We start from the raw sequence: 121,896 nt of genomic DNA on the forward strand, positions 1-121,896 counted from the left end.
TGGTCTCCTTGCACACACAGTATACCTGAACCTGATCTGTGAAGTCGGTGAGGCTTTCTGCCTGTTGTACTGAGAAACCACACCACCCATGAAGCACCTCCAATGTCACTTCATCCCCATGGATAAAACGCTGGGGTAAAGACCCAGTCAAGCAGGAGAGTCTCCCCTTCTGCTTTACTGGGATATCCCTACCCCAACCGACCTGTTGATCTGCTACACAGAGGAGGTGACACTGGCTGAAGCTGTGGGACTGTGTCACTTCAGCCAGCACCATTCCTCATGTGGTGTGTCAGCAGCCATGCCGGCAGATGGCTCATGGGATGGAGGTGTTGACACTCCAACCAGCGCTTCCACCCCACGTGGCCTGCCCCCATGCCTGCCAACAAACCACGCCGTCTTGTGTGTTGAACCTTCTCAGAGCAATATGAGTCCTACAGAGTTGTAGCATGAAAGCCAGTGGGGTACTGCTGCGCAGAGAAAGCCCTCAGTACTTCGATAATTAAAAAACATTTTTCAAGTTCCTAATAGCCTGCTATTATACCCATGGCAGTACCGTACTTAAACCCATAGAAGTAAAATCATCTTTAATGGTGAAATCTTTAAATAGTTCAGATCTTTTGTCTTATCCCTTATTTGTGTAACCAGTGTGATATAGTGCTTAAGATAGGAGCGGGAAAACTGAGTGCTAGTCCTGCCTTAGGCATGGAAGCCAGCTGGGTGACCTTCGATCAGTCCCTCTCTTTCAGCCCTCAGAAGATGAAGGCAATGGCAAACCATTTCCAAAAAACTTGTCAAGAAAACTGCAGGGACTAGTCCAGGCAGTCATCAGGAGTCAAGGCTGACTTGAAGGTATGCATACACACACCTATCCGCATTCAAAATCACTGTCATGTGGTTGGTGGGTTGAATAGTTGGCTTGAGGTAAGTGACCATCCTATATTTCTTTGCCAATATACAGTATATATTCAAGAAATTGTAGTGGTATCATTCTTATTTTTTATTATGGACATTTTGATTGGTTCACTGAGCAGAAGAACATCTATTCCCTAAACAGGACATTTTCAAGCAACCATCTGTGTTAAATCTAATTAGACCAGGGGGATAATTTCTTTTTCACTGCAACGTATTGTTTTCTGTAGCAAAATATGCCTATTTACAGTAAATACAATAATATCGGCAGTAAATTAACTTCCACATTTAGAAGCACAGATGGAATTGTTTGCACTTTTCCCTTCACCAAAAATTGCTGCATTTTCCATAGTGAAAGTATAGAAGCTGAATGCTTAGCATATTTTGAGGCATTCATTCAGCAAACAGCATCACGGATTTGCAAGCAAAGGAACTCTGATTGGAGAATTGACTTGTAATCAGGAGAGGAAGAACCACGTTTTGCAGTATGTTTCTAATGACTCTAGTATGACATTTTATACATTTATACTTCTGCAATATAATTTATAGAAATGCTTTTTGAAAAAGAAGCAAGGCTAGATTGTAAAGAATCACCTTTATCCGCTCTATCTATCTATCTATCTATCTATCTATCTATCTATCTATCTATGAAATTTGGTATAGTGGTTAAGGCATCAGGATAGAAACTGGGAGACCGGGAGTTCTAGTCCTACTTAGGCACAAAGCCAGCTGGATGACTTTGGGCCAGTCACTCCCTCTCAGCCCTAGGAAGCAGGCAATGGCAAATCACTTCTGAAAATCTTGCCAAGAAAACTGCAGGGAATGGTCCATGAGAATCGGACCTGATTGAACAGATTTTTTAAAAAAGAATTTTTTAATAAGTTAAAAGTGATACAAATATTAGAAAAGAAACAAAGAGCGTAAAGAAGAATAGTGAAAAAGAAAGAAGAGAGAGAGAGAGAAAGGAAAGAAAAAGAAAGAAAGAAAGGAAAGGAAAAAGGAAAGGAAAGGAAAGGAAAGGTTATAAAGAAGTGGCTTCTGATCTTTTTAACAGAATTTTTAAATAGAAATGCAAGGGCAACCCATAAGGAATTGATATCCCCAGTTCCCAACTAGGAGATGTAAAATGTTAATTAGATCTAAGGTAGAGGCAGTACATTTATCAGTTATTATCCCTGAGTAATAGTTAAATTGCTGAACAAGCCATAGTGGTCTGGTTGGCATATCACATTAAGCCAAAGACAAACGAATCATGGAATTGAGCCTTTGAGGACCAGGTGCTGGAGACAATGAGGGATGAGAGACAGTTATGGTCTGACTGCTAAGATTTTAAAATATTTGATTGATTGGAATTGGAGACTGAATGATGGACTCTTGGTGTGATTCAGCAAGTTGCAGTCTTAACAAATAACTTTCCACAATGCTCAGAGAAGAGCTGACCTTTGCCCATGATGCAAAGCCTGCAAATTCAGTGTTAAGAAAATTTAGAGGATGCAAATTCCGTTTCAAGCATGTTCTCTTTACATCTGTCCCTGACAGATTGAATTATTTATCCTGGGACTCAAAATAACCCCTCCCTTCTCCAACAGAAATTCATTTTGATGAGCGTAGCGATGGGGAGCAGACGTCAATGGTGCCCAAGAATAACCCAGTAAGGCGGCAGCCAATGGAGACCCCAAGATCAATAATTCTATCACCTGGAATTGCATCTAGGTCTGTTTATGGGGAAAGGGTGTTCTCAATGGCTGGGTTTAGCTAATATGCTTAGAGGCCTAGCAACTCCTTGTGTATAACATGCTAATTGGTTGGTTAATTTTAACCTTGATTTGATTGTGTTAATTTGCTTCCTTTCTTTTTAATGGCTGAACCTACTGTACATTTCATTAGCTTATTGTACAATGTATTCTGTGAAACCCCGCAAAATGGATTAATTCAGTAACAAGGGTAAGCATGTTAGGTGAACTGAGCCCACCTATAGAAAAAAGGCATGGCAGTTTTCAACTTGTAGCAATGTCACCAAGTAAAACAGCAGATGGCGCTAAAATATCTTGAATGTGCTTTGGTGCAAAGTGAAAAAAGTCACAAGATAACTTATGTGCTTGGCTTTGAAGGAACTTTGTGATTTCAACATAGCTTTCCTTATCCCCAAACCGTAGCCATTTCTTAGCTTGTGCAAGAGTTACACTTCTTCCGTATCAACAGCTAAAATATCAAAGTTGGTGTGACTAAAGTTTTAGTTCTTTCTATTTGACAGTCTTCTCATGTTAGAATGAAAATGCCTGCCTTTTTCCACCAAAAACATGAAATGGACCTCTTCATAAAGCAGGCTTTTCTCCATTTTGGAAAAGGGAGAACAGTGAACATGGATAGCCAATGTATTGGTTTCAATGTGTTTGGCCCCTGTTACATTATATGAGAGAATGGGTGAAATACAGTATACACATTTTCTTTTTCTCCATCATGGAAAGGTGGTTGTGGGTTGACAAAATAAAGACAGTCACCAGCTTTTTCTGGTCATATTCCTGACCTTGTACAGCCTTTTCGGGGCAGAGCACGTCATTCTACCACTCTACTTTTTCTAGAATGGCCAGGACAAACATAAAATTTGATTGAATTAAGGGTAATTTAATTTAACTGACATTTCATTAATGGCATATACAGGGTGTACCAAAGGTCAGGTTTCAGAGACCAAGTCAAGCCCTATAGACCATTTATTATACAAATTACATTAAGTGTTCAAATGAGTTGCCATTTTCTTCTAAACACTTCCTTACTCGGTTAACACATTATCTTTGAACATTCCAAAGTACAGTAACATTTTCTCTGGAAAAAAATATTAATTAATAAAAATATTGTGATTGGTCTATGAGACCTGACTTTTGATGTATGCTGTATACTTACTTTCCCATGTATTTAATAACTTCCTGTTGCTAGCACATTAAAAATCACCATTTGGTGGCAACTAGTAAACTGACTTTAGAAACTCTATCTAACCTTTGGTGGGGGGTGAGTTCACACTTGGTTCTAGGATCTCAGATTGTGCACTCCCATTCTAAAACACAGTTCTTTATGTCAGTGTTTCTCAACCTTGGCAACTTGAAGATGTGTGGACTTCAACTCCCAGAAGCACTCTGGCTGGGGAATTCTGGGAGTTGAAGTTCATACATCTTCAAGTTGCCAAGGTTGAGAAACACTGACATAAAGAGCTGTGTTTCTGGAGGAAACCACGTTGGGGAAACCTGTTGAGCCAGTCACACAGAGAATGGCTTCAGCCTGTGATACTGAGCAAGCAAAGCAGGTTTAAACCAGTAGGTTTTAGAAACAGTTGTGCTACATGAACCTACTTGCTTTCTTAAATAAGCATGATACCATCATGTGCACCCCCTGCCCCCATGGAATAGGAGAAATATTGCTCACCTTAAAAAAATATTTTAAAAAGAGAAAGATAGCCTTCAGTATTGATTTATGTTTGAAATATCTTGGTTTCCAGTAGTCCAATATCAAAAACGTAATACTGTAATAAGTTTAGCCAAGAGTTTTCTATTTGCCGATCTTTATCATTAAATACCAGCCTTATATTGTTCCAGATAACACTTTAAAATGTTTTCTGGAGCTAATGGAATTAGTAGTTCCTTGTTATTATCCAGTTTGGAGGTATATGGACTGGAATTGACTATCATTTGATCTTTTTAGTGCATGTAATAGATTAAATCCAAATATAGTTGATATAATGTGTAATGTATACAATGGTAACATTCTATTAATTTCAGTAGAAGACATCTAGATATTTAGTTCACTGTGTTCACCCAACATACTAAGACTCTTATTTAAAAGTCCAGAATGACATTGGGACCTGGATCATCAAACAGAATACAGATAAAGTACAGTGCCATAATCCCACTTTGTATTCAAGACATTAATTGTATGATGAGGACTCTGTTATTCTTTTTAAAGTTTAGAAAAATCATGGGAAGCGACAGCTACAAAAATCACTGGGAAACCAGTCAAGATGGTTGCTTTTACCCCAACTACCTTCAACTTTTAGTCTTCTTTCACTGGATTACCCATCTTCCTGTGGAGTAAGAGCAGCGAATTGTCCTCTGAAAATTTCAGTTAAAATTCTCTTAACTGGGCTTGCTTAAACATATGATTCCATTTGGAATGATTAAAATAACAGACCAAACTTAAGCAAAGAGAATTTTCTGAATAGTAGTATAATATAGCCATCTTGCCTAAGCCAGCATCTAGCATGGGTCTCTCTGAGGTGCGCGGGGGCAGCAAATTACATGTGTGCATTGCAGTGTTGCAACACAAATTCTGCCATTTCATACTTGCGTCATGACATCATATGCAAGTACATAAGGGACAGATTTTGCATCATGATATCGTGATGCACATTTTGTCAAATTGACAAAAACTCCGGTACCCATAGCATCTTGTTAAAGCATAGTCTCCTTCAGGTTTTGAGACCCACTCTTTCTGAAAGCTGGTGGCATCCATGACTACAACCATGTGGTGTTCTTAGCACCAATACCAAAGGAGGTTTGGTACTGTTTTCTTTGGAGAGAGGGGGAGAGGGAGAGAGAGATCCCTAAAATGTCTTGGTGATGCCCACCCAATTACTAAAAAGGCCCAACCCTGCTTAGCTTTTTTGGTTAGATGTTACTCCATGCTTATTATATATTGCTTTTTAGAGACACTTTATAGCTCTGTTGCATGACAGACAAACTAGCCAACCCCATCTTACCCTAGAACATTGTGTGAACTCACCCCATATGGTTAGTTTATGGCTCAGCATAAAATTGGGTGAAATATGGAAGAAGCACATGCTGTGAATACAACCTATTGCTATTGCTACATCACTGCTTTTGCCCCATAGAACTCAAAGTTCTGCCCCACAGCAGGCTAACCATTATGTGATTTGTATTGTCGAAGGCTTTCACGGCCGGAATACAATGGCTGGTGTGGGTCTTCCGGGCTGTGTGGCCGTGTTCTGGAAGTTTTGTTTCCTAATGTTTCGCCAGCAACGACACCAAAACAAGCAGCTACTCGTTAACCCAAATCCCCCCACCCTCCTAACCCACCCCAACCCCCCCAACACACACACCAATCCCCCCCCTTCAGATCTCTATAAATACCCACAAAGGGTCACATCGTCCTGGGCACAGAGAGAACTGCTCCTGTCTATGCTCCTGCTCTCTGAAGATGCCGGTCACAGATGCTGGCGAAACGTTAGGAAACAAAACTTCCAGAACATGGCCACACAGCCCGGAAGACCCACACCAGCCATTATGTGATTTGTTTGGATTTGGCTTAGGAGGATATATGAATACATCTGGGCGAGTATCCTGTCTCTAAACCGGAGGTCCAAAAACTTCGTGATTCTATGGCTCCTTAAAATTATGAATTAATTTGTGTGACCCTTTTCCGTGAATGAAAATAATATTGGGCTGGATCTTCTATTGACTCTATTGGGGCTGGGGCTGGGGCTGGGGCTGGGGCTGGGGCTGGGGCTGGGCAAGAAACAAATGCACCATTTACTAAAAGATACATAACTTTCATCATATTTTCTTCACTTAGGCTTCCTTTTATCAGTCCAACAGATAGATTGATCCTCTTTAACTTTTTGCTTACCATCCCAGAAACCTTTTCAATTCTGAAAGGTTAGAAATATAAAATAACAGATAAAAATACCAAACTTCTTTAACATGTACACTCCTATGGACATTTCAAAGTCTACAGATGTACTGCTAGACACAATGTCAGAACTTACCAGTCAATGTGAAACCATCTGGCAATCATAGTGCTGCTAATGAAGACTATGTTTCACTCCAGACCACCCTCCCCATTTAATTTCATCTAGCCCTTAGATATTTCCAAGACATTCCCTACCCAACCCTTTGCAAAGATTGGACTGCTGAGAAGACATGCTAACTGGTCAGAGTTGCTGGAAGATAGTACTTTGAGCATATTCCTACAATAGCACCTAACACTGGGTATCATCCTCCATATTGTGGATAGAGTCAAAACATAATCTAAAACTGATTTAATTCTATGTACTGTCATATTTATTTGGAAGGATCTGAGGGAATTCAGGGGTTCTCCTGAATTTTTATGTACTATCTCTGAGAAATCCTGGAGAATTGAGTAAGTGCTAGATGTCATGACAATTGACTAAAAGAGTGCTTATCAATGATTCTCTTCAAACTGAAATGAGATATCAAGTGGGATGTTGGAAAGTTCAGCCCTGGGCCCTACACTCTTCAATGCATTTATGAACAATTTGGATGAAGAGGTGGATGGAATGCTTATCAAATATGCAGGTTAAAAGATATGGTGCAAAAAACAGTATTCGAGAAGACAGGATCAAAATTTAAAATGATATCAATAGGTTGCAAAAATGAGCTGAAAATAACAGAATGGATTTAACAGGATCAAATGCAAAGTTCAGTTAAAAATCAATTTTATTTATTTATTTTATTTATTTACAGAACTTATATGGCCACCCATCTCATACAATGATTCTAGATGGCGCTCAAGAAGCAATAAAAACAGGATAAAAACAAAACCACCCTTTCCCCCAGGCACCAGGCCAGACATCCTCACAGCTCAACCCCCATCCTAGCTCAATTCTTGGGGGAAGAGCCAGGTCTTCACAGACTTCTGGAAGGCCAAAAGGGTAGGGATCCCTTGGATCTCAGGGGAGAGGCTATTCCAAAGAGCTGGGGCGGCCAGAGAAGGTGTGCCTCCAAGGTCCCATCAGGTGACAACATTTAAGAGAGGGGATCTGGAGTGCACCTACCCTATCTAACCTAGTAGGATGGGCAGATAACCTCAGGGAGATCCAGTCCCAAAAATAACCTGGCCCTGTGCCATGTAGGGCTTTAAGGATGAGAACAGCACCTTGAATTGTACCTGGAAAGCAGCTGGGAGCCAGTGCAGCTCACACAGCAGTGATGTAACTCAGGTGAAACCTGGGGCACCCAAAACTGTATGTGGCGCTGCATTTGGGTCCAGTTACACCTTCCAGATGGTCTGCAAGAGCAGCCCCACATGGAGCACATTGCAGTAATGCAAAAAAGCATCTTGTGAGCATAGTGGATTACAACTGAATATGATGCAGCTGCAAAATGAAAAGGGAGGTGCATCAGCAGAAATATAGTTTCTATAACATGAAAATAGTTCTTATGGGAGAGATCTGTGGAGACAGTACAGATTTTGGACTAATCAGGATCTAAGGTTTCCTGGCATCTCTGCACTGGTCTGGACAAAACAAAGCAGGACACAGGCCAGGATGGTACTGAAAGATCAACTTCAAAGCCTTTGCTTCCATCTGCTCCAGCTAAGGGTGGATAGAAGTTCAGGGTCATTTGTATGGAAAGGGCCTAAGAATAACTATCGTATGCTATGTCTTGAAATAACTCTTCCACTCGTGCTGTCATTCTGGTACATTTATCCAGTTAACCCTCAGAGAAATTTCCCCTTGAGGAGTACTGAATAGGGTCGTATAATTCTGCTCCTGCGGTTGATACATCTTAAGATGACCATGGAGTGACCAGAAAAAAAAAAACAACCTAGAAACCTAGCCTTTTCTCCTTGCTTAGTCAACACAGCTGAATATTCTGCCAATTCAATTTCTCACTGTATAGCTGTTGGCTTGTGATCCAGACCTAATTTTTCTTACGCTTTGCTTTTCCCAGTCATCCTGAGCACTGACAAACAGAAATTAATTTTGCACACAGTACTTGCAGGCTTAAATGAATCACCAATTAATACCACTCACCTTCAACTGTCCATCAGATCCATGTTTAATTAATGATGGCCATGCTTTACTCTAACTGTAGCAATCAATATGAGCTGAAATTCTCAGTAAAAGCACAATATCATATTGCTGTCTAGAGAGGGTAGAACTACAATGGTGATGGAGCCTCAAGTGCCCTTCTGAGTTCCTCAGGACTTTCTTATTTGTTTAGACGAACAGCTTAGCTACTCATTTTATTTTTACCCTACTTTATTTAACGAACACAGTCTCTGTAAGATTGCTGTCCATAAAAAGGTCCACATGGCACCATTTATGGTCACTGCATGGTTGTGGCAGCTAGAAAGAACACAGGCTGTCACTTTCAGCGATCTCTCAGTGATAAGAAACTGCAAAGGCAACATTGACCAAAAATAACTAATTGGAGAGAATGTTAGATTGAAGAACTAAAAGGCCCTGTTTCAGACTTTTTAGCAAAGCTGGCTGATTTTGTGATCCATAATTCAGGATAGCAGAAGCTCAGTTTAGCAGTACATGGTTTCCATGCAATAGGCCCAAGTACAATCCGTAACATCTCCAGGTGTTTCCCATCTAAGATCATGGAGCCAGAAACCCCAGGGCTGTTTGCTGCCTTTGAAAGCCTTGATTGTGGACTTCAGAGACCTCCAGAAGTTATTACCAAATTGTAATTTTTAATGTGACAGCAGAGGAAAAATATACATTACATGACTGGAGATTAGAATCATAGAATCATAAATCATAAACTTGGCGGAGATATTTAGACCATCAAACTCAACCTCCTATGTGCAGGAATCCAAGTTAAATTAAATTAGAGTACCCCAGACAGGCAGCTGTCTAGCTTCAATTTGAACATATCCAGTTAAGGGTAGTCCACTGCTGAGTAACTGGTTCCAATACTGAAATGTTCTAACTGTGAGGAAGCTTTTTTTCATATTCCATCAGAATCTGCCCTCTGAAACAACACAGAAGATGTCTGGTCCTTCTTCTGTCTTATATTCTTTCAGCTATGTGAAGTGTATTGTCATGTTCCCCTCAGTTTTCTCTTCTCAAGGCAAAATATTGTCAGCTTCTTTCATTTCTCTTCAGAGGACTTAGTTTCTAATACTCTCATCAGCCAGGCTGGCATTCTCTGAACTTGTTCCAATTTTAATCCTTTTTAAAATATACTACCCAGAACTGGATGCAGTATTTGAGGTAGAATCTGAACAATGCAGAATAAAAAGTCAGCATGGTAGTTGTCCATAAGGAAGAGTGTCAGGACACAAATACACACACTGTATATATATTTACCAGTAATGTTTCAATGCAAATAGCAAAGGACAACGTTTGCATCACAACATTCCTCCCCACCCCTCAATACAAGGACTGTCCTCAGAAAGTGGGTAGCCAAACCTTTGAAGGGTATCCCCTAAATGCAATTTATTGAGGAAATTTTGATTTTTACAAATGGGAAAGAGAAAAGCTTTAAACATAAACTAATACTGTTTCCTGGAAATGGCAAACAATTCTGAAGTTAATGAAGCACTCCATGTCACTTTAACTAACTTGGGTGGAAAATGCTGATAGTCTAGCAATGACAAAGGCCCAGTTCAGCTAGGAGACAGAGAAAATGTAGACCAAGAGGGATATTCTGAGCCATATTTCAGGAAGCAACAAGCATCCTGCCTCTCTCCTTATAGCAGTTTTTTTCAACCTGGCATTTTCCAAATGTATTGGACCACAACAGCCCTCCTAGTAAGAGTGATGGAAGTTGCAGTTCAAGACACTGGCTGAAGACCACACTGGCAAGCTATGGCTGTTCTCATCCACCCCTCACCCTCCACAATACCCACATGAATGCTTTCTTTGAAGACTTCTGTGTTCTTTATTAACAATCCAAGAGAGCTAAGGAAAATGGATTCAGAACTACATTCCCACTGATTTCAATGGATTCTGTGTTACTGCTGGCATATTACAGAGGCTTCTCTAAAGTTTATGCAATATTTTCCAATGACCAGTAGATTCTCAGGCATTTCAGATAATAATTATGCAAGCTTAGGAATAATGAATTATAGAGCCAGCGGCATATTAAGTATTCTGAAAGCCAGCTAATGTGAATTAGAAACAGCAAACTCACCACCTTTAACTTTGTGAGATATTCTTGCAATGGACAGGAAAAATTACCCAGTAAATCTGTCAAAGGAGAACTTCACCAACAACCTTCTTCTGCCAAATCAATCCTAAGTAAACTCATTTGCATAATGTATTCTGTCAAAGGGGCATATGTAAATGCAGTCAGGTTTCTAATCTTTTCAGCTGTGCTGTCTGTTGAACTTTAGTGATGGAATTTAGGACTGGGTTAGGTACATCAAGTTACACGTAGCTGTCTGGCATACCTCTTAACACCAGTCTGTAGCAAACATTCTCTGAGATCGTGGAATGAGAAGGAAGACTTGGTGCTCATTGGCTTGGTTCAAACATAACAATAAGCTATTATTCTTATTTTTGGTCTTTTTGTGTGAACCAATCCATAATGGCTTTTTCAACAAAGTTTCCTTTCAGTCAAGTTTGACTTCTGGGGACATGTCTAGGTCATTTTCTTGGCAACAACACAGAAGGAGTTTGCTATGCTTTCGTGATCAACCAACAACGGTTTAACATATGCAGTGAGCCTGAATATAAATACAGGTTGTGGAGGAAAAGATATTAGAGGAGAAACAGTTTTTCTCATTTCTTAAGACTGAAGAACTTTCATCATAAGTTCAGGAACGTGTAGGAAAGTTACTCTGGGCACCGCCATGTCTATCAACACCTTCAGAGTACGTCTCCAGCACTTTGCTGAACTCAGGGTGAAAGTTCTGTAGGTCCAATATGTCATGCAGAAAGGAAAACGTGTTAACTCAGTGTTTTTCAAACCTAGCAACTTTAAGATGTATGGACTTCAGCCAGCTGGGGAATTCTGGGAGTTGAAGTCCATGCATCTTAAAGTTGCCAAGTTTGAAAAACACCGTGTTAAGTTATTCACCATAAACCTGAAGGGTTTCAACTTGTGGAGAAAATCAATAAAGGGGCTCTACATCCATCCCAAGGCCTGGGAGAACAATTAGGGGTTTAGTAATTTCCAAAACATCATAAGGGTGGGACCCACACAAATCTCTGGAAGGATATTGTTCCAGGGGTACATGCGGCATCGAAGTAAGCACGCTTCCTAGGTCCTATAAGATGACGCTATTTAATCAACAGGGCCTGGAGTGCGCCTGTTCTGCCGGAACATACCAGATGGGCAAAATTAGTTGGAGACAATTGGATTCACATACCAGGCTATGAAAAAAATGAACCAATGGCTGGTAATTGGTCATAAGTGGAGATTAGCTATTCCCCCCGCCCGCCCGCTTCTCCCCTTGGAGCTTCATGTGCTTTCAGTATTGTGGGTGGGAGCTTACAATGGAGTGTTTCATTGCTCTACTGAGGGTGAACTTCATAACACTCTGGTTCTTTCGAGCCATTACTGAAAGCTCTTCCTTTTGGGGCAGCCTCTGTGCTCAGCATTTGAAGACATCACAGTCCTCTCTTTGAGTTCCTCAAGACTTTGTTGATTTAATCACAATGGATGATGATAGGAACAAAATCTAATTTCAGCAACTTGCTCAGAAATGTGGGAGTTGCTCACATTTACATAGGCAGCTACAAAATGCAGTGTTTAACTGTCACTGCTTGCTGCAGAAAGCTCCAACAGCAATTCCTTACATGGCTTTTTATAGTGTTATTTCACGTTGTGGAGTGGAGTGGAGTGGCATCCAGCTATAGTTGGGGTGATAGGATGTCATAATATTTACTGCTCTATAAAGAAAAGTAATGGTGGGGGGAAGATACAGACTTAATTCACCATGTATTTTATTGAGTATGTCTGTGTCTATCAAACTCACCATGAATTGTATTCTGTCAGTACTGTCTTATAACTTGTTCAGTGATGCAAGAACCAGTGAAGGCAAGAGAAAATAAAGGAATCTAAAGTCTGGAATGATTCACAATGATACTTAACTGACATAAAGAAGTGCCACGACAATATGAAGCTTATTTGCTCCACTCAGACAGGAAATAAATATCAGCTTATCTGAATAACATGTGAGAGGATTTGACTCGCTATTAGGAAACTCATTAACCTCATGGAAAGTAAATAAAGCCACAGGGGAAAAAAAGAAGAAGTGGGTGGGTATCCTCTTTGTTCTTGGCAATTCAAGAGGAGCCATTGTCTGTTTAAATAGGAAAACTGCTTAAAGGGAACATTGATGTAAAAAAATTATGAATTCATTCAGGGTGTTCTTTCTCAGTCATCAGAATCTGCTGAATTCCCTGCTGTTAAAACAGAAAGATCCGGACCTTAAATATGTTGCTCTAGATGTGCCTACATCAGTGTTGTCCAAACTTGGCCACTTTAAGATGAGTGGACTTCAACTCCCAGAATTCCCCAGCCAGCATGGCTGGCTGGGGAATTCTGGGAGTTGAAGTCCACTCATCTTAAAGTGGCCAGGTTTGGACAACACTGGCCTACATGGAACATATATACATTAAATCAAATTGGGCCATGGCCCTGTCCATCTTGGAGTGTGCCACACAACATACATAGAAAGCCTGATGTGGCCCATAAGGCAGTGTTTTTTAAACATGGCAACTTTAAGATGGGTGGACTTCAACTCCCAGAATTCCCCAGCCAGTAATTCTGGGAGTTGAAGTCCACTCATCTTAAAGTTGCTGAGGTTGAGAAACACTGCCTTAAGCTGATGAAATTACACACCCCTATGCTAACTATCATTGATTGAATAAGCCACAATGGGCAAAGTTTACATATTAAGCCATAAATCAAACCAGATTATGGTTTGGTATGATATACAAATGTTGTGGTCTATCCAACAATCCTTTCTACTCATTTATTCATATTTATTTATATTTCAAATTTGTCACCGCCCATCTCACTACAGAGTGACTCTGGGCGGTTTATAGTAAAAACAGAATAAACAATTAAAATAAATATTAATTAATTAATTAAAATATGCTAAAACAAGCTTACTATATGATACTTCCAAGAGGCTGATGTTAATTAGGTGTTAATAAACTCAGGGAGCTTCCTCAAGGCGCCAGCCATCCCCAGGATCGGTTGTATTTTTCCTCACCCCACGCAAGTTGGCAGAGCCAAATCTGCAATTCCCTCAGAAAAACTGGGAGGGTAGGGGAATAGTCATGGGGATCCTCCTCATGACTAACTAATTTTCCAAGAATTAATAAATCAATTGGGCAGCCTTATCAATCTTATTTATTTATAATTTCAATTTTTAAGGCTGTCCAACTCAGCCCTGATTCTGGATGGCATGTAAATTAAAAATGAACAAAAGTAAACACAGTGATAAACCTAACTATAACAGAAAAACCAGTCTACTCTAGCCAAAACAAACATCACACATCAGATGGGCACACCCTGACCTATCCCAGAGCATGGGGAAAAGCCACATTTTCCAGGATGGTCTCAAGGCTGGCAGTCAGGCTGGTCTGAAAGTCTGGGGGGATATTATTGCAGAAAGCAGGTGCCTTACCTGAGAAGGTGCTCTTCCTAGGTCCCATCAGATGAATTTGTGTGACAGAGGAGACACGCAGCGTGCCTGCTCTGTCAGCTCTTACCCAGTGGGCAGAAATGATGGAAGAGAGGCAGCCCCTCAGATAACCAGCCCTTATGCCATGATGGGCTTCAAATTCAATAACCACCACCTTGAAGTGTATCCAGAAACTCAGTGGTAATCAGTGCAGTGTTACATGTACATATTGAAGTGTGCCCATAACTGCTCATGCTGCTGCATTCAGGATCAGCTGTAGCTTTCAAGCAGTCTTCAAGGACCATCCCATGTAGAGTCCTATAATTCACATGGAAGGTGACCAAGGCATGAGTTACTATGAGAAGTGATTGTTGGTCCAGGAATGGCACAAGATGAATCTGGATGAAGGCCTTCCTGGTCATAGAGACCATTTGCTCATTGACCAGGAGTTGTGAATGCAGGAGGATTCCCAAATGACATACCAGTTCTAAATAGGGAAGTGCAACTCCATTCAGAACCAAAGATGGAACATCTCAGCACCACAAGAACTATATACCCATAGCCACTCAGTCTTGTCAAGGTTGAGTTTGAGCCTGTTCCCCCTGTCCAGACCAGACAGCCCTGGGACATGGCCTCCACAGCATCACTTGGTCAACCAGGAGTTGAGATATGCAGCTGATGATACTTGACCCCATGTTGATGGATAACTTCACTGAAAAGTTTCATATAGATGTTAAATGGTAAAAGCAAAATTGTTGACCCCAGAGGCACTCATAAACCAGAGGATTTGGACTGTACCTCTCCTCAATTATCAAAACTGACTGGAACCAGCCATGGAGAAAGGAGGAGAACCACTGCATGCTGTGTCTTCCACCCTGCAAACAGTCCAGAAGTATGCCAAGTTCAATGCTATTAAAAGCTGCTGAGAGATCAAGAATCAGTATCATTGCATCACCCCTGCCTGGCTCCTCCAAAGGTCATCCAGTAAGTGCAATCAAAGCCATCTCCATGTATGCCCTTGCCTGAAACCCAACTGAAGCTGGTCCAGATAATCCATTTCCTCCAGGGTCTTCTGGAGCTGTAGTCCAACCAACAAGCAAAAAGGAACCAGAGAGTAAGCTGACCATGACGAAGACTGACGGTAATCTCTTCTACCTTTAAATCATGATGCAACTGTCCTGGGACAAAAACCAGATTAAGTGTGTGACCATCTGCATGTGTTGTGCCCTTGATAACTTGAGTTAGGTCCATGGTTGTCATAGTGACCAGGAACTCTTGTGTCGCACCAGACTTTGCATCACATGAAGTAAGTTAAAGTCTCCCAGAACTATCAGTCTTGAAGACTCCACCACCAGCTCAGCAATGGAGTCAAGCAGCTCAGGCAGGGATGTTGCTGGGCAGCAGGGAGACTGGTACAGCATCAACTAACCCAACTGTTCCTTAAAGTCCAACTTTAACTATAGGGCCTCACATCCAGTTATCTGCCCTTTTCTCTGATCCCATTCTTTTTTCTTTCAGGATGGTGAACACAGCACAGCTGACACTGTACCGACAGCCCCCCCCCTCCGCCCCATCTTGTATCAGTTGCCAGTTCTGAGTACTCTTAAGAGCATTAAACCCACACTCAGAAAAAGTTCATTGAACACTTGATTTGGGGGAAATGACACTGCCTGGTAGTTTCAGGAACTAGTGAGTTTTGACATATCTCGCCATCTGACGAAACCACTCAGCAATCACAGCATTGCTTCTCAGCTGGCTGCTGATGTTGAGAAAGGAAAAGGATAGTAAAGGCAGAAGGTTTGAACCTATGGCTTTGCTTAACGTGCCATGTGCACCTGAAATTAGACCACCACTATCCAGTAGCAAGCCAGAACACAAAAGCAGGATTGGGATTGGCAAAGGGGAGAGCAAATGTTATGCTGGTAGGGTTTTCTGCCAATTGAAGGACTGAAGGATAGCACTTTATGAACTGTAGGGAAAGGCTTGGCCCTGAAATCCAGCAGGAATACTAGTCAGATATAATGATATACTTCGTTTGGTTTTGGCTTAATGCATTTTATGGAACCAGCCATTACAGTCCATAAGCCCTAGTTTCTGGTTTAGCATGAGGAAACCCAGCCAATTTTAATTATTTGGCAAATCAATAAATAATATCTTGTAATCCCAGTTTAAAAGCTGTAAAAGTATTTTATCTATCTGTTTTATAATAATCATTTGTTCTGGAATTATGTTCTTTTGATAGGGCACTGAATGTCAGAATTCTTGCTGTGGTGTGTTGTAAGTTTAAGTTAAAGATCAAGTTACATGTTCTTAAAGCACATGCATATTGTATTGCCTAACATATGAAGAGATACATACAGTAGTATGGGGAGACATTACTATATAACATTCTCATATATATTTTCATTTAAATTCATATGAAGTTTAGAGTTTAAGGTTAAAAAGTCAGTGTTTATTCATGCTATCAGTCACAGATTTCTATCCATTTATTCTCAACAGGACATGTGTAATAGGAAGGAAGATGAAGGTGGAGTAGAACAGATATGTTGACAGCCTCAGGAAGTGAAGAACATCTGTGGCCACATTAAAATAGTAGTAGTTATCACAGTGAACAGGATATTCTCCAAGAGGGAATGGCAGGTGCTTGACTTAAAAGGCAATTTGAAAAGCATTTTTGGAACATATTTCAGAATACTGTGCAAGAATCAAACTTGATCAAGGAATATGATAAAATTGTGGAATACATTACTCTGTATTAGATATTCTTAAAGCAGACAGAGATCAGGATTCTAAGAACTGAATTTCCAAGTGTAAAATCCAAAAGTGTTTGGGTTTGCAGAGGAGCTCTCTGTATCCTTACAGCAAACTACATAAGAACCTGAAAAAATTGGCATAGATTGTTGTTATATGACATGGTGTGCGCGCATATGTGTCCCCTGCTAAATTTAAAAAAAAAGTGAAAATCCCATTAAGTAGTCCTAAACCTTAAGCTTTTTGGAATAACTCTTTCAATCCCAACACATTTTCACTGACAGATTCAATTGATGCAAATTATGTAATTTGTATTATTTGCATGATGACATTATGACCCTTGTCAGATCATTGTGGCTTCTGCCAGAGGCCTATAGGCTTCACTCAACCAAGTCTTATTACCAGTTGCTCAGGCTAGTAGTAGCATCTATAGGCTTTTCCTGATTCCATCAGAATGACAAAAGCAGCATTTCTTGGGTTCATGTATAATGCTTTTGTCTGGATTTCATTTCGTATACTGTGTAATGCAGCCGTTATACAAATCATGACTTATGGTTTAGTGTATTTGGTTCAATGTGGCTATCTGGTTAGACTATCGTTAAATCAGCTATGGCTTTGAATTGTGATTTGTGAACCGGCCATCAAAACATATCTATTTCTGAGAAGAGATCTTAGAAAAAAGCTGTTGACATCTGAACATGAAAAATTATCTATTGAAATACAACAAGATATATAACTGTTTTCCCATTACTCCAAGTGAGGAGCCATTGCTGAATGAAGGTATTCAATTATCTGTTTTTTCAATTTAAGGAGGTCTCAGGTAAGAGGTGTTTGGAAAAACACCACCTGAGGCTTCAAACAGCTGTTGCCAGTCAGAGAAGACAACGGTGTGGCAGTGTCGTCATTACAGTATATATTCAATTAAATCTTGACTCCAGTGCCAACTATCACTTCTGTTGTAAAAATTCCCAGGTACTTTAAAGGGAATCATATGGCGGTCACTGGCAGCTGGCTTTAAGTAAGCTGGGAGATTGTTCCAGCAATAATTACATAAATGCAACCTTATTCATAGGCAGATTCAGGGGATCTTCCATTGATTACCCCTTTTCTGTCTCTCCCCTCTTCTTCCTGGCTTCCTGTTACAGACCTCTTTCCTACCAATTTCAAACTGCACCTGTGCAACAATAGCTCTGACTTCATTCAAGACGCCAACGCCAGCTGTTCTTCATCACCAACTTAGTTCTGGTTTCAACATCAGTTCCTAGGTAAACCAGTCATTGATATGACCTGCCTGCCATAACTATTCCCTGGTTGACATCCCTCTTTCTTTGCTTCATGTGAAAGAGTGAGTGGCATCGTCTCGGTCTCCGTATGCCATTTGCATGCTGGCACTGTCTCCCAACTCCGTTTACCATGTAGTGCCTGAAACCTTAGCATAACATCGAATAGGATCACAGGATAATAGAGAATGAACTTCTGACCTGAAATAGGACTGACTCCCAATACATCAACTTAAATAATTCAGAGAATGAACTACGCTGGATGCTCTTATTTCTGAGACACTGTTATGTCAGGGTTTTTTCCCCCCTAAAAGGAACTGCTGCTTGGTTGACGTGCCTTAATGAAAGCAACAGATTGTTTCCAATGTGATCAAGTGCTATGCACCAACTCACAGTGTTCCAACCAAGAGAGAAACAGGCAGAGTTGGACAATCACGGCTATTTTTTCATAGTCCACTAACTCCGAACCAGGAATAACAAAACACAACTGCTGAATTTGCATAACATGCTGCGTCCAAAAATATAAACTTTATTATGGCTTGCCTTTTTTTAAATCATAATTTTTATTAGAAATTTTTTAAACAGATAAAAGATAAGCATAAAAAAATAGAAAACAAAATTAAGGAAAAAGGAAAGATAAAGTGCAGTAAGTAAGAAAAAGAAAGTAAAGATTTAAAGAAATGACTTCTGATCTTCCTTACAGCAGTTACAAACGTATTTATTGGCACTCCTCCCCATCAAGGTTACATCACATAGTTCACTTCTTCCCATATTTGACTTTTTTCAACCAACAAATCCAAAACTCATCAAGTCATTTTTATCCATTTTCAGCAAAAGTCCATAAAGGGTTTCCAGTCTCTAAGAAAGTACTTATTGTTTTATTCCTGATCAAACAGGTCAGTTTTGCCATTTCTGCTAATTCTGTCATCTTCATAGTCCAATCCTCCATTGTGGGAAGTTCTGTATTTTTCCAACTTTGCACATATAGTAGCCTTGCTGCAGTTACTATATATAAAACCAATCTTCCCTGCATCTTTTCTAATTGGCTATTCCTAAGTCCTGGTGGAAAAAATTCTGGTTTCATCAGAATGTTAATTTTTAAAATTCTCTGCATCATCATATGTATTTGTATCCAGTATTTTTTCGCTTTTTCACAAGTCCACCATGCATGGTAAAATGTCCCTTCATGCTTTCTACATTTCCAATAATGATTAAAAGTACCTTTATACATCTACAATCCTGTTCACCACATTATTTTTGTTTAACTTCTCCAGACATTTGTTTCACAATTCTTCAAATTTTTTGTTCATCTTTTCTTCCAAAATTGCCAATCTCTCTTCCATTCTCCCTTCAAGTACAGACAAGTCTCCCTTGACAGATTCAGTAACTGAGGCTGTCACTGAATCTGTAACATTCTTTCCCAGTTCTTCAAACATCCTTTGTAAAATCTCTGGTATAACAATCCCCTCCTCCCTTCTTTCACTGCTTTAGCCATTTCTGTCTTTAAATTTGTAATCCAAAGAGGTAAAGCACCAAAAAGAGCCTTTTTTCCCTTTCCTCTTAGTCCTTAACTCTTTAGTCCAATTCGGTACTCCATAGTTTTATAGTTACATGATCCTTCTCAGTTGTCCCTATCTCTTCGTTTAAAAAACTCAGCCAATCAATCTTCTTAGAAAAGTTAAATGGTCCTCTTTCCCATGAAGGTATGTATTGCTTATTTAATTAAATCCAAAGTACTTTAAAGTAGATCATTTTAAATTTAACTTCTTCCATTTTAATTTTTATAGTTAAAATTTTTAGTAAACTTCTTGCCTTCTATCAATTTTAAACTTTTATTACTATTTCTTTACTTTTTTTTAATTGTATCCATCATTGAAGTGGCACTCGCCAGGTGGTCTATCTGCTCTGCTGTTTGGAAGATCTCTGTAGCTATCAAAATATTTGAATCCAAATGTGCTTTAGAAAGTGGAGTTTGACCAGAGTCCTTAACGCAGGCTCTACGTGAGGCTGAGTGCATGATATTTCTTTCTCAGCTCCTGGTACTCTACCCATGGTTTGCCCATAGTTCTCTTCGTATCCTGTGGGTTTCCTCATGAGGAGCAGCCTTTTGGAGCACACAAGGGCAATCTCTCGGCTTTTCCTTTATCCGGAGAAACTCTGCAGATCTGGGCTCACCACCTGGTCACCAATCTCCACCTCAGCATCGTCTCTGATCTTTGGAGGCAAGTCATTCATTCATTCATTCAGCTTGTATGCCTCCTATCTTCCCCATTATCACTTAACTTGATGGCCATGCTACTATTACATGTTGAGCCACAAACCATGAAGCTCTATTTTAACCTAGTAGAGCCTGATGTGTGAACTCACCCAGATGTGCTTTATCAGTGGTCCTAGCATGTCCCACTACAGTGTTTCTCAAAAATCTGCTGTATACTACTTTATGGCTATGCAGGAATGCAAATTTATTTTTAAAAAGGACTTACAGCCACATTATTGTGAAGGTACACAGTGAAACTGAGATAACATCAACCCACCCCCAAATACATGGACTTGCAAATCTCTCTCCCCTGCTAATATTCAAAAGAGAAGATAGGGAGAAATGTTCCCAAACATTTTTTTACAGCTTTAACACTACTCCCATTGCTACAAATTGTAATGTCATTACTTCAGACGGCATAATGATGGAAGTCTCCATTATAGGTGAAGGAAAAACAAATTTAGTAAAAAAGGTATCTTGAAGAATGGGTTGGGAAAGGGGTTGGGTGTCACATGAATAAGCCAGACATCACAATATGAATGTAAAATGCTAATGTAGAGGCAAGAGCCTGTGGTAGTTGTTAATAAGGTTGGAGCTGTTCGGCCAAGAGACTGCTTCACTGGTTGAACGAAGTACGCTGAAAAAAAATGGTGCAATAGAATACAGGGATAAAGAAGAGCAAAGACGTCTGAAGCCAGTTAGAGGGAAGAGTTAAAAGCAGAAGAAATGGAAAGATCATAAAGCTACAATAATTGTAGAACATGAATGCATTACATGGTTGAAAGACCAACTGAACGTGCCTTAACCTCAGCACATGAATATACAAAACTGGAAAGTCAGGTGTGACCATTTGAAGGCTCCTGGGGGAATACCTAGGCAGAGGCAGGTGTGCAGATGAAAGACTTTGTTTTCCTATTCAAAGGCAGGAGGAGAGCCAAGCAGTGTACTGGGAAATGCTTGGAGTTAAATTTAGGATCAAGAATCTGACTGAGGAATTATCATTATCTACCAAGATTTGAAACCTTGGTTATTCATGCAGATTTTTTAAAAAATGTTGTAACTTCCATTTATTCTTTTTTAAATTATATGTTCTGAAGGCTTTCTTTGTCCCTTCTCTATTACTTTATTTTTTCTTGGGCTGTTCCAAATTGCAGATGTGCAGATAAAAGCCTTCTAGATTTTTGAAAAGAAGTATACAATCGAATAGATTTCATATATCCTTTTGAATCGTATTGTCAGCCTTTTGAGGTAGGCCAAGTCAAAAGAAAGACGCCACAAATATTCCTGCTGCTTTATTATAGTAAGATATAATAACAGGAACTCGACAGCTTGTTTTTCTCTGTCCTCTCTTATACTAACAACATTAAGGCGGGGCTGTTCTGAGTTTCTTCCTCTTGTTTGCGTCAGACTCTGGACTACAGTATATCAGTGCTTCTCCAACTCCCTCTTTAATGGTTCTTTTATACCAAGGTCATCTCTAAATTCCTTTCCAAACATTGTGATGATGATGACAGGATCATTCTTGATTTAAAAGGCAGGATCCACTTCTTCTCATGAGTAGAGGTTCTGACGAATTAACTTTATCATTGGATTGCATGGGGCAGATGTTCCATGAGGTTAGTGACTCTGAAAAATATAAGTTCAACGTGGTGCCTCCTGGAATGTATCTATGTATCTATAATTTAAATGGATAAGGCTTAACAGCAACTCTGGATGGGTCTGGAGTACAGCTTCCAGAATGCAGAGGCCCTGCAGCTACTTAGCATTCCTGTGACTGCAAACCACATAACACATGAATAGGTGTGCACTTATTTAATGGAAGCTTTCCTGGGAAGAGCAAGAATATAGAGTAAAAGCCAACTGGAATCAGGTTCATCCTGATATGTTAATTTACAAAAGCAGCTACAGAGCATACACCCTGAAAGGAAAAACCAGGGAGTCAATAATCTTGTTTTATTAATTTCAATCTGACTGTGATACAATCCCAGTCCACTCCATGGTTTTTCTTCTGACTTTCCCCCCTATTTTAATAGCTTCCCCTGTACATTTTAGAGGAATCACTGTAATTCCATAAATTCTAAGGAACATTACCTTTTTGCAAGCCAGAGCTCCTTGAAAATTTAATAATTGGCTTACAGCACGGAGACTTGTAATGAAAAAAATTGCTCACAGTGTTGTTCACTAAAAGCGGCATGGTTTCAGAGTAATTAGAAAAGTTCTAATGAGAAAAAAGAATATGAAGTACTTTCATTTACAATGTACCCAAAGCATTGTTTTCCTCTATATAGTCTAGAACAGAGTTTTTCAAACTTGGCAACTTTAAGATGTGTGGACTTCAACTCCCAGAATTCCCCAGCCAGCATGCACTTTAACTCCACCATCTTATAAGTTTTTAAACAGTTCTGCTAGTATTTCATCATCCTGCTGCTTTGTTATTTTCTGGGACCCATTTCATTTCCCTTTCCAGAGTATCTGGCCCTAATTCAATATCAATGTTGAGATATTTTTGCATACTTATTCTAAGTATTTGTGCTGTGTCTTCTTTGTATCTTCTTTCTCCAGTACTGCTTTCTGATTCTCCTGATTTCTGATTTTTTAAAAAATAAATCTCTTGTCATCTTCAACTTTTGCAGGCTACTGACCCCCATGAGAAACCTCATTAACTCAGCAGTTTGTAAATGAAGAGAGGACTTTCTTCTCTCAGGCTATGACTTGACTCACACACTTAATTAAGACATAATCTAGTTTCTCTGGATTTCATTCAGCTTCTTTGGTGACCTTCTCCTGTTGAGCTGTAAGCCAGCATATAAGATTTCACACCTTGTGTAAACACAGCTCATTGTGGTTCAGACAATGATGTTTAAACAAACTATAGTTTTTGGAATACATAAACCAGGATTATGAGGAATAAGAAGGAACAGAAACACAGTTTAGAATGAACAGTAGTAGTCCTCGAAGCTAGTTACTGCTTCACAAAATGATTCTTGGCACACCCTTTTCTTCTTAAGCCCCCTTTCTGGGCCTTAAATGTAAAATTACCCCCTGCTCCATGTTCAGGATTCTCAAAAGGAACAGCTTTTCTCGATGTTTTTGTTGTATTATTTGAGGTGCGCATGTAGTATCATGTCTAATTTACTGATGATAATACTGTGCCATAATTTACCATGAAGCAACAGAAAGGAGTGATGGCCTTTTAAGTGTTTTGCAAAGCATGCTCCATTCATGTCTCAGCACAGCAGGCCCTGAATGCTGGCGTAGAAATGAAAGCACTTTCCCAGTGTCAAGTGTAAAGCCTGTTCCTAGTTTTTTAGATAATTTCTTCAGTACTTAAAATACAGATTTCACTTTTCAGGAGAGAAATACATGAGGGATTCGTGGTGTGGCAAAAATAAACAAGGAAAAATATTCCCAGCCAGCCAGTCCTTGTGATAGGAAATGGGTATCAAGTGATATAGTGCTAGATTAGGAGGATTCAGCAGTCGGAAGCTACTAACCATTGTAATATCAAAAAAGCAGTGTTGGGGGGAATAAAAAGAGTGAAGATGGTAGCTGCGACTGTGCACTTGGAACTCTGCTTTTTTTTTTTTTAAATGGATTGTAGCACACCTGAAAAAGGAGCAGAGCTTTGGTCTTGTGACCGCCATTTTGACTTTTTTTACCTGCTCCCTTGCAGACACCCCTGGGGAGTATAGTTCACAATCGCTGGCAAATGGGTGTGGAGAATGCTCCTCAACCCCTACTTTGCTTTGGGGATTGCCAGAAGCATAGGACTGGCCTGACATAGGACCAGTTTAGGCTTGTTGAATGATTTTAATCCATATCAACAAAATTATGCTTTTGGCTTTTGCTACAGGTTGAAGACCCTGATTTGTGGAGGCAGCCATGTTTCTGAGGCCTGGCCTTTCGTTTGTTGATTAGGATGTTGCCCTTCAGGATGAACACGCTGCCTATTTGTTCATAGTGCATGAGGCAAAATCAGAGCCTCAAGGGTACCCTCACCATCCTTTTATAGAAACGTTATTAAAGAGGATGCCTGGGAAGTGATTTATTTATAGGTGCCCCCATGCTTCACACAGTCGAATAGGATGGAGAAAGCGTAGAGACAATAGTTTCTTGCTGCCAACTTGAGTAAGGTAATGGAGATGGAGCTGAAGAATATGCCCTGCCTGGAGAGAGAGAGAGTCACAGATGATGGGCTGGGAGTCTCATGCAGTCTAGGTCTGCAGACTATCCCTTCCTGTCTCAGGCAAAGACACTGTCAGGCCTAGCCCAAGGAACTCCAAGAGACAATGCCAATTCAGTCCAGCTATGTTTATTAGCTACAACCTCTAGCAAGAATCTTCCCAGACTAAAACCCCAGTTCCCAAAGTCCTCCAGCCACGACAGTGTGAATTCCTCAGGGAGGTGCCAGTTTCATCCTCTTGTTCCTCCCACGCGGTTCTGGTGAGCTAAGAAAATGTTTATCTCCCTGAGCTTGGCCTTCATCATTCCATTCCATCACAGACACATAGCAAAATTCAAGTTCATGGTGTGGGTCAGGAGAAGAAATGGATCAGCCTGAGGAGCACAGGAGGGAAGGAAAGGGAAAAGACACAGGTGGCAGTTGGGAAGAGGGTATGACAGGACAATTGCCTGAGGAAGCAAGGGCTGTATTAGCACAATGCCCAAAGCTGGATTATGATTTGTTCAACTGCCATTTAAACATGGTGTGTGAATCCAGCCAATGGGGGTTGTAAACCCTGTTTATGGTTTTGTGTGCTGTATGAACCTAGCTCCACTGTTCGTTTTTTTCAGTAAATCATGATTGACACAAGCCACAGCTTGCTGCTATGTGTAAACTCAGCCAATATGAAATTCTGCCCCCAAAGAAATAAAGGAATGGCATAAAGAATAATTTTTTACCTCTGTTTGAATAGAAAGAGCCATTCAGGAAAATACATCACCCTGAAGGGGAGAATCCTACCCCCCATTTCAGGAAGGAGGAAATTGCTCTGATTGCTTTCTATATGGCAGAAATTGCCTTTTTCAGTCTTTTTGATCTGTGCCCTTTGCGATCTAATGGTCATGGGGATTGTTCTAAAAAATAGTCTGCAAAGTCCATCTTGGCCTACTTTGAACAGGTAGCACAACAAAAAGCAGATGAATTCTCAAAGGAAAGACATAACCTGCTGTTTTGACTGCATCATCCATGTTTTTCCATGTTTCGACTAATTCACTTCTTTTTTTTTACACCAGGCAGCATTGTTTTTGTAGTTTGGTAAGGCTAGTACACAAACTATTTGTTTCTAACTTGTGTAGTAGGTTTGGGGGGCTGTATAAGATCTCTTATTCCTATAAATCTTGTTCTCAAATCCAGATTAAGATTTGCCAAAATAAACTAATAGGAAAGTACCACCCATGGCTGGGTTCACACACTGCATTAAGATATACACTATGTTTGATAAACTGTACTGTTTGGGTTCATCCTATTTTGGCCACATTATGTGAAGACCTAGCTCTCTGGAGAAGGCTCTAATGCTGGGAGGAAGGAAGGAGAAGAAGAGGATGACCAAGAGCAGGGTGGGTGGACTGTTGGAAGACCTGAAGGACCAGGTTGGGACAGATTGTCACAGAAAAAGTCTATGTGGTCACTAACAAACAACACCCCTTTGATGGCACATAATTTCTGAATCAGACAGAGATAAAACTTCTGTTCAAGTTGTTGATGACAGTTTTGATCTCATAGTAACAGTAATAGCTATTACAGGGATCGAAGAGGGAGACAGGATGCACAACTAGACGGCTGCACGTCATGCTGGTAAATGCATGAGTGAGAGCAGAAAGGGGTTTTGGCGGGAAGAAGTTTTGCCCTGTTTCCAGACCTTTCGTGCAAATTGACTATTGCTTACAGTAATAGCTTCTTTTTTTTTTTTTTTTTTTTTGCATGAAGTGAATTTTGGGATGAAAATTATCAACTGCACAATAGCAAGTTCACATAAAGCAAGGGAAACCTTTATTTATTTATTATTGAGAAGGAAAAAAACACACCGAAAGTGCTTTAACAAAAAAGTGAAAAGAATGCAACAAAGAAAAAAATGTGTTAATATGTCATTATAACAGTAAACAATTACAATTCTATATATACTTATCTAATGCATATATTATTCAGGTACATTTCTAATACATTTATATGGCTATCATTTTTTAACCTACTATATTTTGTATAAATGAGCCCCATATTTCATTACATTTGTCCATACAAAGTCTACATCTATAGGCAATCCGCTCATAAGTAGCAAGTGCAATCAGGTCTTCAAACCATACATTTATGTTTCCAATGCTGCAATATCAGTCTTTTGGCCATAATAAGGGCACAGAGAATCCATTGATGTGTCCGGTTGTCAAGTTCCATGTACTAGGTATATAGTTCAAAAGCATATTATCCTCTGAAAATTTTAGTTATAAAGCAAGAGAAACCTGCATATAACTAATGTCCAAGTATTTCATCTCTCCTTAACGCTGACCTCACATCTGGAGTCTGAACTGCAGCTGTATGGAGTCTCTGGTTAAGCTCGTTCTTTTTCAAGAGTTTTGCTTTTCCTTGTGACCTTGGAAAACCCACTTCTCAGCAACCTTTCAAATGTAAACTGATCCAAGCTGCAAGCAGAAAGCCTAAAGAATGCACTTAAATAGTGTGAGTGTCACCTGAGAGTCGGCTGTTTAATTATGCAGGAATCTCAGTTATGCCCTGCCAAAGCATCAGGGTTGGAAGGTTATGGGTCTAGAACACTATCTCCATTGAAAAAGAAAATGACACTGCAGAGCCAGGTACAAATTTACAAACAAATAAAAAATCCAGGCTACATTATGAATCAGGATTCTTACTGACAAATAAAAAACCCATTTATTTACAGCACTGGCTTCAGCCGTATTCAGAGCTACGTATTCTTAAGCTCTGCTGACTTCAGTAGAATTTAAACATGCATAGACTGTAAAATGATACCAGGGTAAGTTATCCAATCACCTGCTGACAGGCTTAATCTGGCCTCTCCAACAGGCCTTCCCTCAAGTGATAGTATACTGCAAAACGCACATGATAGAAGATGCTTAGATGTGTGTGTGTGGATTTATTGCTTTAAGAAAGCAGCAGATCACTAAATATAGATGGTTGGTTTGGTTTGACTTAGCATGTTATGCAAATCCATCCACTGTGGCTTGTAAGCCGTGGTTTATGGCTTAGCGTGTTGTGGTTTAATAAACCATGCTTAAATAAATCACAGCTTAGCACAATCTATAAACCCAGGTATAGTTCCTTCCTTCCTCCAGCAATACATTATATACACAGGATGATATTTGGGCTACTTTTCATTAGAATATCAAGGTGAAGAAGAGAACAACAATTTTCAGCTCCCATGATCACCAGCAGACTGAAGGAAGGTCCAGAATCTCATTCAGAAACTCATTTGAGTCCTAGGGTAGATCTGTGTTTCCCACTTGCTTCCTCACTAATACAGGCCACTCACTGCTTCCTGAATGCGGGAACGGAGGATATTATCCTCTTCCCACTCCCAGCCCATCCCCAGGCTTTCCAGCTTTGCTTCAGAACTGCTGTTTTCCAATCTAAGCTGTCCCGTCCAGTGCCTGGTCAACGCCTAGGCATCCATTTTATGCTGGGCTGCTACATTCCCTAGATTTTATATAAACTTGCAGTTGATTCAAAGATGCAGTACTGAGTCTGTGAATGACCATACACCATTCAACGCTTATATCTCCCTGTGTACGTGCATGCTTTCAGTTTCTGCTCAGGTGGGATGAAGCATGCGGTCCTTGCTCCCCCAACCCACACTCACAGTACTGCAAAGCTTCCCTTTATCTTTTTAAAACATCTTTAAGCTGCAACAGAGGAATGTTGCTGCTTTGTTTCTCTGAAGCTGAACTATCAGTTCTTCCTCGCTAGAGAGTTTTCATGGACCTACAGAGGCTCGAAAGAACAACCTGTTCCCTAAGGCTTTGATTATTGTATCAAAGTTAGGATGATATATTAGGGGGAAAAGTGTCTGTGTTGGTGTCAAAGGAGATAAATGTCGGAAGAGGCCGTGAAGGCATCCATTTGTGCAAATATCTGGGAAAGCAAAGTAAACAACAGGGACTAGTGAGAAAGGAACAATCCCTAAAAAGGAAAAGACACGCAGTGCTAGAACAGTCCACACAGGAGCCGGTCAATGAGGGTGCATTCCCTGCATGGACAGGAAGGCCAAAAACCAGGGGAACAACCAGTCCTATACTGTGGTGCCTGTAGTCTGGACTCAGCACCAACACCCTGCTATCCACACTGGAATTCAAATTTCTGAAGTAGGTTTAAGAAGCAGCGGGGGGGGGGGGGGTGGAGACCAGCAGCTTAGGCTGCAGTGCAGAATTGTCCTTAAAACCAGGGTCTCCTCCTGAGTCATCTGTTGGCCCTTAACTCTGGATCTGTCCTCGGTGGCTGGCCGATATTACCTCTGAGCTTTTAGCTTGGCCTCCTCTATCTTAAGGTTGCCAAACCTGGGCCCACAAAGGGTATGTAGGTCTCAAATATTGTTGCTGAATTGTAGCTTTTAAATCAATAAATACAGAGAAAATAATCCAGTTATCTGGAATTAATTTAATGGAACCTTTTTTTTTCCATTTTTGTCCTGGCACTGCTCCCTTTCTTGGCATGGAGCCCCCAGTATGTGATTCAAAACCCAAGTCTTCATCCTGAAAAGGTTTACACAGCCCTCCATACCTCCCCCCGCCAAGCATACATTACATACAAAACGCTTGACTATCAAACTCCCTCAAGCCCCATTATCATTATTCTAGAGATTTATGTCTCTCCATTGTTTTTCTCAGCTAGTAGGCCACTGAGTTCATGCTCAGTTTACTGAGGGCCTGTGATAGCCATGTACCAGCTTGTAATATGACATGTGATCACAGCATTTGGGAAAATTGTTATTTAATTATTAAGTTTATATGGCTGCCCATCTCATTTGCATGACCGGGCAGATAACCGTTAAAAACAGAATAAAAACTTTGTTAAAGAAACAGCCAAATTAAAAAAAAAACCAGAAATAACATAAAATAACATAGCAGCTGGGAACATTCAGTTAATACAACCACGTCCAAGAGATGGGCTCACCCATACTATCATGGCTCCAGGCTTGATGGTAAACCAGGTTTTTAATGCCTTGTGAAAGGACAGCAGAGTCAGGTTCCAAAGGGCAGGTGCCAGGGCAGAAAAGGGTCTCTTCCTGGGCCTCACCAAATTTATTTATTTATCAAATTTATATGGTCGCCCATCTCACGAGAAGTGACTCTGGGCAGCATACAGCAAAAAATATAAAACAATAAACATGTCAACACACAGTCATATTAAAAAGTTAAAAAAAACACACACACACGAGATTAGATCAGCAAGGGAGCCATCTCAAGATCTCACCAGTCCACTGAGACCCCCAGGCCTGATGACATAGCCAGATCTTGAGGGACTTCTGGAAAATAAGGAGGGATGGAGCTGACCTCGCCTCACTTTGGGGAGGAAAATGTTCCATGAGGCAGGTGCCATGGCAGAGAAGGCCTGCCTCCCTGGGTCACCACGTGTAGTTCCCTGACTGATGGGACCTGTAGCATGTCTCTCTTCCCGGACCTGATGAGACGGGCAGAAGTAATCGGGGAGAGAAGGTCCCTCAGATAACCTGGCCCAAGGCCATGAAGGACTTTAAGGGTCAAAACCAGCACTTTGAATTGGACCCGGAAGCAGACTGGCAATCAATGCAGCTCACGGAGCAGAGGTGTAACATGAGCTGTTCTAGAAGCACATATAACTGCCCACACCACTACATTTCGCACCAGCTGAAGCTTCCGGATACTCTTCAAGGGCAGCCCCATGTACAGCGCATTACAGTAATCCAGTCGGGAGGTGATTAGGGCATGAGTGACTGTGAGCAGAGCCCCCCAATTCAGGAACAGGTGCAACTGTCACACAGCAGGAACCTGTGCAAAGGCCCTCCTAGCCACGACCATCACCTGCTCTTTGAGCAAGAGTCCTAAGTCCAGGAGGACCCCCAGATTGTGCACTGGGGCTGTACAACCCCATCCAGCACCAAAGATGGCATTGTCCTGGAACCAGCAGGCCCCTAAAACCCAAAGCTGCTCAGTCTTGCCAGGGTTCAGCCGAAGCCTGTTGTTCCCCATCCAGACCCTCACAGCCTCCAGACACCAGGATAAGATGCCCATAGCATTGCTTAATTCACTAAAGGCAGAGATGTATAATTGGGTATCATTAGTGTACTGATGATAATTCACCCCATGGTGATAGATGATCTCACTGAGTGGCCTCATGTAGATGTTGAATAGGAGTGGAGAGAGCACTGAATCCTGTGGCACCCCACATAGTAGGTGCCAGGGGCGGGATCTCTCCTTCCCAATCACCACCGACTGGAACCAACCATGGAGAAAAGAAGTGAACCAGCACAACACCATGCTGCCCACCCCCAATCCTCTGAGCTGATCCAGAAGGATACCATGGTTGATGGTACTGAAAGTTGCAGAGATGTCAAGTAGGGCAAGGATGGATGCACAACCCCATCCCACCCTCACCAGAGATCATCCAGAAGCATGATCTGCCGTTTCCATCCCATACCCAGGTCTGAATCCCAACTGAAAGAGATCCAGATAATCTGCTTCATCCAAGGTCCTCTGAAGCTGCTGTGCAACCACGTTCTCAACCACCTTCCCCAGAAAGGAGAGGTTAGATACTGGACAAAAATTGTCCAGTATAGTGGGGTCCAACAATGACTTCTTGAGGAGGGGGTGAACCAAGTCCTCTTTAAGAGGTAAAGGAACAACTCCCTCACTCAAGGAAGAATTCACGACCGCTAGAACCCACTCACATAACCTCCCCTGGGCTACTCTTAACAAGCCAGAAGGGGCATGGATCTAAAGGTCAGGTGGCTGAGCTCACACTCCTAAGGTCCCTCTCCACTTCCTCAGGCCCAACAGGTTCAAACTGATCCCAGATAACTCCTGAGGCATCTCCCCCAGACCTACAACAAGGCCAGTGTCCAACTCCAAATGAATTCAAGCAATGTTGTCTGATAGATGCTGAACAAATTCTTCCGCACACCCCTGCAAGAGGATATCTAAGCCCCCTCTACCCAAGAGGGCATGTGTCACCCAAAACAGGGCTGCAGGGCAGCAATCCATGGACGCAATAAGGGTGAAGTACTGATGCTTCACTGCATTATTGCCACAAGGTAAGACTTAATAGCAGCTCTAACCCGTGTTCAGTCAAGTTTGTCCTTTGTTGAGTGCCAGCGACATTCTAGATGTCTCTTCTCTCTTTCATCTTGCTCAGGCTGATGCCATACCCAGAATCCAGGTGGCATATCTCTGAAAGGGCCACCCCCCTTCCGGGCCCACCCAGGTCTTGGTAATAAATGCCAGGATGGCCCTCTCATTGATGATTAGATTGCTGATGAGGGAGGCCTTATTACAGACCAATCTTGCATTTAAAAGCAGCAGCTGGAAACTGGGGCCTCTGATGGCACTCTCACAGATGGGACCCATAGCATGCCTCTCCTGCCAGATCTCACAGGATGGGTAGACCCCACTGGGGAGAGACGGTCCCATAGGTAGCCCGGCCCAAGCCTTGAAGGGCTTTAAAGATAACCACTCTCAGCTTGAATTGCACCCAGAAGCATACTGGTAGCCTATGCAGCTTGTGGAGCAGAGGTGTCGCATGTGCTAAGCGACCAGCACCCATAACTGCCTGCGCCACCACATTTTGCACCAGGTGAAGCTTCTGAATACTCAAGGGCAGTCCCCTGTAGAGCACATTGCAGTAATCCAAACAAGAGTTGGAAATACCATATTGTGGCCTGAATTTACTAATGTGGTATAATGGTTATGGTGTTGGACTAGTACTGAAGAGATCCTGGTTCAGGTCTACTCTCAGCTATGGAAGCTCACTGGGTGACTTTAATCTACTCGCTATTCTCAGCCCAATCTACCTCATAGGGTTATTATGGTGGGGAAAAATGGTGTGGATGATGTCATGGGCCACCCAGAGCTCTTGGACATAGAAGTCATTCAACACAATATAATTGAATTACAATTGCACCTTAAATTCCCAGACAATCTTCTCTAAATATCTTTGATTCTTAGTAGTATGTGATGATATTATCACTGATAGGATTTTTCCATGCTAAGGATTAATAGTTATTATTTCATCTTATTGATTTTACTTGGAACCATGCATTATCGACCCTTTATATATTGTAACATGGCTTACAAATAAGCTGAAGTGAAGTTCAGTTTCAACATATATACGTGCTTAAGACTATCGATTGACTTTTTTATTGCAATTCATTTAGAATAGTCTGACAAGGTAAAGTTCTCTCAAAGAAAATCGAATAGCATTTTAAGATCTCTTATGCGTAAGATTTCTACTGCATTGTATCAACTCATTGATCTGAACTCATTTTTTGACAGCTACTTGCTTATCTGTATATTAATAAATAAATCACATGGATAGTTAAAAGTGTGGCATCTGATTGGATATACAGTAATATATTTCACAATAACTGAGACAGGCAGTAGTTCATTTAGCTGTTTCTATCCTGCTTAGTCACTGTGTTAGCTGTAGCAATGCTTATAACCAGCATAATAGTCTTTTCCCCAAACTTCAGACTGAAACACACACAGCTGCCCACCTTGACAAAGTAGAATGAAATTTGCCCAAGCCAAAACCTTTATTCTTGCAGATTCTCACTAAAGCAAATAACCACAATGAATGAATGACTACATAAGAAAATGCCACGCATTCCCTAAACTGGACTGATACACTGATACACTGGCCTAAACCACAGTTGTTTAATTGTGGTTTGACTGTTGAATGAGCCACCGCAGGCTGGATTTACAAAACATGCTAAGGCAAAATCCACTTTTTGACATGCAGTTTTTGTTGGAGTCAAATTCTATTCTTTCTTCAGGAAAGAACAGGTGTGCAATTTGGAAACTTTCCTTAATCCAGCTGTGTCTCTTGAGAACTTATTGGCCTAGGTGGTAAGAAGTGCTTTTGTTATTTACTGATGTTTCATCAGCTATAACCATTTCTATTATAAATATATAAATTTGAATAACAAACAAACAAATAAATGAAAGGACAGCTGGATCTTAATCATCCATACTCCAATAACCTCCTCACTGTAATCTTTAGTGGGCTACTTAATAAACTTCAATTTGTTGTGGTTGCTAAAACCAAAAGGGGAACAGCCTGGTATATTTACTGAGCCTCAGAAAACCGCACTGACTACTGAGCTGTGGCTAACATTTAACGTCCTATCACTGATGGAACGAGATGCCCCACAGGTCACCTCTCTTTATATTATTCTGCTTCTGCCTAAATATTTACAGGCGAGGCTGTTCTTGACATTGTATCCATAGAAGAAGGAAACACCTCTTCTATACTTTCCAGTTTATGGGATTCCTTCCCCATAAAAGCTTGACTGTTATTTTATTATCTTTTTGGCCTGGTATGAAACCTTTTGCCCAGACATGCTACCTGTTGATCTGAGGCTACTATATCTGGACTGCAAAAATCCAGACAACCACCAGATCACAGCAAAGGGATTCAGAAAACACTCTTTGCTGCCCTGTAATTATCATCCAAATTTAGGCAGCTCAGATCTGCTAGCAGTAAATCCTAGATCTCTCTAGGGTTGCCAGTAGGATGTGCTACAGCATTTATTCTACCAGCTTGGAGAGGCTGCTGGATTTGTGAAAAGATGATTCAGCTTCAGGCTTCTCAAATGTATTTATGGGGTTTATACCCCACCTCTCATAGAGAAGCTCAACGCAGTTGAACAACATCCTTCCGTTTGTTTTTTTTCCTGTACAACCACAGCCATGTCTTTTGTTTTCATGGTAACTTAGGATCAGATTATTCTATGGGGTCGTGTTTACCCATGAAAAGTAGCTCAAAAAATCTTATTAATGTCGTAATAATAACGCACCACAACTTCAACAGCAAGTTGTTACAGCATTTGGAACTAGATGCAGGGTTATATTATCCTAATTTAACATGTTTTTCTCTTTACGCTCTCGTGTCTACAACTAAGTAGCATAAGGAAATGCCCCAATTAAAAAAAAAAAAATCACTCCACGCTTGAGCAACCACCGTTCTCACGACTCCACGCGCACTGCCCAACATTCTTTCAGCGACGCTTCTGCGCGTAGTAAAAACCGCTTCAGCCGTCAATCAGTTCCAGATTGACGTTCGTCTCCTCCAACCAAGCAGATCGCCCGCTTGCGGAAGGCGGAGCGAGCTTCGATTCCCACCCCCAGCGGTCAGGGGCCAATCAGGGCAATAGGAACGGGGGCGAGTAATTCGCCGCTCCCGCTCTCTCGGCTTCAGAGCTCCGCCCCCGGGCGAATGGGGAGGGCGCGGGTGGACCTCGCGCGGTAGCCGAGCGCAGCCTGTCGCTACGTGCGGCGCCCGGGGCAGGTGGAAGGAGGGACTGCGGGGCCGCTGCGCCTCCCCCACGCGCCGACTCGGAAGGATCGCTGCTGGCCGTTGGCTGCGGTAACGCGCCGAAGAGAAGGGGGATTCGCCCTGCCGGCTGCTGCTACCTGAAGGACGGACGGAGGGTCCGGGGTCGTACTCCTGAGCCCGCGAGCGGCGGTGGAGGCAGCAGCAGGTGAGGTCGGGTCCACCGAGAAAGACTATCCCGCATTCTTCCACGAGGCTTACTCCCGAGCAGAGGACGCGCCGGAGTTTAGCCGTGGCCCGGCTAGAAAAGACATGGTTTTGCGGACTGGATTCCCACGACCCAACGAACCTCCCCTCCCCCGAACTAACCAGCTTTTTTGTGAACCGAGCCGGTCGGCTTAGTTTCGCTCAGCGTGTTCTGTGAACTTCCTGGGTTAATTTCGTCAGCCGTGGTGGCTGAACTCGCCACGGATAAGCGTGTGGTGTGATGTCTAACTGGCCGTGAGAATGAGGCGTAGGTAGGAGCTGAAGGGTTTAAGGTGTGCGGAAGTGTCTAGTCTCGTCAGGTAGTAACCTCGTTATATAAAGGGAAGGGCTCTGAAGTAAAGGAGGCAATAGTGGAAATTGGGGGTCTCTCCTCATCTTACACCAGACACACTTCTTGGCGATTCTGGGAAGCCTTGCATAAATGATGCAAGCCATATTTTGATCCCTAAAATGTGCCTTTAGGTACAGGAGATCTGTAGCTAAGGAGATCTAGTAAATACATCCTAGTTTAGATTAATGAAGTACGTTCATAAGACATTTATCCAATGTTAGAGGTACAGAATTGGGCTGAAATTCTTATTGGCCAAATAAATGTACTCTCTTCTGTACAGTATTTGGTGTGAGTTCTTTTTAGCTTGCTTTTACATTTAAAGATTAAAGGACTAGTTAATACAATCTGATCATCATCACATTAAGCCCATGATCTGGTTTTTGGCCTAGTCTCCAACCAGTGGAGATGGTGATTGTCTGATTTATGGCTCAGTTTATTATGTGAATCCTAATAAAGCTAAGGGCGATTGATTTATGGCTCAGTTTATTGTGTGAATCCAGCCATGTGATTCATTTACGATTCTTTGTGTTGTGCAAACCCAAGCAGTTTGGTCAGTTTACCATGTAAACCATGTTTTAGTTAATTTATGGGTTACATGTTCATACAGCTAGGCCACTGTGACTTGTTCAGGAAACCATAGTTCTAACAAATCATACAGCTTAGCCATTCATTCCTGCAGTACCTAAGCAAGGATAAGGTGGTGGGTCAGTATAATTCCATGTTGTTCTTCCAGCAACCTTGGGGAGCCTACATGATGGCTGTACTCTGTTTAGATGGATGTTCTTCTCCTGCAGTCTTGCTTTTATTTATTTTTATTACGTTTATGGTGTAAGTGTTTTAACGTTTGTGATATTGTTTTAATTTTTAGTTGTACGCTGCCCAGAGGCACGTTCAGTGAGATGTGGCTGTATAAATTTGCTAAATAAATAAATAAAGTAGAGGGACAGGAATGGAGTTAGCAGCTTTCATGGGTAGACTTTCTGGACTACGGATGGTGACCGTTATAATTATTTTCTCACCTGAAAATGTCTCAAATAACACTGATACAGCAGCTAATTATTACCTTCTAAAATAAAGTGTAGAAGTCCTTTGCACCATTAAAAACAAATACATCCTAGGTATAAGGTTATATTACTCCTGACAGACCAGAGACATGTTTTCTGTCATAGGTACTGTATGATGGAAAGGTTATTGTTTCCAAGAGTATAGGACATTTTCAGATATAATATTGTTGATATTGCATCCTGTATTTCTTAAGCAACTTCTGTGTTTATAATGTTTTGTTACGTGATCACATTCTTTTTAAATTGTTTATATTTAATCTGTTGCATAGAGGGCAAATTAAACAAAATACTCATAAATCCGTAAGTGGCTAAAGGCTTCTCTCTCACCTGGAGAGGCTTTAATGGGGCCTGCTATGATGCTGCATAAGCTTAAGACTAAGACTGTATGCGTCTTTTTCCTGAACTATTTTACTGGGAAAAGATATATGTATATTTAATTGATTAGTTAGACAAACAAAAGCTGAGGACTTTTTAAATGCACACCAAAGTGTACATTGAATACTAAAAGTACTAATTTTTCAAGTGTCTACTGTACATAAGTATCCTTTCTATTTTTTAAATTTTAGTATTTTGTTTAGTACAGCACAGTGTTGTCTTTCTTTCACAAAGAAATTGACGTTAGCTTGCTGAATGTAAGGTGGTGATTATCAGTATCAAAGATCCAAATCTACACTTTTGGATAAAGCTGAACGTAGTTTAATAGTCCTTCACATCATTCAGCAATAAAAGTTTTTTTTTTTGTAAAATCAAACATGCAATACTAGAAAGCATAACTAATTTGAAGGGTAGTACAGGAGCTGTATATTTTTAAGTAGGGGAAAACAGGAGGAAAAACCTGTTTTAAGATCCGACAAAACATTTCACATTTTAAATCATAAAACTAAAATAACAGCAGAGAAACTCTGCTTTTTTCACTTGCTTCCAAAAAGATGCAAGGAAAGTAAATTTAAGAATCCATAGTTCTAAAATACCACCGAAAAAGCTGCTTGTAGGAAACAACAACTGGAGTTTTATAAATGGCAGAATTTGAAGTAGACCTCATCATTCATTATTAAAGTTTATTTGTTTTGCAATGGATACAAGTATTGTCTGAGATCACCTTGTTCTTAGAGTATTTCGGGCAGAATTATGTAACTGAATTCAGCTCAAGAGCCAGATTATTGCTTCAACACTTACACATTTTGTGGCTGAATAAGATCAATAATGGACTTTTTTGGAAGGGAAGCTCCTACTGTCTTTTGACATTCCTTTCTCCATTAAGACAGACCAAAGGAATTATCATTGCTTTCTTCTGCAGTAAGGGAGCAGATCTTTACAGCTTTTGGCATTGATTGGATCAATTAGGTAACAATCCTATGTACAAGTAGGCCTTGGGTTATGACCACTTGTTCAGTGACCATTCGAAATTACGATGGCGCTGAATGAGGGGGACTTGTGACTGGTCTGTGAAGTTGCAGCTGTTGCAGCATTCCCGTGGTCATGTGATCTCAATCTGGGTGCTCGGGCACCCGGCTCATGATTATGAAGTAACAGTAAGCCGCAGTCATGTGATTGGCATTTGCAACCTTCCCTGTTGGCTTTCCTCAAGCAAAATCAGTGGGGAAGCTGGCAGGGAAGGTCACAAGTTGCTCCTGCCACTTTTTCTTCCAAACAGCCCCACTACAGACCACAAGATCTGTAGCACCCCCCACACCCTCCTGCAGCCCTCACCAACCCACTCACACTTCCCAGTGCCCACCTGTTGCCCTTGCTGGCCCACCCCGCTTCCCAGCACCTGTTTGCAACCCTTGCCAGCCCACCTGCTGGCCTGCCTGCCTGCCTGCACTCCCCAGTGCCTGCCTGTGGCATCCCCCCATGTTCCTTATCTGGGACTCCTGCCTCTTTCCGCTTAATGGCCTGTGCCATCCTGGGGTTATGATGGTGATGGGGACTGCTGGGATCACCGTCACTAAGAGATGCAGTCATGTGATGTCAGGCTTTAATTGCTTAGCAACGGCAATTCCAGTCCCAATTTTTGTGAGTTCCATGGGACACATTGCGGCTTCTTCGGTGTAGACTTAGGTAGGATTACCCTGCAGGTTTAGTACTGCATCTGTTATCTGGCAAGAGTATGTTATCTGGGAATGGAGGTGGCCTATTGTGCTAGGTCTGCCCTTTCAGTGACCCTATTCTTGGGCTTTAAAACTTTGCAGCACCTAGTTCAGTTTAAAGAAGAAAAAAAAGGCCAGTGACTGATTTGCTCTATCTAACCAGCAAGCATCTGACATCATTTCTTCCAAGAAGTATTTGTATATTACCTAAAGTCTTATGATGGTGGCAGCATGTAAATATTGTAAAATAAATGAGTTATGACATTAAAAGCAAGAAAGAGAGTGGTCTGTCAAATTGAATATTCACCCTTCTCTTCCCTATGACCAGCTATACCTTTCCCATTGTGCTTTCCACTCAATGCTGTTAGTGTTTTTCTTGCCAGGGAAAGGTATAGCAAGAAATGTGGGAATTGGTTATCAATGTGTCTTTATTTATGGTGAATGAAAAAAGATAGAAAGTCTGATTTTTCAAACTTAGCTTAACATTTTAGATATAGATAAGCTACTTGGTGTATTGAACTATATACAGGTGGTCCTCGCTTAATGACCACTCATTCAGCAACCATTCGAACTTTCGACAGTGCTGAAGGAGTGGTACTTATGACTGGTCCTTGTACTTAGGATGGTTGCAGTGTCCCCAGGGTCACGTGATCACCATTTGCAACCTTCTTTGCTGGCAGCAGGAGGTCACAAATGGTGACCAAGTTGTGTCATGCTGCTTAATAGTGTGGGATTCGCTTAACGATGGCAACGAGAAGTGGCGGAATTTCTGTTGCTAGGCGGTGTGGTCACGTGACATCCTGCTTTACAATCACATTGCTTAGTGATGGAATTCCGGTCCCAATTACTGCCATTAATTACACCATGGCTCTTGATTGCATCATGGCCAGGAGGGCTTTACACAAGAAGCTGCACTGTTATAAATCATTTTGAATTCTGACTTTCCTGAAAGTAGAAAAGTTATCAAGGATCATGGCAACCAGGGAGCTGCTAAACAAGTGAAGCTTGAGCGAGCATATGTGGACCATAGATTCAAGGGGGGATTGTCCCAGTTTCCATATGAAGTGATGAGTTTGAAACACAGCAAGATACTTGGAATAACACTCTTATTTGGACTGGATAATATCTGTATAGGCTTTACATTATATGTAAGAGCCATAAAATATCTGGGAGATGGATTTGGTTTTAAAGGGTTTTATAGCAGCAGCTGTGTTCTTAACTTTGAACGTAGAAGTTGAAAGTACGATGAAAAAAAGCCCACTATTGCCTTTTTGCTGGTATAGGCCTTATCAGAAGTAGATTTAATTTATTCATACCAGATTCCAGAGGGTTGGAATGCTATGCCAAGAAATTTAAAGGATGAAAACTGGTCTACGTTACTATTGTTTTATCTGCCATTGCTGTTTCTGGATTTGAAAAGATTGAGATTTCATTTTAGAATAGTTTATAGTGAGCTTTTCTTACCTTCAGTAGTCTGCTACAGCCTGTAAACTTCTGAGTTAGGATGAGAATGGCCACATCATCGGTACAGAGGAGCACAGTCAGCTATCTCTTGTTAAGTTTACAGCAGTGGGATTCTGCTGTGGTTAAGTGGTGTCCGATGAATTTTACATTGAAAAGAGGGTGGGTCAGAATATAGCCCCATTTCATTCCTTTATGAATTGAGATATCTGCAGAGAGAAGCTGCTATTGCCGCTTCTAACTTGCGTAACTGTGTTTTTCTGCACCATTCAAATTAAGCAAAGTAACCTCTGATCTATGAATGAATGAAACAGCTTCCACCAGAGTCTTTCTCTAGGAATGGAATCAATGGTTGATTTTAAATCAATGAAAGCAATATTTAAGGAGTGAGAGAATGGGTGCATGTATTTCTCTGGTAAAACAGTAAGGTATCATTGATCCATAGTCAACTTGTCCCCCCTAAAGCCCACATGTTTGTTAGCTAGAAATGTATTTTATCGTTTTGTTTTATTTAGATAAATGTATCCTGTTCTAACCAATCTAAAAGCTTACAGAACAAAAAGCATGCATATATTTTACTGGAATGCTTGGAGACTGAATAATTAAAAGCAAATTAAAAAGTGAAACAGTAATAGAACAATTCCAGTCTTTAGGAATTTGGAATGTGTTATTAATATATGTGAATAAGGAGATTAGAAGGGGAATCTGCTAGTCAACCTTACTTTTTAGTAGTTCAGAAGGTATCAAATCACTACCAGGAGCTTCCCCATTTTTAACTGAGTGATCAATTTAACAATTCCCAGATAGGAGACCAATGGCCAAGGGAGAATACTGTTTTTAAGGATGTGGGTTGAGGCAAAAGGGTAATAGGGAAGGACCTATATTATAACTTGCTGTAAATCTCTTCCATCTCTTGAACAGCAACTCAATTTATGGCCTTCCAGAAATGAACTGACTTCTGTTTTGATGTAGCAGTTTTCTGTCAGTCTTGTACTTTGATTGCTGCTGCATTTTCCATGCTGATCAACCCGTTGAAGAAATTAAAAAAAAAAAAAAAGACATGATAGTCTTATATTGCCGAAACCAGAGATTAATTTTAGGTAATAGTTGTCATTTAAAGGGGGGAAAAAAAGTAAGACCTATTCTGACACTCTTAAAGTCCTTCTTCAGGTAGTTTTTGTTTTAAAAATCATCTTGTTATAGGTGTTATTCCTGAATGGGCAAATTAGATGTTGTTGAAGGCCCAAAGGAAGAAAAGAAGGTATCCATATTGGTCCATAAGAAAAGAAATCTAAAATCCACATTTGGTGCAATCTTCATTAGAGCAAATCAAAGTCTGAACCAGTTACCCATTAATAAGAATACTGAACAGGCGTGCTCTCTCTTCTGTCTCCTTTGGAATAATGAACTTATCTGTCACAGCCAACTCACACATTCATACCATAATTACTCTGTTTAATAGGTTTATGAGGTCATTCCTTACACCTGTTCTGGCCTCTGTCTTCAACAATTAGAAAATTGAACAATTAGAAATCCCCCCCCCCCCCCGTCTCACCAGTCAAAACAAATTGAAAGTGCTGATAATGTAGCAGTGCTACATGCGCTGGTATGTAACACTTATCCTTACATGACAGGTGTTAAGTTTTAAAATGTTTCAAAGGGAATCTAGACAAAATTGGAAAATGGTTTCTCTCAAAGGAAAATCAGAACAACATTTGAAACCAAAACTACTATCATAGATTCAGACCTTGTTCATTGACAGCTAGAAAAGGTGCATTTTCAGACCAGACAGGCCAATAACACAGGTAGATGTTTTTCTTTTTCTTTTTTTTAAGAGTTTTTTAATTAACTAAATACAAAAAGTAAAGAAAAAGAAAACACAAAAATTATTAAAAAGGAAAAAAAGCTTTTATCCTCCCAAAGCATACAAAATTTATACTTACAGACATCAATAATTTGAAGCATGATTCATTCATCCATAGCTGATCTGTATTAATTTTGCAAAACCACTGAATAGTTGGAGGTGTGTGTTTGTTTTTCCAGTACTGAACAGTATAAGCCTTTTGACTGTTAACTCTATTTGCTTTGTCCAGAATTGAAATTAAATCTCAAAGTTGAGTTAATGCATGTAATTGCTTCTGACCGAAATGGAACAATATATTTAAATAAAGCATTAATTTCACTGCATCTCCAAAAACATAAATTTAATGAGGTCATTTCTAAAATATTTCTTGTTGTAAAGGATGTATCTAAAAATCAATTGAATTTTTGGGGGTTTTTTTAGCTTGTTTTCTTTTTATTGGTTAAGTAAAACATGCAAGCAAACAAAAGGAAAAAAGAAAAGATACATATACATAGTTAAGGGATTTTGGAAAAAAAAATTAAAAAGCAAAACCAACAACAAAAATTTTTAAATATAAAAAGGGCATTCTGGTACCCCCCCTTCTTTCTCTCCCCCATTTTTTTTTGACATTTTTGTTTTAATTTTGCTCAACTCACTATGAAGTATTTTTTCAGCATCTTTTGAGACATATTTTATAATTTTGTTCAGCTGTGTACATGCTTTGTATGATTATGTCACAAATATTGTGGTGGGTTCCATAACTAATTTTCTGTTTTTACATAGGAACATGGTTCACAGTTTTCTTCCCTCTGCCAATCAGTCTTGTTCGTGTAGAGAAGATGGAGAAGTCTGACTTTTCAGTAACTGGGAGATAGTCAGGAGTGGCAGGAAGGGACAGGACAGGGTGGAGGACCCTGTCCTTGATTATATTTCAGACAGGATCTTATTTTGTGACATTTTCTCTCTCTCTCTCTCTCTCTCTTCGCATCCCCCCCCTCCCAGTTAGACTCATGGCATTATACAATTAACCAAAATAAAGTTAATGATAATGTAGAAATAATACAGAATAATAATCATTAAAACCATCAAAACATACTATAAACTACTTGAATAAAAACACGCATATTGATGATAGGCCTTAAATGCCCTTGTGAACTTCTGTTTCTAAGGTTTTTCTAAAGGTTGGTAGTGAAGGAACCATCCAGATTTCCAGTGAGAGGCTGTTCCGTAGGGTGGATGCCACTGATGAAAAACAGGAATTTCTTGCTTTCCCTTGGATTTTGCATGGGGAAAAGAACTCCAGGGCTGGTAGTTGACACTGATTTCTCAGCGCTGCCTAGGACTCTTGTCATATTTATCTTTAATGCACTTGTCTAGAAGAATCCATTATTTCTGGCAAGTTCATTTGTTGAACCCTATTGAAAATAATTGTTGCATTAAATAAATCAAATATATTGGTTTGATTGAAGCATATGACAGTTCCATCTGTGACACAACTACACGTCATATAAATGGGCGACTTCATGTCTTTCCTAAATATTCTTGGGAACTGATCTTACTGGAGACTCTTTACAAAGTTACTTATCTCTGCAGAATAAGGGTTATCAACTGCAAGATTTTATTTGTAAAACTGTGATTAGAATCAGGCCAATGTGGAGGCCATATGATTTGATTAGCACCCAAATCTTTTAGAAACCTAAAGCTTTGCATCTCTTTTTGACTGTCATTGGAATTCCACACGAACAGCGGTGCTTAAAAAGTTTGTGAACTCTTTCCAATAATCCTGCATAAATATGACCTAAAATGTTATCTGTTCTCCATGCAAGTCCTAAAGAGAACTCAGTTAAACAAATGAGTCAAAAATATTATACTTGTTCATTTAGGGTTCAAAGCTACGTATTTGTGTGTGAACTCAAAAGGGTTCACAAACTTTTAAGCACCATTGTATACATTTGTGCTTTCAATAGAAGAGGATGAAATTTACAGATGTAGTCTCTTCCAAGGAGTTAAATCCCAACAAATTCAAAGCAATAAATGGAAAATCCTTTATATGGCAGATGCCTTTTATAATTTGTTTTTTCTAAATAGCCATTAGTAGTACTTAGTTCTTGTCACAACTGGGAAAAAAACCTAGCAGATGTAATTACCTTCTTAGTGAAGGAATAAAAATATTCTAGAATTTGGAATGATAGTCGCTCTGTCTCTAGCAGGGAGACAGATTTTTAATTTGGAGAGTTCCAGTTAGGGATTAACTGTTTTAAGGACTATGTAAGAATGATATATCATAAAGATGCTGCTGGGGAAGAAGTCTATAAAATTATACCAATAATTTGGTGGAGTTCTACAGATAGGAGCATTGGAGTTGGGGAGAGGTGGAACTGTAAATAGTAAAGTTGCTATTATTAATTAAATTTGTATGCTGCCTGACTTCCGATGAAACAAGTAAAAACATTAAAAAAATAAAGGACAAAAGCAAAAGAATAAAAGATGACAAGAACCAGAGAGGAACAAAAAAGAATAATCCAAGGGGGCTTCACTCATGCTCACCAAAAGCCTGGGTGAGAACCATCTTCAAGGCCCTTGGAAATACCAGCAGGATGGGGGCCATTTAGATCTCAGGGGTGGACCTCATTTCAGAGGCAGACACTGCTACAGAGAAGGCATGCTTCTAGGTCCCAAAAGAGGACATTGCTTAATTGAAGGAACCGGGAATGCACCAACCCTGCTAGATTGATATATCTATAATATATCTATAATATTATAATATATCTATAATAATGCATATTATGGGAGATAGGCAGATCCAGTCCCTGTGCCATGTAGGCTTTATAGGTAATGAGTACCTTGAATTGTTCTGGGAGCAAACTAGCAACCAGTGCAGCTTGTGAAGCAGAGACGTTACATGGGCATACCGAGATACGCACATCGTTGCCTGCACTGTTCTATTCTGGACCAGTTGAAGTTTCCCAATGGTCTCAAAGGCAGCCCTGAGTAGAATATGTTGCAGTAGTCAAACCATCAGGTGACCAGAGTGTGAGTGACTGTCTGAAGGGCCTCCCTATCTAGGAATATGTGCAATTGGCACACCAGTTAAAACTTTGCAATAGCCTTCCTGGCCACATTTGCCACCTGCTCACTGAGCAGGAGCTGTGAGTCTAGGACAGTGTTTCTCAACCTTGGCAACTCCCATGCAGGCTGGGGAATTCTGGGAGTTCAAGTCCACACATCTTCAAGTTGCCAAGGTTGATAAACACTGGTCTAGGAAGAGCCCTAGATCGTGCATACCCTTGAATGGGGGAGTGTCACTCCATCCAAGGTCCGAGATGGAATATCCCAGACAACTACAGTTACTCGGTCTTGGTAAGATTGAATCAGAGGCAGTTCCTCCCCGTTTAAACCTGCCCAGCCTCCAGCCACTGGGACAGAACCTCAACAGCCTCACTTGGCCAGCCCAAAGTAAAAATTTAATATCAGTGTACTGATGATACTGAGCCCTAAACCAGCAGATGGCATCACCCACTGGTTTCATGTAGGTGTTGAAAAGGAATGGGGAAAGAGTAGAATTCTGTGCATCCCACAAAGGAGGGGCTGAAGGAGCAATCTCTCCCCCCAACCAACACTGAACTGGAACCAACCCTGGAGAAAGGAAGAGAACTACTGTAGAATGGTGGCCCCAATCCCCAGCCCACAGAGCTGGCTCAGAAGGATACCATGGTCAACAATATCAAAAGATATTGAGAGATCAAGGAGCACAAGAATGGATGAACCACCTCCATTCCTGTACCACCACAGGTCATATACAAGTGTGACCAAAGCTGTCTCAGTACTAAATCCTGGCCTAAAACCTGACTCAAATGGGTCTAGATAATCTGTTTCCTCCAGGGTTCTCATCAAGTGCACATCTTTTCAACAGTCTTCCCCAGAATGGGAAGGTTGGAGTCTGGATATAGTTATTGAAAACCATTGGGTCCAAGGATGCCCTCTTGAGGAGAGGGCACACCACCAACTCTTTCAAGGCAGGAGATACCACCCCCTCCATCAAGGATGTACCAATCTGTGGGTCACTTCCTTGGCCGCTTTTGTGACCTAGGAGGGGCCTGGATCCAATAAACAGGTGGCTGAACTAACAGCACAGTCTACTTCTTCAGAAGTCACCGGCTCAAACTTATCCCAGGTCACACCATCAGACTGTGCCTGTCAGCCTTGCCAGGTAGACCAGACAGGAAACATGGTCAGATGAGTTAATTCTACTTTATTGTAAGGTTACATTAACAAAATCTTGCAAGTACATTTCTCTCCCCCCCCCCCAACCATTCCCTTTACAATCCAAGAAACTAGGGAGGATCTCTTCTGAATTCTTGCCCCACCCTCATTCCTGCTGCGGGCTAAGTTGTCTTTTATCTGACCATTCCCTTGGCTGCATCTCTTTGTCCTGTCTCCCAAGGTCACTCCCACATACCATTACAGTGCCCCAGGCACCTCAGCCTGCCCTGCCCAATCAGAGTCCAAGTTGATCTGAATGATTTTATCCACCAGATAACCTAAATAATTTTCACAGCGGCCCAGCAGATGTTCTGAGGGGCTTTCCCTGCCCGATAGAGATCAGAAATCTCTATTTCTCTCTCTGTTTCCCTGAACAGAGCTGCTGGAAGCTATCAGCTGATGCAACAAGTGTGAAGAAATACTGACATTTTGCTGCCCTTCTTGTCATGAAGTAATTCCTAATGTAGGCTTTTCTCTGTGTCTAATCAGATTCACTTCCAGTCTTCTTCAGATGGTGTTCCAGGCATCTCTTCTGGTGCTTCATCTCCCAGAACTCCCAGTAAACCAAGGTGCATCCCGGGATTGGCGCACAGGGAGAGGTTGCGTAGGGGCGATACAGTCCAAGGCCTTGGCCACTCACCCATTTCAGCCAGTAACCAGGGCCTTTGCTGAACCACCCACCAGGTCCTCAGGAAAATCTTTTTCTCTGGAACCTTTCTCTGGAACCCCATTGGGTCCATCAGTCACCTGGAGCAGGCCGATCAAATGGGCCCTTTCTCCCTGCAGGGAGGGGTAAAACCGTTGAGTCAAAAGGCAACCAGAGCATGATCTGTCCATAGCAATAGACTGTTGTCAATGCTTTCCACTGCCAGATCATTTCTCAACAGCCCCGAGACTAAAACCAGATTCAAGGTGCAGTCCTGGCATGCATTGGGCTGTCAGTGACTTGGGAGAGGTCCATGGTTGTCAGGGTGGCCACAAACTCCTGGCCAGCCCTGGACTCAATGTCACCAGGTGGCAAATTGAAATCTCCAAGCACCAGTAGCCTTGGAGACTCTATAGCCAACCTTGCAGCAGATCCAGCAGCTCTGTAAAGTTGGAGGGGAAGTTAAACATGGAATGAATATGTAGTGACAATTGTGTTATTGATAATGAACATTTACAAAACAATTGAGTGTTCCACAGATACTTTTGAATGAATGAATGAATGAATGAATGAATGAGCCTATGAAACGTGTAGTAAGACTGAATTCTCTATCTTTTTATGCCATAAGAGATAGTTGAACCTTTTGATTAATTGCAATTTATTTGTACTACCTGAGTATTAATTTTTCCAGGATTTCTTAGCTTCCTATTCTGTTAGTAGTCACTCTTTGGATGAGGTAACCGGTCAGTTTGGCTTCTTTTGGCTGTATAAATATAGAGGTTTATGGTACCAGAGACCATCTCTAATCTCTGCAGAAGGAATACAGCCCCTTTTACTTTTTTGTTGCCATAATTGTGTAATTGTTTCATTGTTTTGATCATCCATAAAAGAATTTCTGAATTGAATTGGAGGCTGACATAACATTTCTAGTATTGAAGTAAGAAATAAAACTGGAATTTAACTACAGCATATAGTCATAGTTTTTAGTCAGTATTTACAAATATAACAGTATTGCACTCAGTTACTAGCTTCTGCCACACCCACTGGGTGTATGTGTGTATGCATTTGACTAAAACTAATTATTTATATTGTTCATTAGAAGTATGGACATCATAGTGTAATTGTGGTAATGTAGTAAATTTAATATATCAAAGACAGTTGAGAAAAGTTCCTTCAGTATGTCAGGAAGTGTACTTAGAAGATTGTGCAATTTATGGTGTTTGAGCTCCCTCTTCTGGTAGAAATTAATATTCTTTCTGTAATCTGGGATGTAGTATGGAAAGAACTTTCAAAGTTAGTAAAATGCATTTGAATTATAGGCTAAAATTATTTTGACATTGTTTGCTCTTGTTATTCAAAATTTCTAGCAGTGAATGGCTTCATATTTTCCACATGTAGCTATTAATAGCTTAAAAATAACTGTTTTCAAGAAATAGATTCTTGAAAATTGAGTTGGCTTTTATGAAATAATGCTGTCTAGCATTCGGATTTTGAAAGGGAATGTTCCAACATTCTTGATCTTATTTTAGCCCAGGCTGGCAACAGTCCTATTCAGTATTGTTTTTGTGGGAAGGATGGTAGATTTCCATCCTCATTTGGGTATTAATTTGAATGTCTCTTCGTGAACAAGCAGTGGTGCTTTTCTAAAACAGATTAAAATATTAATAATACAGTTGGTGGTAGCAGGAAGAGGGAAGTGTGGCTGCTGGGCACTCCATTATAGGATTTTCCAGGGCTCAGTCTTTTCTCCAACTCTGTTTAACATGTGCATGGTAACACCCAGATACCACCACTCTGCTGGTTCAAGAGTGAAGAACCATTCAGATGACACCTAGCTAGATATCTCCACCCAGAGCCATATGGTGCACCAATTATGGCCTGACCTGGAATAGGATGTCCTGAGGACAGTTTTCATGATTTTGCCTGCCCAATCTGTGTCACCAGGGATTGCTTATAGAAGGTCCCTGGCTATCATTAAATACAAGGAGAGGGGGTAAAGCAGTAGGCTTCTCTATGGGGCTCCCCTCTTTAGAACTGTTCAGCGTATTGGGTGAGTACTTTCAGTATCGTAAGTACTCTAGAATTGATGTTTTATCCCCTTTTATAAACAAGATATGACATACATTCATGTTACATGGATGACATCTATCCAGAATATAATAAGGTAACAAAAAAGGGGAGAAAATAGAGTGGGTGATTGTGTGAGGTAATTTAAGTTTCTGCTATTAGTAGGAGTAGGTATAACATTTGCTTTGTTTGATGAAGAAGAAAGTTTGGATTTAAGAAAGTTCATTTTAATTTGTGGGTGGGGATGGTAAGGGAGCCTGAACATTTAAATGCTCTCAGCTGCCTTTGTTTTCATTGTAGTAAGACTTTTGCTATTTATTTTAATAATCCATTTATATACTCATCTAACTTGCAAGTTATTAAATGTATGCTGGATTAAGTAGTAAAGGATATGTAGAAGCTCCAGATTAACACTTGCATTTCAGGACTTTTTAGTATTTCAGTAAAATGAACATTTTAGCCTTTCTATTCAGTAGGAAATTATATAATGTAGTTGTTTGCTTTCAGATAGAAAAGTAGCAAAACCAAATACAAACCATGCTCTTTGCTATCATCAGGTTTAAGCTTCCTGAGTTGAACTGGCTCATTATTTCCATCACCATACTTAATGCTTTTGGCTTTGAACCTGTAGACTTAAGTACATTTTCTGTTTTTGCTGAACAAAATGTACTGTTCACCATTACTTTTGATGAATTACTTCATGCAAAAGGCTTCAGTTTCAAATGAGCATTTATGGTAAATCATTGGTTTGTGTATAATTTGCCTATAGTATCAACTTAAAGTTATTTATAGACTGCTTCACGAAATCTGAATGTTGTATAATTAAAATAATTGTCAGCCTTCAAGGTAGTCCAGGCAGGAAACCAAAACCATGAGTACTAAGACTACCTTTATTGTAAGGTTATAGTAACAGAATCTTGCAATCTTGCTTCCTCCCTCCCCTGCTTTTACTTTCCAGAGAACTAGGGAGGGTCCCTTCTGAGACGCTTTCTCCACCCCCGTTCCGTCTGTGGGCTGAGATATCTCTCATCCAACCGTCGCTCTGGCTGTGGCTCCTCTTCCTTCTGTCTCCCATTACAGTAACTGAAATACTTTTGATTAGTTTTGCATTCCTTCAGAATTAATAGACAAATGCATGCACAAACATAATGTACATATGAATGTAGAAATATACTTAGGACAATAAATTGTAAATTAACTGTTAAAAATGTATAGCAAAAAATATTCTCTAGAATCAGACTTTGCAAACACCAGGTAATGCACATTAGGACAAATTATGAAATGCAGTTGTCCTTGTTTCAAATATATTGATATTTTGAATGTTGTGGTTAAACAATTTTTAAGACAGATTGGAGAATATTTAGCAACATATTAAAAACTTTATTTAAATTTTCACAGTTTGAGAAATTTATTAAAATTTCACAGATTAAGCAGATGTTTGCTTTAGGCTTTATTTTTAATTTGATTTTTTTATATACTAACTCCAAGGTATGTTACACTTTAAAGCTAAGGTGAATAAATCGTTGTTGCCAGAAAAATAGCTATGCTCAAATTTTATATCTTACTGCAAAAGATCTTCCATGGTAGGCTTTTGGGATACGGAAACTATGTTCCTCACTGTGATTGTATGAAATTCCATCTTAATAAATTATTTACAAACTTTGTTTTCTACAAGCAGATATAGGGGAGAGCATAAGAGGATTTGTGGATATTTCTTTTATTGTTACTTTAGAGTCCCAGATCATGCATGAAGCTAGTTGTATCTGAAAGTACCATTTTTATAATATTCTTTCTGAGGAAGGAAAAAAAAAAGGATAAATCTTGTAATATTACTGCTTTTCCTAGTTGTGTGCAACAAATAAACTATCAGTCTGTTGATATCTTCAAATAGAAATATGTTTCTAAGATTTTATCCCTAAAGTTAATTTAAAGCTAGAGGAAAAGCAGACAGCCATTTGAATTTCCTGATGAAGACCGTTGTCTTCAAAGTTGTGTTGTACTTTAAGGAAGTTGATCTTGAAATATGCTGTACTTGAATAAACTAGAATAAAATGGGGAAAACAAGATGAAGAGTGTGAATTCAAGCAATGAATTTGAGTTATTTTGAGCTTCTGTAGTAAATACCAAAACAAAATATTCTCAAGAATTAAAATTTTTGTCCTGACATACAGTAATTTGCTATGTGTGGTATTTCTCTGTTCCAGCCACCTGATTATTGTATGTAATCTTCCATAGGTGACATAGATATAAAAGTTTAAGCATATTTTTCTCTTCCACTTAACTTGTATTCCTCTTTCTTTGCTTTTCATTTAACATTTTCCTCAGAAAAATGATTTCTGTAATATGTGGCTAGACCAAAGATAGAATTTATTGTGGCAAAGCAAAAGTCTCCTTCAGTATTTTGTGAAACATTTTGTGATAGAATTCATAAGGCAGCAGTAGGCGACTCCTAACCCAGGTCTGTGGGACCAGGAAATCTTTGGCTTTGTTTTCCAGAGTTTACATGAGGGCTAGTCCCAATTGTCCAGTTATGATCATGTTGTCTATTCATAATACAGGGATAGACAAGTCTGAGTCCGGTTTGCTTGCTTAGTCATTTTCTGAAAGCTGTTTATTTCAATTTGTTTATGTCACTTTGCTTTAAAAAAAAAACATTAAAATAGGCAGGTCTTTTTGTATACATTTCCTATAATATACACATTTCAGCAAGCAGTTTGCCCATGAATATCTAACACATTTTGTATTTTTTATCAGTATGACAGCTTTCTTTATGTGGGCAACAGCAGTGCAGCAAAGTTTGAGAAACCCTCTGATGTATAGATTCCGTTTTAATTTTTGAAGTGGTATGTTTATTTCTTCTCCAACCCTAACCACAATGAAATAGTTAATTTTATTCATGGGGGCCATGGAAATTCAGCTATCATTTTAGGGTTGTGATACAGCAAAGTTTGAGACCTCTGGTTCAGTGTATTGGGTAAGTACTTTCACTGTGTGTCCATTTGTTTTGAAAAAGAGAATGAAGAGGGCTATAGAAATTGTAGAACATCATGATTGTGAGCCAGTGAGTTGAAAGTTGGAGCAGGCTTCCTCCACCTAGGATACTGGCTGGGATAACAGGAATTAGTGTCCACATTTAAAGGGTATAATATTGTAAAATGCTGGATTAGAGAACGGATAAACCATCTGGTGATCTCATTGTTCCAGATGAGAACAGCGGGTTCATCAGCTCCAATCATTGTGGGTAATAGGTAAGGATTATAGGCATTATAATTCACATATCTGGACTTTATCTGGTGGACCAAACCTAGGTTAGAGTAGAAGTGTAGAAATCCAGTGTTGAATTTTAATCAGCCACAAAGCTCATTGACTGATCATATGTATAATCTTTTAGCTTGATATATTTGTGAAATTGCTAATATAAAATAGAGGGAGCGAGAAAGATTAATATTAAAAAAATAGACAAAAAGTCTATTAAAATGATTATTAAATATTATTTTAACAATTGTTTTATTTTAAATATTATTTTAAAATAATATTTAAAATAAATATTATTTTATTTAATACATTTAAATTTTATTTAAATTTATTAAATAAAAAGGCAATAAAACAAAAGAATCAGTAAAGGTTCTAACCAAGCTATGCCAGCAAATCTGGAGAATGACATGGTAGCCAGCAGATTGGAAGAGGTGAATATACATTCCAATACCAAAAAAAGATTTAACAGAGTGTGCAAACTATCATACCATATCCTTAATTTCACAGACTAGCAAAATAATACTTAGGATCATCCAACACTGATTAGAGCCCTACATGGAAAAAGAGATGACAGATGTTCAAGCTGGCTTTAGAACATGAGAGTTATTGCTGATACACGATGGATAACTGAGAAAGCCAAAGAATACCAAAAAGAAGTCACTATGTGCTTTATTGATTATAGAAAGGCCTTTGATTGTGTCGGTCATGTCCAGCTGTGGAATGTGCTCAGAAAAGTAGGAATCCCAGAATATCTCATTGTCCTCATGAGAAACTTATATACAAGCCAGGAAGCCACATTATGGACAGAACGTGGCGAAACATGGCTCCAGTTTGGCAAAGAAGTGAGACAAGGCTGTATACTCTCCCTTATTTATTCAGCCTATATGCTGAATATATATTAAGGGAATCTGGATTGGAAGAAGATGAGGGTGATTTTAAAATCAATAACCTGTACTATGCTGATGACACTACCCTGATAGCTGAAAATCCAAAGGATCTGCAAGCTCTAGTAATAAAAGTTAAGGAGCAAAGTAAAAAAAATGGGATTAAATTAAATATAAAGAAGACCAAACTAATGACAACAGGTAGAACAGCCAGCCTTAGAATTAGCAATGAAGATATCAAAGTGGTGCCTTTTAGGATCAACCATCAGCAGTAAAGGGACAAGCAGTCAAGAAATACGCTGCAGACTAGCATTTGGTAGAGCAGCCATGAAGGCCTTGGAGAAGATACTCAAATGCCATGATGTGCTTATACCAACAAGTATCAGAATCATGCAAGCCATAGTATTCCCTGTGACACTCTATAGAAGTGAAAGCTGGACTTTGAAGAAGCAGGATAGGAAGAGTATTGACGCCTTCGAACTTTGGTATTAGGGAGGACACCTGAGAATACCATGGACAGACAAGAAAACAAACCAATAGATTATCAAACAAATCAACCCATAGTTCTCACTCAAATTATCCTACTTTGGACACATTATGCGAAGCCCCAGCTCTCTGGAGAAGGCTCTAATGCTGGGAAAGGTGGAAGGCCAGAGAAGAAGACGAACAGCAGCAAGGTGGATGGGCTCAGTTACAGTGGCAATGAATGCACTGTTGGAAAACCTGAAAGACCAGGTTAAGGATAGATCATCATGGAGAAAATTATATATATGGTCACTAGAAATCAAAAACAACTTGATGGCACATAATCAATTAAAGCAATAAAAAGATATCCTGAGTAAAAGTTGACTGAGGAAAGATATCCTGGCACTCTTTTAAGTCTTCTGGAAGGTTGCAATCTGGTCTTTATTATCCCGGAGGGAATGACATGAAGTAATGGTCTTAAGTTCAGGAAAGCAGATTCCAGTTGAGTGCTAGAGAAAAAAACGATGCCGTGTTTAGAGCTGATCAACTGTTGAATCAGATATTAAGGGAGGTAATGAACTCTCTCTCTCTGGATGTTATTCAGATAGAATCTGAATCATCAGGATGCTTTCATTTGGGTTCCTCCATTGAGCAGCGGGTAGGAGTCATTGCCCTGAACAGCCCCTTCCAACGTTTATTTTATAAGATGATATTGCACAAGCCCACATAACCACTAGATGGCACAGGTACCACAGGAGCCTGAGAGGTTACTAAGGGCCTGGTGGAAATTCAACTTTCTATTGAACTTCACATATTTCACTGTTTCCACATGGTAGCTGCCAGAAGAATCCGATACAGTGTGATATAGAAACAAGGTACCACTGGAATAATGAGATTTCTTTTTTTTTATTTTTAAACCCTTTAAATGGCTGGTTTTAACAGTCCTATTGGGCATTGTAAATGCCTCAGGTGCACTCGATATTCCTTTTACGTTCCTGGGTTTTGGCTATGTTTTTATGGAAAGATGGATTGAACTTCAGCTGAAGAATATTTAGTAATCCCTCTTAGGATACACTATAACAGCTGGTATTTCTGTATCACAGCAAATCAATTCCATGCAGTAGCCAGCAATACCATAAGCTGTATTCTGCTGCAAAATTACAAAGCATTTTAAACCATTTCCACCAAAGCAAGCTTCACTTGAAAAATGTAACTGAACTTACAAGTTTTGTGGAGAAAAATATTTTTTTCATTTTAAGCTTTTTACTGATAATGATTTTACCAGGCCATTTATTTTCACTATACTGTATATATACATTGCCACACAACTCTTTAAAATAAGAGGTTCTGAAAGTCAAAGAATTCAACCACAATAAAGAAAAATGGTAAATGGTATCTATTCTTATTAACACTAGTTATTTTCTAAATTCATAGGACTTTCATTTTTAAATACATTTTAATGATTAACTTTGGAAAGAACCCAGAGACAGCTAATAAGCTAATGAACAATCTAGTGAGCAATAATGAAAAGCTGGTTGGCTTCAATTAGTATTTTGATTCCTTAATAACTCTATAACTTTGGGTCCAAGTTTTAAATTTTATTTTTTTGGCTTTGCTATGTGCATGTTACATTTATACCAGAAAAATTGAATTGATGCTTTCCAATGCTTGTACACTGTGTCCTTGGCCTGATTTCAAGTGACTTTTAAAAATTTAATCTGTAGAGATATTCATACAAGGTTGAATAAATGGAGTTGTGCTTAAGAGCCATAACTCAGTGCAGAATTAAGCACACACAAGCAAACATACTTGATTATCCACAACACAGTGCATCTGCCTCTTTAATATTCTGTAATCCTTTTTTTTTTTTTAAATCAGAAGTTGAAATGTTTTAACTTCTGTTTTATAAACAGTTGCATTGTCTGAAATAAGTCCTAACAATTTTAGAGGCTGTTAGAAAATACTGTTCAGCTGCTGAAGCTAATTATTTAGGAAAGCTGCAAATGAGATATTTGTACTTGTTTGGAACCAGTAGACGACGAGTAAGGTGCATCATTCATAAAACCATGCTTTAGTGTTAATCATACAAGTAACACAATATGAAAGTGGCCAAATTACAAACTTAATTATTTTAAGCTGGTAATGTAATCTCTTATGGGAGGACACAAAAATATATGTGAAGTATGCTAAAGGTATGCTTAATGTTGTTATGTTTTTTCATCATAACATGAAAGTAAAATCATACTCCCAGCTGAGAACATATAATGCTAGAGTTAGCGTGGGGATATATGTTCTTCGTTTTTGCTGGCATGCCCCAAAAAAGTTCATATTTTTGGCTTCATTTTTAATGGTATGATTATTCTACTTAGAAGATTTAAATCAGTATAAACTACATTTTAGAAGTATGTTAATATTTTAGTCTACTTGAGTGGTAGTAGTTGTAGTAATCGTTTCTGTCCTGGCCCACCAATATGTTCCTTGGTGCTTCCCAATGTCCATGCCTTCTAGGGAAATAAAAGATGTTCTCCTAGACAACTTCCAGTAAATTCTGAGAATTGGACAAGGCGACAGTACCAGAAAGTCTTTTTTAGGAGTCCTCTTAAAAAGTGGTAAAACTACAGTACCTGAATCCAAGGGGCTTTTTCTTAAATGGCTTGCCAAAAAGCAAGCTGCTTTTGAAAACATACAGAACATAACAGACAGTTGTTTATGGTGGTACTGGGATATCATCTCTTTAAATCAAAATTTCCTTGCTTGTTCTTAAACACACCACATTCATCCATCATCCATCTATATATACACATGAGTAGAAGAAACAGTGTAAGAATAATGCATACTATCTTTTAAAGTTCTATAATAATATCTTGTAATGATTTAAAGAAATATATTTCAAATTGCTAACACTTATAGTCACTTGCAGTTTTTGGTAATCTTATTTATCCTTATTTATATTCTTTTCAGGGCACTTTGAAATTGCCTAAACCTTATTGGGGAACGTGTCTGCCAGTAGTTGAAGTGAAACTTGCTACCAGCTCCTAGCTGAAGTTCTGAACGATGCCAGCTTTATCATCTGGATCTGGTGGAGATGGAGGTAGAGTTGCTGATTTTTTGCATGCAGTTAGCTGTTACTAATTAGTTGAGTAACTGTTAAGTACTAGTTATTAAGTCTAAGTCTAGTGTGTAGCTATCTGCATATTAGTCCAATATCTCTAGGTAAACAGAAATGTAGGTAGGGAATGAAGTGTGCATCCTTACTTAGATGCATTCAAATGTATATCAAGTTCCTATAGAAACAGTCTCCTGTACATGGATCTCTTTTACTTTATTGGGTTTTATGTATAAGAAACCAGTCCTGGTAAGTGAAGCAAGCTTAGTACGGCTTTCTTCTGCCAGTTATGTGAAAGAATTTGAATGAGCTAAAAATTTAAGAAGAATTGGCTGGTTGGGAGAATATGTGGATGAAAGGACTGAAATTTACACTGTTACAATCTTAAAGAGAATTTTTATAAAATGATGTATTGTTGGTATTTATCACTAGAAAAAGCATCTAAAATGTATAAAAGTACTTTGAATTTATGTTGGAAATATGAATAACAAGAGGGGACTTTCTATCGTGTTTGGTGGACCTATAAAAAAACTAAAAAATTTTGGAATCAAATGCATATTTTAATTCAGAAAATTTTAAAGATTAATATGCAATTAAAACCAGAGATTTTTCTTTCGAGATTGATGGACAAACAGCTGGAAAAATCTAATGGATCTTTGTTTCTATATATGATAACAGTAGCAAGGCTTCTATATAGACAAAGATGGAAAGATCTGACATTACCTACAATGGAAAAATGGATAGTGAAGTTGATGGAGTTGGCTGAGATGGCAAAACTGAAAGCTTTGATTAGAGAAAAGACATTGAGTAATTTTAATGCTAATTTTAAGCCTGTTTTGGACTTTTTGCGTGAAACGGAAAAAAAATGAAATTATGATGTATGGATTTGATGATTAGAAATAATAGTGGACAATAGAAAAAATGAAAGTTGTGATGTAAATTTAGAGTAAGAATTTAGTGTAAATTGATACTTATGTCTGTTGTGAGTAAAGTAGGAAGTCATTCTTTTCTGTACTCTTTCTTTTTGCACTTTTGACTTTGTTCTTTCTCTTCTTTTTCATTCTATCTTTTTTCATTCTTTATCTAATATTAGTTTTTGTTTTTATTGTTCTTATCGTAAAATCTAATAAAGTCATTTTAAAAAAAGAAAAATTGGCTGGTAATAAAGCTACATATGCCCTAGGTCATGCTGTATTTTAACTGTGTTAAATCACCTAAATCAAGTAGATTTTTTTAAAAATCCTGTTTTTTACAGATTGTAAAAAGATAAAATCTGCTTCAAGCCACATTTTTGAGTGGTTTCATGAATATGTCCATTGGGCATGTGCAATATATTTAAAATTTGAATCATTTGGAGCTCAAAACATTTCCAGAATGATCAAATCAATGTTCAAAACAGCTGTTTTGCATTCAAATCGGGGCATTTCAAATGTGAAGTACTTTGAATTCAAAATGTTTTGAATGTCTGTAGTTTCCTCGGAAACAATGTAGAGATGACTTGCTATTACCTTCTTCCTTAGCAGGTGGTTTATCTGTAACTAGAGCATTATGAATAATGTCCCAGAGTTATGACTTACAACTTAACAATTTAAGTTAACATTTTCAACACATTTGGGAATTTTAGAAAATAAAATTTTATTTTCTAGACAAAAGCAGTCTGTGGCAATTGACATTGGAATCTTTGGATTTCTTTCAGGATAAAGATGTTTCGTATTCAGATTGTAGAGCATCCTGAAAAATAGAAATCATCTTAAAACTTTCTGAAATAGGTATTATTAATTGAATTTCTGCTAATCTATGTGAAAGTGGAAAATTTAAAGGTTGATATATTTTGATCTGTTAATCCAGTAAAACTTCAGTGGGCTTAATGATACATTCTTTTGAGTTCATTATAGTAACATTGAAGCATTAGCCTGGCATTACAGCTCAAAAATCTAATGTAGTAAATTAACAAATAAAGGGAGATGCCCACTTGTCATTGTATTGATTTAAAATTTCCCTGACATGATTGTAATACATAAAAGTGATGGAACAAAATGACCATATTTTTTTATCATTTAACTCTACTTTATAGCTTCCACAGACTTGTTCTAATAATGAAGCTATGAAGGATATGACAAAAATTGTGATATTAAATTTCTCTAGACTAATAGTAAATTTTTCCATTCTGATGTCAAGAATGTTGAGCATCTGGACTCTGAGTAGTTTACCACGTGAGCACTTTCCCCAACCTTTTAGCCATTTATTCTTTTTCTAGGAACTTTCACCCTTAGATAGAAAATAGTAGTAACAGAAACTAGTCTCTAAAATTGGAAAGTATTTTTTGTTGGACATTTTCCAGTATTTGTAAGAACTATTTTACTACACATTTCCAAGTATGCAAAGGTGTCCATGTATTCAGTAAAATACCATTCAAGAAATCAGTAGTTTAGATGTAGTATAAACAGTGTTTACAGCTCCATGTGGAACCATATTTTGATCTCTGAGCCCTCACCCTATCCCCAGCAAGTTTCTTTATCTAAAGGAACTGTTTCCATAAGCTACATATCTGGTTCATGCCAAATTTCTTCAGGGTTTTAGAAGATACATTATTGGGAGGGTTGAGTCCAGATAAAGTACATTTTCAATAGCAGAAAAACTATGTAATAATTGTTTTGCTGTTATAGTTCTATCAATGGGCTGGATTTTGTGATTTAAGTTGCGGAATCAGTTCTAAAAAAAGATTCGAAGATCCTATTGTTCACTTCTTCTTAAGTAACCAGCAATTATAGATGCATATGTATATTTAGTGATTAAAACATATATAAAGATACATGCCGTTATACTTCTGTTGCAAGTGTAATAGATAAAGCATCGTCCTTATTCTCTCAGATTTCCATTTAGCCTTTCTAAGATTTTATGAAAACTTCTAATGAGGAAGTTAGATTTAGGGTACTCTAAATGTTAAGTACTTTAAATGTTGTGAGTGACCTTTCTTTTTCTTTAGGATTCTTCAAAATTAAAATACAACCACAGTAATTTAGGGAGATCTTTAAGGGATCTGTTTGTTGATCTTCATGGGGGTCTGTTAGCATCCTTAGCAGCAGAGCCATTATGAAAAGTCCAGGGAGTATGGCGGGGACTTGGACTTGATTTACCCATCTCCAAAAGTTCTAAATAAGCAATAGTTTAACAGAGATTGATATTACAGTGCAGTATTGTGGAAGACTGATTTGCTATTTTTATCAAAGAGGGGTGTGTATGTAACAAGCAGTAAAAAAAATCATTTTAGATGCGTACATCAGTAACTATTAATAAGCTTTAAAAAAGGCTGGACTGTGTGACTAGTAACTAGTCAACACTAGTAAACCAGTGCTGTTTATAATATAAATTGCTGTTAATAACCAATCAAATATTTATTTGTTTCAGTTTCAAATTTAATTAATGAAAACAGTTCTCAAACTATTTTCTAGGACATATGAAGCTAGAAAAATACTTTCTGTATGTTCAAAATACTATCAAACTTACAATGTGCCATTACTGGATTACATTTTTTAAGGAAGTTGTCAAGCTATGTCTCAGTGGTATAATTATAAGTAACAATGAAGTATGGCTTTGTTAAATATTTATATATTGAAGACTTGATAAAATATATAGTCAAGAGTAGGCTTAATGTTGCTTAAAGCAGGATTCAAATCATGCACAATAATATCCGTTAGACATATTGTGTGCTGATCCAAAAAGTTCATTTTGTTTATTTTCAGTTTAAATTAACAAGAAGCTAATATGCCTACATAAAAGCAGCTGCCTCACAAGAATTTATAGACTATGGATAGGTTTAGCCTTGTTCTGATTTGTGGAGTGATGATTGAGGGCATTTCAGGTAGCTGATTGTTTGGATTTCTAAAAACAAAAGTGGACATTTAAGAATTTGAAATGTGCTTTCCAGCTTTGAGTAGCTACATTTTGATGTAAGATTTAAACTAGCTTCTGGATTATAAATGAATTAAAAAATCAGAAAATCCTGGAAGTAGTGTGAATACAAATCTCATTTTTCCAGGTCAACTAAATGTTGAAAAGCATGTTAAAGGGACTTGGGACTATCTGTCTAACAGGATGGTAACTATTGAAAACTGAGCAGAATGAGATCAAATTTGATATGGTGAAAGAACCTGGCAAAAGAGAAACAGTTTGAAAATGGTCCAGACTGTGGATAAGAAAATATCCCCTCGCTGTACCCCTATGGGAGAGAGAGGCAGTTGAGGAGCAGCTCAAAATGCTGTTCGCCTCCCCATTCGGAGACAAACTCCCCAACCACGTGACCCAGGGCTGAGCTCACACTGCCCACTCTGTGCTTCCTGGGGTACACAGATGCAGACACCTTCAGAGGCAACATGAGGGGAGACCAGCAACACATGCATGCTCACCGACCTAACATGTTACTTCATTATACAGCAACACAGCAGAAAATACAGATACTTCCTATCACCATTGCTGATAGAAAGGTTGGGGGAAAAATCCAGAAGCCACGCCCTGTATGTCTTCCCTGCCTTGTTGGTTCTGAATACTGTTGAGTTAGATAACTTTAATGAAAAATTAATGTTATTCAGATAAGCGAAAGTATAAAAGATATGCAGAAATGCAGCCTGCCTTGTTGGCTTGTTGTTTCAAAACTTCTGTAGCGGGATAGCTGAGTCTATAGGGTGAAAGGCTAGAGGTCTCAAACTCTTCTCTCAAGCCTTCTGGGTCTTCACACTCTAGGTCATCCTGCCTTGGGGTCTAGCTAGATTCCTTTGCTAGCAAGGACCCCCTGCCACCAGCTGTATTCCATGGGGTTTATCACTTGGTGTCTTTCAGCACTGTTTGAATAAGATGGGTGAGGTGAGGCTCTCACACCCTGCACTGCCTTTCTGGTGATAAAAGGTAAAAATAATAACAAATTGGAATAATGTCTATAATGCAAACTCTTGGGTGTCTAGATTAGAAGCTTGTGGGCGGAGGATTTCAGCCCTGTCTTGAGAGAGTCTGATCTCACAAAAGATAAACAAAATAAAATTTTATTGCAAAAAGGAAGAGATAAAATGCAAAGCTCTTTTATAATTTTAAATATCCAGAATGCAAACATTCTGTAGTGAAGGAGATCAACTCTAGAGCTGTGCAGGTGATAGTTTTCCTTTGACTTCTTTTGGTGTTATTCTAACAAACAAAGGTATAATGCTCCTAGTAGATGATGCCACTGGTCTACTCTGAATAGGATTTCTCCATCCCAAAATCCCAATAAAGAGGTGAGTGGCTTCCAGTTATTATTATCACAAGAAAATGTTTAGCAACAACAGCAGCAACAAAACTATACTATAACTAAAACTATACTCTTGAGAGTCCCCTGGACTGCTAGGAGGTCAAACCAGTCAATCTTAAAGGAAATCAACCCTGATTGCTCATTGGAAGGATCGATAATGAAGCTCAAGCTCAGATATTTTGGCCACCTAATGCGAAGAGAGATCTCTTTGGAGAAGACCCTGATGCTGGGAAAGATTGAAGGCAGAAGGAGAAGAGGACGGCAGAGGATGAGATGGTTAGATAGCATCACTGAAGCAATGAGCATGAAACTGAGCAAACTCAGGGAGGCAGTGAAGGACAGGAAGGCCTGGCGCAATATGGTTCATGGGGTCACGAAGAGTCGGACACGACTTAACGACTAAACAACAACAACAGGATAAAAGGCTGACCTGAAACAGAATTTCCTAATGTGTACAGAGCAATAAAGATAGTGAGTTTTAACTTAGCACAAAGACAGTAAAATAGAGCACGGTACCTATTACTTTTGAAAATAGGAGGCTTCCCAGCTTCTCCTTTGTTTTTAAAATGGCTCAGATTTTTTTATTCCACCAAGGGAGGGGCAGTATAATTTCCTCTGAATGTGAGCAAGTGGTATCCCTCATGTAAAATATGTATTCTCTTTGGGATGAAGAAATATTTATTATATGTCTGAATTACAGATGCAACAGCATTATTCAATACTGTATTTACATTTCACTATTGTGAATTTAGAAATGTGTCATGATCCTGTTAAGAATATGCCTCAGATGAGGAAGAGAACCAGAAGACATTCCAACAGCAAAACTCTGCACTTCCAAGCTTTAGCAGCTATGCTGAGTCAGTAACAGACCCTGCCATCTCCGCTGGGGACCTAACAGACTCTGACTTAGATAGGAGCTTCCACCAGCCTATATTTGAGAACACTACTATCGGTGGTTGGAAAGTCAGAAGAGAGAGTAGTACAGGTGCTCAGATATGCTAAAAAACTTCTGACCAAACAAAGTTAATCAGGAGTAATTAAAAAAAAAAAAACAGGCTTGACTAAGATCGGCTGTTTTCAGAGTTCAGGAGTTTCTGGTATTCAGGGAACACCTTGGGCCAAGGCTGCTGGAACCTCTTAGTCCATGAAGACCTTCGTAACTCCTGGTGTGACAGACTTCTAGCTACAAGAACATCCCTGGCATTTGTCTTTATTTATTTATTTATTAATCACATTTATATGGCCACCGGCTTTAGTGCATCTTCTGACTTTGGACTGGATTTACAACCAATAGATTAGCTTGGCTGATTTATTATAACAATAATTAGGATAATAAGCTGCCACCCATGACAAAATGATATACACCATTGTGTGTTATGTAAAAAAAAAAAAAAGACATTGCAGCCTCAGTTGCCAGGATGTTGGCTATTTTTCACTCTTGCTGTCATATTACTCATGGGTTTATACAAGAAGACGACCACCTGTTGTTTTCTGGAACTTTAAGACTTCATCTAGGAGTGTGCATGGACCAGAAAATGTGTGTGTTTTGTGCGCCAATCTAATGCATTACTGCTTAAAAGTTTCATCAGATCATTCCAAGTAGGTCATGGTCTAGAGAACTGGAACATTTTGGATATTCCAGGAGAGGTCTTATCATTGAGTAAGGCAAGGATGATACATCTTGCCCTTCTCTCCCATTCTTCTCTGTATAGCCTGTGTGTCAGCCTGCCTGCCAGTGTTCCTAGTACCTTGCCTTTCTTCTGTTGCCATAATTAAATTGAAGTATAGCAGGCCTGAATGATCCACCTGTCCCTTCCTCTGATCTTCTTTCTAGCATCTTCCTTATAGTCATTGTTGCCATGCTTAAATTTAAATATAGCCCACCCGCCCTGCGCCCTGATTTTCCCAGCATCTTCTTTCCCTGTAGCTGCTGCCATGCATAAATTCAAGTGCAGCATATCCAATCAGTCCACCTGCCACTCCCTCCAAATCTTACTTGTTCAAAAGGACTACATCCAACAAAAAGAGAAGTAGAGTGGCTTTGTATGTAAAGATGTCAAATGCCTGTGAAAAAAACTTATGCCCTTGAATATGGAGGTCTTTGACCCAACGTTATTCAAGATCTTTATAAAGACTTGGAGTATGAAATGCATCGAATGCTTGTTACATTTGTAGATGATGCCAAATCGAGGATTGATTTGAACATTGGGCCAGTTCTAGTGGGATGTTCAATTTTGATAAATGTGAAGTCCTGCATCTACTAGGACAGGTTTAATGTATAGGTCTAGGGTTGGTGAGACCTGGCTTAGAGGAACTGCATGTGAAAAGAATCTAGGAATAGTGGCGAATGACCTGCTGAACATGAGCAAGCAAGCAAATTCACTTGTGGCCTGCATTAACAAAAGCACTGTGTCTGTTTCATGGGAGATAATTGTTCTTTGGCACTCTGTATTGATTAGACCAAACATGGTATACTATATCTAGTTTTGGGCACTGGACTTTGAAATGAACATACAGATGCTGAAGTAGGTTCAGAGATGAGCACCCAGGCTGAGGAAAGGTTGAAGAACCCGGACATATTTAGTCTGCAAAAGAGGAAGTTTTGGGGACATGACAGCAGTCAACGAGGGCAGTAACAATGGGTATAAGTGAAAAGAAAAGAAATTCAGCCTAAACTTTAGGAGGAATTTCGGGGTGTAAAGCTGTTGAACAGTGGAACAGTCTGTCCATGACAGTGGTGGACTCCCCCTTGCTGGAAATTTTCAAATGGGGGTTAGATGGCTGTCATATATGGTTTAGTTGATTTGTACACTGAACATGAAGTCGACTAGATGACCTGTGATAACCCTTCCAACTCTAATATTCAATGATTCTTTGAATAATAGTAATTATTTGTGTAATCCATTTTAGATAATTCAGGCCAGAAATCTTCAAACTGGAGTGAAACTGGGCTTAGTTATACAAAATATGCCACAAGTATGTCTTATGTTTAACAAACCATTCTCAAACATTTTGGCGGGTTTTATTGCTGCTGTTCTGAAAAAGATTCTGCAATGTTGCGAATGTGATTTGTTCACCAGAGAAAGTACATTGCTAGAGAGGAAGCCTATACCAAAAACTTAAATTACTTTAACAGGCACTACTTCTCCTTAGAGAACTTTCAACTCTAGACCTATAAATGGGACTAGGAATTTCTAACTTCACCAAACTAGAAATCCACAACAGTTAAATTAATTTCAGGCAAATACAAATTCACAGAACAGAGCAGTAGCTTCATAACTTCCTTTTTTTTTTTTTCCCCTTGTGGAGAGCCTCTTATTTCCTCACTGAAAACTTCAGTAATGATGAACAAGTTTACTTCATTATCTGTGCAGTGCTCAACCACAGGAGATTGGATGTACTCTAAAATGTACTGTTTGTTCAGTCTGCTTCTGAGCAATGACAGTGCGTTTGCAAAGGTCTGAAAATGAATCTCCTGTTTTCAGATTCCAACAGCATGAAATATGTCCTCTTAACACTTAACTTTGCCAATCTTTTATTATTTTCTTTCAAATAATTGAAAAGACTTGATCTTGCACAAATGGCTGTCATGACAAATATGGCCAGATACAAAGAGCGGTTAACAAATAGTTCCTGCCACCCCATCCCTCAGGATGCTTCTTAATACTTTTGCTTTTTTTCCCCTTTCATTATTTTCATGGGGAGGTGGGTATAATGCCAAACAAACACTGGGCTGCAGCTGCCATTCGTTTTTATTTTCTAATAAAGCCCACATTTGGGTCCTGGAGGCATTCTTTAAAGTTCTGCTTCTAAAGCTCAACCCTTTGCTTTGCTGATTATAGGCAGTTCCCAGTTTAAGAACGAGTTCCGTTCCCAAGATCTGTCCTTAAGTCAAATTTGTACATAAGCTGGAACAATAATATTGTATAATACTGTATAATAGTATCGTGTAATGAACTCGAACCATTGCGTATTTAACTCAGATTTTGCTACAGTAGGCTCCGTTCTTAACTATGGGTCATTCTTAACCTGGGGACTACCTGTATTAGCTTCCCTTTTAGGAAACAGAATTACTTTTTAAAAAGTAAAATGTCAAGTAAAGGCACCAAGGGAAGAACATGAGTAGGTTGGCGCCACTTTAGTTTAGTTTTTAATACCTATCTGCAAATCCTTTTAAGCTGATGAGGTAGGAAGAATTCTTTGTCTGCAGGGATTACTTACTTTTGTAAAAAAGCAATCTCCAATATTTCCTTTCGCTGAGTTCTTGCTGTGTTAGAAACTGCTGCAGGAAGAGGATGCTGCATCGTATACTTCAGACAAACGTGACTCCCTCTCCCTTCGAAATATTAAAATAGCATCCGTGCGCAAGATGCAGGGTTTGGCCATCTAGTGCTTTCCAGCTATTTAGTGAGTTTCAATTGCCATGCTGAGTAAGCCTTACAAAAACTATAATCTGAAACAGATGGAAGGCACCCCATTGCCTATACCTCATACATAAACTTTGCACTTAGTGCTTTCCTTCTGTACGTAACTTGGCTGACCTGAGGCTTGAACCCGTGATCTTTTAGTGCAAACGCTGTTGGGGGAGGCTCTTGATGTAGATTCAGTACTTTTTATATTCAGGAAAAGTTTCAGCGATGTGAGCATTCTATTTTTATGCTTAAAAGCTGCTATAAAGAAGAGTAGGTTTAAAATAAATCAAAGTTTGAAATATGAGCACTGCCTCACAAAAGCCCATAGAAAACTATGTCTGGAAGGATTTTTTTCCCCTAGCATATTTTATTAAATAACAACAGGAAGACAGGAAAACAGCACACTGGTTCCAGAAAGCTCTGTATTTAATTTTAGAACAATCATCTAATGCCTCAAAAAATTGGGCAGCAGTGTTTACTCAAGTGTTTAAACGATAGTCTTTAAGGAGAAATGATCCCATTTATAGATCACGGAATATAACTTAATAGACAGTATAATTTAATAAAATCAATGTAGTGTAATATAATATAATTTAATAGGCAATCGTTTTGGAAAGGTATTTCTTCGGTAGTCGCTTTGGAAAGCTGTTGCTGTGGTCGATAGTGCCTGGTCTGATCATAAGCCTCTGCTCTGAAAAAGTCAACTTGTTTAATAGACTTCACATCTTAGAATATTCAGGATTGCCACAATGAAAGAAAAATAATAGTTGATCATCTATATTGGGTTAGCCAAAAAGTTATTAATGTTTGCCATCTTTGAAGTATTGTATCTTTAGTCACAAAAATTCCCACTGGATAAATGTGCTGTAAATTGATGTTTGCTCCTGCTTGCTTTCAACTCTTGACAGGAAGGCTTCTGCAAATCACATTGTTGTTTCTTGGACAGCTATTTGATAGATAATATTATGCTTTCTGCTATTGTACCTCTATGCTACTGTCTGTCCCAAGAAATTGCCATGGGATGTGACCCAAACAACTGGGGCAGCCAGTGCTTTAATCTCTGTGAAGAATTTTGGAGAAATCCTATGCAGGTGCTCTCTTTTTAACAAAAGACAATTTAAGAGTACAAAGATTTTGTTCAAGAGCTTATTTATCTATGCATCTGTTACACCCAAGATCATTTTAAAAAGCAATGTATTAGTGAGAAATATTTAGAGAAACCGCAAACTCTTTTTAAGGGACCACCCTATCCATTTTCTATACTTATAAGGATGTTTTTCCTATTCATGACTCATTTCACTCTAACATCTAGGGAACTGGAATAACGATTAAGCAAAGGAATGCGTGTGTTTCTGGGTTTTGTCCCCTTCCAAAAAGCTTTATGAATTCTTGATTCAGTGTTAAATAAATATATCGCCCGTATATTTTAGCCACCGTTAATAAAGTAAAAAAAAAAAAAACCATGCTAGTAGTTTCTTTCTTTTTTAATCCAAATCTCACACTCTCTCTAAAACTCTCTTCATTGCTTTATTAGGTATTTCCATACCCTCTGTTATCTTAATATAAAATGGTATAAAGCAGCAACTTACACCAGAAGGCTAAATGAAATTAATGGAACCAACTTTAATTTTCACTTTGTGTTTTATTTTCACTTTATAGGTTTGTATGAGCTGCTGGCTTCACTGCCAGCCCAGCTGCAGCCACATGTGGACAACCAAGAAGACCTGACCTTCCTCTGGGATATGTTTGGTGAAAAAAGCCTTCATTCTCTGGTAAAGGTAAACCACATTTAAATGCTCATTCTTTTTGAGAAACATGTATGGAAAAACGTTTTGAGCAACCTCTAGTATACCAAGAATCAGTTACTTTGTGGAAACAAAACAGCCTTGTTTCGCTTCTGTGCTTCTGTGAGGGATGGAAGTTGTTAAAGGTTTCCACCAAAAATATTGCAATGATTTCATTTAATAGTGATGTTTTGGCAGAATGCATTAATGTAACAAACATATGATGTTTGCCCTTGTTTAGAACGAGGTAGCATGAATTAGTAGCAGGAAATCTGAGACTGCTTCATGGTCAACATTCATGGCCTGGAGTTTAGCTTAAATAAACAAATGTTCACAGCAAAAATTAGATGGCATATATTTTTGAGGTAAAGTATGGCAACTGTTCAGTAGCCACATTAATTTAAAATAATTTCCTTTAAGAAAATCAACTGAAATTATAGTTGGTTCTTTAATTGGCTTGCATCCATTGAAGATTGTGTTTTGTATATAAATATACCAAACTTCTATGAATAAAATAAGCTTAGTGAAGTAATTAATGGATATGTGTAGTCAAAAATGGTAGCTATTCATGTATATTGTACTTCATAATTTGTAAAATACTTTACAGTTTTTGCATTCATAATTATCACAAAGCTTTTAGTTTAGAAATTGGAAATTAAGCTTGTAAGACACTTGTGTAAGGCAAGTCCTCTGCTTTGATTTTATACTAAATTTGGGGCCTCTAGGTTCTTGAAGAAATCTGTATGTTTATATAGAAGGAAACAAGGAGGGAAAAAGATTTCTTTGGGCTCTGTGGCAACACTTTATTTGCTGATTTGCTTTTATAGGTATTTATAAATTATTTGTTGTCTAGTCTAGGAACTCTAGTGAATTTACAGTCGTAAAAATACAATAACAAATAACATTATCTCACAAAAGCCTCATACTACTGTCAGCCTAACTGAAGTTTTTATCAAAACCCTGTTTTGTGTGTTCACTGCCTTCCTGAGTATTAACTTGGGTAGGGGGGGTGTCATACTGTTCTAAAGTGAGGGGGTTATTACTAAGAAGGCCATCCTCTAGGTCTCCTAACTTTTCAGGTGACACAGAGCTCTCTCCCGGCTTGTGTGTATTGGCTGGCAAATTTCACCGGAAGTTGATGATCCTGGAAGTACCAAGACAATTATTTATGGCTGCGTTCCTGCCAGAAGACAATTTTAAAAAATATGAATAAGTAGTTTTAGGATATTCTGGGTTGATAAATCTTTTCTCAGGTTGCAGTAATGGAGTACTTTTGAATATATTACTGCATCAGGAAGATGTGTAAGCATCTTTAACTCCATCTGGCCAGATGCCTTACTAGTTATATGGGAACAGCAACCATTAAAATGCTTAAAACATCTCTTAAAAATGAACATAACACTCAATAGAAGGCTAATCTAGAAATGGGATGAAAAAAATGGGAGATTTAGCTAACTATTGGAGATGTCATATTCAAAATGGAACAGTTCAGATGATACAGTCATGTGCCATAATGACGCTTTCAAATAGAAGTAATTTCACTCAGATTCACTAGTACTTGATACACTTTTTTTTTTGAGTTATATATCAATGGTTTGGAAATTAACAGTGATGAGAGCCTGTGTGGTGTAATACTTAAAGAGTTGGACTAGGAATGGGGAAACCCAGGTTCAAGTCCATAGTCAGTGATGGAGGCTGGTGAATTTCAGGCCTGGTCATTTTCTCTTAGCTCATCTTAACCTCAGAGGGTTGTTTTTATGGGAAAAAATGGAAGAGGGAATGGTGTGTCTATGTACAACTTATTGAGCTTCAGCTTCAAGATATAAGCCTGGATATAAAACTAACAAATAAAATGACAACAGAAGCGGCTGTTGCATGTTTTTATGGCTGTAAAGGATTAAAGACATCTTTCTCAATCATTTATATAAAGGTCTGAAGATCTTATTTCACCTTCTATATTAATTGATGAAACTCCCATTGGGGAATAATTGGACATTTGGATAGCAGATACTGGTTTATATGTTTAGTGTCCCATTTTTCCCATGGTTAAGTGAACTAATTTAAACGTTACTAGTTTAATTTTATAACATGCCATGAAATACAGAATTAGTTTTTTGCTTAGTATATACAGTATATGATTTTCATCTTTCCAGAAATCAAAATAATTTTAAAAATTGCTGACTTGTACAAATTGTGGTGGTTTGTTTTGTCTAGCGTTAGCAGAATGAATTAGATGAAAGCAAAGCGAAGAAGCATGGTCCAAAACGGAGGCAAGAGGCTTTGTCTGATATAGAAGGTTGTTTTTAATTTGTTCTACAACAGGTTCTATTTTGTCTTAGGGAATAAAATGCACTGCCTGCACTATTAAAATCAAGCCCTGCCTTGAACCAAAATACATCATAATTCCTACTCCTATAAGAATCTCTGCAGGCCATGCTGTCTAAGGTGAGGTGGACAATAACAAAAAATAGAGGCTCTTTAATGGAGATGTTCTATTTGTGGAACATTTACTCATGTCAAATTACATGTTTTTGTCCTAAATAGTTATCGTTTATGTAACTAACATTTAATTTTTAATCTTTCAAAGAAGAATAAAAGAGATGGCACTAAACAGGCTGTTGCTATGGTGGTTTAGCTAGTTTTCTATTAATTTTGTTAGTTTCCTCGTCTTATTTTTGTAAACTTCCCTGAGAAGTAGCTAAATTAAAGTCTGTCAAATGGTACAAACAAAAGTATGCATTGCATCTTTGCCTTCTGCGCCGTACACAAATACGCTAATCCCCAGAAGTTACAGTCTCAAGTACAGTGGGGCAAAAAAGTATTTAGTCAGCCACCAATTGTGCAAGTTCTCCCACTTAAAAAGATGAGAGAGGCCTGTAATTTTCATCATAGGTATACCTCAACTATGAGAGACAAAATGGGGGAAAAAATCCAGAAAATCACATTGTCTAATTTTTAAAGAATTTATTTGCAAATCATGGTGGAAAGTAAGTATTTGGTCACCTACAAACTAGCAAGATGTCTGGCTCTCACAGACCTGTAACTACTTCTTTAAGAGGCTCCTCTGTCCTCCACTCGTTACCTGTAGTAATGGCACCTGTTTGACCTTGCTATCAGTATAAAAGACACCTGTCCACAACCTCAAACAGTCACACTCCAAACTCCACTATGGCCAAGACCAAAGAGCTGTCGAAGGACACCAGAAACAAAATTGTAGACTTGCACCAGGCTGGGAAGACTGAATCTGCAATAGGCAAGCAGCTTGGTGTGAAGAAATCAACTGTGGGAGCAATAATTAGAAAATGGAAGACATACAAGACCACTGATAATCTCCCTTGATCTGGGGCTCCACGCAAGATCTCACCCTGTGGGGTCAAAATGATCACAAGAATGGTGAGCAAAAATCCCAGAACCACACGGGGGGACCTAGTGAATGACCTGCAGAGAGCTGGGACCAAAGTAACAAAGGCTACCATCAGTAACACACTACGCTCCCAGGGACTCAAATCCTGCAGTGCCAGACGTGTCCCCCTGCTTAAGCCAGTACATGTCCGGGCCCGTCTGAAGTTTGCTAGAGAGCATTGGGATGATCCAGAAGAGGATTGGGAGAATGTCATATGGTCAGATGAAACCAAAGTAGAGCGTTTTGGTCTAAACTCAACTCGTTGTGTTTGGAGGAAAGAGAATGCTGAGTTGTATCCAAAGAACACCATGCCTACTGTGAAGCATGGGGGTGGAAACATCATGCTTTGGGGCTGTTTTTCTGCAAAGGGACCAGGATGACTGATCCGTGTAAAGGAAAGAATGAATGGGGCCATGTATCGTGAGATTTTGAGTGAACACCTCCTTCCATCAGCAAGGGCATTGAAGATGAAACGTGGCTGGGTCTTTCAGCATGACAATGATCCCAAACACACCGCCCGGGCAACGAAGGAGTGGCTTCGTAAGAAGCATTTCAAGGTCCTGGAGTGGCCTAGCCAGTCTCCAGATCTCAACCCCATGGAAAACCTTTGGAGGGAGTTGAAAGTCCGTGTTGCCCAGCAACAGCCCCAAAACATCACTGCTCTAGAGGAGATCTGCATGGAGGAATGGGTCAAAATACCAGCAACAGTGTGTGAAAACCTTGTGAAGACTTACAGAAAACGTTTGACCTCTGTCATTGCCAACAAAGGATATATAACAAAGTATTGAGATGAACTTTTGATATTGACCAAATACTTATTTTCCACCATGATTTGCAAATAAATTCTTTAAAAATCAGACAATGTGATTTTCTGGATTTTTTCCCCCATTTTGTCTCTCATAGTTGAGGTATACCTATGATGAAAATTACAGGCCTCTCTCATCTTTTTAAGTGGGAGAACTTGCACAATTGGTGCCTGACTAAATACTTTTTTGCCCCACTGTAAATCTTAGATTCGCTCTACACTCCTGTTTCTAATGCAGTCTGTTGCTATCAATGAAGTGCCTCCTTTTATGATTCTATCTTAGCATGAAAGCAGAAGCTGCAAGAAGCATTGTCAGACCTCTGATGTACAATAGCACTCTTTGCTGTGTAGAATTAGGAAAACGTTTATTAGTGCCTGTACTAATCATGTTTTGCACTGCATATGTCTATTTCAGTGAGGAAGGTTGTGCAATCTATCAAATCCAAAAGTTCTTGGAACATTATATATTCCCTTAAAAGAAGCACTGGCAGTAAATTCAGAGCTGCTCAGCATATTTGAATTGCTAAAGAATCCTGATAGAAATGAGGCGGCAGAAGTCCAGTCTTGGTTCTCCATATGATTGTGCTTCCAATCACCAAGAATTTATGGTTATTCAACAAGCAGGCAGTTCTCTGCCAAACAATCATGCAATGTAAGAGTCTGCTGTGGCCACTTAACTAAGTTCAGGAGCCTCATAAACATGGGCAGTAACTCTCCTCCAGTGTTGTTCCATAGCAAGTGGTATTTCAGGTATGGTTTCAGGTAGAAAACAGCTATTGAGATTAATAGCTACTGAGAGATTAACTTCTTGATCCTCAATGAATTTGTCTGGTACTCTTTTAAAAGTCTAAATTACTGATAGTCATCTTTGTTGTTTTTGTTGTTCTTCAGTCGTTAAGTCATGTCCGACTCTTCGTGACCCCATGAACCATATTGCGCCAGGCCTTCCTGTCCTTCACTGCCTCCCTGATGGCAAATTTCACAATTTAATCATGCTATTTTTTTTTCATTAATCCAGAATTTCCCGTATTTAGTTTCATCTTGCAATGTGGGAGATAGACTTCAAGCTTAAACCTTATTTGTTTGTTTGTTTATTTGCAGGGCTTATATGGCTGCCTATCTCATATGATGACTCTAAGTGGCTCACAACAATCCATAAAAAAACCATAATTAAAAACAAAAGTACCCTGTAGATATTCCTCATGGAGGAGATGTTTTAGTCTCTTAATCATTTTCACTTTCCAAAAATAATTTTAGACGCTGGAACCATTGACAAGCTTCTTTGGAGTCTATGAAATTGTTAGACTTCATATCATGTACATATCTCAGAAAGCTGGCAACATTGGCATTGGCATTTGTTCACTACCCTTATAATATGCATTGCTGGCTTGAGCTCCTGTACAAAAAGCAGTGGGATATAAATCTAATGAACAAAATCAAATACATTATAAAATATGATTATAGTCTGCAAAGATATTTATAAATTAACTTTGAATGTTTTCTCATGAAGATTAAATAAGCTAGCTGGACCAATACTTACTCTGGACTGTGAGAAGCTTATTCACTTGTGGTCCATTTTATGTGGCAAAGCGTCGTTTTGATTAAAGTTATATCCTAAGGCTGTAATTAAAGGGTGCTGTTGCGTACTCATGTTCCCACAGGATTGTTGGGATTCCAATTTGAGGAATAACATGGGAACCGGAAATATAAATAGCAGTGCATGAATTCTACTAAACTCTGATATTTAATCCCAAATCTTGTTCCCCAGAGAGTTTGTACAGTAGTGTAGTAGATACTTCTGTAAAGCCCACCTGCAGGACGTGTTTAGAGTTTTTCTTCCCACTGCCCGAAGTTCTTCCTCTGAACCCCAAAGTTTTGTGTTACTGCCCTAGGTAATATCCTATGATAGATCTTTCCCGCATGAATTTCTCTTAATTGCATGATAAAGCCCCCTGAGGCTCAAAGTAGACATGAACTTAAATAGTACCCTTTTCTATATAACATGCTTGTTTCAAAATATAAAAACAATCATTCCTCAGAGAACATCATGGTAAGTTCAGTATTCCAGTTGCATTCAGCGCCAGTTGATAGTCATAAATACCTTCTTTAGAACTGCTGAAAATACAGAGAGAATCAATTTTGTGGAAGAACAAGTTTGAGTGCTCATAATTTCTTCTCAACATATTTATCAACTAAACTAAGTTCTTGTACTTGAGGAAACTTAATGCTATTACTTTGTATAAATGCACACTTTTCTGTTACTCTATTCTGCCCTTGTATTTTACTATTTATATGTATCTAATACACTACATCATCTTTAGTGTTTAGTCCTTTTCATTTGGAGTGTGAGGAAAAGTTATAAAGCAAGGGTTTGTCAGGATTTTGTTCTCTTAGTTTATAGTTAACATTCTTGTTAAGAAACATCTGAAATGCAGTGTTTTAAAATAATTATCTTTACAACTTTGCTTAACATATTTGCTATGCAGATGACATGATGTCATAAAAATCATCTTCAAATTTTCATTCATTTGCCAATTGTGACATGGGATATTTACTTTATTTTTACTAGGCATGTGGTCCCCATTCATCCTACATCTAACAAGGAGCTAAGGAATTGTAAACTGTAAAACCTATGTGTTACATCTCTGACAGTAACTTCTGCTGCCCTTCTGAAGGGCGCTGAAACACTTGTAATACGAGATGCATATCCCTTTTTTTATCTGTCTTGTCTTGATTTTGTGTTTGGATGTATCTACTATTGCTGCAACCCAGATTAAAATCCATGTAATAAAACTTGGTCTTGCATCATCTGTTCTGAAAATGTCTATACATTGGTTGCCAAGACAGAAAATACGACGACCCTTTTTAGATTTTAAAAAAAAAAATTCTAGGAGGGTGCTCATCATGTGAATAGCATCCGAATTATTTGTTATATTTGGAGGTTAGTAAAAGTGATGTCATTTCTTTTTCATCTTTACCATTTTAGTTACAAGACTTAAGATGATAGATCACATTAGATCTTCTTTTTGAGATGCTGAAACATAATTGTGTTCTAAAATGAGAGTCCCTGGCCCTGAATTCCGTGTAACAGTTGGCAATTAAACTGAGTTTGGGGGGTAATGCAAATCCTCATAAAATAATTTTTAAAATATTAGAGTTGTTAGATTTTAACAGAAGATACTTTGGGCTGTTGTCACTTCCCTTATCCCGGGTTCTTTTTTACTTGACACTTTCCGCTCCCTTCCTGGAATGGACGATGCATCCTGCCGCATCTGATCTCTAGATAGACTCACGGTTGGTCACATAGGCTTTCCTGTCACAGTGTTACTTCCTGAATAAAGGGTGGTGGTGTTTTTTACGCAAACACCAGCTTGCAGAATTCTTTCTAAAAACATAATTCTCCTAGCTTTATTGTTTCTCTCTATGAAATTATGTCTGCTGCACAAAGCCACACGCGTTGGGAATATTCTTGTAAAAATATTTTTTAAGCAAAGTAATCTTGTATTTGGATGTAACACTAAGCTCTTCATGCCAGATTTATTTACCTATTTTCATGAATGGAAGCACAAAACAAGAGATGCTTATGGTTGCACCTCTCTCTGCCTTCATCTCTTCTGTCACATCCAACTTTCAGGGACTTTATAGATTCAGATCTCTCTATTCTTTCCAATGTTTTGCAACGTTGTTTAATATTTCTTGGTTTAAACCAGTATCTTGCTTGATTATATCTGTTTAGCACATTCTCTGCTGGCTGCATTTTCTAGCACCTCCAACCATTCATAACATAATTTCTCTGAGGAAGCTTATCATGTGATAGGATCAAAATAAGGCAGCCGTATAGCTTGGTAATCTTAGCTTCCAGTGATATTTCTGGTTTGATGCGGTCTGTAATTTCATTGTTTGTTACTTTTGCTGTCCAAAGTATGTGAAGTACCATTCTGCTTTTTAAATTATTATTGTCCAGATCTTCTTAATGCTAGTCATTGCAGTATGTGCAAATAATATTCTGATTTAATTTTGAGTCCAGTGTCTCCTGTTTGGTCAGGAATTTTGGAACCAAGGAAAATGAAGTTCTGGACTGATTCAATTTCTTCATTGTCAATATCACCATTTCTGTTGTTGTGACTTTAGTCTTCTTGATGTTTAAATGCAATCCAGCTTTTTTACTTTCTCTTTGACTTTTAGGATAAGTTATTTTATATCCTTTTCATTTTCTGCCAGTAGAGTGGTGTTGTCTGTATATCTTAGAATATTAAATGTCCTGCTGCCAAATTTTATTGCAATCTCTGATTTGTCTAAATTAAAGTTCTCTCAAAATTGTCTCTGTATATAAATTAAGTAGATGTAGCAATCCAGCCCTGCTGCACACCTTTTCCAATCTCGAACCACTCCTGTGTTCAAGTTGTTCTGACAGTGGGTTGCATATATAGCAATTAATAAACAAGGATATGAACTTGCAGGAGAAGGATATATTTTGAGCTATTTAATTTATTTCAAAAAAGAGAGCATGATATCTCTAGATAGCTGTTCAGTACATGGACTGCATTTATAAAAGCAGGATTGTTGCTAGAATCTCATGTTCTTATGTCAAAAAAGACAAGATGAGAGTTTCTCTTCTGACTTCTGAATGCCTTGAAAGGGTCCAAGTTCTAAGAAATTTGAGATTAAAGTACACAACAAAACCTCATCCAGTTTTGAAAATTGGCTCTAAAAGCACAGAGAAATTTATCTTGGAGGAAGGGTAAATTGTTTGGCTTTAGTCTGAATTTCCTCTGTCCACCGTGGGGACCTCTTCCTATAAGCAAAGTCATCAAAACCCCTTCTAGTTATTGACCAAAAAAGCTCACTTGAATGAAGGCTCAGAAATCTCAAATAATAGCTGCTTTATTTTGTTATGTGAGGAACAAAGAAGTCAGTTTCTTTCAGAAAGACCAACATTTTGTTTTTAATGAGACTGTACAAGAAGCAAGGGGTTTATAACACTATTTAGACTACACTTGCAAAAAGAGAATAGTATTCTGCATAACTTTACTATTAATTCAGAAGTTGAACTGCATTTTGTGTCTAGATCTATCAGGTCTGATTAAGATTGAAAATTAAAAGGAAAATAATATTGCAGGTCAGATAAAGCAAATATATTGAATTAGAAGGGAAGAGTCAGTTTCAACAATAAACCATAGTACCATTTTGCATACAAAACTATGGTCCTAAAAATGTTCCATAGAGTTAAAGCAGAAGATTTAGAATTACAATTTCTACTGATTATAACCTTAAAAATACAGCTAACCAGAATTTTCAAAGGAGCTTCAAATTCAGAATTCAAAACCTGATATGATTAAATCAGTGGTAAACACAGTGATTAAAATCAACGAGAGCTTTAACTACTGATAAGCTTAGGGAAATTTTAGAGGAAATAACACTTAGGGGTTCCCCAATCTTTATGGACTTGTTGATACATTTGGAATTTTATAATTTGTCCTGAGAACTCTTAAAAAATGGTGACTTAGGAGAGTTACTGTAAAATATTGTAAAGCATCAATTTGTTTGAATACTATCTGCTACTCTTACAGCAGAATGCTAACTTGCAGCTTGACAAAGAAATGAAATAAAAAGTCTCAGACTATTTTTAAGCCCAATGTCAAACTACTGTATATATTTGATTCCATAAAGCGCGTGCACACACACACAAACCCATTTCAGAGAATCCTAGCCTTAGGAAATCATCTGTCCTTTGGAATTACCAAATTAGGAGAATATATTTAGTACCAGAATGTATTAAAGGAGCCTACTTACTTATTAAATAAAAGCTAATTTGATTCCAGTGAAAGTTGTTCAGTTGTTCATAAAGGCAGATCTATTTGATATGAAAGTGACGATTCCAAAGAGATATGTCAATTTAAGAGACTTTGGGTGGAAAAGTTCCTTTAAAATACCTGTGGCCAGATTATTGGTAGGATGGAAAAATGAAAGAGGCATATATGAGGGGGGGAGTTATGAAAGATTCATTAGTTGTGGGAAAAGATGCAACGGGAGCTGATACAACAGTATGTGTTTGGACCAGGACTTAAAAGAAATAGAATAAAGAGGCTGGAAATGCAGAAAGCTCAGCTGCTCAGACTTGCTCTGAAACAAATGCACCATGGAGTGGATGAAGAAAGAAGAGCCCAGACACAGAATTCTCTCCCTCTTCATGCTGACGTTTTCTGTACAGTCAGCAGCCCAGTCCTGTATCCATTTTCAGAAAGACCTATAAACTGAGAACTCTCTAGAATAGAGGAAGGTAGAAGCAAGAGGAGAGACAGAGAACGAAGGAAGGGTCACTGAGGGGCACAATTCAGCTGGGAGAATAAACTCTGTAGAAAGTGGTGGCCCCAGACACAAGGGTTTAAGCGAGACTAGTTAAACAGCTAATTGGGCCAAAATAAAAAATAAAAAAATACAGCTTTCAGGTAGTATGGATTTCACGTTTTGGGCCGAATGTCTAGGCATGCAAGAAAGGCCAAAGGCTCCCCAAGTATTTTGATTGGCCAGATACTACTCAGGATGTGTAGAGAGTAAGGAAGATGACCTTGACAGAGATACGTAGGATCCGTTGCCTGGGCAAAAGGGGCTGAAGCATTTTTTTTTTTAAGTCCAGAACAATGAGATAACATTAGGAAGCAGCTCAGATAGATGCTTTTCTAATTCACTGGAATATAAGGAGAAGGAGGAGGAGGAGGTGTACAGCACAAGCAGACTTCCAAGATTATGGTGCAATAACTAATCTCAATAACAGTCGTTTTAACCTTCTGGTGGAGTTGATTTCCTGGTCTGGTCTATCTAGGGGGGCTGACAGGATGTGAGAGGTTGTTGCCAGTCCTGTCCTGTTTGCCAAAAGCTCGAAAAGAGGGGGCATTAAGTAAAAACCCTTTTCTCTCTCTCTCTCCATCCATCCATCCATCCATCCATCCATCCATCCATCCATCCAACATAATGATTTTTAAAATCCACATTAACCTTGACTTTATCATACCACAAATATCCATGCTACCCAAATCTCAGGCCCTGTTCTTCTAACTCCAAAAGCCTTCTGTTTCTCAGCAACACCCACTGAACCAAACAGCAAGCTGCAAAATACAATTTCAAATCAAGTAAACCCAATGTTTTTTCTCCCTTGCCACACAAATTTAGATATATATTCTGCTGCTCTTTAAATGGTGCAACAGTTGTCAAAACAGGTATTATCTGAAATAAAAACATCATTGTAGCCAAGACATTCATTTTTATCACAGAAATTCTCTCCAGCAATGACAGTTGTAGTTTCTCCCATCTTAATGTATCTTTTTAACTTCATTCCATGTCTTAACATAGTTATTTTGAAATAACATACAGTTCATATCTGTCATAGGGTTCACCAGATATTTTACCTTCTTCTCAAGCTTAAAACCCGTTTTATTCATCAATTCTTTTTAAACTTCTCTTTTCATATTTTTGAAATATTTTTTCAAATAATGAACATTGAAATTTGGTTTCTGGGTGTGGAAGTATAATAATAATTAACTCACAGATTTTACTATCTCAAGGTATATCAGCATTCATTTTTTTAGATGGTTTCAAAAATAGTTTGGGCAAATTTATGCAGAATTAATCACATCTGTGACAGGTAAATAGAAATCATATTTAATAACAGTACGTTTTGGGGAATAGATGTGGGGAATAAACATGAAGATGTCTGGGTGTGGGTTTTCCAAACATGCTATTAAGTCCATTTTTAGCAGAGAGAATGTTAAATTATATTGACTTGGTCTGGTCCAACAAAGAAAGTTATGCAAATATGCAATTTGTCTATCAAAATGTAAAAATAAATCTATCACTTTCTTCTCTTGGTCATTTTAAAAAATGTTGGGAAATGTTCTAGCATAGCAGAAACATTTATGCAAAATGGAATGCTTGCAAATCATTGTGACAGAATGTCTAGATTTTATAATCAAACTATAAACAGTCATTACTTGATTGTGTTTAAATATGAGGTAATACTAATCTTAGTCTATTTAAATGCATGAATATGCTGTATGTTTTAAATGACTTGATATTTTATATGACTTAAAAGACTTGAACAAATGACCTGTTTACATCTTCTTACAAATGTATTTTATTCCATAGCTTGTCCAAAAATGTTTAATTCTATGTACAGAGGATAAAAGCAGATGGTTGTGACATGGCTATTAAAATCTAAGAAACATGATACCTAAGTATATTTTGCTGAATAAATATTAGGAAAACGATGTAGCTCTTTGCTTGTTTATGTTGGTAACTTCAGAAGTATGGGTGGTAAAATATAACATGTTACGCATTTTTGTTTTCAGCAGCACTAATGTCTAAATCATAAGTAAGGTGTGAGGAAATGCGTGAGAAAAGACCTACAAAGTAAAGAACAAGGGAAAGAAAGGTGAATGTTTAGTTTGACTGTAGATTGGTCTACATCAGTATTTCTCAGCCTTGACAACTTTCAGATGTGTGGACTTCAACTTTCAGATGTGTGGACTTCAACTCCCAGAATTCCCCAGCCAGCCTTGCTGGCTGGGGAATTCTGGGAGTTGGTCCACATATCTGAAAGCTGCCAAGGCTGAGAAACACTGGTCTACATGGTTAATTTTTTTTCCATTTGATTTCATAATTTCATCACTTCACCAGAATGTGATGATGAATTATATCTACATGTTCATACTAAATGCTTCGGTAAGGCGGTGGTTTTTTTCTTTATTTGCAGTTGTTTAACTAGCCAGTGTATATTTCCAGAAGATATTTCTGCTGCTAAGTAAACTGTTTTATACCCTTATCTCCTAGATTCATGAGAAATTGTATCACTATGAAAAACAGAGCCCCGTGCCCATGTTGCACGGTGCCTCAGCCTTGGCGGATGATGTAAGTATACATGAAGAATCCATTGACGCTACAGTTTTTAAAGTCTGAAAGCAGAAGACAGAATTAGTGTATGAATGAGGCCATCTGAATTGGATAGGAACCACTTTCCAAAGACCTGTCACCATAAGATTGATAACCTTGCTTTGAATTTTATTAAGTGTTTAATCATTCTAAAAACATGGCATTTAGACTGGTTCTTGTTCTGCCTTGGTAACCAAGATAAATTGTAGGCACCTACGTTGAAAGAAAAGTTGTTGCCATTTAGTATGTTAAGTGAGAAGAGTATTGTTTCCCCAAAACACACATAGACGAAATAGCTAATATACTGAGAGAATAAGAGAAATGACTGATAATAACTAAAGAAATGAAGCATGCATCAAGTTTTTCTAATTGCTTTCATAATTAAAAATGAAATTATGCTATATGCCACTGATTATTTAATTTCTTGTTACTCTAATTTTTGTTAATCAAATCCAACCCTGTGTTTACTGATTGTATACATAGTTGTGTAAACTATGACAGAACATGAGGTGCTGCAAGAAAAATTAAACTGATTTAAAGGAAAAATAGGTATAGTGTTGCACACTTAATGGCAGTCCTTGGTGCAGTGCTGTATTTTTATTGTAGATTGATACTTTCATACATTTTTATTTAGGTATTTGTAAATAGAAGTCGGGGGAGGGAAGTAACTTTTTTCTTTTTTCTTTTTCTTTTTACAGATTCATACTCACTGGATTGGATGATTCCAGAATATCTAGTTCCTGTGATTATGAATTTGCAAAAAAAAAATTCTTGTTATAGCAAGTGTGTTGTTTTATAAGGAGAGTGCAGTTATCGCTATATGAAGTTAGATCCTCTTGTAACATTTTATAAATCGCTGTTTTGGATTATAGTCTGACTATAGTTGAGTTCATTTTTAAAGACTGTAGAATGCTTGAATATCTGGTAACTTGACTCTAGCCATGTTTCTGTGATAAACTTGTCTGACATTTAACAAGACATTTGCTTCTTGTATGTAAACATAATAAAATTTGGAGTAGTAGCACACAGAAGCACCCTGCTTCTGTATTCCAGCTCTAAACAAAAAAGCTACTGTGGTATTTTGGAAGCAGTGTAGATTTCACCTCTTCATTCAGAAGCTAGTTTATATAGACAGTGTCAAAGTTTGATCCAGTCATTTTTTACAAGCAGCGCTTTGTTTACATGCAAAGGACCATTCACTTAGATGAATGTCCTGGGATTTGCCCTTGTTGCTATAAATCAGAATGTGATTTGGGTGCCGTTGCCAGAAAAGATTGCTTAAGTCAAATTCAGTTGAAAGACTTGCCCAGAATTTAGTGCAAGGGACAGAAAATTAAGAGTAATGATTGATTATCTGTTTTTCTTCATGCTAAAACTACTGGAAAGTAGTAAATTTGAACAAGATTGATTTTTGGTTGTTACTTATACACTGAGTAAAACAATGTGTTTGCTAATGTTTTTTGTGTTGTTTTAATCTCCTTCACAGCTGGCTGAGGAGCTGCAGAGTAAACCACTAAACAATGAGATCAGAGAGCTGTTGAAGCTCCTGTCCAAACCCAACCTCAAGGTAAGGGTGTGTTGCTTGCACCTGTTAAGCTGCAGAATTGCTCACTCCTCATTCTGGGAGTTTTCAAAGTACACGGACATTTCTGTGAACAGTCTTGTGTCCAGGTGGATATGCAAAATTGCTAGAAAAAGTGCTGAAGTAGCTTAAGAAACTTTCTCTCATATGGTGCATTATTTGGTTGTACCTTAATGGTAGATTTTATATCTTATGCCATGCAGAGAGATTAAAAAAGAGTGAAGTATTAAAAACATAAATATTATAAAAATTTATAACTAAAATTTCATTTCATTACCTTCTAAATTCTCTGTACCAAAGACTGTCTCAATTTTATTGCTGTTAAGCCAAATCTCGCTACATTCTTAGAATCATGACAATCAACTTTGGACAGGATCTCAGAGATCGTCAAGTTCAAGCCCTTGTTCTTTGTAGGTTCTGCTAAAGCAGTTTGGACAAATGGCCATCCAGCCTCTATGTAAAGATCTTACTGTGTTGGAAAACACATCCAAAGAATTTACCAAAACAACTGGAGAGAATCCCAACAATCATTTTATTCAATCCAGTGAGTCACCTAGACTCTATGCCTTGCAGCAAGGAGCCTCAGAGTCAGGTTAACATGAGTACATATGTTACACACACACATAGATTACATGACATGCACAGTAATAGTATTAAGCAATGATGTAGGCTGTTGCTTGGTTACAAAGGTGAGATAACAATTTTCTGATGAGCTACTAAATCCTAAGAGTGAAGACACTAAAAAGAGGTTCTTTGGTATATATTTTTATACTTCGTTAAGGAATAGATGTGATAAGGATGCACAGGCCATGCAATTGTCCTTGAAATGCCTAGTTTCCTTGGAGTTTTTCACACAGATCAAGTAATGAGGCCCCAGAACCCTCTGTCATGCTTAATTAAGTGATGCAATTAAGTCCTACCATTTGTTAAAGGAATTACAAAACTAGAATAATACTTTAATCTTTCTACCTATGTATCTATCCCTATATCAATAAGTATACAAAGCATAGAGGTATTTTGCTTATTATCATGCTGATACATTTATTTGATTAACTAAGTATGGTACATCTGTTTCTAAACAAAACATGTCAAGTAGCAAATTGCATGTTTAACTAATTATGTCTTCTATACTATTAAGAGGAACATATCACTTCATGTTGCTGGGAGTCAGGTAACATTATTATTAATAATAATAGATGGATAAAATACCAAATCCAGTCTAAACATCTGGCTGACTGTACAACCAACCATAATAATCATAATCATAATCATAAGACAGCTTTACTTGGAACAGTTTATATCCTGCAACGATACCTTTAACACCATCAAACAATAACATCTGACAATCGTGGGGATGCGGTGGTGCAGTGGCTTTATGACGCTGGAGTTTGCCGGCCAGAAATGGTTGATACTCAAACAGTTCAAGCCCAGCTCCGCGTGACAGAAGTGAGCTCCCGTCATTTCATCGCTAGCTCCTGCCCACCTAGCAGTTCAAAAGCATACCAACTGCGAGTAGATAAATAGGTACCCCCATTTTGGCGGGGGGAAACACTGGCAGTGCGGGGAGCAGGAACCGCTCTGGATCTGCCTGGACGCGATCGGCGAAAGGACTGGTGAAGAAAGAAAAAGCCCCGGATGAGCCAACTTCCCTAGGAACACTGCTGGCCAGTTGGTGCAAAGCTAGCTCGCCCTCTTGTGGTGCACCAGTGCAATAAAGAACTAGCAATTGCTGGCGCCAGAACATCTACCATGTGTACAAAACATCGTAGACTGCCTGGCATTGTATGCCATATGCTAAATAAATAAATCTGCCTATCCCAGGTCCTTGGGAAGGACTCGATAGGTGGATAAAAATGCCAAATCCAGTCTAAACATCTGGCTGTGCAACCAGTCATAATAATAAGGCAAACTATTGTACTAGATGACAGGTCTTCCTGACAGGAAATTCCTCCTCATGTCTAACTTGAATTCACTTCCCTGTATTTCAACCACTCGTTCTGTCCTCCAAGACAACAAGGTAACCAATCCAATTTTTTATGTGACAATCCTTTAGCTACCTCAGAACTGCTATTCAGTAAGCTCAGGTAAAGTGTCCAGTAATATAAATTCCAGTAATTTTATGTACATTTAGATTTAATAGACATTTGGATTTAAACGCTTTACCCCAGTTGATCTGCTAAATTGAGGTTTTACTATGCTACCATAAAATGCATCATGTCTCACCCCAGTTTCTTATTATTTTGTGTCCTATTCACTTCTGCAAGGAATGCTGACAAAATATTGTGGTACTCTTGAAAGAGAAATTGAAAGAGCATTACAAGTTGTATGGAGCTAATATTACAACTTAGAAGGCAAAATACATGATGCATATAATACTCTAAGGCAGACTCTCTTTTTAAATGTTTCACTGTAACGTACACAAGAAAAGAACAAATGGGAAAACAGCCAAGTTCTTTTCTTCAATACGTCTATAGTGATTAAAGATATCAGTCTGTTAAACTCTAGCATAATTTGTGAATTTACTTTTAAGGATATTTCCTTTCCAATTGCAACCTGAAAGGGATTAACAAACATTTTAATGTAGCAGCAAATCAATTTTTCTGATATAGTTTCATATACAGGTAGTCCTTAGTTAATGACTGTAATTGGGACCAGCAACTCCATCACTAAGCGACACAGTCATAAAGTGAAAAATCACATGACTGCACCGACTTATGACAGTAGTTCCGGTGGTGGATGTTAAATGAATCACACATGGTTGTTAAGCACAGCGTCACGTGACCGTGACTTGCGGCTTCCTGCCAGCTTCCCCTTTGACTTTGCTTGTCGGAAGCTGGTAGTGAAGGTCGCAAATGGCAATCATGTGACCAAGGGATGCTGCGACCGTCGTAATTGTGCTCCAGTTGCCAAGTGCCCGAATCACAATCATGTGACCATGGGGATGCTGCAACAGCCATAACTTCGAGGACCGGTTGTAAGTCTTCTTGTTCAGACTGTCATAACTTTGAACAGTTGCTAAATGAGTAGTCTCTAAGCAAGGACTATCTGTATTCCTGTGAGGGCCACATGCTTATGTAACCTGGAGGTGTCATTTCTGAAGCTCTTTTTACAGTTTATAGAGATTAATGCTGCAGGTTGCATCTGAGGGATTGTGGGGATGAATTAAGTAGCTATTTTGCATGTATGAATGAGATAAACTCTAAGGTAAACTGAATCACCCTTTCAAAAGATTTGTTATGAAATACAGCAAAGAAATACAGGTATATTTGGCTGATATTGCACACTTATAATACTCTTTAACTTCTAGAAATAATTTACATTTCATTTTGTTATAATGGAATTAATTTGGTTTTGGTGTAGTGTGATAGTATGAACCCAGGCATGAGGTTCATAAATAATAGTTTATGGCTTAGCATTATGTATGAATATAATTCCTGCTTGTTGAACTTTAAAATTTAAAAATACCTTTAAAAATGCAGCTTAATATAATTTGTGAATTCATCCAGCAAGATATTATTTGGCTGCTTGATAAGCCAGCCAGATGAAGTGTGATTTTAGTTTCTGTATGATTTATTTACCCAGAAAATACATTCCAAAAATTGCAAATTAAAGATATCTTCTTGCAATGATATGGATATGTCCATGAAGTGATCACGAATCAAGTTCAACTTGAAAAAGAATTTACTTTTGTCCTTTTCAAATTTATCTGGTGAATTCTTCCTTGCTGAGCCCCATCATGTGGTGGTGATGGTTATGCCTAGTTTAGAGTGACCTATTTTCTGGGATTCTTAGCTAATTGGCTTTTTTGCAGTTTCTGCTGAAATAGAGAAAATTGCTTCCAAAGTAAGTGGATGCAAATACAAGTTGTGAAAAACAGTAGAAACAATATGTTTCCTAAATGCAATCCATTCATGTAAATAGACCAAAAGCATAGCATTTAGATGAATCCTTTGGATCATTAGAATGAAAATGGGGTTGGTATGTATCCAAAGGAAAATTGGCATGTAGAAAGCTGTAATGTAGAAGACCCAGCATGCATCGTGCTTTCTTGCATCAGTGTTAATAATAACTGGAGAATTGCTGCCTCCTTTGATTAGCAGTGCACTGAATTAATTTTATCTTTTAGAAAAGAGAAAGTGCTCTGTTTGCTAGAGTGAAATGTTCTAATCTGTTTCCATTTGGTATATGATTTTTTTTTTTTTTTTGCTTCAGGAAAAGCATAGACTTCTAATGTCACACTTGTTAAATAGCTGGCAGTCAGATTGCTGTAAGTAAATTTGAAAATCAGTGCAGATAAATCAAGCAACAAGTCTTAAATTTTGAGAATAGCAAAAAGCTGAAAAATGAATCAAGTAGCCTATTTGAAATTGCTCAGGAAAGAAAACCAAAACAGCTCAATTCCTTAAAGTAATATATAAAAGTGAAAAAGGAATTTAGAGTTATTTTTGTGAAGCAGTGAAAGTCCTTTCTACTTGGGGGCTATCTTGTCCTTTTCCCTGACTCAGCAGTGTGGTTTGATATCTGTGCAAATTTGCTATGTTCCTGGTTACAACTGTGCTCCCATTTAATGTAATGATTAAATGAAATAAATTTGAACATAATATGGGTATGCTGGACTACTGTATATTATGCGAAAGAAGATATATTATCAACCTTTTTCTTTAAAAGTTTCTAACTGAATAACCTAGCCTCCACGTTGGTGTGTATGGCCAAATACACCAAGGCTGAACAAATTCCTTCAAAAAGAATTTCATTTTACATGCGCGGACACACACACACACACACACACACACACACTTCAAAATAATATTTCCCTATAATACAGAGTTTGTCTTTTCTTTGTTTTGTTTTATTCCCAGGAATTATTCTTCCTGTGTTATCCTTTACTGTCTACTCAATTCTGTTTTATTTACCATTCTATAGTCTATCCGCTTACTATGATTCTCTGTTCTGAATAAAAAGACACTCTAATATTTTTTCCTACTGTATTTATCTATTTAAACCACCCATGTCTATGTTCCCATTTAACTCCCTTTGTGCTAATTCTCCTAGTCCTTTCCACCCCAATCTTTCACATAGTTGTGTGGCCTCACTAGTCTGGGTATTGAGTAGAAAGTGGTGGTTGGTCTCCCTCGCTCCCTGCTGTAGCTGTGGTTGCCACCAGAGATTTAACTTCCTTGACCTGGTGGCCGTGACTGTCACAGGACGCCCTCCTGTCCCGTTCTCCCCCTTGCCAGTGCTTGGCCTCTGGAGTTCCAGGCTTTCTGCCTTTCACCATCTACTTTTGTGCTGTTCCTGGAGCCTGTTATCGCATCACTGGTGTTATGGTGGCCATAACCCATTTGTCAGCTATTCTTGTCAGGCGTGTTTTCCATTGGGGGCAGGGGCAACTATCCAAGCCCTAGTTTTCCCAGTTGCTGCCACCCCGACTGTATCTTTTTGCTATTTATTTCTGTGTCACTCTGCTCACTAGCCCTTCAGCTCTTTTTCCTTTCCCCTCTCTGGGCTTGTCTTTGCTGGGGGTCTTCTCTGCATAGGTCTGTCCGCTTGCTGAGCAATGGCTGCAGCTGCTGCTGTTCCTTCTCCCTCCACCTCTCCCAGCTCATGGAATGCTGCTGACCTCCTGCAATTGGGGACACACACCCCCCGAAAAAAGGAAGAGGCACAAGGGAGCACAGCAGCTTGCTTTCTGCCCACTTTTCCCTTTTCGGTTCTGTGTTCCCATTAGGTGCCTAAAACAAGCATCCATTTCAAATTTGCTTCTGCTTTTCAGAATCTGTTTTCCCCTCTACCATTTGAAAGCATTTTTTACAACTTTAGAAATTGATTAACAAGGAGTTGTTACAGCAATATCTTCTGTCGTGCTTACCCTACAGTTCTAGGGTTTTATAGACCCCCTAATTTAATTGTTTTATTCAGAAGACTTACTAATGACCTTGTGTGGGCTCAGAAGCTGGCGGGACCGGGCCTGGTTAGTACTTGGATGGGAGACTTTCAGGGATTAACAGGACCGTAAGCTAGACTGGAAAGCTGAAAAAACCGTGGCAGCTACCTTTGTATCATGCTAATGAATCATCAGGAGACTTTACTGTTTTAAACAAATGGATCTGATTAAATAATGTTTAAAACCCTTCTGAAAGTATAGATTGAATTAGGGAGGGAGGAAAAAGAGGTGCCACCGGGAAGAATATGAATACTTTAACCAGATGGTATGAAGTAGCTGCAACTTTGAGTGGGTATTTAAGAATATGTAGGCAGACCGAAGTGTCTCCTGAGATTAATAGTCCCAAAGAAGAGGAAACAGCAGTTTAAAGAAGGAAAAAAGCTTCTAACTTCATATTTACTGTATCCGTATCAGTAACAGCTGCAGGCCAATTCACTGGTGCAGAATAGTTGATGTTAAATGTTTAAAACTGTATTTTCAGTGCAGGAAATTGTCTTTTTGTTACATGCAAAAATAAAACTACTGCCATGGTAAGGGAAAACCACTGTAATGTTATTTCAAATAGCATCGTTTCACTAGCAGTCATTATTTTAAAATGATAAACATATTATGTCATATGGATATTGTTGACCTTCAATAATATATATCTTGTTTGGAAAAAAGAGAGAATAGTTAGGAAGACCTGATAAATATTCATATCTTGGTTATCTTAATAGTATAGTAATATTGTTGGAATGAAGTTGATGTGATGATTGCAGTTTTCTCAAGTTCTGAATTCAGTTTAAGAATAGATTTTAATCCTTTTCTTACACATTGAGATGAGAATTGGTCCGTGCTTTGTCCTACATCAACTAGGCGTGGCACAGGGTTTTCAGTATTCCAGTTTGATCATGTATACAAATCCACATGAATGTCAATACTTATATGTAGGTAGTACAAGAATTTGAATCATACTAGCTTTAATGTTCTAAAAAAATTATTTCTAGCGCTATTCATGCAAATAATAGCTTTTAGATGGTGAATCTGGAAATATAACAATCCTGTAAAGACAAGATCTCTAAAATACACATAGCCATTAAGTGTTCTCTTTCTTTTCGTGAACAAAAAGAATCCAGTTTGCTGCTTGCGTGAGACCTTTTTTCTGTAGTTTCTCTTCACCGATGTCTTAGAAGTTTGTGCTTGTACTGCAGTTTTGTTAAATTGAACAAACGTATCCTTTCAACAATGCAGAATGCAGCTTCTTTGATTTTATCCTGGAAAAAAGTACTGTTCCTAAGCTGTGAAGGACGTTCAGTGCCAAATCATTGCTGATGAGATGCAAACTGTATCAAGATCTGCAGTAGTATTGGTAAACTGCCAATGCAGATACGTCTTTTATCTTTTTTAGTTGACAGTTGTTTTTAACCCGATTTTTGCAGGCTTTGCTTTCTGTGCATGATACTGTTGCTCAGAAAAGCTATGATCCTGTATTGCCTCCCATGCCTGACGATATTGATAACGAAGAAGATTCTGTGAAGATCATCAGGCTCGTAAAAAATAGAGAACCTCTGGTAAGTTTTAGGATTTAAAATAATAATAATAATCCCAACTTGAATATATATCTATTTTTTTAAAAAATGACTTGTAAGTATAATATTAAATAACAAGCAGCATTGGCAATCGAGCAACATTTCCAACTCTTCTAAATATCCTCTTTTTCTGAACTACCATAGCTTCCAGATAGGAGGACTGCTATTAGTTTAGCACCAGGCTTCATATTGACAAAACATATTGGAGGTAGGGGAGGCCATGTTAGAGATCAATCTGTCTTCAGATTCCAAGGCTGAAGAGTTTGAGTCTCAGTTTGAACCACAGACTGAAGTGAGTGCGCTGGTAGAAGAGGCACTTGAGGAGACGTGGGTGCTGAAGGAATTCAGCTGACACAAAAGCCTCAGTTAGGCTAGGTCTCAAACCTAACAACAGACCACAAATTACAAAAGGAAGAAAAAAGAAAGTCAAGCCATCTGCTTAAAGGAAGAAGCATGAGTCAGCCAAACAGACAAGCTGGTAGTCAGGACCATATAAAAGAGATGGCACTGGTGACTGCCTCTTTGTGGCATACAGTATTCTAATTTCCTACCTGTAACCTGTATGCTGTTCTTGGATGGCCTAGACTGTTGGACTGGAAATGGGACTATTGTTGGATCTTCTGAACATGAGGTTTGTCTCTCTGGACTCTTTTGCAAAAATAAACTCTTGGGCCTGTTATTCTGGTGAAAGATTTACAATTGCAATACATACCTTGGTTCACTATCAAAAGCTCTCTCTGTTTGTAACTGGCAGCACAGAACAGGTGGAGAGATGAAACTCTGAGGCATGACTGCTGCTATCGAAGACTGGAAAGAGGCCTGCAGCAGGATAGTTAAAGCAACTCATCTCTAAAAACTGCATCGAGCAATTCCAAGTGCAAGCTGGTCACTTTCACAAACAATAGTAACTTAAGCCAGAATACTTACCTTACAGCTTTAGGTGGTCTCAAAGATCATTGAAAAGTTGCTGCTGAATCTATTTTTTTTCCTGGCTCTTTAGTTGTGTTTTACGATTGTACAAACAAATATACTAATGTGCCACTTTTTAAACACTGAATTCTTCCTTTTCCAGGGTGGTGCTGCAGTACAGAATTCTTTTCAAAGTCACTTAGTTTTGCTTGTGAAAATGCTTCACGTTTCTCCAAGACTTCTTGGCCCAATCAGCAGTTAACTTTGTTGTTAAATGGGTTACACTTTTAAGGGCAGATAAAGCAGGAGATACGGAACGCTCTTTTAGATAACACTAAAAACAGCCCTGTTTCATTCCTATAAAGTTTAAGGTTTCATCATCAGTATTGCAGCCAGATATCTCTCAGAGTTTTTAACATCCAATAAATGCAGGAAATCCTTCATTAGTAAAGATCAGAATTGGAGTGTGCAAACTTCTCCAAATTACAAAAAAAAATGGCACCTAGAAAATTGGTATGGTTCAACATTAATTTTATAATCATTTTTGAATTTATTTTTAAAGGGGGCTACTATTAAAAGGGATGAACATACAGGAGCTGTTGTTGTGGCTCGCATAATGCGTGGAGGAGCGGCAGACCGAAGTGGTAAGAACTTTTATATTGCAATTGCAGGTATTGATGACAAAATTTAAATGCTAAAATTTTAGATGTTAAATCGAGCAAAAGCAATTACTTAGATGTTGCTGTGTTTTAATATAGCATTGAGCGTAACTCACCTTTTATCGGTATTGGATTACTGGAGCAGATGCACTAATGTGATATTGTGTATATTATGCATGCAGTACTATAAAAAAGGAGGGAAAGGATGTTGTCATTTTCTTCATATTGTGACACTACGTTAGTTTGGCAAATCAGTTTCCATATCTAAGCATCGAGGTACTCCTGCCTGTTTACAGGAATATATCACGTTTCATTTAGAGCTAATATATGTAGTTAGAGATGCTGCTTGATAACAAAGAGGGTTTTTTTAAACTTACCAAAATAATAGATATATTGGAGAATGTTTATTGAAAAAGAGTTTCACTATCTTTGCTTCTATCTAACGTCATTCCATTAATCAGTGAAGTTTCTGCTTGTGAAGGTACATCTAACAAATTCTGGAGCTTCCTCCTTTTTCAACTCTGGGCCAAAGGCCATCACTTTCATGATTGCCTCCCAGCCCTTAAGAAAACCAGTTCAGGAAATTTTAGGGGCTGCCAGATGATGAAGTGGTTAGGGAGGTCCATCAGCTTGATGTTGGATGTAATCCCTTGTGGATATAGACACACATGAGCACATGTGCACACACATATATAAATCATCAGTGCATAACTAGACTTGTGAAGAAATGAAACTAAAGTTTAGTTGGAAATAGCATGACTTGAAAAAATGTTCAGGTTGCAGTGGTTCATTTAATGTAAGAATTATTTGACAGTTACATAACTATGTTTCGTAGGTCTCATTCATGTAGGTGATGAGCTTAAGGAAGTCAATGGAATTCCTGTGGATGATAAAAAACCAGAAGAAATTATACAAATTCTGGTAGGTTGAAAATAGAATATTTAATTGAAAAATGTGGAAGACTAATTTTTAAATATTGACATTTTTTAATTGTTTACTTGAGCTGCTATTGTCTAGTAGATATTTATAAAGAGAAGACGTTTCAGAAATTTCAGAATCTAAAGCGGTCTCTGTAAAAAAGTGAAGCAACTAAGTTCCTTTTTGGTTAAGAAGACTCCAAAGCTAATAAATGTATATTCTTTTTTACTTGCATAAAACATTGTGTAGATACATTTAGACCAACCTAGAAAGTACTAACATAGAAGAAGTCTGCTTCCAATGTTGTTCCCTAAATAAAATTCTGCTCTCCACAGTACAAAAAATTGGGTCAGATCATACTTGAAAGGATATAATATCTGTTATTGGCCTTTGGAGAAGTTGCACACTCTTGGTAATAATTACTTCTAATTCAATGCAGACTTAAGATCCAAGGAAGCAAGAAGTACTTAATGAGATAAAGGAGGATTCAAGGATCTTTGTTTAGTATTGCTTGCATAACTTGTTTCCTGCATATTGTAATTTTTGTTTAATTCCTTTGGTTTTTAGAATTGTTTGTTATAGAACATATAACATATTTTTAAAGGAAAAAAATAGGACTGTTACTATCAAACTAATGGAAATACTTTTGAGTTGGCCTCAATAGTGCATAAATTCACATTCCACCAAAAGGAGAAGAGGAATAATAATAATAATAATGGTGATGGTGATGTCAATCTTAGATAATTCTAAAATCATCTCCACGTTTGCAAATACAGCCAATTCTCAACTTTAAAAAGCTATAATTTGACAAATAATTTTCTTTAAAACTGTTATACTGTAATTATGGTGTATATCTGATAAACAGCTATCATCTTCTAAATAATAAACAAGTTACATTATATTACATACATACATACATTACATAATTCCCTGTGATAGAAAACATAAGAGGTGTTTGTAATGTATGCACAATAGATCATAATTGGTTTGCTATTAAAGCATAGGAACTGGACTGGAATCAGCTTCAAATTCAATTTATTCTGCCGTCTCTCTTGCTTTCTTTGAAAAATATTACATAATTTAGTAATTTATATTTACATCTTTTAGTCTATGTCCCAAGGAGCCATTACATTTAAGATTATACCCAGTATCAAAGAAGAAGTCCCATCGAAAGAAGGCAAGGTAAGCACTTGTTGGATTCAACTAAGGTTCTTCATGGGATGGTTAACTGAAATTTATTTATTTATTTACTTATTTGCTTACTGGGGCTTAAATGCCAGTTCAATTCAGCATTCTGCCTCCATATGTAGATACTTTTATCATGATAGGTAAGCATATTTATGCCAACAAGCAACAATAACAACAAGAGGATTCCTGGAGATTTCATTAAGACATTCAGTGTAAAACAATGCATTCTTTTTGCAGATCTTCATGAAAGCTCTTTTTGAGTATAATCCCAGGGAAGATAAAGCAATTCCCTGTAAAGAAGCTGGACTTCCTTTCAGGAAAGGTGATATTCTTCAAATCATGAGCCAAGATGATGCAACCTGGTGGCAAGCCAAGCTGGAAGGTGATGCCAATCCCAGAGCAGGCTTAATTCCTTCCAAGCACTTCCAGGAAAGGTATGTTGTTACTGAGTTGATTTCCCATCCTCACTCCCCAATGCTTAAAAAAGTGATCAGTATGATCATTAGACCTGCACTCAAATGCCATACAAAGCCTGAACTTGGTAAGTTATAGTTTAAATTGATATTTTTCATGCTGGCTGGGGAATTCTGGGAGTTGAAATCCACACATCTTAAAGTTGCCAAGGTTGAAACACACTGGTTTAAATTGTTTGGATGTTATTATTCAACTGCTTCTATTGATAATGACAAAACCTGATAGAATATTGATGATCTTATTTGTGAGGAAAAAAACAGATGGAAAATAGTATATCAGTATCTCTATCAGTGTACCATCTTAGAATAAGATTTGCTGATGTGTTTAGAAAATGTTCCCACTTCCTTAAAAAGAGAAAGGCTCCAGAATTTATTTTAGGAGAGTTTAAATAAACTGCATTGTTTATTATAATGTATTTTAAAATTCTGGGTGATTTTTTTAAAAAACGGATTCATATTTACTGATACCAAAACAGCAATAAAAATGAAATAGCTTATGTCTTGTTTTCCTTCCCCTCCTCACATTACTTTATAGGAGACTTGCATTAAGAAGGTCAGATGTACAGGTTCGGCCCTTGAAGATTTCAAATAAGAAATCATGTAAGTGTGTTACTGCACAGCTTGCTTTTTGCATTTACAAATTACTTACATTCATACAATAAAGATATGATGCTACTCATTTTTTAGGCCCAAACTGCTCTACTGGTGTAAGAAAAAATGCTGTTTTGCTGCTGAAATCAGGCCTTAAAATACATGCTTTCACTGTGGTAAAGAAAATAATAAAATAATAAAGCAGATGTAGTAAATGGACTGTTTTTTTAAACATTTAAACAGTTCTGTTAATGGATCACTTTTTTTTAAAAAATGCCAGGTTAATTAGTTTCAGTTCCAAACATAAACATCTGTAATGTAATCACTACCTAAATTGCAAATATGCATTATTTTAAGTACTATGTTATGATAAAAATATTTATCACACCTAGAGTTTTCCATTTTAGTGACATGTGTTAGTAAGAACATTATAATTAAATAAATAAATGATGTTTCGTGGCCAGAGAGCCAGTATGGTCTACTGGTTAAGGCTCCAGGCTAGAAAGCAGGAGACTCTGAGTTCTAGTCCCGGCTGGGTGACTTTGGGCCAGTCACTTTCTCTCAGTATGTCGCAACCAATGGATCAACATTCGATTGATCTGGAAAAGAAAAAAAAAAGACCCTGCACATGTGGGAAAAACGCTAGGAAGAAAGAAAGAAAAGATATTTTTTGCCCACCTTCCCACTATTCTTCTTTTCCATGCTGGAATCCATAGAAATACTTCAGTGAGCTAAGCATACTGTTTCCTGAAGTTTTTTTCTGTATCGTGAAAACATTCAAGGTCTGAAATAACCTTCGGTTTGTTATGTTCTCATTCTCCTTATCTATCTCAGCATCACACTCAATACCTCACCAGTTTTCATTCTGTCAGCATCCAAGTATGATGACGGGATATAAGAAAATTAGAGGTGGAACTGTAATAGAAAACATAAGAGATGGGTGATTTGACGAAACTGAAAATGCTGTGCATAAAACAGATTCTATAAATGAATAAATAAACATTTTGAGATCAGTGGATATTTAATTCTATATTCTCCACATTATCAGAATAAGGAATAAATAAATAAAAACTTCCATTAATATATGTGCTATGCCAGGAAAGAGCAGTGATGATATCAGCATATCAAACAGTCAGACCTCTAGCATTTGCCCAGCTATTACTGATGTTTTATTAAAATCCTGGATTTGAAGAAGTAAATGGGGCTGATTTCAGACAAGGTAACAGAGTAACCAAGCCCAGGAATTGGCTAATCACAAATTTGTGGAAGGCACAATCAGGCAGAAAATAGTTCCTGAGTCTTGTAAGGCATCATAAAGCCAGTTAGCAGATGGCCAACTCTGTATGTTTCATACAGTAGCACCTAGTATCTAGATTCATGTATGTAAATATGTGGTGTCTCGGTTGCATGTTATCCATTGGGTGATTTCTCCTGAGGACTAGGATGTATCATTCTTACAGTCATTCAGCACAGTGATCCTTTCTTTTTTGTAGTGGCTATTTCATGTGCCCTTTAAAGAAATAAAAACATTTCATGGTTTTGCCGAACCTCACTTCATGAGTGGAAGTTAAATTCACAAGGTGATATCCAAGCAAGAAGTAATGTATTTTATTAAATCTGAATAAGTAGAGTGCAACCAAATTTATATGCTGGCAAAGCTATAAAGTTATAACTGATAACAATACTTCTGTTAAATTTTACAGTCTGCTAATTCATTCCCTTTAGTAAAAGTGATCTCACTTTTTATAAAGGTTTCTGTCTTCTTGTCAATTAGTAAAATACATTCTCCCTCTTATCTCAAAGACAGTGTTTTCCTCCTGCCTTTGAATGAGATGGTCCTCTCATGATTACCATTATAGCAAAATGGTTTTGGCCTGACACTTTTTTCCTTCCATTTAATTAGCACCATGCATTGCTTGATTGTTGAATTTCAATATTTTTTCATAAACATTCTCCTTTTAAAAAAACTAGTATTTTCCCTTTGATATTTTCTTGCATGGATTGTTTTTGTGGGATAATTATAAAGTTTGTTTATATTTTGAAAACATTTTATGTATTGTCACTAAGAACAATGTCTCTAGAGATTTTTAGACTTTGTTGTCTAGATCCTAAAGTTATACTACAGTCTGAAAGATCTGTTTTTAATGTTTTGTGTGCACATGCTCTGGATTGATTTATGAACCTTGTGGATTGTTACTGGGTAATAAAGTATATTATAGATTAGAAGACACTGTGGCTTTTCCTAAACTTTATTGGGAAAAAGTCATGCATCACCTATATCTTCCAAATGGTACATATGTAGGAAATTCTGAAGCACTCTATATTGGATTAGAAATGTTCTTTGTTATACCTATAGCATTATCTGATGTCATCCATTGGAAGACATTCTTATTTTAAAAATAAATGGTTAATTTTGTACCAATGTCTATTTAAGTAATGCATTGGATATTTATTTAGCCACATTCTTTTTTCCATTTCATTTTTTTCTCCCTTTGGGTATTCTTTTTGGGTATTCATTCTAACAAAATTACCTCCAACTTACAGCGATAGATACATTAATGCCAAATATCAGTTGACAATCAACTGACAGTTGTAAATATGGAAATGATAAATCTCTTTCAGAGAAACAGGTACCAAGTTAAAAGTTCATATTAATATAATTGTATGGCTCAGGTCACTGTTGAGAACTGTTTGTAGGACTGGCCCTGAGATGTTTGAACATGTTATTTGAATTCCAGCTAATAAAAGGGGCAGTTAGGTAATGAACTGATCACACAATTATGTAATTGAAGGCACCACACCCTCCGAATATTATCTATGTAAGACTCTTGATAGTTCAACACCGTAGCTAAACTAAACAAGCAACCATTTCCACCCAAAAATTAGCTGCCCTCATTTTTGCTTCTGTCTCAGCTGAATTCTTTGTTAATGAGAGAAGACAGGTTCTGGCAAATTTAGCAGGAGGTTAGCATTTCTCTAGTACTGGCTGTCCCACAACACATGTTACATTAATTAACAAGAGCAAACTTTGAAACCTCCTTTCCAGTGAAAGCTACTTCAAATTATATTCTTAATGTATTCTCAATGCTACTCAGTTATATGTTTTCTTTTCTAGTTTTTTTATTATTTGCTGAATATATTACTTTAAATAAACTGTGTCTGCTTGTTTGTTTTTTGGCTCTTCTAAGCTGAGGAGACAGTTGAGTGTGGTAGGTGTCTTTCTCCTGAGTTTTCAATTTTTAATTCTTCCACTGTGTTCTCAGTCTGTGTAATCTTTTGGCCTCCTACTTTTCCCCCCTTTTTGCTTTTCAGAGAAAATTGAAGGTACCCATGTAAGTTTCCCTGCTCGGTGGTAGAGATCGCTTGAAAGCTAGATTAATTAAATCATCTCTATTGTAGAAGCAATTAGAAAATTAAGTACTGCTAGTAACAGCACATTTAGTGATACAAACTAGTCATTCAGCTATTGTAGTACAGTTCCAAATCTGAATTGTCATGTGCTAAGAAGGCTGTGAACAAGTTGCTCATGTGCAAAGTAACATGCATGCATGAGGATAACTGGGGTAAAAGCGTGGGTTTCTCTGGGTATTACCCATTACCCGATGTGCCTTTTCTATTTGTTATTCCCTCCGTATTTCTCTTCCCACATAACAGTGCTCTGGAAAGAAAAGATCTGCCTGCAGAAACATGCCTTGGTATATGGATTGAATTTGCAGGCTTTGGCTAAATTTGTGGTAATTTATTTGAATGTTACTAAATAAACATAAGATAATAAACAGGTGTGTTCATTCCAAACATTTCAGTGGGACCAAAGATAGAGTCAGCGCGATTGCATGATTCCGAAATATTCTACTTCATTTTTTTTTAAAAGTTTTTTCCATCGCAGATTTCAGTGACATAATTTTAGAACCTATTTTCTCAGCATACAGTAAAATCAATCTATTTCCCCTTCTTTCCTTTGTAAACTGTTATGCTGCTGTCATTTGCAGAATACTTATAACCACTGCAGGCCATTGAGTTCACCAAATCAACTGTTTATCATAATTAGAAAACTATAACTTGCTTTGTCAAGGGAGCTCTGGCATATTAAGATCAGCATGAAGATGTTTGGGATTGAGCAAACGGGCTATATGTTCGTCAGAAACCCTTTCTGTCTGATCCATTGAGCCAAACATGAAACCTCTTTGATATTCTTTGTAAATATTTTTATCTCTGTGCTTCAGCTACTGCATTTTTATCTTCCATCAAATCTAAATAGAATGCCTTTAATTTCTGTCATTGAAAGGCCGTAAAGACACAAAGCATGCATGTTGCTGTGTTCCAGAATCTCTTGCTCAACTGTAGAACAATATACCAATTTATTTTCAAGCAATGATATATTGAAGGCTTTTCATGCTAAGCTTTATACGGTTGTCATTTTAAAGTAACTCTTCTTTTGCATTTATGGCTGGGCTTCTAACTATTCTGCTTTATTTCTTGGCTTTCGTTCTGTGTGCTTTTACACTTCATCCAGAGGAAGTTGAATGTGCTGGTCACAACAGTGGAGCCCATATAGGTGAGCAGCTGCTTACATAAAACTCTTTTCTTCCTCAGCTTTTTCCTGGATGGGCTACAAATTTGCAGGTAACAAATTGGCATCACTGCATGTTGTGAAACTGTTAGATTAAAAAATGGCTCACTGGATTTGACACAAAGGATCTACATACTAACAATCATCTGTTTTGCTCATTTAGAAACAGGGAAATTATTGAAATATTGTCTTTCCTTTAGTTTAATTTGTGAAGAAATTGACTTCATTTTCTTTAGAGTTATGTATTATAGTATATCCTTTCAATTAGATTTGAAAAGATCATAGTGCATCTTGTGCCATCTGGAAGGAAGAGCAAGTTAGTCAGTATCAGACTGGCTCATTTTTGCCTGCCTTTTTGATGAAGTACTTTCGCTGGCAATTCCTTCAGCATTATGCTCAATACCATGTTTGTTTTGATACATACAGTACATTAGAAAGAAGTTAGGTTTGGGTGTGATATAAGAATAATTTAATGAAAAGTATGAAAGGTCTCTTAAAGACATACATTTTTAAAAACAACCATTCTAGCTTACTCACAAGTGTGTTGCTTTTGTACATTAGTCTGTGAACCAGAACGTGACTTTGTACTATATGAGGAATAATGGTGAATGCGGTTTTAATGACTGTATCCCTAGTGATAACAACTTTAGGTGATTAATCTCTGTAGCAATGATGTAACAGAAAATTTATGCAGGATTAGCCAGGATACAGCAAGTGAAACAACATACATAAGGTAGCACCAACAAATGAAGAAGAATGTGCAGTGCAGAGAGACTTTGTTGTCAGTACAATATCCTCGGTGGTTGACACACCATTGCTTCTGGCCCACTGCTTTGTTTTGTATGCCAGACACAGTCAAGGTTAAAGCTTTCATACCACTAATAAGTGAATTATATATAAATGCATAAGGAACTGGGAATATGCATCCCAAAGTATACCTCAGTTTCTCCAAATAATATGTCAAAATGTCAAAGACAGTAGATTCCACAAGATGCCACAGCATTATGCCTATCCCGGTGTTTTGTTATTATGCAAGATGCTGTCAGACATCTGATGATAATATACTGTGTGAGTCTCTCTTTGCAAGATGGCAGAAGGTTAATAATTCTCCCATCCTTTTTGTTTTTGAAATGAGCTTTCCAGATGAGGTGAAAAAGGAACTGGAGAATGTGCTGAAGAAGGTGCTGTACTTTTTGGTAATTTGTGCACCTCACTTCATTTTGTTTGCTTAACAATAAATCAGCTGTTAGTCCTGTTTTAGGCAACATATAGGATCCCACTGGATCATGTGTGACACGAAGAAGCTACACCAACAGACTGTGGTTAAGAGAAGAGCTTAATGTGTGGTGTTTAGTCAAATGACATTCTACACCCAACAACAGTGTAGCTTGACTGATGGTGCCTCTCTGGTCACTGGAGCTGCCTGAACATGTAGAGGCCTATGCAGTTGTTCAACTGTTTGTCACTGTAAATCAAACTGTTTCGAGCAATGCGTTTGAATAACGGTGTGTTGATATTTGCTTGCATCCTAACTTAATGATCCAGTAGGAGTGTTCCACCCGGTGACTAGTCCATGTACCATGCCAAATAATTATATTTAGCCATACTTCATTGAATACAGCACTATTGGCTAGATGTGTACAACACACTAAGCTGTGTGTGTGTGTGTGTGCGTGCGTGTTTAGACTTACCACAATGGATAAACGTTCCACATTTGCCAGTAAGCAAGAAAGGAATATTTTGTTCCCCTCTTCCTTATAGTCGTTTGCAAGCTGAAAAATCTGTTCTAGAGGGCATGGTGATCAGAAAGAACGGTGTTCGGCTAGATGGACTGTTTTATAGGACAATGTAAAATAGAAGAAAAAGTGGCTGCTTCCTCAGTGTGTCTGGTGTAAATTTCCACTGGATAGTAATCTCGTATATGAACAGAAGGACTTTTTTCACAGAAAAAAAAATCCTTCAATATGAATACTTTCAGTAGGTAGGTAGGTAGGTAGGTAGGTACATCTGTTTCCAGGTAAACTTCATTCATCCAATAGGTGCATGCCTATGGCTGTGATCATATTTAGGTGCTAGAGATCATTTCTTCTCCCATATAATATATATTCTCTCAGAAGTTGAGATATTTACAATGTTAACTCACATTTTTCTTATTACTAGAGTTTGTTAATATTCAAAGCAAAATTATTTTTCACTTGCATTACTTTATACTCTAAGTGTGTGTGTGTGTGTAAATAAAAAGCTGTGCTTCAATTTCCTATTAATATTTGCATACATGTTACATTTTTGTTTTATCTGTGTACATTTATGTACACATTTACAAATATTCTCTACAATGAAACAGTGGTGATGCATTTATCTGTGTACGTTTATGTACACAGATAAATGCACCACCATTGTTTCATTGTAGAGAATATTTTTATAAATAAAAGCTACAAAGATTAAAACTCATATCCTATTGCTGGATAAGTAGATAGATTTTACTGTTTTATTTGTGGTGATTGTTCCTAAAAGTTAGGGTATTAACTATTGTAAGTGCAGATAATTCAAAATTCATCAAGTCTGTCTTCTCATTTTAGTTTATACCATATACAGCACTGAGCATTCTTTAAAAAAAAAAATGAAACTAGCTTTCCACCCATCCATCCATCCAATTTATATAGTTGCCCACCTCACAGATATGACTCTGGGCAATGTACAATAAAACAATCAGTTAAAACAACAGTTAAAACAACAATTAAAATCTGATTGTTTATAACAATTTACTTATAAAATGAGGAACTCAGTATCATCGTAAAACTTAGATTTCTAGAATGAAATCTTAGAAGATAGCTTTTAAATTTGAGTGCTTTGTGTTTATTCTCAAATTTGAAAGCAAGATTTTTTTTATTTCTGGTGTGGGACTCAAATGTTTAAGTTCAGCAACTCTCCTACAATAAACTGCATTTTAATATAGCTGAGCATGTTCAATTTATTGCCTTGCTGTGTTTGGGTACACTTTTTGTCATGGAAGGCCAAAATGGCAAGCATGCAAACTGCTATTGGTAATATATTATTTTGAGTTTGTGTGTGCATGTGTGTGTATGTGCATATATGCACACTTCAAAGGGTTCTTGAGATCTAAGCTGTAAACCTAAATGGCATCCTTTCTGAAGCTGGAAAATGTTTAGTCTTGCTCCATATCTGTTCCTAGGGTCTGAATTATTCATAAAGCATTTTTTAAAAACCTCATTGGATGTATTGGCTGTGAAATGTTAGTTGAAAAGCAGACATAAACATTCTGTAAAACCTGTTGTGCTCTAGGCTGCTGGAGAAATGGGGCCCAAGGATGAGATTTCTGCATATAGGAGCTGACTTTTCAGGGTCTTTCATTGACGTTATGTGGGACAAAGCCCCTTAGGGAATAGTTTGCTTTTCCTCGGCTGTGCACTTTAGAACTGGCTGGGAGCCTAAACTTGCAGCAATAGCTGTACTTTCTGGAAAGTTGAGGCCAAATGAAAAAGAGAAACAGAATTTTCATGCTGGGACAGAGACTTATTGGATCAAATTGTAGACGTTTTCTCTCTCTTTTTTTTTTAAATATAATTGCTTTGCTGCTGAAATTTGGATGGGGTTGGCAAGAATACCCTTCTTTCTTAACAATGCCTCAGGAATCACAGTGCATTATGAAGTAGCATCATAAGTAAGGCACTGTGGAGAAATGCTACTTAAGTTACTTCCTTTTTTGGTGATTTTAGAATTTATTTCCTCTGTTAGATTGATTGATTATGCGCTATTAAGTCAGGGTCAACTCTTAGAAACCATATAGATAGATTTTTCTCCAGGACAATCTGCCCCTCACTTGGTCTTTCAGGTCTTCCAATGATGCACCCATCGCCACTGTAACAGATTCCATCCACTTTGCTGTTGGCCATCCTCCTCTTCTCTTTCCTTAGACCTTTCCTAACATTATAAACTTCTCCAGAGAGCTAGGTCTTCACATAGTGTGCCCAAAATTTGATAATTCTAAATTCAAATGAGAGCTCTGGATTCTGTTCTGTGAACAATTTGCTGGGGGGGCAGGGGGGGGGCGGGATTTGTTTGTTTGTCGTTTGTTGTTTTTTGGCTATCCATGGTTCAAAAGAATCCATGGTCTTTCATCTTGCTTCTTCAAAGTCCAGGTTTGCTCTCACAGTGTCACGGGGAAAACCATTGCTTGCACAATTCTGATCTTTGTAGGTGTTGTCTCCCCCCCCTGGCCCCTGTTATGTTGATTTCAGTTTATATTCCATATTTCTGAGATGTCTCAACTGCCCAATCTGAGAACATGAGGCAAAATTTTCATCTTAATTTTAAAATGAGGATATAAAAACTTTTCTTCTTCCCTAGACCCTAGCATTGCACAAAGGATTCTTGACTTCTACTGTGTGCTACCTCCAATTGAAGTCCTTTTGTTTTCTCTGTTTAAGTGGATGATGGACTGATAATTCACTTCTGTGTGTAACAGGAAAGTATTGCTCTTAGAGCACTGTTGAGTGGTGGGAACACTTGGCCATGTTCACTGGCCCTCAGTGATCTTAGCTTCTCTGAGGAGTGGTGTTCATTGCATTTATGTGGAGTAACATATTCCTTTTTCTTCCATAAATGTCTTTCCTATATTAATAACAAGCCTTTTGCTGGCTTTAAGATGTGACACCTTCATCAGGCCTTGTTTGTAAGTTTCTAGTATCCATCAGCTTAAGCTGTATTTCACCAGTAAATACTGTGCCACTCGAACTTCTGCTGCATTGATTTGGCAACAATAGATTATACAGTTGGTTTACTTTCCAGGTGTTTTAGTGATCAAATATGAAGCGAGCCTATAACTATCAAGCAAGTAAGTGTCTAAAGACCCTTGTGATTTCAGTGGACACAAATTCAGCAAAGAAAGAAATGCTTAAAGAAATATTAAAATTTAGTAGGGGCCTAGCTGTATCTGTGACTGCTACTTTTCTCTGCTACCATGATTTATGAAACTGCACAGGTTTCCCCATAGCTGACTAAACAGGAAATTATTTTATTTTAGAATTTCTCCAAAGTGGACCCTACATACAGGTAGTCCTCGCTTAACAACAGTAATTGGGACCAGAATTTCCATTGCTAAGCAACATGGTCATAAAGTGCGATACCACGTGACCACACTGCTTAGCAATGGAATTTCCTGCACTTCTGGTTGCCATCATTAAGTGAATCACTGCAGGTCATTAAGCGAGGACATCATGTGGTCGCCATTTGCAACCTCCTGCCAGCTTCCCCATTGACTTTGCTTGTAGGAAGCTGGCAAAGAAGGTCACAAATGGCGATTACATGACCACAGGGATGTTGTGACCGACATAAGTATGAGGACCGGTCATAAGTACTACTCGTTCAGTGCCATTGTAAGTTTGAAAGATAGCTGAACAGGTGGTCGTTAAACAAGGGCCACCTGTATTTCTAAAATCCATAATGTTATTTGCATTTTCATTATTACCAGAGTTAAAACATAAATATTCTTTGTAATCTCCTTGCATCACCTTGATAGTTTGTGCCTGTGCAGATCAGTTCTGTAACAGATGTGGTTCTGTAACATTCTTTAGCTAGGGTGAAAAAGCAAGGGCTCCATTCGCTAACTCCCTAAATAGAGCCTGACTGCCAAAATCTCTTCAGTTTTTTCCACAACAGTGTTGAACGCTGAAAAGTGTTCCTTTGTGGTTTGTCTGCTCCAGATCTTTTTTCTCTCGTTTCTTCTTTCTTCTGGATTTCTTAAGAGAATGTAATTCTGTATTTTGCCCTTTCCCAAATGTCTTTTGGAGCTCCTTAGTTGTATTATGGCTTGCTGGGGGCTATTGTTTTAAAATACTGCAGCTTTTCCTCCCCACAAATGGTCACTATAAGTGTCTATTTTGTCTTTGTGGCATTGGAGCATATATCCTTGCCAAAATTTCATGCCACTCTCCTGCCTTCACATTTTTCTGGAAGGGCAGCCTGTGAAGCAGTCAGTATGGATTCGAACTGCCCATTCTTAATTATTTATTCTAATCTTTACTCAAACCCCCATTGCCCCAATACCTCATGAAGCTCATAATATTGAAACCATCAAAATCTAAGTGACTCCTAGGATCCCTCTCAGCACCATCATCATTCATCTCAGAATAGCACCATTCCAAATGCAATTGGCCCCATAGCACTATATTACTATGGCTATTCCGTCTTCACAAGGTTTTATCTCACTCAGGATTTCCTTGGGATCAGAATGCTTCTGATTGCAATGTGTTGACAGTGTCTAAATCACTACCTGATCTAATCTGCTCAGCAGTATCTATACTGTATACTTCCTTATCAGTGGAGATCAGTACCATCATACATGATAACAGTTGGGCCCCAGTTGGGGAGTGGGTGGTGTGTATATTGCAAATCTTGGCAGATTTCCAACCTTTAAACGGTTAAGAATATACAGGTAGACCTTGCTTAACGACTGCCCTGTTTAGCAACTATTTGAAGTTGTAACTATTTGAAGTGTAACGACTGCACTGAAAACAGTTAAGAATATACAGGTAGACCTTGCTTAACGACTGCCCTGTTTAGCAACTATTTGAAGTTGTAACTATTTGAAGTGTAACGACTGCACTGAAAACAGTTAAGAATATACAGGTAGACCTTGCTTAACGACTGCCCTGTTTAGCAACTATTTGAAGTTGTAACTATTTGAAGTGTAACGACTGCACTGAAAAAAGTAACTTTACAACCAATCCTTGCGCTTACAACTGTCACAGTGCCCCCATGGCCATGTGATCGAGATTCGGGCACTTCGCAACCAGTGGGCGTTTACAACTGTCACATCATCCTGTGGTCACATGATCACCATTTGCACACTTCACAGCCAGATTCTGTCAAGCAGAGTCAATGGGGAAGCTGGCAGTAAAATCACAAGTCATGGTCATATGATGTCTCACTTAATGACTGTGTCGCTTAGCAATGGAGTTGCCAGTCCCAATTGTGGTCATTAAGCGAGGACTACCTGTAATCTCCACATCAGTGCCCTGAAACTTCTACCAATTTCTAGCAGTCTGTCACAACTGGCTGTAGACTCGTTTGGAGGTCAAAAATATATTGTGGAAGAAGATGGCAAGCCATCTCTGTGTTATTGACAAGAAAATAACATAAACTTATTGGTGTAGCAACCAGGAACTGAGTTTGAAAGGGATTTTTTGTAAAACATTAACAAATCTTCAGGAAACTGTACTTAATTAACTTCATTCTGATCTTAATGTTTATGATTTGCTGACTCTGTAATAATTTTTTGATAAACACATAATTGAGAATGATATTCAGTGTATATAATACTAAATTGGGATATCGGGTTTGAAATCCCCCATTCATTGGTTTACCTTGGAAAGCTTGTTTTCTGTCACAGCATAATACTTCACACCAGTATTTCCAAGTCAGAAATACCATTCTGGTTGAATAAATGGAACAAAGAACAGTATTTAAAACCAATACATCTAAATAACTGTAGATTATTTATATTGACTATTCTAATTTTTTTACTCCACCTATTTTATTATCAAAGTGACTATATTGCATGATATGATTTTTTCCCTTAATCCTTCTTTATACCTTGTTTAATGAATGCATTGTGATTTTGTTGTTAAAACCTGCTTCTTGCTACTGAAAAGATTGCATTATTTTTAATGGAGTTAAAGACTGTGGTATTATTAATGCCTTTCTAGAAATATATGTCACTTTGAATCAATGTAGATATCAACTATATGAACTTTGCTATTCATAATAGGGATATATGTAGATGATCAAGCTGTGTCCTGTTAAAGTATACTATGTGTCCTGCAGTTACTTATTACAATTCTGGGTGTCTGTTGGTTTAAGGGGTTTTTTTAGAAAATTTTGCAGACTTGAGGGCCAGAGTATGTTCTTCATTTTCAATGCTTGAGAAATATGCCTCATCTGTGAAACTGAACAAATCTTAGAGAACTTCTCTAATTTTTATCTACAATACATATTTATAGAATTAGTGCTTCAAGAAAAAATAACTGAGTAGCCCAAATGAGCTGCAATCCTCTTTGGAGGAAGATTGGAATCTCCGAAGTATTTTCTGATTTGTCAACAGAGATTAAAAAAAAAAAAGTCACAGTAATTTCACTGTCCTAATACATGACTTTGCACAAGCTTATGATATTTGGAGGAATAGATGCATTCTGTATTGTAGTCTATATATATTTATATGTAGAAATAATGGTGAAAAATATTCATAACAAAAATAGTAAACGTTTTGTTTGAAGGAACATTTGTTTGAGGTGGCCTACATTTACAGTTGCTTTTTTTTTTTTTTTAATATAACTGCAGCTGGTTTTAGGAGAAGTTTTCGCCTAAGCAGAAAGGATAGAAAAACAAACAAGACAATGTATGAATGCAAGAAGAGTGATCAGTACGACACAGCAGATGTCCCAACCTATGAAGAAGTAGCAAAATATAGGCGGCAACCTAATGAAAAATACAGACTTATTGTCTTAGTTGGTAAGTTTTAACTCCCCAATTAAGAGGCTAGGTCAAATGATTGAACTTTAACTGTATGGTTTCCAGTTTTATTTCAACTGTTTTTCATTAATTGACCATATTTGTTTTATGTTTTTAAATTTGCAAAAATTTCAAATAAACGTAAGCGTAAACAGTTGTATGTGAATGTCAGAAACGTCACCTGTAAATTTCAGCCTTGATCCATTCGTTATAATGTCCTGCTTTCAAAGAAATGGTTGTTGTTGTTTAGTCATTAAGTCGTGTCCGACTCTTTGTGACCCCATGAAGCATATTGTGCCAGGCCTTCCTGTCCTTCACTGCCTCCCTGAGTTTGCTCAGTTCCATGCTCATTGCTTCAGTGATGCTATCTAACCATCTCATCCTCTGCTGTCCTCTTCTCCTTTTGCCTTCAATCTTTCCCAGCATCAGGGTTTTTTCCAAAGAGTCCTCTCTTCGCATTAGGTGACCAAAGTATCTGAGCTTGAGCTTCATTATCAATCCTTCCAATGAGCAAAGAAATTAAACAGATATAATAAAGAATGTAGTAAGCTAGCAAGTTAAGATAACTGTGCTAACCATTTTCTTCTTAAGGCTTTAAGAGACATCTGAATATTAGCATTTCCACAGAAAGGATGTTTCATAGTTTTAATTGCCAACATTAAAGGTCCTGCTCCATACTAAGCATTCCACTATCTGAATATGTTAGTTTCCAAGCTTTTCTGCAACATATAGCCTTTTCATTACAATCTGTATGTATAGTTGATGCAAAAGGAAAGTGCTGAATTCCTGCCTAAGAATTCTGAATTCCATTGCCTCAGGGCTTCAAATAGTTTCAAAACCCCTAGAGAATTTCTCTACTACTCCTTTTCCAGGTCACATTTTCTTTGTTGCTGTATGCTTGCTTGTTGTTGGTCATCTTCATCCTTCCTAGGGCAGGTCTGCATTTCTGTTTGATCCATCGTCAATCCAATCCACCCGCTGCTTCTTGAATGCAGTAGCACATGGCATCATCATCCACCCTTTCAGTCCATCACAAATACATCCCCAGCCCGTGTTTTGAAGCTCCACTTCAGAACTGTGGTTTTCTGTCCTAAGCCTCATCTTAAGCCCTTCCAGGCAGATGGTCTGTAGCATTTCTTCTTATCTAGTGACAGCCGCAGCTCCAATTAGCTACAGCACCTGGCATACACCCTCGCCTCATGTGGCTGGTTGCCCCCGCCCCCCCATACAGCCATTTCATCCTGAGCCATTAGTTGGCATGTTCTTCACTGGTCAGCCCCTGCTACTGCCTCTCCTCCTCTTCCTCTCTGTTGTTATTTTCATCATCATCTTGTGGTTGATGCAATGATAGCTAGTTCAGTCAATGGACCTTTCTCACCCCATGTTTTCCCACTCCCTCTCCTTGAATCTCCCATCTCCCAGTGGGCATCCTTTCAATTTCTGGCCCTGCTGGGCAAATCATTCTCCCCTTGCTTTCACAGACTCTAAAGCTTCTCACCCTTTTCTTCCCCCCCCCCCCAAATCTTTAAGTTGCAGCATAGTCGTATTGGAATAAAACTACGTTTCAGTGAATGCTATTTCGCTTCCATAAAGCTGAATCATCAGTCCTTCCTTCCTACAAAAGTCCTTCTCTAGTCCCACAATAAAACATAGAAGCAAAGAACACCCTCTTTGCCTGGAGTATTGTGGTATCAGAGCAACAATGGTACAATAATGTCTTTTATTTGTTTTATTGTAAGCTGGCTAAAGTCATGTGAAAGTGAGATGGGCGGCTATATAAACTGAAAGAATGAATGAATGAATAAAAAAAGAAAGGATCTGTGATACTGTTGAAGAAGAGAATGTGGGGAGGGATATGAAGACATCCATGGGTGCAGACATTTGGGAAAGCAGAGGAAAAGCATGGCAACCAGTGAGGTGGAAACAGTCCCTGAAAGGAAAAGGCAGACACAGAAAGACCACCCATACCTGGCCCTGCCAGGGGAGGCTTCTCTTTCCTCTACAGATGGGAAGTGCAAGAAGCAGTAGAGTCAGGTCCTGTGGTACCCATAATCTGAGCACCAACCCACTGCAATCCAGACTGGAATTTTAAAAGATGGCTTCAGGAACATCTGGAATTGCCTCTACTCTCTTAAATTGACACAGCTCACTAGAGACAGTAAACCATGAGCCAATCTGTTGTTATGTAGGATTATGTTATGTAGGATGTAGGATGTTATGTAGGGTTCCTAACTCCCCCCCCCCCAAAGAAATGGCACAGAGCAGCTTTTGTACTAGCAGAGGTTTCATCAGTTACTCTTTCCTTCGAGCTTTAGAATGTCATTTTCATGTAATTTCCGTGACTCAAGAGTAAAACTGCTATGGCTTTATGATGTGCCAATAATAATATTCTCTATTCTTGCATAAATTTTGAAGCTCAGGAATGTAACTTCATAATAAATAACACATGAAATTGTCTATACCGATGCATTATGTTATATAAATAGGCTGAATCTGAAGTTTTTTCAGATAACAGGTCATTCTTTACTGTGTTTTTAAATTACCTAACTTGCTCTGTCATAATTAAGTGGGGACTACTAGCTGCCCCTATAGGTAGGGGCTCTGTCCTGTTGTGTTTACTGTTTCTATATTCTCCTTATAGCCAAAACCATTGAATGTTCAAAATCAGCCATTTGGATCAACTAGCTACATACATGTGTTCCAAAACATGGATTCTTGAGTTTAATCAACTACAAAATGAAGTATCAGTTTAAAAGCCTGTAGTGTTTTTCTGCTAGTAAGAATACTGTCCTTTAAGAAATGTTCTCATACACATAATTTAAAATACAACTATTTTCAGCTCTTCTAGTATTTGTCGCAGTACATTTTTGCTTCCTCTACAAAAGAATATAGGCCAATGTTTCATTAGCAGAATTTTTCCCATTATAAAAATTGCAAACCAGAAGAAATATGACCCTCTATCAGGGAGTATTATAAACTATAGTACTGCTGTTTTTATAAAGCTTATATCCAAGGGGATACTTAAAATCAGTTTTTAATAAACAGCTTCGCCATTTTCTATTGCACAAATTCAGGCACCTACTACTGTGACCAAGAAATTGTGGGTTCTACGCAGCAAGTAATAACATGGTTGAGTTACTTTTACACCTAAATCAACAGAGCCCTGTGAAAAGTGTGATAAGTAGACATTTTATAACAAATCACATATGCTAGGTATAAGAAATATATAGAAATTTTATTTTATTTTATTTTATTTTATTTTGGAGATAAATCAACTGAAGAAAGTGTGCTTTTACAGTAACAAAAGCAGTTCACAAATTTATTGCAGACCTTAGTCATTTTTATGTTTTTTCTCTTGGTATTAGAAACAGCTTAAGTCTGGCCAATATCATAAAAGCCTTGGGTAAAATGTGGAAAAACTGGCAATATTAGTAGAGGCATAGTACAAATGATCAGATTTAAAAGCTTTATGTAAGCTAGTAGCAGCATCCAATACGACATGTGAAATAAGTTTAATATTAGTGCCAAGGAACAGAAGGATTGATAATTAAATTTTCACACAGTTAGTTGAGGCAAAACTGGATTGGATTTTTGGTTGGAATCTGTTTAAGAAATAATTTCCTAGCTATTTTTAACCAAATTTACTATCCTTTACCTCTTTATAACATGATTTGGACTTTATTTATCCCTGTTGATTTAATAAGAACATTTTCATTTTTAAAATAAGCCGGAGTAGCCTGACTGTTTTCACTGTTGGTTTGCAGAAAGCACACGCTTATGTTTCTGCACATGTTCTGTGCTTCTGTATACTATTGTTTCTTGGTTCTTGACAAGCTTGCTAGGGCCGCCTTCTTCTGCCTGTCTTGGACCACAGCTCCCCTCATTCTTCATTACTGTGACGATAGTAATAGCAGTGGGGAAAGGCCCTCCATCTCTCCTTTTCTGTTTCTATTTCCTTTTAGAAGTATATTTCAATCTATTGAAATGGAGTAGGATGGAAAAAGCTACATTCTTCTTTCTATTTTACCATTCTCCCAATACATAATTCAGCTTTTAGAATAGTGATGTGCAGAATTTAGAGGGTTTTGAATTTGAAACACCCCATTGCTGCATGTGAAATAGACTGTTTTGATCATTTCAGAATATTTTTGGCTTGAAACACTCAAAATGCAGGGTTGTTTGGAGTTCAAGACACTTCCAAAATGGTTGAAACAGCTTATTCTGCACTTAAAATAGCCGTTTCACACTCAGAACAGTGCAGAGTTGAAACATCACACTTATATTGCATTACCTGCCAGGTTATTTGCTTGCTTGCTTGTTTGTTTATTTTGCTTCGACTAAGAGACCCAGACATAAGCTTCAGTCATGTCTGGCAGGTGATTTTATTATACCAGGACCTTAACATTCTGAGATACAGAGTAGAATAGTAACTGCCACCACTGAGCAGCTGTTCTCCTTAGGGTATTTTTCATGATGTTCCAAAGAAATCTTCCTTCCTGTTACTTGCGCCTGCGTGCTATTTCTTCTTCTGTACTATGAGAGTATAAAGAGCAAGTTTCCCAACTTTTCAGTTATCTGTAGAGTACTTGGTCTTAAATCCACAACCTTCTTTTCAAAGCTATATGTGCATGCAGTTTCTGGACTTCTGTTTCCTACAACTGTAATAATATTTTGTTGCCCATTGCTTAACCTATTCTAATTGTGCAGGAGTTTGCGTGTTCAGGTAATTTTTTATTATGATAGCTTGTGCACGTATCATTGCAAGCTATTTGTAGGCCCTCGTAAAGGAAGGATGCTTTGATAGAAATGAAACAACTAGTACTACTGTTGGCCAGAAATACTGTATAGTTACTTAGCCTTGGGATAGGATGTTTATGGATCCCTGTAGATGACATTTTTGCTAGAGATAGTGGATTTGTCCGGATGGAAGGGATTTTCTTGCTATTTTTTCTTGCTTTTATTTGATCTAAGGTGCCCAGAGCCATTTTGGAGTCAAGCGTGCTCTAAATCTCAGAAATACATACATACGTATGTACGTACATACATACTGGAGATCATTTATTGGAGAGTCATGGTCACAGAATTCAGGAGGAAGGAAAGACATCTTACATTGTCCAATAGTTTATGTTGTCCAATGTTGTAAATAAAATTTACAGTCCCCAATGAATCAATTTTAGAAATAAGTTGCTCCTCCTTGAGCAAAAAACATGTGGCACTGAAACAAGGAATTCTTCCATGAGCAGAAAGATCTCTTCCACAGATACAACAATCCTTCTACTCATGGAATAAAAAGTTAGGATCCAAGCTACAATGTTTACTGAATTCTATTTGAGATATTTGTTCAGCACCAAATAAAGTCAGTTGTTATTTGCCTGAGTGATTGATGACACTCAGCAAAACAGTCAACACAATTAGCAAATACTCCTTGAGCATCCTAAAACCTTCTCAGCAAAACAATGGATAGGTGGAAATCAAAATGTATACTTTCCTGTGGAGAATTTCAGCAGTACATTTATAGCTGACTTTTTCTTATTTAAATCCATCTTTAAATATAACAGTAACCTGTAACCTGAAACAACAGATAATTAATTTCATTTAGTTATTTGCCATCTGATAGAAATATAATTGTATGTAGCAATTATCTTATATGTCTTCTCCTTTAAATATATGCTGCGGAGTAGTGCCAATACAAAAATATTGTGCTGATACTGGCAATAATTTTCTTACTGCAGTTATTTTGAAAATGACATTTACACTTTAGACATAAATCCATAGCAATTCATCGTTTCCCATGCAAAGCAGAGATGAAACTTGACATGCATTTTTGCATAAGCACACACAGTATACAAATAGCAATTTGGCTTTTTGGGGAGAAACTTTAAGAATGGTGAAGAATATTTGTCCTTCATCGATACATCTTATAAGGCATCTGGGAAGGATAATAGACCTCACCAGTTGTGAATTTTTATTGCTGTCAAGGGTGTGCATTTGGCTGTATTATTAGCAACATGCCATATAACAAACCACAAGTAAAGTAAGGATTCATGATCTTGTTATTAACTCTTGGCTAATTTGTTTAATTGAGTAAAGTATCTTCTTTCTGTGATTTTGGCCTAATCTGGGGGCATCAAGGAGGAGGGCAGCTACTTGAATCCAGGGAGGAGAGAGACGGCAGGTGAGCAAATGGGGGGGTCGGAGTGGTAATTGCTCCTTGTCCTTTACACCACTGGAAATTTGTTCCAAACAGAGTAACTAGAGAGGGGAAAAACATCATAGCAGGAGCTAAAGAAAGGTTGGAGAGAGGAAATCCATGAAATACTAATCCTATCTTGTATATCAATGTGTATGAGGGCATCTTGAGTATCTTATGAGGATCCACAGGGCCCTGCAACTAGCTGTGGCTGAAATGTATCATCATCATCATCATCGATTTTTATAATACATTTAAACTTGGTTAGTATTCCTCAATAATGCTTTTTCCCATGTTAATCTTGCCTCAATTATAAGTAACTCTTGTAAAATATAGAGCTTTGTTTAAAAGTTTATACTTAGTCTCTCTCTGAATATTTTCCTCTAAGCACAACAAGTAGATGAACTAAATACATTCCTGAATAGCACACAGCTTTTCTTGAGGAAAACCAAAGATCTTCTGAAACAGCTTTTTTCTTCAAGAAGATGTAATCACACTTTACTATTTTAAGTACAAAGTATGGGAGATATTAAATATACTGGAGAAAAAAAGAAGGATATAATGTCATGAATTTTGAGATTAGTATCACTTTAATCTCTATATTCCATCAAGATTCTTTTTTAACATTAGCCAATTGACCATGCAAGCCTGTGTTTCTTTGGCAGAATAGATGACAGGCTATTGATTTCAAAGATAATGAAAAGCCAGAGTTTGTGAAACCCACAGACTTTGGCAATCTCTTTAGATATCCGCATAGTGAATACTGAAGATACTGGAATTGTTCCAATAAAAATGTTTTTGAGTAACATTTTGGATTTCTAAACAGAAGGTACTATGTTATAATATTAATGATCAGAACAATTGATTGAAACACATTTAAACTTTCAGGTCCTGTTGGTGTAGGACTGAATGAACTAAAACGGAAATTGTTAATCAGTGATACTCACCATTATGGTGTAACAGTTCCACGTAAGTGAAAAAATCCACTCTGTCAATTCTTAACTGTATGATTCAGTTTCACTTTAATTAGCATAAATAGAATCTGCTTGGAGTTGAATATGGATAGGGATATGGATATCTGAATTAAGATTTTTTTAGGATCTTTCACTTGATGAGGAATGTAAATAAATTGGCTTCATTTCTCCAGTATTGCATGGGTGGAAGCAAGCAGAAAAAGGGCTTTTTCATGCCGTGAAAGCCAACATGGTCCTCATGATATGCATTTTTCTTTCGCCAGCCTTCTACCAGCTATGGAAATCACTAGAAAGGGGAATTCATGTCAGAGTTACAGTAGATTGAGTAGTCAAATATAATGGGGTTATTCCTATTTGATATAAAAGGTACATGACAGCAAGGAAAGGTTATGTACCAACCAAAACCCATTCCAGATTTGTATTTGTAGAGGGACAATGGAATTCTTGTATTTTTTCATATGAATTTCTGAGAGTTGAATTCCATCTACTTCAGTTGCAACAGTTTGTTGTTAATTAAAACCAGTAGAATAGAACTGTTTGTTTCCATTCATTTTCAAACTGGTTTTTAATGTTCTTTCAATAAAACCAGACACAACAAGACCTCGAAGAAGCCAGGAAAGTGATGGTGTTGAATACACTTTTATTTCCAAGCACTTGTTCGAGACAGATATACAGAATAACAAGTACGTGGAAAGCAAGAAATTCATGTCATAATATTTTGTGCCATTTTGCATTGCTAATATGAGAATGTTTCTTCATCTAAGTGTTATGCCAAATGCTAGAGCTAAGTTGATGAGAATTCTTGGATGCCAAGATCATAGTTTAAATTTTAATTTCTAGCATAAACCATATGTATTGCACTTGAATGGGCAATTTGAACACTGACAAAATACATCATTTGAAATTAGGTATTGTCCAAAGACAGATATGTAATGGTTTTAAAAACAAGATGAATCTATCAGAAGTTTCTATCTCTGCATTTAAAGGGTGTTTTTGAAAATAGGAAAGAATTAACCATATTTGTTTTGTGTTCAGTGTATATGCTGTGCAGGTTTACACTAATTGTTCTAGGGTTGTCAAAGGTTTGGAAGTTGGGCAAATAAAGTTTTGAAATAATTTGAATTTGAGATACATACTTTATAATAATTATAATTTTCATTCAATTTTTAAACATCCAGGTTTCTTTCAAAAATGTTACTGGGCACTTGATCCCCTGGGTCTTCTGTGTCAATGTAAAGATAGCAGATTGCCTTTAAAAAAAAAAAACAAATCAGACATATGGACATAAGATTTGTAAATTAAATATAAAATTATTTTTTATTTCAGGTTTATTGAATATGGGGAATATAAAAATAATTACTATGGTACCAGCATTGACTCAGTTAGATCTGTTCTGGCAAAAAATAAAGTTTGTTTGTTAGATGTACAGCCTCATGTAAGTAAGCAATAAGGTATTTTAATTTTTCTACCGTTAAGCTAATGTAAACTGCACTCTGTATTAAAAATTCAAGGGGAAAATTAGTAGCGAAAGAGTTGTTAATGTCCTAGCACAGTGTTGTCCAAACTTGGCCACTTTAAGATGAGTGGACTTCAATATGGCTGGCTGGGGAATTCTGGGAGTTGAAGTCCACAGTGACCAAGTTTGGACAACACTGTCCTAGCAGTTGCACCTGGAGCTGTTAGCAGAATGAAAGAGTGGACCTGAATATTAAAATACTATCTGCTTAGCATAACATCTTGTTCAGAATTACATCCTCCCTTATTCATAGTTTTATGTTAAGGATATTATAATACATGAGCAAAAATGACTTGGCATTTCAGGAAATTCAGCAAAGAATCATTTGAATGAAAGACTATAAATTGTGCTAAACAATTAAAATGCTACTTAAATTAAACCTAATAACAGTATCTTGGGGAATGACAAAGAAATAAATGAGAGAAATGCTAGATAGACACTAGAAATGACTTGTCTTGTTCAGAGTAAGTAAATTTTAAAATAAGCATGCTCACCTTAATATTTTCATCTCTCCAGACAGTGAAGCATCTAAGGACATTGGAATTCAAACCATTTGTGATATTTATAAAACCTCCATCAATTGAGCGTTTAAGAGAGACACGAAAAAATGCCAAAATAATTTCAAGCAAGGATGAAAAAGGTGCTGCCAAGCCTTTCCAAGTGAGTAAATTTTGTGTTCCTAGAAGTGTGAAAAAATGCCTTAATTTTTGTACCTTTCAGACTTGGTTATCTAAAAATACAAAACTTGGACAATTCCTTTTAATCTATTTCAGCCATGACTGCCAAATAACACAGTTTCTTAATTTGGAAAACTGTGATACTTTTTTCCAAATTAAGTGTGTTCTTTTTTAAGATTTCTATCTTATTTTATATGGTTGCGTTCCATTTTTTCCAAAAACTGACATAAACATACTGAATGAGCTGTTGAAGGAGACTTAGGAATCTAAAAGGAAGGTTTCCTTGGATTTTTCTCAAAATTCCAAAAATAAATATTGTGTCCTACTGAATCTCTTGCTTACAGCAGACCTAGTCTTAGGTAATACACATCTCAGGGCATCATTCCTAGAAACACTTTAAAGACATTTTTCTAGTTCTGTTTCTAATACACGGGCATTTTAAAATTATCGGTTAATGGCTGATATACAAGAGAATGGAGAAGGTTTGGAAGTTGGGCAAAATAAAATTTCAAAATAATTTGAATTTGAGATATATGTTTTGTAATAATTATAATTTTCATTCCATTTTTAATGAACTGTTAGATAATGTTAAACTTCCATCTTAAAATCATATAGCAGAACTGAAAGATACAGTGAGAAGAGGGCATTGATTCTCCATCTGTGGCTGCTGAAAACTAATTATTGGAATATTTACAGCAGGGGCGGTTTATGGGAAATTGCCCTACATATGTGGAAATGCCTTCCAGTTATGGAGCCAGGTTTTTATCCAATATATAAATTATAATTTTCTGTAAGTTTGATAGTTCTATGAATTGATTTGCTCTTACTCTTGACTAATCACTTCTCTTTATTTAGGAAGAAGACTTTCAAGAAATGATTAAATCTGCACAGATTATGGAAAGTCAATACAGCCATCTCTTTGACAAAGTTATAGTGAATGATGATCTTACCACAGCGTACACTGAACTGAAAACAATTTTTGACAAACTGGAGAGAGAAACATTTTGGGTCCCAGTCAGTTGGGTGCATTCCTAACGCTACACAAATGTTTCACAATACTCTAACATGGTACTTAGTTGGGCCTAGGTGGACATATTGTTGTTGGGGTCCTTTTCTAGTTATGACAAGTTAGATACACATTGCAGTAGAATGTCAATCTTATTTTCTGTGGATTCATAATAGAGTTTTCTAGGCAGGAGATCACAGTGAAGCCTTATTTTTACTGGATTGTGTTCTTATTTTTTTAAAAAAGCATCCTCAACTATTGTAATACCATCCTTCATAAATAATTTGCACTCTACCATGACATTTCCTTTAAGCTAAGATTTGTTAGAAGATCTTAAGATGAGAGATCCCTGCTAGCACCCTATCTAGATTTGGTTAGCACTTGAAAATGTTATAACTGGAGCATTTATTTGTTATGAATGTAAGTGTCTGTTCAGTGCTGATCTATATATGTAGAATGCAAACTGCTTCTCTACATTCAGCTTGACATTGAGCAAATTGAAGTTACTTTGGTGGAAAAATTATCTTAATTGTTTTCAATCAGCAATATATAATATTTTACATCTTAAGTATTTGGATATTGACCTTTGGTGGGATTTAAGACAATGGGATTTTCATTTAGGCCAAGCTTGAGATGGTTTGAATAATTCTTATATAAGAATGAGATAACGTGGTGGAGGGTAGTAGCCTTTGTAATTGAGTCAGTTGTATAAATGTATTTATATAAATACTTGATTAATTTAAATATATATCTTTCTAAAACTGCCTTTGAGAAAAACCTACAAGTTATGTTTCAGTGTGAAAATCTGTGAATCATTCCCATTTTACACAAGGCACATGTCATTAATGCTTAAAGCTGCGTTCTCTGAAATGAAGAAAGAAACTTGGTTTTTGTTGACACCAAATATGTTACTGGATAAAGAGAGAGATCTGTTCTGTGTTAGTGGATCTGTCCGACCGATAGCATGCGATGATGATGCAACATCGCCTTAGCATGCAAAGAGGAAGCTTGGTTATTTTATGTTAACATATAAAAGTGTTAGCTGTCTTAGATAAAGGCAGAGGACTTTAGACATATATATATATGAAAAGAGATTCAAATAGATTTTTAAAATATTTCTTCTCAGTGCAGTTTGTTAAACAAATCCACAGGTCTCTATGATATGAAACCCTGACTTGACAGTTCAACATTCCATGTAAATATTTTCGTTTAGATACAGATGATTCACCAGGCTTTTGCCAAATCAGTGTAAATAGGTGGTTGCATTTATGTTTCCAAATTATATTACACACAGGAAGTGTCACCCTTCCCAGGTAGACCAGACAGGAAACACGACCAGATAAGCTGATTGTACTTTATTGTAAGGTCACCTAACAGTATCTTGCAAGACTGAAAGTACGAATCTCCCGCCCTCTGTTCTACAGCCTGATAAGTTAGGGAGGTTCCTTTCTGAGTTTCTTCTTCTGCTCGTTATGCAGCTGCAGGCTATACACTCTCTTATCCGACCATTCCCTAGGCAGCATCTCTTCCCCCTGTCTCCCAAGGTCGTTCCCACATACCATTACAGGAAGTGCCAACAACTACAATGTAGTCTTGGGAATCTACACTAGTGTGACACATCCTGTAGCTTGGCACTGAATATATGCAATGTACTCTTCAAGGCTCAGGTTTTCTTGTATTTGGTGAATTAAGTACCATTTAATTCACATGAAAATATGATCAGGATTATTTTTTTCAACTAAAATGTTCCATTTTTAATTTCTTATCTGATTACATCACTGTGGTTCTTCTAACTGTTAAGTCCTAAGTATCTTTGATTATCAGTGGATACAACAATATCCAGAGTGCAAAAGTGCCTGGTATCTGCCAACATCTAAATTTTATATCTAAGATGATCCAAAGTGCTTCTTTAGAAATAGATTTTTCTCTTTAGATATAGCATGAAAGGCTATTCTTAAAATGTTTTTTTGTTGAGAATAAGGAAGCATTTGGCCTATTACTACCACATGTTATGATAGCCCAGAGGATCTCTAATACTAGGCACATAAAATATATCAACATTGTGTTCATACTAGTGATAGTGGAAATTGTTAATCTGTATGAGATTCCTTTGTTCTCTGTTTTGAGAGAAAACTTAACATCTCAGTAGCTTGAATGGAGTGGCCCAAGTTTGTTGTGGTTTTGACATGTTTATTTTAACGAGAATGTAATTGCCTTGGTCCAAGAACACTGGTGTCCGTGGAGCTTTCCATAAGCGAGAGTTGTGTGTTTTTGTTTTTTAGCGCAGTGGAATCCTCTATGCATGCACATCTGGACTGTGTGGCGCTTCGGATCATATACTTAGCATGGAGAGGTCAGAATAAGCAACAGAGAGACACTAAAGTCCGTTTTGCTAACAGCGAAACTTGACAGTTTTATAAGCCTCAGCAAATTGTACTGCATGGTTCTTAATACTGTGTTTTTATATTTTAAATACAAATATCTGTATTGTATTTTTTGCTGTTTTGTCATTGTAAAACAATGTTACACTTTTTATACTGTTGGATTCAGAGCAATACTTGAAGTTGTGATCAATTTCACTTAAACTGATGATGTGCCTGAAATACAGCTCTATCACCAGAAAACAATAAATTATTGATACAAATTTACTCAAGAAAATGTTGGTTTTTTAAAACGCAACATCTTATTTGCCTGGAATTCAAGTTGTTCCGCTTAATAAAATTGTACAAAAGTAAAATTACATTTCTATTAGCTATTCTCCCTATGAAAATAATTGTAATGAATTAAAGAACCAATGCCTAGATTTCAGCCACACTAGTCAATGCAACAGACGTCATATACGCTATTCTGTGTTTTTACAATCAGAAGATGAGACTAATTTTCCAAATAATTTATCATTTTCCTCTAACTCGTACTTGAAGATGGGTCAAAGATTAAGAATCCAGCAGGCCACAAAGAGTCCTGAATTTAGAGGCCCCAGTGTGAATAAAAGTGAAGTGCTGGTTGTACAAGTATAATAATACTAATAGTACAGTGAAACTGATAAATTATCCCTTCAAAGGGCAAGGGACTTTTCTATCATTATTAGTTTCATGTTTCCAGGGATATTTTTAAAGGGTGTAAGCTGAGCAATTCACAATCCAGTGTCAAATATTTTGCTGCCGAAATTCATCTTCCTATCAAATCATTCATTTGAGAGAGAATATCTTATTTATTCCTTT

At 37.9% G+C, this 121,896-nt stretch overlaps 1 protein-coding gene across 5 annotated transcripts; it reads left to right on the forward strand.

The window, feature by feature from the left end:
• Positions 1-34,978: 34,978 nt before the first annotated feature.
• On the forward strand, positions 34,979-121,506 carry MPP7 (MAGUK p55 scaffold protein 7). Of its 5 annotated transcripts, XM_088150296.1 has the most exons (19): positions 34,979-35,240; positions 56,630-56,759; positions 68,124-68,242; positions 81,283-81,360; positions 82,868-82,948; positions 90,326-90,457; positions 91,947-92,028; positions 92,879-92,964; positions 94,069-94,143; positions 94,387-94,583; positions 95,158-95,222; positions 98,402-98,422; positions 99,727-99,768; positions 108,142-108,312; positions 115,391-115,471; positions 116,066-116,159; positions 116,803-116,911; positions 117,509-117,652; positions 118,525-121,506. In XM_088150296.1, the coding sequence occupies exons 2-19, from the start codon at positions 56,723-56,725 to the stop codon at positions 118,702-118,704; spliced, it is 1,794 nt and encodes a 597-aa protein (XP_088006422.1). In that variant the 5' UTR covers positions 34,979-35,240; positions 56,630-56,722; the 3' UTR covers positions 118,705-121,506. The 5 variants fall into 5 exon arrangements, with proteins under 5 accessions (XP_088006422.1, XP_025023172.1, XP_088006419.1 ...); XM_025167404.2 differs by lacking the exons at positions 98,402-98,422; positions 99,727-99,768 and having other exon boundaries at positions 118,525-121,504; XM_088150293.1 differs by lacking the exons at positions 98,402-98,422; positions 99,727-99,768 and having other exon boundaries at positions 117,509-118,667.
• The last annotated feature ends 390 nt before the right edge of the window (positions 121,507-121,896 follow it).

The sequence above is a fragment of the Python bivittatus genome, unplaced genomic scaffold, assembly GCF_059951505.1.
Source record: "Python bivittatus isolate LINGU-HERP-01145 unplaced genomic scaffold, Pbiv_v1 ctg000610_np1212, whole genome shotgun sequence".
NCBI classification, from domain to species: Eukaryota; Metazoa; Chordata; class Lepidosauria; order Squamata; family Pythonidae; genus Python; species Python bivittatus.

What these genes read in the sequence shown, in the direction of transcription:
- MPP7 (XM_088150296.1), top strand. Translation starts at nt 56,723, where the DNA reads ATGCCAGCTTTATCATCTGGATCTGGTGGAGATGGAG. An exon ending in AGGAGCGGCAGACCGAAGTG is followed by an intron (nt 92,029 to 92,878) that starts GTAAGAACTTTT and finishes TATGTTTCGTAG; the next exon opens with GTCTCATTCATGTAGGTGAT. An exon ending in TGAGGAGACAGTTGAGTGTG is followed by an intron (nt 98,423 to 99,726) that starts GTAGGTGTCTTT and finishes CACTTCATCCAG; the next exon opens with AGGAAGTTGAATGTGCTGGT.